The sequence below is a fragment of the Bombus affinis genome, chromosome 15, assembly GCF_024516045.1.
Source record: "Bombus affinis isolate iyBomAffi1 chromosome 15, iyBomAffi1.2, whole genome shotgun sequence".
NCBI lineage: Eukaryota > Metazoa > Arthropoda > Insecta > Hymenoptera > Apidae > Bombus > Bombus affinis.
Genome location: NC_066358.1, coordinates 9,387,203 through 9,531,381, shown reverse-complemented (window position 1 = coordinate 9,531,381; position 144,179 = coordinate 9,387,203). Strand labels below are relative to the sequence as shown.

The following is a 144,179-nucleotide window of genomic DNA, read 5'->3' as shown; positions in this document are numbered from 1 at the left end:
TCGCCTATTGGCATATTTAATTGTTGGAAGTGTCAACTTTTCTAATAACTACAACAGATGCGATTCTTATGTACGGTAACCTCGTCCAATTCGAACTCCTCCAGATTCTCCATGCGAGCGTAGAAACATCCGATTCCGAAGATTCAACTCTTTTTTCAATTGCATTCAACCGTTTTTCCCCGTGGACGGAAACGGCCACGCTGTATGAAATCCACCACTTTAACCAATCCTAACTTCTTCCAATTTTCCCCATGGACTGTAACGAAACTACTTTTTAGGCCCCGTTGGCTTATCCAATTCCAACTTCTCCCAATTTCTTTCTTGGACTCGATACCGTGTTTCGCGGAGGCCTAACCGTTTTCAAAACTTACAATCACCTCACTATTCACCATGGTCTCCTAATTATACTAGTTACTAATTTCTGTTCAAATTTCTCCGATCGTATTTAGCTTTCGAATCTCTGAAATTCGTAGACGGACCCAAGCCCTGGAAAGGCCCCAGTTTCTATCTATCTGCGATCGTTCGATCGGAACGCAAACAGCGCCGTTTCTTTACCCCTGCCACTTAACCCAATTCAAAGTTTCCCCAATTTTCCCTATGAATTCAAATGGAAGCTCTTGCCGAGGCCGGTCGCTTCACTCAATTTCCTGTAGCGCTTCTCGAGGCCGTCGCTTCCACTGCTCGTTCGCCTGTTCTTCCTATCTCTCCACCTGCGCTCCACACAGCTTGACGCGTCTCTGTGTTGTTCATCCCCTGGGGGACGACGCGGCGAGCACCTGCCGAGCCAGGTAGCGCGTGTGTGCACGCGGCGCCGGTTAATAAGGCAGCCAATAATGCGAGTCGATGTGTCGTGGCGCGGCGCGGCGCGGTCGCGTTGCTGATTCCGGCGCCGAAACGGCCGTAATTACATCTTCATTAAAATGATGGCGGGCCGTGTTGCAGCGGCGCCAGGTACACAGGAACCGTGTGCAGACCGACCAGGGAGGGTAGAGAGACGGGGTGACGCGGAGGCAAGTCGTGGGAGGATGGGATGGGAATAGGGAAGGGTGGAATGGGACGCGGCGTGTGTAACACGCGGGTAACGTGGCCGCGTGTAAACGCGCACCCACGCCCACGCGTTCGTTCGTTCGTTCATTCCCACACGAGATGGTGGAAGTGGATTTCTGGTATCTGTATCATGGTTAGCCGTTGTACGTAGCGGGTGTGGGGCGGTGGATGCAGAGCACGGGAGCGAAGAGGAGCGGAGGTGGTGTATAAATGGTCGGTGCGAGAGCGAGGTCGGGATATAGGATGGAAAACCAGGCTCGGCATGAGGGCGAGAGAGGGCTGTCAGAGTCGGTGGAAGTGGCGCGGAGGTGGAGGTGGAGGAGAGCCACCGGTAGAGGATATGACGCTCGGAGAGGGTGAGAGATGGAAAGTGGGATCGATGCGTCGCGCCGCGGGCCGATGCCTGCTCGCACTTTCAAACTGACACCGTCCTGGCGCGCGCGCTGCCCTGGCGCGTGTGTGCGCGCCACCCTGTGTGCGACGTTCCGCTTTCACCGTACTGCACTGACGTGCACCACGTCCAATACCTTATGCTTTCGACCGTGCCGCGTTTGCCTCGTGGACGTCCGCCGGACACGAGGCATGTTTATCGCGCCCACGGATCCCCGGTGCGGAGAGTTTGCTAGACGCGACGGTCTGTTTGCTTCTTCGGGAATTGTCGACGAGCGGAGGAGGTGCGAGAGGTTAGATAACAATTTTTCGCATAATTCATACGGAATCTTGCAGTTTCTGTTTCCCACGTTCAAAATAGAAACTTTGTAATTTTTATGCGACATGTCTCCGCTTTTAGAAATTGGGCGACGGGGCGTATGTTGTCGACCGCGGTTTTACAACATTCAAGTTTTGCCCCGATATAAAATTAGTCGATCTTTTCACAGGTGTTGGTAGATACGTGTGCGTTTCATAGATGGTTAACGTTAGAGATGACTGAATATTCGGAAATTTTTCTGTCTTTTTCAAGACAAGCGTGCTTTTGAATGTATCAAAATAAGGTCGATCAAAAGTAGTATTGCTCAGATAGAGTAGAAAACACTGCTCGGATGGTTTAAAACTAACATACGATACATATATATTTTAATTTCTAATATTACTTGCTTACTAGAAATATTTGTTAAACGCTTATTCGACATTTTATCGTATTGGACTGCGTATCTTTTCTTTATCCTCCATACCTGATCCATTCATCAGAACTGTCCGGCCACTCGAACGCCTAATTATTTTGAGCAAGGTGCTTTCACCGCTGGAAAAAGCGCAACCAGTTTTCTACGGCAATCTCGACGTTCCTTGGCGAAGCACGGTGAAGAACTCAAAGAAATACCTTCTCTCGCCTTCGTAAGCGGCTACGTGAATGCGCTTTCCACTCCTTAATCCCTGACAGCTACTCCGTGGGCTTTTTTGATCCCGCGACCTCGATTTACGAGCTATCGAACCTGCTGAAGCCAAAGCTTCTTTGAACTTTTCTACTCTACAGTCGACCGAGCAGTCGACTAAAGATGGAATAAGCCTAAATAGAGAGCAACGACCAATTTAAGTGACAATCGAGCACGAATTACGTCGAGGAAGAATTTGCAAAGGAAATTGTGATTTGAGATAATTTCTACGCTAATCGAGGTAATTAATTTAATCGAATTGTAATAATTTGTATTGTCGATCGATAGGAAGGTTTATATAGCTATATGGTATATTATTTTTAACAAGAATATTTTTAAATATTTTCTACATCGCGTTTCCATCAATTCCTTTCACAAGACATCGGTAAAAGCAACGGATAGAAAATGTCGATAATTCCATCTTAAATCCAATCTCTAAGTCGATACCACGCATCGTTCGCAAAAATAAGACTTTGTCGATTATTTCCAAAGGCCACACCCCGTCACGTTTCTTCATTTCCATCGTTTCGGTCTCGAAATCTGAATCCCAAAAAATCCACGAAACCTGCATTTTAAACGCTCGAAGAAAAATAAAGCAGCTTCGTTCGAAACATTTCGTGCACGATCTCTTGATGTCCTCCGTCGAAAAAAGGACACTCATATCCCATTTACCATGCATGCGGCCATCGAAATCCTCGCGGCACTTCGAGCGGAAAACCGTCTCTCGAAATCGACCAGAGCTTCCGGCCGCATTTTTCCCTCGATGCGATTTCCTTGCCTCGGCCCGCCGCGGAACCAGCGGAGGCTGCAAACCGACCCCCGCTCCATCCCCGCGGACTCGATTCGCCCTGGAGTTATTCACGACCGGCCGAAAGTGGCTCTCGATTGATAATCCGGCGAGTACGGCTCGATTCCAGCGCGCACGCTGCTAAGCGGGACGAGAAACCAGGCTGAACGAGCGTGGCCAGGGGATGGAGAAAGAGGGTGAACATCGGCGAACGGGGTGGATCGAAGCGGGAGGAGGGTCGAAGGTTCGGTGCAGACAGGCGACACGGGGATATCGAAATAGGGCTAGGGTGGGCTCCCCCGGTAATGTGATTGCTCACCCGTTTCACCTCGTCCCGGACTACTTGCCGAGTCGTCGTTCAACTCATTCCGGATCCGACGAACCCCCTTCCCCCTGTCAACGTCCGGGAAGATTTCCCCTGGAAACGAGCGGCGATGGCTGCAGGCTGAGAAAGAGAGAAACCAAAGGATGGACGAAAAGGAAGGGAGGATGGGTTCCTGTTGCCGGACGGAATATAATTCCTGGCCGCGGAGAAGGAAGTGGTCGACATGCAACCGACCGGCCTCGGTTCCACCCTCTGGGAAATGCGCGACTCGAGGAAGTCGGGGGTGGACAACAAGTGGCCAGCGGCCTTTCGAGGACTGTCCTCTGCTCGGGCTTGTTGACGCTCGTGTCTCCTTTTTCTTCTTTTCTTCTTCTTTTTTTGGGAGGAAGGCAATGCCAGTGGGAAGCTCCGATCGATCGCAGGATTAGTTTCGCGCACAGACTTCGGTTTGCTAAGACGATCGTCGCTCGGTCAGTTGATCTTTATTCGTTGCTTGGCTGCCGGCGAAGTTTCGCGTTCAAAATTTTCCTGCGAGCTTTAGTTTTCTCGTATATGTTGGTGTCTTGCGTATGCCAGACACGACGGAAGTATGCTTCGCAATTACGCTACTTTTTAACAAAGTATGTGAGAAGAGGATACTCTATTAAACGAAAGGGAACAAGGAGAAGTACGTTGGCTCGTAAATCGTTAGAGGCGGTAGATCAATCGAGGAACCGAGATTTCTCCGTTAGAAGACGGAGCGGCAATCACTGGGAGACGATCAATCTCGTGGCGGCGATTTTCAGCCACTTGCGGTCACCCACAAACTGTGGTCGCAGCAGAGACACAGGGGTAAGGGTGGTTGCGAGGGTCGAAGGTCAATCGTTGAACACTGGCAAGGAGAGAAGGACTTGATAAGGGTTCTACGTTTTATCCGTGTCCCATCTAGCTTCGGTCTTTTCTCGGATCGCGATCAAAATAACTCATTGTCGAATTAATTTTAATTTTCTTCCATTCGTTCTATGCATTTCGAACATCTAACACGGATGCAACGAGAATATCAGTGCTAAAAATGAATTTTGAAAACAGTTAAATACATCTTATATTTATTCAATTTTGAATGCGTTTAAATCTCGTTTCTCCTTCTTTAAGGATCCGAAGATGTCTTGGAGAAATTAAAAGATAGTCTTGCAGCTCGAAACGAGACGTTAACTATTTGAATCAGTCCACTTATCCAGAAAATAACGAAACTAATCAACTTGCGTAGCGAAGCCGCCATATCGATGGTAATAATAATAACAATAATTAACGCGTCTTCGCGTTCTACAACGTTATACGAGTAACAATATTTCGTTAATATTTCGTCAAATTTATATTACTGCGTACAATATCTCCTTGATACCTTTCCGATAAAAGAGCGAGCTGGGGGTAAAATGTTAATTGCATTTTCGGTGATTGCCGAAATTCAATTTGCGATAATTAATGGCGATTTTTTTTTTTGTTCAACCTCCACTCCGATCTCGGAGCATGCTGCGCGCTGCGAGCTCGCTTTTAGTGGAGTTGTCACGGGGCATTAAGTAGTTAATTAGAGTTTTTCAAGGACTCGTTTTAAACGGGGCGAAATAAATAATTAATTCGACGTTCACGCAAAGCGTATCGTTGTTCGCAATTAAACCGGGGTCTGCCTTTTACGATCGTTTAAAATGCCGATTACAGAAATTCGCGTTCACCGTGGCAATTGTCCGCGAATTTGCGAGCTGAAATGATGCAGTTATTGCTGCGGCAAAAGCTAGTGAAATTCACGGTAACGTTCTATGAACCGCTATTGCGGTCTAGAAATCAACGTTCCAACGAAATGGTTGATCGAATAATGAATTATATAAAAAAATTGCTACTCCTCGCAGGCATCGGTGCGCGTATAACGCGTATATCCTTACATTCGGGAGAAATAATTACGATATTTGATATCCTTTTTCAAGCACGATCAATAAAGATAGGATTATGTACTCTTTGGAAGTTTCTGAGCACGAGTCAAGAGTTGAAACGATAAACGACGTAAATGTCGAAAAGATAAAAAAGGATATTTTTGATAGGAAAGGATGTAAATATCGCTAGAATACGGCGAGGAAAGTTTTAAGTGCCCGAATAGTTTATTTATTAAGGCTATCGCAAGACAGCATTACGATCGCAAGTGCCAACTAAACCGTGGATGGAAAAAATGAAAATATATTTTACCGGAAATCTTTCTTTTCTTCCTTCATATTCTTCTTTTCTTCTTGCATCGTCCAATTGCTCGATAGCAAACCTTTCGATATGTTAACTTCGATCGTATTTATCGAATTGTCAATGCCGTACTTGCCCTTATTAACTTATTATAGTTAAAAATTATTTTGGCAACTATATTGGAATATTTCTAAAAATTATATATCACGCGCACTTTGCTTCGACGTACGTCGACTCGCAATCTCAAAAAACTTCTCAACCACAACAGTGTTTTCCGTAATACCACGGACATGCCTGTAGTCAACGATTTAATTAGCCTCGAAATCTTGGCAATCACAGCCATATCCGGTGCGAGCGGCGAGGAGCAGCAGGTCTCGCGTTCGTTTCACGCTTCATCCGGCCCTCTCTATCAATTATCTCCTAATACTCATGCAAATTGGCTGCGAGGCCCGACGCACGACTCGGCTGCAGTCAATCAAGCGATCGTGCGCGCGCTCCAAGTTGTCGGGGCGAACTCGACAAGATAAATATCGGCGGAGCTCGACGGATTAACCCGACGCCGATAGCGCGACGCGAACCGGGGTGGCCTATGATTTCAATCTAGCCGTGGGCTGTGGGACGGCTCCCTCCAACGGAGGCCATCCAATTTCCGATCGTTCCCTCGGCGTCGATGGCGACGGGACTCCGGTCGAGGTTTACAATTAAGCCGTCTCGCTTCGAGCCGGGCTGAGCGACGCCCGCGCCCGGGCGAACTGTCAACACTCCTCGTAAAAACTTCATCGTCCAATTTGCGCCCCTGGAACTGGTTGGAGGGACGAGGGGAAAGAAGGGCGGAGAAGCGAAGGAGAGAACGGCGGCGGAAAATCGCGCGGTGATCTTAGCCGCTCGGTAAACGAATTTCGTAACGGAGACCCGATATGGACGGTGGATAGGACGAGCAGAGGGTAGAGGCTAGAAGGAGGCTGGGAAAAGGATGAGAAGACAAGTCGGGGAGAGAGTGGCGAGGAGGAAGAAGAAGAAGAAGAAGAAGAAGAAGAAGCGAGCGAGCGAAGAATAACGATGAGGCGGCTGGATGACTCGAGGCGTGGAATATCAAGAGAGGGTGGGTGTAGGCGGTGGATGACGGTATGGCGGAGGAAGGGTTGGAGAAAGAGGGATGAAACGGGAAGGGCGAAAGTGTAGAATGGGGGATATATAGATGGCTAGAATGTGTGGTGAATGAAACGGGCGGGAGAGGTGGAAAAGTCGAAGAGAAGTTAAAGAGTTTGACCGATAAAAAAAGGGGAGAAGAATGGGAGACGGATGTAGGTCGAATAGAAGTACAAGTTATCGATAGGTTGGAAATGTGAAAAGATACGAGGGAAGAGGATGTGGCGGGTAAATGAGTGATATAAATTATCAAAAATAAAAAGAAGCGAAGAAGTAGAAGATAGTGGGAGAAGTAACGAGTAAGAACGCCGAGTAAAGGGAAAAGACACGGAAGAGGAATCAGCTGGAAGAGAAGTAAAAAGGGTAAAAGGGCAACGTTACGAGAGAAAAACGGCGAAATCAAGAATGGCGAGCGAAAAGTGGTAGAACGAGGGAGCAGCGGAGCCAAGAGAAATATCGGGGATGGAACGAAAAGACGAGGGTGTGAGCGCGGCAGAAGGAGAGATTGCAGTTGACTAGCAAGGCTGCCGTAATGAAATCAAGGGTGTAATGGCCCCGTCAGAGCGAAAACCCCCTACGAGCAACCTCGATTCTCTGTAGCCACCCCCATTTTCACCCCGGACAGTTCCGGTACTCTTCCAGCTTTGACGTACCGTAAAACCATTACGCTTTAAGGTCGCTGGAGCATCGAACGTTTGAATGTCACACCATTGCGCGCGTATCGCTTTTCGCCTGCTTAAATTTACATCGTTCCTTGGCCGACTCCTCGCCCTTTTGTACCAGAGCCTGGACGGAGTTCCTTTTCAACCCTTTGCCGTAAAAGTGAACGCCGACCGAATGCAAGCTCGTTAACGAACAGAGAGTTTGCAAATCGAGCAGGTTGATTTTGGGTCCATAGGAAATCGTGAAATGGAAAAGAATCAAAATTGATCTAATTCTAATAAATGGATTAACAAACGGTGAATTAGAAAATTCCACTCGAATTTCTTCGTATTTTCTATTCTTGTAATTTACATCTTTCGATAAATGCATTTATCTTATTCGCGTCTGCCACGATTTCCGTTGAAAACTCCTGACTAATTAACAAAGTTCTGTTCCACAGCTATCTAATCCGTTCGGCTGCAGATATATATGTATTATGTACGTCGATGACGTCGACCATATAACGTCGCATCAGAGATCTCAACTAGGTTTCAATGAAGGAACAGATTACTATCGTAATTTTAGAAAAGTCGTCCTCTATCTCCGATCGAGGAGTTAAAGATGTCGAAAGTAAGGATACAAAATTTTCAAAGATATGACAAAGTTGGAGTAATACTAAAATATATATTTTTCCAAATACAGGCAAGGATAGCGAAATCAAAATTACAAAGCGTCGCGTCGTTCGCGAACAGATTTCACTGGAACCGCGGGTACTTTCTCGATTAATTCTATTCAATTCACCAAGACAATTTCGATATATTATAATAATACTCGGCTACATTGGAACTACGGGAAAAATGGGCTCGACACGTTCGAAAGGGGGGTTAATACGATTTCAAACCGCAGATTCCTTGCTCATTATCGGCCGGATAAATGAAGCCCACCGTCCGGAACGTTTGCACGGCCCATTATCATGCAGATAATATCCTGCAATCGACCGGTAATGACCGGCGAAATCATTCCAAATAAATCAATAAATAAATAAACAAAATAAATCCGGCGTTGCGGGCTGGGCTACCCAATAACGGGACGTCCCATGTACCAAAACCGATGCTCTCCGACAAAGACGGACGAACGGCCTGGTCCATGATGGAAAAGAGACACAGCGATAGCTGGTTTGTTCGCGAGACTAGAGGTTGCTGTTCGCTGAAATCCTCCTAACCCATTGATTACGATACCGGCAAACAAGCGTCTCTTCTCGTTCGTTCTCTGTTCCTCTCGTCTGTTGGTTTCACCGATTTCTTTCTTTTCTGACTGCGTGCGTGGGCTATCTCGGCCGGCGCGGCTGTCTTTTCCCCCCATTCTCTCACGGGGAGTTTCGCACACACCATGGGTTTCATGCTGGCTCTCATCCAGAGCCAGGTTACGATTTCATCTTCCGTCTCCTTTCACCGTCCTTTGCTCTCTCTCTCTCTCTCTCTCTCTCTCTTTATCTCTCTTGCTTTCGCTCCCTCTTTGCCTGATACTCGACACCCTCCCTCCTATCCTCCTCAACCCCTTTCCCACGTCCACCCCATCCACCGTTCCGTTCCCGTTCCTGACTCTCTCGGTCGGTCTTCTCTCTCTCTTTCGGTTTCCCTCTTTTTCTCAGTGCGCCTCTCTTCCTCTTTCCCTTTTTCATCGTTCACTCGCTCTCTCGTTCAACCGTGCTGCTCTCGGTCTCGGTGCATCGCAAGGAAGTTTTGCACACCACAGAGAGAGCGGTACCGGCTCTTTCGCATCCACAGTCAGAATTCCTGGCCCCTCTCCCCTGGCCTCGTTCAACGTCCCTCGTACCCTCGATATATATCCCCGTGCATTTCGTTTCCTCTCGTTTCGTCGGTGGCCTCTCTCCACTCTCCTCTCTCCACTCTAGCCTCTTCCTCGTGCTGCCATTGCCGCTGCTGTTCCTCCTGCTCCTCCGTTAGCCTGGCTCCCTCGAGCGTGTTCCAGCTATACGGCTACCACTACTACCCTCTCTCGCTCTTTCGTTTCCCGGCGTCTTGCCGCCCCGCGCCATCCAACCAACCAGCCAGCCAGCCAGCCAGCTCGTTCTCGGCGTTCTTTTTGCCCCGTTCTGTTTCACCACCGGTGGCGCGGTGGCCCTCTCCAACCCCTCTGCACACCCTCTCTTTCTGTTTCGCCCGTTTGCTATCGCTTGCTGTCCTCGTCCTCTTCTCTCGCCTGCGGCCGATCCTTTTCCCTCGCTTGTTCCCGTTTTCTATCGTTTCTCTCCCATAGCTTTAGCTTCCCTCCTCCTCTACCCATCGGGTCGCATCGACGCTCGATCCTCTCGCTCGCTTTTACAAGTGGTTCCAACCTCGGACCGGCGCCGGTGTCGTGTTTCGCGTAATAGGTCGTCGTCTATGATACGCCGCCCAGGGGTGGCTCTCTTATTATTATTATAATCATTATCCCTTCCTCATTCACAAACAGTGGCTAGAAGGTATCACGCGGCAGGGCACAGAGTGGCAGCAGGACGGCGGAGGGTACACGGTCTGATTTTCCGGCTGATCGCGAGTCACGCTCGCGCGACCGCGTCGCACGCTTCTCCACGCTATTTCGGATTATCGAGTCGATATCTTTGCTCGTTTTGGGTACGTGGCTGGGGCTGATTAATCGGGACATCGCATGCGACAGAGATCGCGCTCGAGATACTAATAAGGGGCGCTTTCCGACTCGACGAGTCGCTCGCTGACGAGCTTGTGCATGATGGCTCGATGCAAAGGGTCGTCAGAGGTGCGCGACGAGGGTGTCTCGTAATTTATTGCGGTACGATGGTTAGAATGTTTGTACGTTTTGGTCATGCCGCTGCTGACATTTATCGTGTTACGTGCACTGGATTATCAGTATAGCAGCGATGCTTGACTCTTTACATTTTAGACGTTTTTTGTATATGAAATAATTTCGCGAAATTCGAACATTTACGATTAAACGGGTTTACGATACTTTGAAACAAAGAAAATTAGTTCGCGTTGATTTAGCTACGATAATTTGTACGTCAATTTTGTTACAGTACTAATTTTTTCCCACTTTGATATCATTCGAATAGAATTTATATGAATTTTTAAGGTCAGAAACAATCACTAATCTTATCCATAAATTAACAACCTCGTTATCTTACGTTTGCCTGATTACTTCGACAACGTGCAATTCCCCTTTGTAGATTGTTCTTTAATAAACGTTATACGCCAGCGGTTCCATCTGCGTGCAAAAGTAGCTACCGGTTCTTATAAGACTCTGTCGTTTGTTAGTATCGATCGAACCAAGGACTAATTTAACCTACGGCCTACGATCGCAATCGGCACTGGACTGCTTCGTGCGATTCGCTACTCGCTACTATCAATCGCGAGTGACGCTAATTTCACCTTCGATCGCAATCAACGGTAGTTCTCTGACTCTGCCACTTTGTGGTATCGATCGAAAGTGACCCTAATTTTATCTTGAATCGGAACTGGTATCGTTACCGGAACCACGATCGATGTTATCGTCTCGAACGTAAGTCGCGTACTTTTCATCTTCAATTTTTCTGCCATCGTTATAAATCGAAATCGGAAATCCAGACTCTTGGTATATATATACGCGGATGACGTTATGATGGAAATTCTTGGACGATAATTATGCCACGTACGTACGAGCACATAGCACGGTATCAAACGCTGGATTAATACGCAGACAGGTGTGCCTGCAAACTAATCATGAGAGAGCATTGATGTATGTAATCACAATAATGGATGTTCCGATGAATTTGGTATCCGTGGAGGAGCTCTTGTCAGTCGAAGGACGTTTGTTGCTTAAGAAAAACTCTTTCGATTTGCCGAAGCATTTCGATAATGAAGTTCGCTTGATTACGTCGGGGAAATTTATTAGAAATTTTCTAGTAACTTGCCATCTTTCCGCTGAATTTGTTCTTTCATTGTCGCACTAATTTGTTGATCAAACGTTCAACATTAACGTAACGTGGTACTCTAATGTTGTGAATTCTGAAGACGGAATAAAGAACGAGGGATATATTTTACCATGAGAAAGTTAAAAAAAAAGAAAGAGAGAAAAAGGAAACAAAAAATAAATTGAAGAGAATGATTTGGCGAAAAAGGGAAGGCCGTTCCCCCCGAGTGTCAGAAATGGTGGCGCGATTCGAGCGGGAGCGCGTGTTTCGAACGTCGCGTGCCGATTTCTGGTGGCCACCGGTCCGCTTTTCGTTCCGGCTCGGTCGCTTTCTCTTTTTCCGGTTTTCTGAGGTCGGCCGCCACACCCAGCGAGAACGGTAGCCGTGCTGCATGTCGGTTGAATCGATGGAGGACACGTAGGGTCGATGTTAATGGCCTTGCAACAGGTTGAACGAATCGGTCGGCATCTTTCGACGACGCGACGTCGGGCATCGCGCGCGCCTTTCCTATCTGGTGTCGCGGCGATAAGCGGATTGCGGGGAAGAAACGCGTTTCCGGCGCGTTCGATCGATAACCGTGAATTATATCGATGCAGCGGGGCTCGCGTTCGCGGCCTGGCTACCCGCGCGTTGTATAAATATTTATGGGCCGTTTTTTCTTCCTGCTCTCTCTTGCCCGGTAGCACGAGTTCCATCTCTGTCGAGCGTTCGCCTCTGCCGACGATAGGAAATCGGAGGATCGTTTGGAGAACGGCGGCGACATCGAGGGCGTCGACGAGCGCCGGCTTTCAGATACGAATTTTCGTCCGGTAATGGGGATTGGAAATTTGTCGATGAGCAGAGTGATTCGGTGAGCAAGAAAAAGAGAAGGGAACGAGCAACGAGCTTTTCTTAGGGAAAGCTATGGCTTTGGGAAAAAGAATTCGGAAATCACATTGATCTAATACTTGGTTTCCTAGATTGTATCGCGAAGAAAAGTATTTTATGGCTCTGCTTTTCCTAATGTTCTCTAAATAGACCGAATGAAATTTTAGTCAGTAGATAAAAATATGATTCTGTTGAAGAACGAAGTCGAATTGATATTCTAATTTTCAGGATTGTAAAGGAAACGGATGTATAAATATTTTCTTCTAATTTCAGTGGAATTTATTAACTTCGTTTTTGGAGGGATAATATAACCCTTTCGGAATTTGATAATATTAATTTATACAAGAAATCTTACATGCAAAAAAGATATTTTCACGATATATAGAATGTTCTAGACGGGGTATTTTCGAAACCGTGTTCGAAATGATGATCACGAAAGGTAGTACGAGTTTGAGACCGGGCGATTAGCCTCTCGCAATAGAGGCTATGCCGATATATCGATCCTTGGCTGGAACCACCGGGTCTCGACGTATTCCCTGATCTCTATAGAGCCTCGAATCGGCACGGAAGCCGCTTAGAAAGCGATGACTAAACCCTCGCTCCGAATCTACGTAGTTCGTTCCGTTTTTCGCGGAACGTCCAGTCTTCTCGATAATTTCGGTCGAGCCTTCTATAACCTGGATTGGATTGGTCGAACGTAGACGCGATGCGAAAGAATGTCGGCTCGGTGGTTCGTGCTTTAAATGTGTGTGTACGTGCGCACGTTCGATATTCCAAGGAAATCGTGCCACGTTGCGTACGAACGCGGTAGGAAAAATTAATGTATTTACGATTTTCATTAATTTAATGGTGTATTAAAAATGGCAAAATGCGATTCGAAATTCTCCAGTGACGAATGACTCTGTTTCGTCGAGCAACAAACTATAAAGTCTTAGAAACGATAAACTTAAGATTCTAAAAACCAACCTAGAAAATACTCAGAACCATTTTCATTCACAACTATATCTTAATTGTCGATTAACAAACCACGTCTTTTTTTATCGCCCATTTTCTCCCAACGTCTACGATCAATAACAAAATCTTCCGATCGGCTGATTTTACTTAAAAAAAAAAAAAGTGCTTCGCCATTTCTGAGGCCAATCCACCCAGCAACCGTCGAATCGTTTCTTCCAGGCTGTTGTATTTCCGAAAGATCCGCGGAATCTCTCGGTAGTTGGAGCCAGGTTCCCTCGACCCATATCCAGCGAGCGGCTAAATTTTTCACAAACTACCTTCTCGAGGCAATCAATTGGACGCGCTCTCGTGCACACCGGTGATCGTTCCGGCGCGGCGCGGCGCGGCGCACGCATACACCGGCATGGAACACGGAATGAACGGGTCGTGAACGACAGAAAGGCAGCGAAAGGAAGAGAGAGAGGGAGAGAGAGAGAGAGAGAGAGAGAGGAAGAAGATCGTTGGCTTCTCGACCCGAAATCCAAATCCTCCGGAGGCTTTTCCCGGCGTATTTTCCGACCGGAGGAAATCCTGTTAACTCATTAATAACTCGGCCGGCATCCAAGAGAACCAAGAAGGGTTCCCATCGTCGACGGCGCCGCCGCCGCCGCCGGTGTGGGACGCGTTGCATCGTTTTGCTCGCAGGATTAATGGATGAACATCCAGGATCCATGGGCTGGCGAGTTGGGGGAGGGCTGATGCTTCCCTGCGGCCTACTGTTTCTCTTTCTTCCGTGTGGAAATAAATACCCGTTTCCAATGCTGCTACTGCCGCCGCCAGCTACGCGATTCGAACGTGGCTGGGAGCGGAGGGATCGAGAGGATGGGGCGAGCGATGTACGCGCGTGTAATTAAATGCAGTTTATTTCGCGATGGTTGGATATTAGCGCGATCGCAACGGGACTCGCACAGCTCGTGCTGATCGCGAGCGTGTAACGTGTCAAGGTGTTATTACGCTGACATATTACGCGGCAACGCGCGCTCATCGCGGTACCGAGCAAAAGTAATTGAGCCTTGTACGCTCGATGTCAACGGGGACGTGCGATCGTTTGTGCAATGGGCACGTTAAGACGCGTTATTACGGGAGAATGGAGGTTTTTGGATGGAAGTTAGGTCGCAAGAATAAACGAACGTTTTCGATGTATCGATTGCAACGGCGTTTTTCGGTTTTCAACGAAATTAGAATTACCGGCGACCTCGTGCAAGTCATAGATAACATCTTTCAACAGAACCATATATAACCATATATAATAATACCTTCTATCGAAAGTATCCCATTGAAAATTGTTCCATACGTATAGAATATTCCTATTTTCATTTCGAATATCAAATTTAACGTTACGAAGTTAACAACGAGCGTTCTTTTTTCTCTTTCTATCAATTAAAGAATCCCACGTACGAATAACATAAAAAAATAACGCGGAGCAAAAACCTAGACCAAAAAGTACTGGTCCGTCGCTTGTGCTGGTGCACAAAGGACAAAATCAGCCTCAAACAAGAAATTTTCGCCGCAACTCGCTCTAATCGAACCGGTATCCGCCACGGAACGCTTTTAATCCGGCGTTGATAGAACGTTAATCCATAAAAATTCACGTAACCGAGACCCGTCCGACGAGCCATTGAAACAAACCAAACTAAAAGAAGAAAAGGACGAACGAAAGCAGGAAAGCGAGGCGGAGAAAGGGAGGAAAGGAAGACCCACGCGGAAACTTCGATACGTACAGGGTGAACAAGGAAGAAATTATTAATTCACTGGAACGATAAACGTATGGAGCGGCCATATCGGAAAATGTGGAGTGTAACGATGGTGAGGTCGCAAACTGAGCGATTACGCCGGTAAATAAATCCAGGTAGAAGACGAGGGCCGTGGAAAAGATGGCTAGGGCTCGATTACGAAAACGTTGTTTAATTTCCGACGGGGTTCGCATCGGGTTTCACTTTAATTAAGCGAAATAATTAGCCGTCAAAGGTTTAGTTAGCTGCGCGGGAAACGAGACGCGGATATTTTGCCCCGACAATGTCGCTTTTTCAGCCGGAAAAGTTGCGTAGAAGGTGGGAAGTAGGTACGGGCTACGTCGCCAGATAAGATTTCTCCAAATCGAAATTCAGAGGTCGACGATGCCAAGCCGAGACGCAGAAGCCTTAAAACACGCCATTTCGCTCGAAATTGCGACACGATTAATCGATCGACGTTCTTCGTGCTACGTTTATAAGTGTACGCGTCCTCGAGATTAGCAATTGGTTCGGAGAAATCGAAGATTTACGCGATTTTATATGATATTTCGCGTAGCAAATACCGCAAACTGGAGCAAAATGTTTCGGTAACTTCTAGGACGTACCATAAAATATCAGCCATTTGCTGCAACATAGCACGACTCGAGGTTACGATTGCGAGTTATGATTTCTAAATTATACACGTACATCGATTGAAAAAAGTACGCAATTCCTTTATATTTCGTTACTTTTTTTGCTTTCCTCCTTTTTTCCGGTTTTTAATGTTGGTTACAAGGTAGATCGATAGAGGGGAAAATGGGTATTGTTTGTGGGGCAGGTTCTCGCGCGGTAGAGAGGTCTTTTCGTGTGAACAGCTCTGAGCAGCTGCGATTTTGTAAATATTTGTGGGCGTTGCTGTTTTCCCGAAGCGTGGTGGCTTTTGGAAAAAAAAAGGGGAAAAAATACGCTTTTAAAAAATTCACGCAGAAATGGACGGTGCGATTAAAGCGTTCCAAAGGGCGATAGATCGATAGTCTGCCGGTGCGAAATTATTGTTGGTATCGCGTATTATACGCTCGCGTTTTTAAGATTCGATCGATGGATAAATGAAAATGTGTAAAATTGTATGAAAAATTTAGACAGATAAAAAGTCAGCCTTTCGTAGGCAACATTTTTATCTTTGCTAAAATATGCAGCGATATCTTTAGCGTCCTCGATTTATTAAAATACCTTTGGTTTTTGGTTTGGTGCCACCATCGATGAACAAACCGATAGCAAAATCAAAATGTATGAAACTTCATCTAATTGCAAAGCAGCATCGTTGCGACAACTAGACTAGAATAACAGTTTTTTAAAGCAAAAATCGATAGACTTTGTTCTATGTAAATCAAAGATGGTAAAATTGCCTATGAAGTCTTTTCTCATTCGATTAATATATTCTTTCAACATTTACCATCATTCTTTCATTTCCATTTTCTACTTTGGCCAAGTGTACATTGATTTACTTACGTATTTCCCGATTCTTTCTACTCCACTTTAATCTACTGCTCCCTTTCTTTCAGACCTTCCTTTCTAAATCTACTCCCAATCACAATCAAACACCCACAACGAACATCTCTGAATACTAAACTGGAATCCGGCTATCCGTTTCCAAACGAGAACGTTCTCAGGTTTCTTGGTCCTTTGCGTACTACAACGATTAATCTTCTCTTACTGCAACGATTAATACCCGGATACTTTGCGTATTTCCATAACTTTGGAACACATCGCACAGTATCGGCAGGTCTAATTTTCGCCGTATATATTATATATACACACAGAAACCAGAGATATTCCGTAATCAAGCTGACATTTCACCGGACGCGCGTACTTAAAGGGTTAATCGTCGCTTTCGAGCGAGTAGTCTGGCCGCGAACGAGAGATACTTTCGCTTCTCCTGCCCGGTGCTTTCTTGCCGCCATTACCCTCCAATTACGCCTCTCGAAGGAGGCATTTCGAAAGTTGCCGGTCGCGTCCCGGTGCATCGTGTCGTATTTCAACGCGGCACCGCCGGTTTTTCCTTCGGTTGCCTTGGCGCGAGCCTTGCTCGTGTATAAATATCTAAACCCTGGGAGCACGCCGAGCAAGGAACGGGCAAAAGTAAACGAGCGAAGGGAGGGAAAAGAATGGACAACGGGGAGAGAAACGAAGGAAACAGACAGACGAAGGACGGGGGAGGACCCAACGAAAACGAACAGTTCGTCCCTGACGAACTGGCGTTATTTTAGCTCTCCCCGGAGAGAGGACCTTCGAAAACCTCACGGAAGCATCGTCGAAGGGCAAAAACGAAGTCGGTTGAGGCAGGAGGGATAAAGAGGAAAAAAAAAAGTGGGGCGCGACGTGGGTCTACCAGAGTGGAGGGTATGCAAGCGGACCGATAAGCTCGAGGAATCGATATTCGAGCGGAGCCACGATCCTCGGTGGCCCGTTCCCGACAGGACGCTGATAATCGGCCTGGAAATTCCGTACCATGGTCTGTCTATGTGTGTATACGTGTGTCTGTAACTATGTCTGTATATAATATATATATACACACACACATACGTATGTACGTAGGCGTGCGTGTGCGCGTGAACCCGGCCGCTTGCGAGTCACGGTATATAGTGCCACTAATTATTACACCGGTGTGCCGCTCGTTAACGCATGCCCGTGTAAATCTGCGCCGGGAAAAAAAGTTTCGTTAGAGGAGGAAACCGTCCTTCCTTTCCCCCTCCGGTCTCCGCTCTTTCTGTTTCGCGTTACATTACGATATACCGGGTGAGGTGGATTATAGTAGAACGTCGGTTTAACTATCGAGGTTTGTTCGTTTTTAGAATAGCGAGGTGGAGCCAGCCAGGAATTCCAACGCGTTTGTCTTTCTCAAATACATCGGTAGGAATCGAGTTCGTAGCAAACACGAGTCTAGTCAAAGTATCGCTCGGACGTACCTCGAAACGCGATAATTTAATATTCTAGGAAAATGTTTGCAAGTTACAGTAACGCTGTCTCTTCGTCGGCAACGATATTTCGTTACGAAAGAAATTAGAATTTTTATATCGCGTAGCAACGAACAACATTGAACAGTAAGAATTCCAAACTATCGGAACGAATCGTTTCAACGTATAGTCTTGAACACTAAAGCTCATCGTAATTAACAAACCAAAATTCCTTCGCACTTAAAACGCGTGACAAACTCCGGATCGCCGCAAGCGAGTCGAAGTTAACGCACTTACGTTAACTTCTCCGAAGAAACTAAGAATTCTGCAACTTGGAGCCGAAGCGATGCGGAAGGGTTAACGCGTCTGAACTCACCCTTTCGACCGCCCCCGCGTTACCAACTTCTCCTCCAGCCATCGTTCGTCGAAGACTCGGAACGGTCGATGATGAAGTTTCAACCGTCTGCCACGCAGCTTTTTCCTTTCCTTTTCTTTTCTCGTGTTCTCTTCGCCTTCCACCCTCGACCCTAGACCTAACCTCTGCCCTTCTCTCTCGTCCTTTTCCCTTTCCTACTTGGGAGCCGCGTTCCTCAACATAGGCTTCTTCTCTCACTCTTTCTCTCTCTCTCTCTCTCTCTCTCTCTCTCTCTCTCTCTCGCTACTTCTCGACAGCCGACTCATTAGCAGGTGATCAATTAAAAATTCGTTTGTTTTCGCGGTGCTGGGCAAGGGCACCGCCCACCTAAGCCGGCTCGTGACGGCGAGGGTCGAACGAACAACCCCTGGTGATGGGTGATGCGCGCCGGGAAACCAGGGGAAATAGTTGGGGACTGGCAGTTTAGTGGCGACTGGAATACAGGGACGCGATATGGGTAATTTATATTGCGAGCTTTGCACGGTTTTCAAGCGTTCTCGGGGCGCGGCAGAATTTTGTGGTCACGGGATCGGGGTTCTTTAACGTGCTGTGTGTCGCGTGGGTCACGCTATTTAGCAGGGGTAAGGCCGTTATTTTTCTTTCTCTTTTTTCTTCTTCCGTTTCTTCCTTTTTTTCCTTCTTGCGCGCAGGTTATAATGTTTCGCTCGGTGATACAGTGATAGGAAGTTAGACTGTTTTAGAGAAACGTAAATTTTCCTTCGTATTTAGCAGAATATCGTTACAATTTGTTCGTGTTATTTCAGGGAATAATAATCGATAAATATTTGCAAAAGCAGATTTCCGGTTACGTATTTCCCTCTGTAGCGTTAAAAAATTAATCGATCAACGATAATTCCAAACTGTTCTCCGATCTTTACACCCGGCTTAAAAATATAAAATAACGCTTGTTCGCCTCAACCTAATTTGCTGCCGCTTAACCGTCCGAAACCCTTTCATGCACGAGAGTATTCGGAAAGACGAAGACTGCGAGGGAACGTGTCGCGTTTGTCCAAGGATCGATACCTTCAATCCGGTTGAGCGACACTTATCCCGATTCCGCGATCGATAATGGATACTTTGTAACGTCATCGATCGATGGCATAAACATTCGGATTGGATTAATCCCGTGGCTGGCTCCTCGACGACGACGGAAGGACGTCACCTCGTAAAAAGTTAACGGCATTAAAGCTTATTACGGTTAATGATCGGGTATAAAGCGAGCCGTTTCGGGCAGCGCGCTGACACGACGGCGGGAATATTTTTAGTAAGAGCGACGCGTGCACTCGATCAATCACGACCCAGAAAAACTTCTGTTGAAATTTTCAAGTCCCCCCGGTCGAGCTGCCGCCGCCTCCACCGCCACCGCTGCGTGTTACGATCACGGCGAGGGAATTAGCGGGGCAAACGAAGCGACAGACGGTGAAATTTCACGTGGCGTGACTCGCGGTCCCAGCGAGAACTGTTCCAGCTGGGAACCGAGTGCTTTATAATACATGCGAAACGTTCTCCGATATTTCTATGTTCGACGATCGTGTTAAACACTCGTTGCATCTGATTAGTATCGGTTTACCTCCGTTTACGGATGTAGATTTTTGCAGAGCTTGAATTTTCATACGGAAGCGTACTTGTTCGTTTCTCCGTTTGTCGTTTTGCAATGATCGTGTTGATGCGACGTCCCATTGCTGGAGATTTTAACGTAGAAATTAATTTGTTGCTTCGAGGTATATGGGGTAGCAGGCCATCTTACTGTTATTCGTTGTATCGATGTTATAAGAATATATGTTAGGGAAAAATCAATAACTACGTGATACGAGAATAACGTAACAGGGAGAATTTCCTTTCTGCGATCATTTTCTGTTGGCACCTTTTTAGCTTCTTCCTTTATATTCTCGACTCAAATACTTGGTCCCTTCTCGCTCCTCTAATTCTCGGCATTTCACACCAAATTCCCATATTTACAATACCCTTCAGCACGAAGCAAACTTCAACTTTAGCCACTGAATCAGCCGGTCTCTGCTTCCGCCAGTCATTAATCACACCTATAAGAGCACCTCTTTCTTCATCCAAAAACAACCAATCGCTCCAAAGTAATCCTCCTCCATCTTCTCCCATCGGGTACTTCAACATCTCCGACACGATGCTCGAGGAACCTCCTTCCCTTGGTGGTGCACCGTTCTAGATATCCCTTGGCAAGTGCAGGCGGTCGTCGCGACGCCAACGGCGACTCGCGGGAGCAACGTTTCGCGGACCTCGTCGGAATAAAAGGGAAGATTGATTGCGTTCCTAGAGGCGACCACGAGCGTTACTGGCAAACGGCTGATCCAGGGTCCGTGTCGATGCCAAGCGTTGCGTGTAACGCTTCCAGAATGTCCTATTGTTCGGAAGACGTAGTGCGGAGTTTATTGCGTGACGAGCGGCCACGGTTCCGGGTTTATTGCCTAAACTGCGCGTCTCGTCCACACGGACCACGAATCGCGCTAGCGTCTCCCTGTTTGCCAAACACCGAGACGATCGATCCTATCGGCACCGTGGGATCGTCTCCTGCGGGAAAACAGCCCGACTCCGGCGGAATCGTCCGTGGAATAATTATGGAAGTCCGGCGGGAGTTTTAGCGAAGGCTGGCCCGGTTGTTTGCGATAGTGGATGATCCGTGTGCTCGAATTCGACGAGATTGGGACGCCTCGCTATCTCTTCCCGTCCGGTTTCTGGGTTATTAACTGTATCTTCCGGGTACTTTGTGTCGCAAGAGGAAAGGAACTGGCTGGACAGGCTAGTTTCGTAAGTCCGCATTTGAGGAATATTTATCGTTGGAATTGCTGCTTATTCCGGATTATAGGCCGAGGATCTTTGTGGTTTATCGGGTGTTATGTCTTTGATGCGGGCAGAATTTGAGTCTCTCGCGTGAAGAGAATCCCGGACGACCCATTATGGATTTCTTGCCAAAGCTATTCTTTTCTCTTCGTCCGGGGAATTCGTGTATTTATAATAATTATAATATTCTTCAAGCGTTGTTTCATACGTACGTGTTTTAAAGTAACCGCGGAATACAGCAGGAGCCTCGGTACCGTGGAAAATTAAGGAAACTAATTCCTGCGTCGGAAAAAAAACCACTGACAGCGGAGCTAGTATTAAGCCCCATCCCCAACCTAGGCGTATCCGCAACCCTTCGATTTATCACCCCATTTACTCCAACTTAGTCGGACCTCGAGCACCGAAATTCTCGAAAATGTGCAAAAGAGTAAAAAATCTTTCAACGTCTGTATACAGTGGAAGCAGCGTGAACGCGAAAATCAGTTTCTGGGGCGAGAACGCAGAACGCGTTCGTAGCTCGTGGGACAGGGATATTTATTGCTGGAAGTTCGCTCGGAATCGGGCGGCGGTCATTAATGGAGCCGGTGTAATTAGTCAGCGGCCGCTGAAACGTAGCCTGGCGTTCGCGCTCGTTATTATCGGGCAGAGGGGGAGAGCGTTTCGTTAAAAGCGCTTAAAATAATATCGGGTGAAAGTTACACACGTGATCTCGATCACGGTGACTCGACTCTCTCTAGAGAGGGAGAGGGTGGCGGTGACGAAGCAGGGGAAGAAAATAACGGCGAGAAACGGGGAGCTCGTTATGCAGATTATTAAACTTTGATAATCGATAAATATTCCTGGCTCGTTTTCGACGAAGGTCAACACGCGCGCGGCCCTTTTTCCGCCCTCGGCTTTGCCGAGCCGAACGCGATGGTACAACCACGAGGCGACTTTTGTTTACGCGGAAATGCCGTTTGGCATAAATATTCGAACGGAGGCTAGCTCCGCCTGTTCGCTGTACAAATATGCCAAATTTCTCGGCGAGTATTCGACAAAGTCGGACACTCTGCTCGATAATCGATATTCTTTCGCCGGGCTTTGTGCTGGCTTCCCACACCCGCGGGCCTCGCGAGAAATTTCTGGATCAGCGAATATGGGAACCGACCGATTAATAACTGCTCATTAGCGGCGAAACGTCGTTCTATCGAGCACCCGCGCCACGATATGCCGTTTCGGATAACCGAACCTCGGCGCGGCGATTCGTGGGAAACGTTCGATGGAAGCTTCGCTGTGCTTTTCGTGGTTAGATTACGAGGGGGAAACGTGCATGTTCGTTTAGTGGCTGGATTATTTGGCTAAGGATGATCGATCGATGTAATATTTCGCTGCTGAGAAAAACGTTCAGTTTTACGATAATACCGTGCCGAGTGGACAATTCCTTGTTTGGGCTAAGGAAAAAATTTATCATATCCGAAGAGCGTCCAGGCTATCGTAAACTGGATACCTGACGGAGAGTAAAAACTGGTAAACTGTTCTTCCACCGAACGATTAAAAAACCACGAAAGGAACTCTTTCGTAGCGAAAAATTCCCTTTGAAACGATCTATTAAGCTAGCGTTTGCTCTTCGACAATTTTTCATTCTCGTTCTCCGAGACCCAAGGAATACTTTTATAGAGAAAGGAACGCGTATCTACGTTCCATTTGAAAGAAACAATTCAGATCAGAGGAAGATTAACGGAACAATTTTTTCCAATCAACGACACTTCCGACTCTCTTATCAGGCGGTGAAACGATTAGTAACCCACCACCCCTAGCGGCAAGTTTAAGCGGAGCATCGAGAAACGCGTGAAATTCTTTCGCGGAAGGTCAACAGCCGCTCGAACGAGTTCAAAGAGAAATAGCTCGGTATGAGGAGGAGGAGGAGGAGGAGGAGGAGGAGGAGGCGGCTACAAGCGGCGGCTGTTCACTCGCTATGCGGCTCGTTGCGTAGATATTCAAACGCTTGCCTCCTCTCGCTTCCGGCAGTCGGAATAAGGTGGAACGACGCCCAGGCGTCCCTAATGACTGCGGATCCGTCGCGGCGCCCGTACGCCGATGATTATAATCGATAACCCAGCCGGCCTCCTACCGCCGCCACCCTCTTCTCCCCCTAGAACCAACCCCGTACTCCTCTACGCCCCTCTGCATGCCGCGTGTCCTCCGCTTCCCGGCACGAGGGAAACCAGCACACGTGGGTCCTCCCATCGGCAACCACCCTCCTCTGCATCACCGACCTTCTAGTCTGCCGCTCGTAGAAGCCGATATAGAGGAGCATCTGGTTATGTTTATCGCCTCTTTATAAGCTCCTAACCAGCCCACGAGCATCCGTCGATACCTCCACGTCCTGTTTTTATTTCTTTCTTGATTTTTCCAGGGATCCGCTCTTTGTACGTCCACTTTTTGGACGATGCGTGGAGCGAGATTAGAGTTTAGCAGAACCGGAATATAATCTGTAATCTTCGAACGTGTTCGTCTTCGTTAACGAATCCACAAAGTTGCGTTGTGTTACGTTGCGATCTTGAAGTGATTGGCGTTGCTGGTCTTCGATGCAATATAAAAGAGAGATGAGAAATTTCGAAATTGAGGGCAAAAGAGTTTGAAATGGTAAAGGATAGGTAAGATTTTCAAGATAAGCGAAGATGTCCGACGGAAACAAAAAATCTATTCTATCGACGAAATACAAAAAAGGAAAAAAAGATAGGGCGAAACCAGGGAAGAGAAAAGGAAAAGAACTTTGGAAGAATTCAGAATAAGTTGCTGGTCGCTAATGGCGAACGATGGCGAAGACCAAATTTCGCTTTTTACGTCCGAGAAACAACTTCCTGTGGGAAATTAATGGAAGGTAGAACGAATACTGTCGAATACTATCCACTGGATGGAAAATGAAGGCAAAATGGGTGGCGTTGATGAAGAATTTAAAAACTAGGGTTTGAACGGACGATGGTAAAAGATTGAATAGGAAATGCGTACGAGGTAAGATAGTCGGAAGACAACTTCTCCGAGAAATTCGATGGCAGTTCTTTAGTTTTCAGTTTCCTATTTTCTCGAGATATCACACGTAGAATGTAAATCCGAAAGAGTAAATTAATTCATTAAACATGAAAAAAATGCTGAATACTCTCGATTATTTTTACCAGATTCTAGCAAGGTTGGGCGATACATTTTTCGGCGATTAAAATTCGAAAAATGGTAAATCAGTATGTACACCGTGTCCTTGGATGCACGGGTATAATCGGAAATGATCATTTCCCTTCGACTGGCGAATCTGAGTTCACGCCTTTCTATCAGGTTACGACTTCTCGTTTTATATCCTAATGGCGTATAATTACGTTAATTATTAAAAATGTTGGAACGAAAAGTATTACATAAAAAAAAAAAAAAATAATAATAATAAACCGCATTCGCATCACGCCTCAAGAGTGGTAAGAACAGGTTATGGAAAGTCATACTTCGTACAGCAACGAGGACGTTATGATAGGCATCCGTGGTAATAACTAAAAAAAAAGAAAGGATCAGAAATGACTCAATTAATCGGAAGGATGCTTAATATCGTGCTCTTGAGAATCGAAGATCGTGTGTCCTTCGTAAGTTTTGCATAAACGCAAAATTCTAGGCCGCCCCGCGTGAAATTATCATTTTCATTGATCGAAATAAAAACGATTCATTTTCAATTTACGATTAAGTAAAGCGTACACGATTAAGATTCGCCAGCTTTTCTTAACGAGGTACATTCTAACACGTGTATTTTATCTTTGTAACAATTGAAGCGTTTTGATTTCACAAAGTTATCAAATATTGTGTTTTCTGTATCCTTATCTTTCTCCACGTAGTATATTATCGTGTTATCGTTTGTACAAGGTGATCTACAAAATTGAGCATACGGTGCTCGTTAAAATAATCAGAAATACCATTTCATCGATGTAGTCCAGATGAAATTAATCTTGAAGAATATAGGACAAGATAAAATTAGAGTTTTGTTTCAGTTATTTCGGTCGTACGGATATAACTCGATAATACGATATAGAAAGAGACAAGACAAGGGATTAAATTGCTTGTGAAATCGCCTATATTCAATCGTTTCAGCCTGTAAAACAATTCCAACACCCCGTATATCTCAAACGAGAAACCTTTGTTCCCATTTGCAAAGATGTCACAACGAGCACATATTTATTGTATTTTTGAAACGTTGTTATCGTATGTTTTCGGCTGCTACACAATTAAACGTATATATATCATTGCTCGCGAGATTGGCATGAACAATCGCGGAATTTGAAAAGATTTTTTCCACATGGACGAGTGAACGTTCGAATGTTCTCGTTAGAACGGAGACCTACCGATTTGTCACCACTTATCAAAAAGCTGATAGAAACACGGCCTGGGCTATGCTTATCGTCCAGACGTAAGCTCAGAAACCTTAACAACATATATCATTGATCGATGATACCGTTATCTCCACGTACGATGGTAAAGTGTCTGCGCAGTCGTACCTGGAACACGATTTTACGAAAGGTTGGGGTCAGTTTCTGTCGTATTTCATCTGTTTTTATGCACTTGAATTTTTTTCATTAAATCCTATAACGTTAAGGATCTTCATTTTTCCACTTTTACGATAATATAAAGCTTTTCTACTTTTATACATAATAATAATAATATATATGCCTTATTCGTTTCGCCTTCTTATCACGTTCATTCGCAACTTTAACGCGATTTTTTATCCTTTAAGCCATCTGCTTTTTAATTAATAACATCTGAGAAAAAGCGTCGATCCTATTTCTAATTCTAATAGAATTTCTAGATCACATAAAATAATTGTAATTCCATGTGAATAAGGTAATTCAAGTATTCCAAATAAAATAAAATAATCCTCATTTTGTCAAGCTTCTACGTAATTCGCCGGAGTGGCAATCGGGTTGAACGGCGTGGAAATTCAGCGAGCGTACAATTTTACGGGATCCTTGCTCGGTTCTGCCGTTAGCAGCATTATTGATCGATGACGGCGTCATTTTATCTTGCGGCTAGGTAATGGTTATGTACGGTCAGTGGCGGCCGCATCATTAGATCAGCAGGAGCAACGGTCTGCCAAAAATATCTGTAGCCGATATATCGTTTCACGGATACGTCTCTTTACAGATCCCGCACGTTTTTGTGCATTTGTTTTCTTCCCTTTCTTTTCTTCGCTCGTTCGTTAGGATTTAATTATTAGATACGGACAATTGTCTCTTTGACAGCTGGCTACGGGTTAATTAATTTTGTTAGCAGCACGTTAATTAGATTTATTACGATGACAGCTAAACTCCAACTAATTTCGTTCAAACAGGCGGTCGAAAATTTGAACCGTAGAAACACACATTGTTGCATACGATAATCTATGCTTTCGCCAAGATTTATGATTCAGGTATAAATTCTAACGTTTAGGCGACATTGCGATTAAAGATACAAATTTGGGATTAAACGGAGAGTAGAATTGAAAACGTGGTGTACCTTACGAAGAAATTTATGGATTGTTCGGCCAATAATTCGTAATTTCGTAGTTGTCTTCGCAAAGCTACGTTTCTACGTAACGAGAGTAGAAATTACTTGTTAGAATTGGTTATCGCTGGAAATTACCAATATGACGATCTTATCACCGTTCTACCGGCAGCAAGCGTTTAAAATAATTTTACCCTCCAACTCTAAATAATTATTTTATTTTTTATTATCACAAATGCCTGTAGGTTGATGGAATGGACAAAGACCTAGACATTGGTCTTTTATTTTGCGATACATGTCCATTCGATCTCCGTCGTGAGTACAGGGCAAGATAACAACGTCATCGATCAATGTGCCTTTGAGGCGTGTTGGAAGCTCGGCAAGCGATGCAAGCATTCTCGAAGGGTGGAAATAATTGCACCGTGTCATCGGAAGCCAACAGCTTCTCTACTCTATCAGTTCAATTTTCTATACTCGACGCACATTGAAAAATAAGAGACACTCGCCAAAGGCAAAAAGCCTTTTCGTCAAAGTGATCGTTTTATTTAAAACGTGGAAGAGTCCATTTTAACGGTCTCAAAATTTCTGTTGACTTTTTCGATTCGACAAATACCGTGACTTGGAAGCGATCGGGTTAATCATGCAAAAGTGTTCCGCGCATGAAACCTTAATCTTTGGAGTAAAGGGTCCGCGTAATAGCGAGCGAGGGGATGAGGGAAAATTAAGAATAGAAACGGTGTGATTAAGAATAGAAGCGACAATGTGGCAGGTTCTGGGCGAGCATCGAACTCGGAACTGATTCCGAATCGATTACATCTGCCGCGTCTCTGATCGGCGTTCCGACAGGTTTAATAAAATATCGTGTCGCCAATGGCGGAAAATTTTCCGCTCGATGCTCGTGGCCGACGTCTACGGACAAAGCGGCTGCTCCGATGAATGATGTGTATATTAATTCTTCGCCTCTCTTTTCCTCCTTCGTTTCAGTCTAAATTACGTGTTTCGTGTTCTCTCAGATACCTACACTGCCGGTCGACACTTTGGAATCACTACCGTTGCTATATGGAATTCGAAAATTTGCGAAAAGAAGTGAATTTAAGATTCTATCATCTCGGAAGGCACATTAGCGAAAAATTGTTACGAAGAAAATCCCTTTTTTATTTTATTACAAAGATCATTATTGATCGTGGTGTTAACACGAGAATTATTAACGACTATAGCGTGAAACTCGTATCAGGGAAATAGTTATTTAATCGGTATATCGTGTAACTAATTATAACGCTAACCATTGGAGTTAGTCAGTCAGTCGATGATTTGATTAATTTGTGAAATGATTTCGTATCACGTTAATATGTTAGTTCATTGGTTTGTTTATCGACTGTTGTTGATCACTAGTCGGATTCATTGTTTTATCACCTGATTAGCTGACTGCTTAATTAACTAACTGCACGAATCAGTACGCCAGCTAACCAATTAATCTGCCAATATTAATCTGCAATTATGCGCTAATAATTAGTAATATAAATTAATTAGTCGCTTAGTAATTAGTCGATCTACCAAGTTACTAATATTAACAAATTATCATTTCGTTGATTAATCTGTCAGTTAGTTAGGCAGTTAACCAATCGGTCGATTAACCAAAAAATTAAACTATCGACTTTCCAACATAAGAAACATTCAACCATCGAATTGACAGAAGATCGCTTTTCTCTAGCTATTCTCTAGATATCTGAAATCGATTCTACTGGCTGTAGAACGCGGGAATATTTTTTACACCTCGTACAACGCTAATCTGTCAGATTACTACTGCGTTATTCCGCTAATCAAACAATTAGTCGATCATTCGACAATACCGTCGTCGATAAAAGCAATCCTCTGCTCTAGACCGAACTCTCGATCTACCCCTGTTCAAAAAACCAGAACCGTACACACAATCTCGTATCGATTCAACCCGAAAGCTAAATTACAAAACTACGCCTTCGATCACCGTGAGCAATCCCATCTACGTGCTTAAAACGGCAAATGAGGGCGGGTATCGGTTCCTGGCCGGGCAATTATAGCGGCGATCACGCGGCCCTGAGTGTGTAATCGACGGCCCGGTTTCAGAGAGAGATCCGAGGCAAGTAGGGTCGGCAGCGGCGTCGAAATTAAATTTAATGGGGTGAATCAGAGAGAGAGAGAGAGAGAGAGAGAGAGATAGAGCAGGTCGAGCACGGCGTAGTCGGCCGTCACGTGGAATAAACGCGGGACAAACGGGCACGCGAACGAGGATCTGCCGCGGACGTGCATGTTCCTCTGAATAACGTAATCGCCGTAGTCAGCCCGGCTCTGGTATCGTTGGCTTACATCGGCCTGGCCCTTCCTCTCCTCGCGACCCACCCCGTCGATTCACCCTGTCGGTTCCGCCGCTTCCTGTGTAGCCTGCGGGGGCAGCAACGTCACTGGGACACCGGCTGAGAGTGAGGGATGAGAGTAGACTCTGCGGGTGGAAACGAGAACGTCGATGAGGGATGAAGAGGGTGGGCTGGTCGTGGCAGTGCATAGAAGGGTGAGAAACGAAGGGTGGAGAAGAGCGGAAATATGAGAAACGAGGAGATGGAATCGTGGAAGGGAAGAGCAGTGTGAAAGAAGACGGAGGGGCGAGTGTGCAGGTGGAGGAAGAGGCGTTTTTCGCAGGGACTTGGGTTTTAGACGTTTGCAGCTGGAATTGTGTATTCTTAACCCCCTGCCAGAGATGGGATATTATACGGTTTATTGGTAGATTTGGATTTTCGTTCATTTTGAAATTGAAATTAAAAAAGCCGGTGGAACAAGAAGAAACCGAAAGGATTCGAGCGATAGACGGAACGACGTAAAAGAATGGGATGGCGAAAAATAAAAGGAACTAAAAGTAGAAAGCTTAGAAAATTGAAAAATATAAGACGAGTCTACGGATCGAGTCTACGAAACAACGTATGGCAAAAAAGATGTTACAAAAGAGAAAACGCTGGTTTAAAAAGTCGAAAACGGTGAGGAAACAAACGAAGGAATTTTTATAGTATAGAGAAAATGAATAATACGAATACGAAAGCGATCTGGAAGATCCATTGTGTGTAGAGATGCGAGATACGGAAGAAGATAAGAAAGAATATCGTTAAAAGAGAAAGCATACTCGACTGTTTTTGAAAGAGAGGGAGAACAGATTGCGGGATAAGGGAAAAATAAAGAAATCCAAAGTAACAAAGTGAAAGAGGCTACAAAGGAAAGAGGAAGAGCAGACGAGAAAAGGTAGAAAGCTTTCAAGAAGCCAAAACTAGAAACTAGGAGTAAATTTGCGAAATCACGGAATAAATTCCAAAATAAATTTCGGAGAAGCTTATCGAGACACCGAAATATTCTATGGCGTAGAATAGAAACCCAATTTAAAATTTTCATAATTTTCAATTAATCGAATCGAATTCTATAATTAAGTAGTTCGAAAAATAGCGATTACGTTCCGAGATGTAAAATAAAGGTTCTATTCTGAAACTTCCTAACGTTCTGCATCTAAAATAGAGATATTATTCTGCGACGAATGTGTAATAAGACGCGAAATTACGTGTAGGCTAAGTAATTTTTGTTAATAAGAGCGTAGATTGTCAGATATGAAATTGCAAAAAACGTGGACAATTACACCATTGGCGACGTAGCCTGCATCGATATATAACGGTCGCAGCACAAATATTAAGAAATTTTTAGAGTATGCAGTTGATGAGTTCGGCTTGTGAGTGGCTCGATTCTCACTGCCGCGATATTTAAACAGTCGGAATAAAAACCAGTGTAGAAACATGCACAAAACTGGCGCGACAAAAGCAAGAGAGAGGAAAATCCAGGCGGATGCAAGAACAGAGTGGAAGCGAAGAGAATGGATGCGGACCCAAAGAGCCAGCCAGGAAAATGGTCGTAGAAAAATGATAAGAGAAATCCGCGTGGAGGCGAACATCGAACGTGTAGAGGCGCAAGGGGATGAAATACGGAAGAGAGAGAAGGGAAAAGAGGGAGAGCATGCGTGAAAGAGAGGGTGAATCGAGGGTTGGCGGGTAAGCGTGGGGGTAGGAGTCGAGGACTCGTATACCCTGGGGGCTTACAGCTGTCGCGTACCCAACACCTTTTTTCCGCGCGCCGGTAACATGTACGTAGGTTGCAATGCGTGCATAGAAATTGCCTGCATAGGGGTAAATCGCACATTTCCTGCGTAACGCGTGCAACTGAAACGCGACGGAACGCTTTCCTAGGAGGCTGGCTCGCCTTTTGAATTACTTGCCATTTTTTGGGCTGCGTGCCACGTACCCGCCCTCTCCTTTTCCCCGATCTCTCGCGTTACAATTTTTGAGGTTTCCATCTTTAAATAAAAATCGATGAATTTTTGAATAGCCTCTCGCAAATCATGGTTTGATAGAGAAATTCTTTGATTTTATGTGAAAACGAATCGAAAATGTGGAATAAAATTTGTTCGTTTGAGATTTCATTTTTGTGTAAATCGAGTTTGGAAACTCGATGAATACGCGTTACATTTTGACTATATCTATAATCAAACAATCCCGTCACGCAGAATACCCATCAACCTCCCAATTTTTATCGTATTTCGTAACTGAAAATATATATCTAATAAGAAAGGATATTTACGTATCAAATAATTTGTCAAATGTATAAAACTAGCTGTTTGGCTGCGCGAGCAAAATTTCGCTTCGAAATTTCCTTCCCGCAAATTTTTATAAAAAAAAGAAAATGGGTTTAACATTTACAAAAGTGACCTCGCCGATTCTCTCTAAAAACAAAACGTCAAACGAAAAAATTGTATCCCACCTTTTGGTTATATCTTTTCTCGAAAAAACCATCCAAACCGTCAAAATTTTTATACACGCGGAATAAATGTTCTTGTATCGCGTTAGCGCGAGTATTTCTTTTTCTATAAAGAGATATTAAATTTCTCTTGCGGAGTCGTGTTCTTTCAAAGTGAACAGTTAAAAAACCGCGGAAATTTCACGACGATCCGACCCGGTTTCTTCCTCTGGTTTTCCGTGTTTTCTAGCTGCAAGAAAATTGCGCGTCGACGGATTTTATCGTTGCGTCAGGAAAATCGAGAAGTTCTCGAGCGGAGAGCGCGACGGAACGGAGAGAATCCGTGGATTTCGCGAATTATAATTTAATTATCGCAGCGGACCGCGCTAAAACGCGCTGCTGGGAGTCTCGTGTCGTTTCCACGAGCGAGCCGGCCAGAAAAAAACCGCTAATTAACAGCTTTTCGAAATTCCATCGCCGATGCGATCTCACGTTGGCAATTCTGCTGGAAATGTTCACGAACGTTCGGCTTGTTTTCGCGGAAAACACACGAGGCTTAATGGATAGCTTACAGTTATTGGTAGATTTGTAAATCGTGGAAATTAGGATTTCTATACGAGAAAATAGTGGATGACGTGTTCGATGAATTGTACATAGGAAAAATAGGAGAATTAGTTAAAATTAGGAATTGTAAGAAGTTGCGCGTACAACGAACGTAAATAATTAGATATGATAAATATAAAGCGGTAGTACGTTCGTTTAATGTGGACAAATGATTCTGTTTATTTATAAAGAAGTTTAAATAATAATATTCTCTAAAAATATAACATTTCTTTAATTCCACATTAAAATTGCGAAAAAAGATAAACGTTAATATATACCGACGATTATTTGGTAATCACGCTTGCAATAAAATAAAGAATATTAAAATACGAAATTAAAGAACAGAATAATGCAATGTCCACGAGATTTTCAGAAACGGTAAATTCAGAAAATAAAATATGTTTAAATATACAAAATTTTAAAATATGATAGGGAATGTGTGACGTGTCAAATGTAATGTTAAGTTATGACGAACAAAGACAACATTTTTTTAGCTGGCATTTAAAATTTCTGCATTTATACAATGTTTGCGAATATGTTCGTTCCGAGAAGAATAGAAGGAGGGGAATAATTGACGTGAAAGAAGAAAATATAAGCAATATAACGCAACATAATTTTGCGAAGATCTGATCGTCAAATGCAATCGGAGGGACAATTTAACCGATAAAAAGACTGTCAAAAATCTAGCTGCTAGACCTAAAGTCGAAAGCAACCTTTCTTCCTCTCTCAAGAAGCACCCAGAACACCGTTTACAAAGCCTGGCTGAAACTAAACTCGCGTGCAAGGAAGCTACCCTGGTACCCGTCAACTCCTCGAACCATCGATCACATCAATCCCGGTTGCAAAATCTATCAGCGACTGCCTGGCAGGATTCCTCGAAAGAGCACCCTATTCGATTCGGTCAGCCAGAACGCCGCCGGCACTCAAGTGTCGGACAAGCGACCTCGCGACAAATCGTCGCATTAATTCGTCCAGACGGACGCGTCCCATTCGTTTCTAAATCGGGCTTCTTTCACCGGCTCGTAAAAGGAAAAAGGGGGAGAACGAACGCTCTGTAATCCAATATATATGTATACACCGCATGTTTTAAATTTCTTCGAAAGAACCGCTCGACTCGCGATCCCTTGAACCGTCTAAATATTCATTTCAAAATACCGTCGTGATACGACTTTTAAACTGACAACTACGCTTAATATCGCTGATTAAATAAATAATTCGTTGTACTAATTCCTGTTGCTACTGTATTTCCATCGATTCTTCGTCGTATTCTGACAAATGACAAATTCGTATGTACCTATAGGTACATTCTATATGTGTGCATGCATATACACTGTTATATACAGAGAGAGAGGAAGGGGGCGCAATCACGTTGTCTCCGTGCTCGGGATCATAAAGCTTGCGGTGGCAAACGGGTCCCGGGACTTTTCAGCCTGCCGGAGCCACCCTCCCGCACTCAATAATCCCATAACGCTATAGCGAGCCCCTATTACGAAGGCTGGCGACCCCCGTGGCAAGGTATAGCCAGGGGGAAGCCACCCTGGTTCGAGGCCGCGTGGCACGCTACCGTGAAACCGCCCTTGTCTTCTCACCCTCTTCTACAGCTCGGCGCGAATCGATGGGGAGGCCTGATCGTGACCGAACCATCGTCGCCCGGTATACAGATTCGTAGGTGGCCCGATCCTCTACGAGAATCAAACGTTGAGTCAATGGACGACTTGCTGGTCCGAATTGTGAATGAGTAGCCCGCAGGGATAAGAGGTTCGCTATAGAAACTGTGTGAATGGCCGAAACGTTCGATTCGTGATTTTTCATAGAATCTTCGTAGGTTGTAATTCCGGTATTAGACGAAGTGCAAATGATAGCGGGAGATTGAAGGAAGGATAAAGGGGGAGAAATTTCAGGATGTTTGCATGATTTTGTTAAATACGGTAGAGTAGAGTTAGAATATATAGAATATATATATATATACCCTTTCGTTATTCATTTTTTCAGTTTGAAGCTTTACAGCTTTGGATCTCGAGGGAGCTGTATTCGAAATTAGTTGAGCTGTGAAAATTTTAAATGGGCTTGGTCGGTCGAGTTAATGGAAAGGATCGTTGGTACGAGAACTGGCAATGTTTTTGAAACGGCTGCTTTGTTATATTTTGCGGAAAGAAATTTCACTTTAGTATTACATTGCTCTAATCGCGAGAAATTGATAAAGAAACAAAGTTTAGAAATTAACGAACGAAATAGTTGTCTCGTGTCCGTCGCTTTCGTCGAATATTTAAATATTTACGATAATCTTAACCGTTTTATCGTTTACCACGACACGCCCTCGCCTTCTCTGGCGTTTCATCGAACCCGTACACGAGTCCTGGACTAATTAATCTCATCGGTTCCCATAATTTACGTCACCTGGACCCGAAACTAATCACGCAATTGAATCATCTTTCGTTTAACGTGGCGTTAAGCCCGACTGAAATAATCGTCGGGGTGGCGGTCTAATCTCGCGTCAATTAATATCGACCTCGAAAAGGGACACCGGCAACGAGATAAACAGCCCCGACTTCGTTGCAACACCTACCACCCCATTGGCTCGTCTCTTCGCAACTTTGCGTCGAGAAGAGGCGAAGCTCCGGTTGCCAACTGCGAGACGCCGGAGAAAATCTTTCCGTCCTCTCTTTCTATCTCGCTCTCTGTTTCTCTCCGTCACCAGTAGCCAGTTCGAGGGAAACTGTGCCATGAATCAAAATTAAAGTCGCTTTATCGTAAATTTTCCTGCGCCGCCCACGCTCGACTCCTCGTGGCTCTAAGCAGGGCAATTAGTCATTCTCCGCGGCTATGATAAAACGTAAAAGTCCCACTCCTTGGCCCCGTTCCTTCCGAAACTTCTTAAGAAAACGCCGCTTGAATCTTTGCGAAACCCGTTCACACTCCCCGCCCCTCTCGTCAAGCATTTACGGATCCTCGATCGATAGTTTCGAAAACTGTTGTGAGGCTTTTTCTTTCCAAGTTCAGAGATCGCGAGACCGTTGATTAGAAATATTGGAAAATTGGGAACTTTTTAAAGAGTCGCTTAATCGCGAAACTTTTTAGGAAACGCGTGAATTCGGGAGATTGCGTGTCAAGAATCTCTATAACGAAGAAGAAGGAGAATTAACGCGAAATTACCAATTTCTGTGGTAGTATGACGAAAATTTATAAGTTATAACGTCTTTTGTTATTAGAAATACGGATTATAGTTAGCTTCCACGGTTTCGTGTATTTCTGCGTTTCATTTTCGATATATTCGAACGTGAATTCCAAATACGCTTGAAAGAACAAATATGCGCTTAATTTAAAGGTTCGAAAATACTTGTAAATTGGGTGATCGGAGTTTCGATAAAATCGTAGCTATGATGCCACATATGTCTTCTTTCAATGCTAAAAGAGAGAAGAAATATCTTTGATCTATCTCTTTGGTGTAATGAAACTAATGGGCATTTTGCATGTCCTTTGTTGTCGAGAAAATTTATTTAAATACTCTATCCAGGCCTGTTCGAAAATTTCCTCTCTTTAAACCTGGAATGCATAATGCGTGCGCCGATATTATTTCGAACGCGAAAAAGGAAAACCGTTGCAGTCTGGAACTCGCTGTAAAGATCATTTTTCAAAAATGTTTCAAAAAATAACGTGTTCGCGCTAATGGCACTTTCGTAGGATTTTGGGAATCGTTGTCCTGAAAATTTTTGGAATTATTACAGCAAGTAACCTGGATAACTACATTTCATCGGACGTATGATTTACAAATCTCCAGAGTAGAAACCCAGTGCCATATTGTAGCGATTGCAACGAAAGTTTTACATTTAAATGCAAAAACTTTATAACGCGATCGATTAGTGCTCATGTAACACATTCCATGCTTACGTTAACTTCGACGAACAAATATCGCGCCTCTAGTTCTGTCCCATTATCAGTCATCAGCCTCGTGTTAAGAGCATTTATAATGAAAATACTAAAACCCCAATGAAAAAGTGTTTTATTCGAAGAAACAGCATTTTATACGCATTAACATGATAATTACGAACAACATAGCCAAATGCATTTTCGTTCTTGTTTTCTATTTATGGACTAAAGTGTTCAACTGTGATATTCTTAATAAAGAATGTTTTGTGTCGTTTCTTGTACTTTCCCCTGTCGCTTTAATCGTTCATAGCTAAAACAGCCCTGAAACCTGGCCGTGTTTCCATAAAATCCATGGATTATTCGAAACTGTCAGCGCGGGGCTATCGGACCGCGCCGGTAATTAATGGACAACGCGTTAAATAATTCATACGTAACATTCGAACGAGCGCAATAAACGAGCGCGTAAAACTTCGGATTTGTCGCGCGACCGTTTTCCTCCGCGCCGGGAAAAATCGTCGACGACTGCGGTCCCTTCGTTCACGATGCCAAGCAAAATCATCGCGATTCGTCGTTCGCGAACGGCCTCGCAATCTCTTCGACGTTTCCGTATCTATAAAAAGATAAAGCAACTTTGAGCTCTGGTTAGTTGACAAATATCTAATTTAAAAATTGCTCCGAGTCGTTTTTAGAAAAATGTTAATACTACGCATCGATCGCGTAACTTGGACCTGCTATAAAAATTGACTTTTCTTAAATACGTGTTATTCGTTGCCTTTTTAGTTAGCCAGTGTCATTAACGTGGCATATTTTTCATCGTCTTTGCTACACTCGTTGAATAATGGGTCTACGTACCACCACGTTTGACTATACTGTCACTGCCACTAAGCGAATATTCATCACTGCTGTCTGAAGGAGGATCGACATACATCTTCTCATTGTCTCCAGACGTTCAATAGGATGGCTTAAAATTTTAGATTCATTTGAATTGGTAATTGTTGCCAAAGGTATGGCAGCGTGTACTCGAAGACAAGTGCAATAGAAAAAGTCTCACTGGTAAAGATATTATCACCGAGTACTTCAGAGTTCTAAATACTCCTGAAATAACTGACTTTTCTCAAATATGTTACCAAATTACTCGCTGTTGCTAGTTGTAATTCTGATAAACGAGAGCTTTCAAAGAAACCGCAATGCTCGCGAAACGATCCAACGAATATCGTAAAGATTACGAATTCTAACTGAGTCGCCGTATTCCTTTTAATTTTCCCTGGCTAGATACAGGCTTTTCCTATCGGTATAGGTGTCGGTATGAAATCAGGGAGCAACCGATATTCTCTGCGGCGTGCATCCTCAACGACGTCTACGGGGACCCATATCCGGCGACGTCGACTCTCCTTAACCACGAAACCACGGTACCATGGAGTGTACCTCTAAACCGCCAACCCGTAGTTTTGTTGATCACAGAATCAACACCTCCCTTCTACTACGACCACCCTCGTTGTCGGCGTCGTCGGATACTCACCCCCGTGTCAGCCCATCTGCGCGACGAACTGAAAATCCCGTCGCTCCACAGCGAAACCGTTTCCTCATTAATTCGTAAAATCATCGAACGACTCCTTCCGTGTCGATGGATCGATCGACGAGGGGAGTGCGCGCCCTGGGGTCGCGGAAGTCGTGTAAAACGAATTATGTAATAATTCGGTGTAGCGGAGAAATGTTGCAAGCTTCTTGCAGACTTCTTTGATCGAGGAACTGTAGGCATCGGTTCGCGTAATTAGATTTCGAGGGACGCGTTCTTTGAAAATTAGCCGGAAGGAAAAGAGTCGCGATATCGAATCTATCAAGAATGAAGATGTTTTCGCTCGTACGCCACTTGCCTGTCGGAATTCCTTTATCACGGAATACACGGGTACAGGCAGCTTCTTCCGCTGCCATTAATTCTCGCGTGGTTTTTTACGAGTATGCTTATCGGAAAGGACAAAGACGAGCGTCGGACGAATCGGTAAGGGTTGTGACGGTTTAGCTGAGCGAGCGAACGGAAGGAAGGGAACGGTGGCAGCGTAAATGGGTGAGGCTCTTAATTAAAATGTTTAACACAGCCGCGAGAGCACGACGTCGAAACGCGAAACTTAATTAAATTGGTTATGACAATAAAAATAGAGGCTACCCCGCGGAGTTGGAACGAAGCCGAAGCGGAGAAAGAACGCAAGAAAGAATAAAGCGAATGCGAACGAGCAAAAGCGAGTAAGACAGCGGGAGGGGCAGTGGCGGTAGAACAGGTTGACGTGGAAAAGGAAAACGAGAAAGAACCTGGAAAAGGGTGGAAGACGCGCGGAAAAAGCAGCGGAGGGAGAGAAAGAGATCGAGAACGAAGAGGAAATGTGAACAGCGTCGACGAGTCCGGCCGCACACGGTTACATACTCTCGCGTCCGTTGGGTACATGCAATCAGCGAGGCGTACGTATATACACGATGCACGCGTTTAATTTGACCAGCACGCGTCTCCGTGAGGATTTTTCGGTTCGACGACACAGGGAGACTCGAGGAACACCTCGGCAGTCAAAATGAGAGAGAAAAAGGGGAGAGAGAGAGAGAGTTGGAGCCGGAGTTAAATATCGGCTGGGGGGGTGACAGAAGGGGGTCCCGGAGTGTCATTCCAGTTTTCCTCGGTCTGGCTCTCCGGCTAAAGGACGAAGAGAACAAGCCAGAGAGAAAAGCAGAGAGAGGCCGACGGTGGCGCAGGATTTGCGAGACGTCACTGCGAAAATACGCGCAATTGAACTTTTCAACCCCGTCGGCCTTCCCTCGGCTACCGATTCCCTTCTCTTCCCGTCCGCTTCCATTTACTCTGTCGCCGTCGGATTCTCGGCCCGGCTTGTCGCTTTCCTCTCCGTCTCTCCTTTTGTTCCTCTTTTTTCCGCTCGATCTATGTCTTGTTCCTTCTGTCACGCTCCCGTGCTCTCTCCTACTCTCTTCCCTTCTCTCTCTTACGCTCTCTTTGTCATTGGTTTCTCTGTTGCTCGCTTCTCTCCCTTTCTATCTCGCTCTCTCACTCTCTCTCTTTTTGCCTCCTCTGCCGCCTCCGGCTCGTGGGCCCTTCGCTCTTTTGTCACGCCACCCTTGTTCGCGCTGTCCCACTCTATTTGCCACCCCCCGTCGTTCCATCATCCCTCAAAGCCGTACAGTCTAACCGGTGGCACACGAAGGGTCGCTTTTGCCGGTGTTCGTGAACGACACGAGGCTCCACGATGGTGATAGTGGTGTCGGTGGTACGGCGGTGGGCAAGCTCTCGTTGGATTTTTCTCCGTCCTTCTTTGCCTCGCCGTCTCTTTGTCCTCTGGCGGCGCGGAATCCCGGGGTGGGATTTGCAGGAGCCGGCAAATATGCGCCCGATAAAGACTACCCACACCGCGGTTCTACCAACCCTGCCAAGGGATTACCTGAAGCCTTCGCGGCGATCATCTCCTTCCGGCGAGGCTTTGCCGCGCCTCCCCGTCAACGGTTAATGCGTCATGCCTGTACCTTGCTAATCGACGATTCTACTCTCCAAGAGCCGACATACGCACTGTTTGCCAAAGCAACACCCCTTTCGTGTCGTTTTGCGGGCTTCGGATTACCGGAAATTAGGACTCGTGGGCGTGGAGCTCGAATGCCTGCGAGAGAAAGTTCAGGCGAGGTCATCGAGCTTCGCAGTTTTCGACGATTATAAGGATCTTTGATATTTGAAACGAAATGAAAGGGTGGCTTTAACGTCGAGGTCACGAGTGTGGACGGTATCGGGGAAAAATTGCGTTAGCTTACGTGTGCTAATGAACTAGCATCGCTCGATACACATACGTCTTTGTATCGGATTGAGTTTATGTAATTTGTCGGTTAATAGTTTAGAAATAGTAATCCTACGATTTACTAATAATTAGCGGAAGAGACGCGATTCTGATGTAATACATCAGGCGGTAGATCGACAAACGATGCGTGAAATGCGACAACTTCCTAGATGTTACATGTTCGTGCAATTTATCGTAGCATTGGAACGGTACTACGAGAAATATTTTAAGCAGCAGTATACGAGTCTACGCTAAAAATTCTACGATTCCGATATATCATCCTACCGTCGTATTTCGATCGCTATTCAGCAACAAGTATTTACAAAATTCTTCGGCCAACCCAGCGATCTCATCTTCCCCTTCCGACGACCGCGTCCAAAAAAAAACTGCTTGAACTTTTCAGAAATATTCTTTCACGAAGTTATCGCGAAATTCCGCGTGTCCCAAATATAAAACTGCGGAATTCCCTCGAAAAGAGCCCCCGACACCTATCGATCGTGGTCGTCTATCTGGAATCGATTCTCGGTACGTATCGTTGACGATTCGAGAGGCGAATGGCTGGGGACCGATTCGGAATCGAAACGCGGCCGTGCAACTCGCGACGTATTATGGACGAAAGGAGTGAGAGCAATCTTCGTCGATAGCGTCTTTCCTTGCACAATAAAAAGATCGATATCTCGTGGCGTGTTTCGCTCGACGCGACCGCCAAGATTCTTTATCCGACATCTGTGTCAAGGAAAAATTCTTCCGATCCTTGCCGTGATCCCGTCGTTCTCGGCTTCTTTCGTAATCCTTTCGTCGGTTGCCCGTCGAACCGGCGTCCTCTTCCCTTTTCCTCGTCTCGCTTTCGCCCCTTTTTCCTTTCGGGGTAGTCGCGCGTGGCTATGGAAAACGCCGCGGGAAAGTAAAATGCCCGTCGTTACCCGAAGACCCGCGTCAATGACGTTCCACCGAGGGATTCCGTTGCTCGAGGATTCGACGAAGATTGACCGAGATTAACGGGGACCTGACGAACCAATCTTTCAACGAGGCGTACCGAAGATATCGCGATGAGAGGGATGCTCGCTGGAGATGTCGGTTTCGAACGACCGGGAGATTCGTTGGGTAGATTTTGGTCGATGCGGAATTTCAGAAATTCGCTCGTATATTTTTAGCGCGGTTTGTGACTTTTGCGTTATATTTATTATAGCGATCTCTTCTATCTCTGTCTTCGTTCGGGTTACTTAATTTCAGGGGATTTTGCTATGACTTTCGTCCGGTACAAGTAAAACTAACCGTATAGCTTTAAAAAGCTTTAAAATTATTTACCGAAAATCCTCGAATATCTCGATGTTCGTCGGGTTGCTGTTCGCCATCGTCGGGTCACGATGAAAATCGGTCACGAACGATCATACTCTATTAGGATGATCGCAATGGCGATGATGCGCGCGCGCTCGGTTCTGGCCCGGTAGGCGCGTCTTAATTAAAATTAATTGTCCCGGCCGCGTAGCGTCGTAAATCATAATAACCGGGGCCGAAAGTTATGGATGTGCCGCGACGCTCGAACGGATCTTTCATCTCGATCGGCGATCGATGGTTAACCCAGGGCCGTTGGAATCGGGACTCCTCGTGGCGGACAGTGATTGATCGTCCGTGTGGATGCAGAGGATCCTCGGCTCGACTACCGTTTCCTCGGCGGACACGCGAGGAAAACAAGCGACCGATCGAACACGACGTGACACAGCCGGGTGTCAAGCGTGCTGTGATCTCTCCACTCCGTTCTCGCTCGCGATTAACCCTTTCCGCTAGAACGCGCTCCGCGAATACAGGATACCGAGTCAGTCTAGAAAGCACGGTATTTTATGTCTCAAAGCGCGCTAACGAGGCTACTTATTAATCCTGAATCGATATCGAGCTGACTCGAACGCTAAAACCAGCGGCATAACGCGATTAATTACGAGGACAAAGTAACACAATCAGGATACCGAGGAACGTTTTTGTTTTAATTTTCAATTCGACGAAATCTTCGTTTTTTCCATCCATCGTGGAACAAACTAACGATCAGGATGGGGAATACGTTTTTCCTTCGATTTTTCAATTCGACAGCATCTTCATTTTTTCCGCCCATGGTGGAACATCGATGACATATGGGATAGACGACAGGTTGAAAAAATCGCGTTGCCCGGAGCTACAGAGCTGTCGGCGTATTATGCACGCGTCGAATCCAATCGCATTAGCCGCTCCCAGGAGACTTTGGGTGGCCATGCGTCGCGGCAAAGGCAAATATTATTCGAATTCCGCGTGCACGCCGCCATTAGGCCATCGTTCCTCAGCCCGTTAATCTCTCAGGGGCTAACGAAACACGGAGTCGGCCGTTATTAGTGCCGAATTTAGAATTAAGCGTGGCCTGCAAACCCCTCCGGTTCTCCCTTTTGTTTCCAGCTGGGGGAAAGCCTGGCCGTGGAACAATGCCCGGACAATTCTTTCACCGCCACGCCGTCGACTTAATTCGCAGGACCACTTTTAATTTTCATTTTCCTTCTCTTTTTCCCCTTCGTTCTACTCGCGACTTTTCTTTCTTTTTACGTTCTGTCGCGTCGGGTTAATCGCTGCTCGATAGAACGATTTCGAATGTATATTCGAGGTTCGAGAGATCGGGGGCGTTCCTCCATAATGTTTTATTCTTTTATTTCTTGAACGCGTTTAGCTTCGGTGATGATGAATTTTGTGGCGAAATACCGATTGATCGTTCGTCGCTCGTCTTCGCCTACCTCACGAGCTTCCGCGCTTTATTACATACGTTATAGCCGAAAGTTCATAACTCGAAGGGGAAACATCTCTTTCACTGACCTTCGTCCCAAATGCAAATAGAATACAGTCCCATAGGTTGACCGAAGCCTGCTCGCAAACACTGTATAAAAAGGGATGCTGGTTTAATCGAACGAATAATTTAATTGTTCCCGAATTTACCAATTACATTCATTTTTCGTCAGAGATCAAGGTACTCGGCAATGTTGTCCGAGTCTTTGAAAATTCTGTCTTTCCAAATGGTTTAACAGCTTACGACGTACAATTAGAAAACGGTAAAGAAACATATAAAACAATCTGAAATGGTTTGAAAAATCATCGATCAACCCAACAACGATGAAATAATACAAAAATAGAAAAAAAAAAAAAAATGACAAAATCTACCTCCTCTTTATCAAAATTATTCTAAAATTCAAACCTATCTTCCTAAGGCATGCCTGTACCGTCGACCGCCTAACCTAACCCGTCGGTATTGCTCGATAGCGCGTCACAGAAACTTTCTGTTCTTCGAAAAGACTGCTCGTCGTCCAAAGGAAAAAAAAAGGCGAAGAAAAGCGAAGCGCGGAGGAAGAAGCGGAACGAGGAGAATACGAAGGAAAAGAAAACAACGACGAGCAACCCAGTTCCTCGAAGGCCTCTCTAATCGCATCCGGAGCGAACGTTTCGTCGCTGAAGAACGAGCGCGCGCGTCTCGTTTTCTCGGTTGGTGAGAGGAGACAGAAGAGACAGAGGTCGTATCCGAGGACCCTTTCTCACGCGACGTCGCCATCCCGCCGGATCAAACCAGAATTACTCTGCGCGCAACCCCTTACAATCTCCGAAGATTCAACCCCTACGACACCAGGGTCGCTCGCTTAGCTACAAACGGGACGGAACTGCTTGACCGTTGTCCAGTTTCTCAGCATCCCTCTCCCTCTTCCTCCTTTTCATCGTTCGCTAGCCCGTGCGCGTCCCGTGAGAATCAGCCTGGAATCGAAAACTGGTCCAGCGTTACGCGGATCCTAGAATCCGATGCACGATTGGCGGAGAGAGGTGGAGAGAATCGCGCGGGCTGCACCCCAGGGACCAGTCCGGGGAAAAATGATGTTCGTCTTCAGTTTCGGCGCGACGGTACGACTCGTGTGACCTCCAAACGAACGGAAATCAGAGTGTCACGATAACAGCCGAGAAGTGGCAGACGAGAAATCCGACTGCACGTTCTGTGAATTTGTACGAGACGAGAAGAGGAAGAGAGGGAGGAAGCGATAACCGCGAGGTCGAAGATCGCGGCGCCGAAAGCGGTTGCGATTCCACGCGTCGCGTCGTGGCGATTACGCTAATTGCCGCTCTAATTGACCGACATTCGCCGGCGTCGCGTCGTTATCGAGCTCGAGCGACGCCGCCGTTTTTCCGGCCATCCAACGCCCGCCTGATCCAGCTCCGAGCCAACCCGGAAACTGGGCTATTGTTGGAACGAGGCGGAGGTTCGCACCTCGCGAAGAAGATCGTTCTTTTTTCAGGATATCGCAGACACGGCGACGAGCGTGTTAAATTTTCGATCGTGCAGTGATTTTCGTTCGAGATAGCTATCGAGATGGTTTTTCGGAAAAGGGAATTTTCGTGATCGTTTTTCTGTTCTTTGGATGATTTGGCTTGAAGCGTCGAGTAGATAAAAAGTACAAAGGCGCGAAGAGGAAGTTTGTTAAGTTTTGCTTGTCGTTGCATTTATCCTCGTGCATGCTAGAATAGGAAAGTATTTTTTCTTTTTCTTTAACATTGTTTCCACGTTTTCTACGGTTACATTTGCACGATACATTTTGTACTGTTCGCGTTCGATCGAGTTACGTTAATAGTCGCATGCATCTTTCAGTCTATAACACATTTCGCGGTGTTATCTATTTCTACTTTGTACGTTAATATCACTGCGTTAAGTTTATACCTTTCCAAAAATTCGCACGCTGCAGCAAACCGAAAGAACCAAAATTTCGAATCCGTCGTCCAAACTTTCGACGTGTATTCCATCATTCCGGATACCACTCCTACCCGGTCGGACTACGAGGAATCGATATCCCGAACAGTTGCCGTTCGATCGCCATCGAAAACTCAATCTACGCGATTCTCGCAAAACGGGACGTTTGATCGTTCGTATAGGAACTCGCGTTAACCGACGAAATCGTCGGTGTGTTCGCTACTCCCTAAATGATTCGCTTCATTTACACCTATAAACGGCGAGTTTTATGGTCGGTTCATTCGTTTCTGTCGCTTAACTAATTGCCGGGCCGTGTTTGCCCGCCGCGCGGATCATCCCCTGTCTTTTTCCTGCCCCTGTAATTAGCCCTTCTTCGTTATTAGCATTAATTTATTAAGCGACCGTTCCGGTCGGAGCGCGCGAGCGCTATCGCCGCCACCAACGATCCACCTCGACGCGTACATCGCCTTTAAAAGCTCGCCGCCTACTCCGTTTCCTTTAAGCCAATTCGTTCGACTGAAATACACTTCCCGAGTAATCCATCTTAACGTAATTAACCGGTTATACGTTGAGCAGTTAGCGGTCGACGCTAAGCTTCGCGTCACCGGTTCACCGGCTCACTGATTTTTCCTTCCGACCCTCCTTCTCACCTGTTCCGGCTCGTTGTGGTTCTATGAATGATAGCTGAAGAGATTCTACCCGAGCAACTGCGTGGAAATTTTGTTTCGCCGGTTTGCCGAGGTGATAAGTCGAGTGTCTCGGGGTTCGCTTGTAATTTTTCGCCTTGCGGTTGTATTCCTCTGTAGAGAGGGACGCGAAAGCGTTATAGGTACACGCGGAGGAGATTTTTGGGCGAGTTTGAAAGGATATCAGAAGGGAATTTCGAGGGTGTAGTTATTTAAGCAACGGCGGGACTGTACCAGATTGCGATACAGAGATTTTTGTGCGATCGAACCTTTTATTTCGTTAATTGTACAAAAATTGATGGTGATGGATTTTTGGTTAAATTTGTTACTGTTCGGTGAATTGTACATAAATGTACGATAATGCGTATAAATTTCACTGTATTGGGAAACTCGACGAGTGGGAGACTCTTTTGTTTGTAACTACAATTTTTATCGAGTGTACGAAGTAGAAAAGATTGTTTGGCATTTTCATGGGATATTTTCAATTGTGGTATAATATAATCTCTCGAATGCGATAGAGAATCTCTGCGAGCTTCAGCGTTTGTCGGAACTTGTCAAACCTGTAGGCATTAGCGCCAGCTAATTAACAAAAACTTGGATCGTTTGGTAACCAGAACAAAGCAAAGTGCAACGGAGGTTCATTTCCGCGAGTCTGCGAAGTTCACGGTCCTTCGTTAAATTCGTAAGTAAAATTCTGTGATATATTCCTTGAGAAATTGAAGAAGCCAAGGATTATTTTTGCTTGCGACATTTATTGAAATTCGTTAAGTTATTAATTTGTTTCTTCTTAAAAATTTAAATATTTTCCATTTCCATTTTTACCTATTTTTATAATCGTTTAATTGTTCCTCTATCTATTAAACATTAACACGATCGCGTTTATAATTCACCGTTCACGAAGCAAGCAAAGATATTAAGTTCTATTTTTCTTCTGGCAAATATTCCTATTCGATATTTGTTATCCGAATTTAATGTTCTACCAAAACCTTACTTTTCTCTAAGCGTAGAACGTATTGTCTAGCTTCGCGCATTCGTAATCCACCAAGACGCTTCTATTCTTCCTATTCTAAGAAGCAAAGGAATAACGCGAAATTAAATTCCAAATGCTAAATTAAAATTAAACGAAAATACGGTATTTCCAAAATTGAAGCGAAGAAGCCATAAAACCGCGTAGCGCACGCTGTTAATCCTTGCAGGAGTAGAAACACATCGCCGTATCGAACCGAGCCAGATATTACCAGCAGCGAGGTTCCACGCTGTTCGCCTTGAATTGAAGTTCGTTCGAGGGTTCCCCACGAAGCTTCGCCGGAGATACGAATTTTCTATGTATTTTCCGTGCGCGATCCAAGATCAACACGCGGGATAACTGGCTTCCGTTAGCCGGCGAATCCCCGAGCAAGAAGAATCCCGGTTTCCTGTACAACCCCATCCATCGTGGGCCAGGATGTTCCTGCAGTAGGAAGTCGCCAGTTAGCCGGGAACGCGCGGCTTCCAAGATATCGCGCGCGTGCGAAATTTCTCGTCGTTAACGCGGTCTCCATTCTTCTTCCGCGCTCATCCTCGCCTCGAGAGTCGAGATTCGCCGCGGTCCTCCGCGAGACTTTCAACTTTGTCCAACTTTGGCTTCCCGGAACGGAGAAATCTTCGCGTGGCGTTTAGAAAAAAAAAAAAAAAAAGAAAAAAAGAGAGAATCTTTAAAACGAGACACGTGGCTCGTGTGCATCGTTCGCGAAGAAAATTGATTAACTTCTGGGAGGAATTTTGAAGATGTTAATCTTGGTAGATCGACGAAACTCTCGGCAAGAAAATGAGAAAAGTGGATCGTTGAGAGGAGGCAACAGTGTGGTGGAAATTAAGGTACGCGAAGGCGCGAGGATTTGAAAATTAACATCGGTAGGGATATCGATTGACCGAGACTGAAAAAGTACGCGCGATATGTATAATCCTTGACGAAAGAAAGAAATTATCGATCGTTTTTTAATGTGTAGAGAAGCGATAGAAGGAATTACGCGCCTTCGAATTAAAAACTGCAGAGTAGAATTTCTGAGAGCCAAATGTTTCGTACATTCCATAAATAAAAATTATACAACTAACGATCGTCTGTGTAAAATACCACTGGCACGATTAAGATCTAAAAATTATCGACGCTCGCCGATTAAAACTTTGTTTCTAGGAAGGAGTGTCTACCGGAGAAGCGTTCCAGAATTTTTTACGAACAACTCGAGGAAAACAAAGTCGCTGAAACGCAATGTCCATTGCGGAAGCCCAAGGTCCTGTCCAAGGATAATCGTTTCTCTCTGTATCGTTCCGCAAAAGTTTCCAATAACGGAAACGACTCGAGAAGACATCCTCCGCGGCTCGATATCCGCGCGCAATCGTGCGGATAAACGCGCGACGTTACCCAGGGCCGAGTGTTTCAACTTTTACAGATCTCACCCCGTAACGGGCGAAAGGGTGTGTGTTAAGGGGGTTGGCCGCGTGTATGGATTTTTGCGTGCTCGTGTGCACTACGGTACGTCGCCTCTGATAAAATTTTATCGCCTTCGACGCCTCGGCCATTACGCTGTTCCTTTTAATGCAGCTCCGCGCGCACTATTCTGTCTTTTTCTTTATCATTATCGTCGTTTCTATTATAATTTTAAGATATAGAATCGATCGATTTGATTTACGAATTTTGGGAAAGATTATTTTAATTTTGTTTGCCATCGGATTGACGGATTTGTTAATTTGATATCTGTAATTATTTTCAGTGTTTTTTCTTCGTTAGATTTATACTTTTAGATTAACTTTTTAAGTAACTTTTTAAATTAAGTCGATATTAAATGCAGTATAAACTTTCGATCAAGTATTTCGATCGAGCTATTTATTTGTAAAATTCTCAATTTTTATAATATCAGTCGAGGATCAATTTTTCAAGACCGTCACGAAATAACATTTCACTCGAAACATTCCATTATCGTACGAAAAATTAACCGGAGCCGATTACGTGAGTTCGATCGTTGCCAAAAATCCAGTTCCAGATTCCACGTTCCCTGCCACTTCGTGCATTATCAAGCCCTGCTTCGAATTAGAATCCAATTTCCTGTCTCCCGCGCTTTCACTCTATACCACATCCAAAATCCGCCTGAAAAACCATCATCCCTTTCTCAAAACTCGTTACGTTCCTAACCCCAAGAACGTCAAAGCAAATTGCCTGTGACCCGTGCGAAAATATGCTCTGAAAAACCACTCGTCTTCTCGAAATTTCAGGATAGCGAAGAGAATATTCGAACTTTCTATAATTCCTTCAAAAATGTATATATCCTATTACTTACGAGTGTTCTTCAATTTCTTCAAATCCGAATACTTGTAATTGTAAAAATACTAACCCCTAACTAAAAGGACAAAGACTAGTAAAATTTACAACCCAAAAATTGTTCAAACGGTCACAAAAATACCTGCATTCATATAAGGCAGTATGCAGTATTCGTAAATGCAACAAATTCGGGTCATTCTCAGTTTCAAGTTCTCGTCAAAATTCCGCCAATTCGATTTCAAAACATACATTTCGCGTTAAATCTAAAAATTTCTCTCAAACACCCATCGGAAGCCCACCCTCCACCGCCACCCATTCGACATCGTTGGCTCCAACCCAAACACTCCCCCCTATGACCCTTGATCTATCCCATTTCCTCGTTCAGACTTGGGAAACTTTACGAATACCCAAGTGTCGGAATACTTCGGCGCGCATCGAGGGCAAGGTGTTTCAGAATCCCAGGTATCTCGAACGGGACGAAAGCAAGCGGACAGGCAGGCAAGCAGTCAGAGACAGACAGGCAGGCAGAGACAGACAGGCAGGCAGCTAGTGAACGAGAAGGAAGATAGTGGCGTACGGAGAAAGAACGGAGGAGAACTCGGTGGGGCCAGCCAAGAAGGAGCTTCTGATCCGACGGGGCAATTGGACACGAGCCAGGGAGACGGAACGGGACGGGCGTAAGTGTACACGCGGCCGTGATTGCGCGAGGAGAATGTAATTAGTGACGGGACGTTGCCGGCGATCCCTTCCCGCGACTGGGCTGCACGATATCCGGGACAAACTCGGCGGGAATCTATGGACCCCGGGACGGAGCTGTTTGCGGAACGTTTCCGTGCGATTATGCGCGCCTAGGCCGCAAGTAAGCTGTTCCATGCTGCGAAGGTGAGAGACAGGAGAGTGAAGAGAAACGTCAACAGCAGCTCGTTGATCTCGTGTCCTCGCTTCTGTTATTTTACGGTTGTGTCGTTTTTCGTGTTTATCGCTTGTTCGATGTTGTTCGTGAATCGAGCCGAGCTACTTATAACGAGATATCGACGATTAATATCGCAAGGTTCTTCGAGAGAGCGCAGCGGCGGCTCTCCGTTGTACTTTTATTTGTCGAATGTGCGGCCTTTTTTAAAGTTGCTAGTTTTATTTAATATCGACGTTTTAACGACGAGACACACCGAAAAATCGTAAAGAGCGTGAAAGTCTGTTTGTGTCTTAGCAGGATGATTTATCGATCGTTTCATTTAGCGCGTGCTAATAGACGCTGTTATTTTTCGACAGCGAAGCGGTCATTACTCTTCAAGGACCACCGAGGAGGCGAAAGGATTTCAGGAGTTGGAAACATTACTCGAAGGAAAACAACATTTATCTAACAGGGTAAGTGTGCTCCTTCAGTTTTGCAAAGTACAATGCCTTCTGTTTCGTGAAGTACGACACCAACGACGTAGATTTAACACGTCCACGGTAATCGTTTAAAAATCAGAACTTTTGACGGAAGAAAGGATTTTCTCTACGCAATCGATTTAATTTCACTGCTTTTAAATTATGCCGCGCGATAAGTGCTATTAATGGCACTTATCTACGTTCAACCGAACATAACTAGCTTTCATTTATAAAACATTGAACTATCGTAACGAGATTCACGATCTTACACGTGCAACTATATTTAGAGGCATTATTCCAGTAAAAAAGAACCAGGCAGAATATATTCATCGTAAAGTTAAATATTCCGCTTGACTTTTACCTGTGACGATTTTCGAACACTTGTCGACAAATAGCGCCGAGAGGAGATTAAAATAAAACAGCTTCTGCGTAGGTAGCAAGAAAGACGCCCCAGGCAAAATGTTTTTCCGTAGAGGCTCGATGGTACAGAGTCGTTTTTTGATACCTTCATTTAACGTTCGCCGTTTGACAATGGGTTCACCGTAAACGAAGTATTAGGATCCTTAAGCCTCGCAGGTAACTAAACCCGAAGGGACATAGTGCACGTGGCTTTACGGATTCTTTGTGTCGGTGAGAGGCAAGGTGGTCAAGAAGGTACAAGGTGTCGAAGGGTCGTCAGGTTCCCTTGTTTAGATCGTTAAGCGACGACAGGGATCGCGCATAATTAGGCTTCACCTTGTCTGACGCCCGCGTCACACGTAGCTTACAAATCGGTTCGGTGATCTCGCTTTCCGAAGATTTAGCTTTCGTGTCTACGAACATTTAGTTCCGATATCGTGAAACGCGTACAAAATTTTACTATCACAGCCTCCTGACGACGATCATCTGACGAAAATGTTTCGAGTCTCTGGGTCATCGTCCTCGAAACTATACATCGATCCACTTTCCTTCGAACGCTAGACAATCTTCCATCTTACATAGTAGCGCGTTTCCTATCGTCTCGTAGAACGGCAATCGATCTCTCAGGGTCGCGTCGTCAGCCAGCCGTTTCCCTGGAATTAACCCCAAAAAACGTTGTCGCTGCGCGTCAAAGCTTCCCTGATTGGTAGGCTCGATGGCGGCCGGCTTGATTGGTATCATTGTAGAGGGAGGGGAGACATTTTATGCAGCGGCCTGTGCACCGCGACTCGAACTTGAATACCGAATCAGCCGGTCGAAAGAGAAGCAGAGAGGCAGAGAAGCAAAGCCAAATGGAGGGGCAGGGGGACGCGATAAAGAGAAAAAAAGATGGAAAGCGACGAAACCCATAGGAGCGACGAGGAAGATTTTACCGGTTTCGTGGCTACGTAGCCCCGGTAACAGTAGAACGAACGAGGTTCCCCATCCCTCTGCAGCATTTTAATAATCCCCGAACTCCCTTCGGAGCAGCCCGAACAAGGATGCAGCGCAGCTGGACCCCTTTTTGCCTCGTGCCCGGTGTTAAGGGGGTACCGCCCTCCCACTGCGTTCCATCTCCCGGCACGACTTCTCTTTCGTCCCCCGCACGCAACCCTCGTTCTCGCGGACGAAGATCGGGCCTCTTTCATAGGCGACAATCACAGCGTAACCCGAAACGAATGCCGCTCGAACGTTCGCCGGCCGAGTGCCGTGTGCTGGAGTTGCGAAGCGATGCGTCGAGCGTGAAACGAACGGGGACGGTGGCATAGAGCGGCGGTTGTCGGCGTGATGCGGGTCCATAGTTTCTCTATGCTGTACGCGGCCGTCCGTGGACCGTGGATCGCCTGTATTTCGCCATGTCGAGCACGCCTTTGTGCTCAGGTATTCCGTCGTTTCCCTCTGCCCGTCTGTCTTTCCTCTTTCATCCTAGCTTCTACCATCCGCGCGATGTCGCCTTTCGTTTCCCTTCCTTTCTACCTCTCTCGGTAGCGGTTCTTTCTTTACCCGGATTACGGCCGGTCCTTCTCCGTTCCACGGTTCGTTTTCTCGTTTCTCGAACTCTCTATCTCGTTCAAAGTCACCCTCAAAGTCTGTCGTTCACAGTGACGACGGGAACGGGTGGCGAGACCGAGCGAGAAGGACAGAGAAAGGGAAGACAGGCGGATCGAGATTAAGGCAACTTCGCAGACTCGGCGACTGCGCCCGCGGCTCTCTGTGTGCGGAATACTTTGTTGGAATAGCTGAGACCGCCTTGCCCCCGATCGGAAGCGCCGCGACGACGAAAGCGGACAGGCACCCGCGCGCGTCTCGCGCCGGCCGATCTCCTCCGTTTCCTGTCACCGACGCCAACGGCTAACCCCTCGAACGGCCAATAGCCTCGGCTTGTTCCTCGTATCTCCACGGACCATTCTTCCTCCTAAAGACCATTGCTATTCCTCCGATTCCAGCGAATTACACCGGTATGGTAAATAGCGATGACGACGAAGTCGGCTCTTGGATCCCGGCAGCTGACTTTCAAACGCGAAAGAAAGTTTCTCGAGCGAACCCAGTCTGATTTCTTTTTGTAGATTCCTCGAGACGATGAAACCTTTCGAAATGAGATTCTTCGTTGGCTCGTTTTGCACGGTGGGTAGATGTTTTTTAAATGACAGCTGCGTAGTTGCTGTTAAATATACTGTGCTAAACTGGTTTGAATTTTATTAATACTCGAGTCTCTTTCCTGATCGTATTTGATCGCGAGCATGTTTCTACTCGAGGCTTCGCTAAGTTTCGTCGCTAGATACGAGTTACATCTTCGAAATATCACCAGGCGTTTTGGTTTCACGTCGAAATGTACTTTCAATTTCTTAGTCTTTTCCAATGTAATTAAGTAGATATCCAGGTTTGACCATTGACACCGAAAGGATAGTCAAGTAAGAATGTTACCAGTTGGAACTCAACCGCGAGCTCCGTTAGTTTTGTACTTGGACGAAGGTTTCAGGCAAAGATCCGCAAACGCAAATCACACTAATTCTGTTTGCGATAGTAACTAGCAGTGACTGGCTGCGCTTTGAAGGGCCAGCCAATTAGTAGTGACGAAGATATTACGTAAATCTACTTAAACGAGCGAACGTCGAACCGTATAAGGGTCTTGTATTTACTGGGAAATACACAGCCACGTATAGTCTTAAAAATCCATGTCAATCCTCGCTAAATGATTCATTTTTAAGCTCGAAAGAAAGAAATCGCTGATATTGCAACTCGCAAATGAATTTTAGTACATGTGACGAGATTTTCAACTTGATATTCCCAGAAATTAAAACGTTAAGTGGCACTGATATTGCGAAAAACGTTACCCTACGCTTGCTTATCCCTAGATTTCGGATTAAAGTAATAAATTACAATATCTTTTGTGAAATTGCCTGCCTCTGTGGAGTTAAAAAAGTGACGAAAAATTCGAAGAGGAGCGAGCGCAATTCCTGTGGCGGCAGTCGCGACAGTTGTCGGAGATCCCCAGAAAGCCGAAACGGGAACAGCGAAGTTCACGTAGTACGGGTTCTGTCGCGTGTATCGAGAAATTTACAGTCACCCGGCAATACGGGACGAATCGAAGCGGGACCACCGCTTCCCGCTCCTTTCCCGGCGTTTTGGTTTCCTGGAAATCTCTGGAACCGATTCGCGCCATTATCGTGAAATCCAATTTCTCTGGAAGCAATTTCCACCTCGGCTGCCGGCTTCCCGAAACTCATCCCAGCCGGCTGAGCGGCGAAAAATTCGGCGGTCGGTCGGTCGGTCGGTCGGTCGGTCGGTCGGTCGACGTCGTCGTCGTCGTCGTCGTCGTCGTCGTCGTCGTCATCGTCGTCGTACCGCCGTTCCATACACACCCGTTACATCCCCGCGGTCACGTCTCTCTTTATCTCTCTTCGTCCCTCTCTTTCTCCACTCGGCTCGCCTCTTCTCGTTCGCAGCCTCTTTTTTTTCGCTCTTTTTTTCTCTCCCTCGTTTCCTCTCTCTTTCTCTCGCGTGCTTTCGGGCCTCCAGCACGTTCATCGGTGTCTGAAAAGCTCCGGTAGGCAGGCGGACCTACGATATGCTACCGCTCGAGTGTGGGCGCGCGCGCGCGCACACGCTCTCCAAAAGAGAGAACAGAGAACGCCGACTAGGTCGGAGGAGGACAGCGGGAAAACGAAGAGGACGGCGCGAGAACGGCGTGACGAGGAACGATCGTGGGGTCGGAAAGAGAACGCGACAGACGGAGGAAGAGCAAGAGAGAGGGAGAGAAGCGGAGGAGAGACGAGGATGGAACGACAAAGAGAAGCCGACGCTTGGAGAAAGAGAACGAGGGAGCGGTGCACACGATCCGAGAGGAACGATCAGACCGAGGGATCGTTTAATAGAGAAGGACGGAAGGCGAGAATCCGAGAGAAGGAGAAGAAGCGTGGAGAAAAAGAGAGGCAGGATCGTGCGCGCTTGCGGAAGAGAGCATCGGCTGAAGCGTGAGGAAGGGGGAGGAGAACGACGACGAGGAGATCGGGGATGAGGTGGCAGCGGAGAGGCAGAGGGAGAGTAGCGGCATGGAACGGAGCGCCAGAGAGACCGAGGGAACGAACGAGCAACGAAGAACGAGTTAGTCGAGGACAACGAGGACAGAGCGTGGCGGTCGACGAAGACGGGAAAGTCGGACTAACGCGGCCGCCCGAGCGAGACCGAATCGAGCCGAGGGAAGGCAGTGCCGTTGGCGTAGTAACGTGCCGTGGCTGCCTTGCTTGCCCGCCTGCCTGCCTCTGCCTGCCTGCCTGCCTGCCTGCCTGCCTGCCTTCCTGCCTGCCTGCCTCTGCCTGCCTGCCTGCCCTGCCTGCCTGTCTGCCTGGCAGCCGCCTGTGCTCGCCTGCCTGACTCACCGTTAGTGTGAGAACGCGGCTGTGTGCCGGCGCGCTCTCTGCGTGGCGCGTCCGTCGGGTCTCTCGTTCTCATTGTGTGTGCGAGGGGAGACCCGACCGACGAACGGTTGTGTGCGTTTCGTATAGGTGGATGGGGGTCCCGGCCCGGCTTTCGGCCCGTCCCGTCCCGTAGGTAGAGTATCGCACCGCTCGCCACCCGCTATCCACAGCAGTTTCAGCCAGCCGCCCGCCTGCCAGTGTCCCACCGCACGCCGAACCGTTTGCACTCAGAAGCGATCAGGGAGCCCTTCTCTCCCTCGACTTCCCCCTTCGAGAGAAACGTGCGCGCGCGCGCGCGCACGCTCTTCCACCCCGGCGAGTCGCGCATCGCGTACCCCGCCGCTATACGCCGCCTCTATATCCGCCGTTTCTCGTCTCACGTCTCTCGTCTCACCCTCGCTCCTTTACGCCCTCGTCTTCGTTACACGCGCGTTATTTCTCTTTGTTCTTCCCGGCGGGACGATAGCATCTTCGTCCCCCTTTTCCAACTTCTCCCCGGGTTCCGTCTACCGGTCGTCTTCTTTTTCTCCATCGGTTTCCTCCCCGGTTTCCTTTTTCCTCTCTTTCTTCTTCTCTTCTTCCTCTCTGCCTCTGTTTTTCCTCCTTCGCCGCCAGTCTCCCGACGCTCTTCTTTCTTTTTTCGCTGTCAGTCACACTCGAAACGCACGAGCGCCGACTATCGTTCTCTCCCTCCTGCTCGCTCCCACTTTCCTCTCTGTCGGTTGGCTGGCGTTCGGCGTGTTTAACCTCCCGCCGTCCCACAAGCAGCCCCTCCACCGCCCGACACCAGGCTTCTGTCTCCGTTGGCAGCGCGAGCGGGCCATTCGTTCCGTCTCGTTCGCTCGACTCCTCTCGTGTTCCGCGCGCACACGGCTGCTCCGTCCCTCTTTCTCGCTCCTGAGTAGCGCCGGTGTGTACTCCCGCTGTCACCTGATCGCGGGACGCTTTTCGCGGGTGAGATACCGCTCGGCCACCGAGTCAACCGAGTCTGCCGCCGCCGCCACCGTCGCTCGGTTTTCCTCCTCCGCACCCCGAGCCGCCTCTTCCTTCGGCATCTGCTCCTACTCTCCTCCTTCTTCCTCTTTCTTTCACGGGACGCGCGCGCGCTTTCCTTTTCCTTTCCGTCTCGCGCGGACACGTCGTGCTGGTCTCTTCCTATACTCGGCTCTTTGCCGCCGCGCTACGTCGAACGTGCACGCGGCTAGCTGGTGGTTTTCGAGAGGGAACGAAACTAAGGGAAAAAAGAAAACGAAGAAAAGCGACGAAAGTAGAGGCGAGACAGGAAGAAGGGAAAACGTCAAAGACGTGGAAAACAACCGATAAACCGAGGCGGAGCTATGGACACACGGTAAAAAAAGAGACGAGAAAAAGACGGTAAAAGGGAGAAAGAGAGAATCGCAAGAGGAAAGAAAGACGGAGGATCGAGAGTGCGAGGGTACGAGAGAGAGAAAGAGAAGTGCGCGCCACCGACATCGTCCAACCACGACTGGCTTGGCCGATCTCTCGCCTCTTCTTCCTCCTTTCACGGATCTTCGCCGGTGCACACGTCTGAAGCCGACCGACTGGAGAGGGAGGTGACACTTTCGGAACGTGGACACGCGGCACGCACGGATCGTCACGCTGGATACGTGAGGATCCAGGAGAACTCCGCTGGCTACCGTGCTCTCGTGCAGGTCGGTGATATAGTGTGTTGTGTGTTCGTAACCGCGCGGTCAGTCAAGTGTTCTGCGAGTCCCGCTTCTTTTTTTTGCTCCTCGTCTTCGACTCTCCGATCCGTGCCGTGCTTTTTTTTTTTACTTCCGCGCGCTCCAGCAACGTTCTTTTTCTCTTTGCTTTTTTTTCTTCTCTTCTCTTTCTTTCTCTTCCTTTTCGCGAGCATACCGCCAGTCTCGCGAGTATATATCGGCCAGTCTCTAGATCGTCGCGACCACGACAGCCGCAACGACACCGTCCACGATAACGACGACGACGACACCAATGCAAACAGTGAGCGCGTGAGTGTCCCTGATGTGTCTGTGAGCCGTCTGCCTCTTTCCTTTTTTTTTTTTTCTTTTCACCGTGTCGGAGCTGCGTGACGACCGACCGGTGCCGCCGATAACTTCGCAATTCAAAAAGGCGGCGATAATTCGTAAGTGTGTTGGTCGCGGCACGCCTGCGCTTTTTCCTTTTTTTTTTCTTTTCGTTACGTTTTACGGCTCGTTAAAGCTCACGGAATCGTCGCGCTTCGACGTCGTCCCCCCATGAATATGGAGATGAACGGTCGCCCGTCGATCCTTCCCTTGCTCCGCGTCGCCTTTCTTTCATCCGTCGCCCCGTCATCGTCGCCGAACGGCGACGTGCTCGAGTTTCTTTCGAGCGTTCGCACGCGATCGCCGTGCTTCACCCGTCGCGCGTGACAACACGCCACGCGAACGCGTTCCGTCGCGCCGTTTCGTTCACGACCCGATATTTGGCCACCGTCGTGTTTCCCGTGCTGGAAAAAAAAAGTGTCACGAGGAAAGTGTCGTTCGATCGGCCACCGATGGCACGCTGTCGCGCGTGTGTCACGCTTTCACGAGTCGAACCGCCGCGCCGTGTCGAACCATGAGCAGATCCGTCAGTCGATTTTGGACGAGCCGCGTTTCGCCAGGAATTTTACCGGAATGCCGATTCGACGAAATTATTTTTCCTTTTCTCTGAAAATCGTCCGTCACGTTCGTGAAATCCTGTGACAGCAGTGTTTCGACGTGTTTCGCGTGCCGATCTTTGGCGATCCATTCGCCGAAATCGATCGAACGAGCCATCCGGATTACGATTTTCTCGGTGTAAAAGAATTTTGTGCGAATTATCTTGTAAAACGTTTTTAATTACGTCGATCGATCCAAAGAAAACGCGTCTCTTTCGAAATGCCAGGCGTTTTCGTACGTGGAATCAGAGAATCTCTGGTGAAAAAGGTCGCCTTCCTAACGATTTCTCCTCCCATGGCATAAGAAGAAAGACGAGAAAGGTGGAAAAAAAGAAGTAACTGTGGAAGGTAGAAAAATCGCGAAAGGCTTGTCGACGGAGAAAAGTTGAAGAGAAGTTGGGAATCGGTGGTGGAAAGAGGGAGGGAGAGAGAAACGCCGGGAGTCGCGTCGGTGTGTCGGAGGAGATAGCGGCATCCGTTTCGGTGCCCGTTGCGGGACGGTCGCCACACCCGCCCGTTTGGGAATTCAACTTACTGCCGCTCGGGACACCGAAGCGTTCGACGTTTTCTCCACGGTGTGTGTAACGGGTATCACGAAAGGCGGCTGTTCGCGGCGGATTAGATTCCGACCGGCGCAGAAATTGCTGCCCCACGGTCTTTCGCTTTTCTGCGCCGCGCTCCGTGCCGTTACAGACATTTGAACCGCCGTGCCCGGTGATACGTAACGATGGAACATCGAACGGAAGCGATCAGAAATCGCGATTGAGAAAAAACAGATCGATTCGAATGGTGTTTCGCGGATCGAACGATTTTTAATTAAATTTTAAACGTCGACACTGTGCAATTGACAAACAAAAAAGTGTGATTCGAACGAAAGTGTACACGAATCGTCCAAAATCGGCGCGGCATCATTTGCGATGAACCGAGGATCGAATAGGTGATTATTTTAGTGGTGATATTGGATTTGTTCCTCTCTTTCTTTTTTTTTTTTTTTTCAAATTGACAAAGTTTGGAAAGTTACATCGTGTGGAAATTACATCGAGCGCTGTAGAGCAGGTGTTTTATCCCTTGTTTTTCGGTAAGGTGTTACGATTCTTTTCGTTATCGAATTTGCGATCGATCCAAGATTCGTCGAGACGTCTTTGTCTTCGTTTTACGTTGTTGTCACGAATGCGTTTAAGGTGGTCGATCGTGGTAATTAATTTGAGTTTTATATTTTTCGTGGCTCCTTTATTTTCTTTTGCGATTCCGTCAAAATGTAATAGAGTATCATTTGGTTTGATCTAAATTGGGACTACGTCCTAAGTTGGAAAGTGTTGTACCGAGACAAATTGCGTCGCCAAAAGGAGACATCGAAATTGTTAGGAAATCCTTTGGGATTAAATCTACTGTAAACTTCGCATAACGACCAATAATATATATCGAAAAACCCACGTAGATTCTAAAAAAAAAAATCAGTTACAGCCCATTCTATTTATTCGAAAAGATAGCGCTGATACGTACCGCGATAGAAAGATTTAGTCGACTGGAAATTATCAAAAATCCGATTCGATTGTCGCATGGGATTGTTGGTGAGTTTCGATGCTTCGAACGCTTCGACTATCAAAGTCGTGTAATTATCTTGGAAGAAATATCGAATGGCGTGCAGTTTATACTCGCGGAATCACGTGGGAAATAAAACCGAGGAAAAGAGGAGAAACATGGAATCGAGTGGCGAAAAAATTCCAATCGGGCCGGGAAAAGTATCAAAGCGCGGCGCAAAGAGCGTCCTCGTCGAGTTGTCGAGTCGAGGTCTGGAAAGTTTCCTGACGCATGGATACGCTCAGCTATCCCGTTGGCTCTTGAATATCCGTAACCTATCTCTCTGTTTCTCTCCACCTATCCTCGACAAGGTGGAAACTCGGCAAAAATTCCCCATCTTCTATTCCCGTGGTCCTAGTTTTCCAGAAGCCGCACACCCCTGCCTCAACACGGATCTCTCGCCCCCTTCGATCAATAGTCTAGGTAAACACGTTACTCGCGGCAGACTGCATCCCGACACCGCTCGGAAACTGCCAAAAGTGCAACGTATACCGGGGGACCTGGGCTCGACCGCCAGGATTGCCCTTTTCCGCTCTTAACTTTCCGTCCCGATCCGTTTTGCACTCTCCCAATTCGCGTTAAAACAGACAGAAATTGGCTCTTTCGATTTTCCACGGGTAGACACGGGAACGATCGTTCGATATGCTTCGATGAATGGGTTAATGGACTTTCTATAATCAGAATGTCGTTTATATCGTCTGAGATTTGTCAGTTATCTTCGACAATTGGCAATTTCACCTATACCAGGGACATGTTTGGAAACCATTTTCACATTTTACATGTGCTAGGAATCCTGCGATAATCGTAGAAATATTTCAGTTCCATGCTTTTCGGGGGCAAAAATTTCCGAGCTTTGATCGCACCTGGTTCGCGGTCTTGGCAAATTTCATCCCCGAGACGAGTCAAAATGTAACATCCTCTGGCATCCTCGATTCACCTTCGATGCGATCCTCCTTCCAAGCCACGTTCCAACTTAAATCACGGTCTACCGTCTAGAATTCCAAACTACCCACCGATAGCAGAAGGAAAAAAGAGCGAGAGGAAAACAAGAGAGCGAAAAGCAAGAAGACGTGGTAAAAAAAGAAAATCCCCCAGAGAGATAGGGAGAGGGGGGGGGTGGTTTGCGAAAGAGCGCATAGGGCCGGTGGTTGCGAGCGGTGCACGATGGCACGACGAATCGAGCAGAAAAGTGGGCGCCGCTGGGCTCTCTCTTTCTCTCTCTCTCTCTGTGCGTTGGTCTGGCTTGCGAAACCGATCGTGGAAAGGAGAGAGGAGAGTCGGGTTGCGTGGTGCGCGGGAAACGGCCGGCCAAAAGCGGCGCGTTACTCGCGTACGTGCGTGCGTGCGTACATGCTTGCGTGGCTCTGTTGGATGCGTGTGGCTCGTGTGCGCGCGCCTGTATATAGAGGCGGTCGGATGGCCGCGGGCCACGGTAGAGGTGTACGTGGTAATACAGTGGCCATGCGAGCTTGATTACACATTGCGATCACGAGTGTTCCACGAGCGGGCGGACATAAGGCCTTTTGTCACACCATGGCCTGCGGGCAGGAAGCACGTAGCGTGACACCGGGCCGCCTCGCTGTGCAAGCGGCACCCACATTATACGCCGCGCGTAATATGTATATGACGGGATACGCCGGTGCGACGAAGACAGAGGGAGAAGGTCGACGTAGAGGCAACCAGCCAAGGCAGAGGGTACAGCAGAAAGAGGGAGAGGGAGTAAGAGAGTGTGTTGGGAGGTGGACCGAGGGTAGAGGACGCGCCATAATACTGGTGGTCCCATGCCGGTACGTGACTTGTGTGCCGCTTTAAGTCGCCGGGACGCCCGAGTCGTGGCCTTCCCGAGAACACCAACCCGGTTTCTGCCACCTAAAGGAGCGCGCACGGCTCCTATTGCGCCCGGGTTATTGTATCCGGTATCGGGTGGCCGCGAGTTTCGACCACGGTAATCGATTGCGCTCTCGGGGCCGGCGAGTTGTGCGGCGTGCCGGCAAATTGCCGAGAGGCTCCGTTTAGCGAGCCGTCTCGCGGAAAATCGGCAGCGTTACCTCGCTCCGTAACCGAGACGAAGGCAGGGTGATCCTGATAAGGGAGATGGATTAGGGCGAGTAGTTTCGCAGGAACGGGAATCTTGCGTTTTGAACTTGTTCGTTGGAATTGCCCAACAATTCGAAGGAGTTTCGATTTAACTCTGAAACCTCGTTGCCACTTGCGCCTTGTTACTAGCTACGAATCGGAACAAAATTTATTTATCCTACTAAAATTGGAATATTTAGAAAGAGAATATGTATATTGTGCGTGTGTGTGAGAGAGAGAGAAGGGTTTATGTGTTTTAAGACTGGAAACCCTACCGCAGAAGGAAACTAAAAACGAACATGTCGTGACAAATTGTCGTGTTAGCGATGCTTTCGCAGAAAATTGAAATCGTCATGAAAGATCTAAGGGTTTCGAGAAAGTGAATAGGGAACGTAACGGTTCGTAGAAAAATCGAATACGCCTTTGGGATTGTTGAGTTGCAGCTGCAAGGGTGAATCGACGAGAAGACGCGTTCAGACGGAAGTAGGGCGAGTCGGAAAACCGGAACGTATCTTATTCTTGGAAAATTCGCGAAACTCGCCAAGGCCATCGGTATAAGAATTTTTTAGGCAACCGTAGCCGAGCTTTTGCCCCGGTAGAAATCGGTGATATTTTTAATTAAACTTGAGACGATGCCAACGATGATTTTCTTAAGTGGATAGCACACTGAGAATCAAAGTGGCTTTGTTTTTTACGAATATCATTTTAGAATACTAGTTGCGACGTCTAATAGCTCTGGTGAAGATAAATCTCGAGGCAGGGAATAAACTTCAAGTTGAAAAAAGAGTCGTTACCTGCCAAAGACTTGTTGCATTCTAACGATAAGAAAAATCGTTGGTTTGGCGTTGCGTGCTTGGCGATCGGGAAAATCGCGGCAGAACGGCGCGGCGCAGCGCGAGCCGCGATACGTGGCGAGTCTCGTTCGCGTGAAAGGTGACGTGTCGCCTTCAATTTTCTCGATTCCGTCGCGCGATTAACGTCCTCGGCGTGTCGGCGTATCGGTTCGTTCTCGGCCGCTCCAATTTTTCGCAGTGTGCGCGTCGCATTCCTCCGATCGATCTCGTACGCGGTTTCCGGTTGAATTCCGCGGCACGTCAGATAATTTCAAGGATCTGTTCTCTGCAAGACGAACCGCCACGCTGATTAGAAGTATCTGATTATCGTGAAGAAGAGCCCCGTGTCAAGGTTGCTCTACCCTCGCTTCGCTCCGCCATTGTTCTCCTTAATTTCGATTCATTGATACCCCAGCCGACAATAACCACGATAATCATTCCTCGACAGGACTGCCAACAAAGGTCGTATATATTTGCAATTCGAAGCGACGTCGATCTTTCTTTAAGGAGTTAAATGCCTTTTTTGTGACGTGTCACTTTTTATAGAGTACTTAATCTTCGTCGACAAACTCGATCGTGTACAATGGCAAACAACTAGAAATCGAGGAACTAATGTAGTTTTTGCACAAAATCTCCGAACGTATCAAACGTGAACTTTTTGACGTGTCGGAAAATATATTCTGTACGATCAAGAATCCATTTTCTCTCGAATTGTTCCGGTCTCTTCGATTCGCGTTTTATCCTTAAAAAAAAAAGACAGATTATGAAGATATTCGGGGAACACAGAAAGCAGACGCTCGAGTTTCTGATCTTTAAAGAACAACTTCGGATCGGGAAAGCATGTTTATTCGCTTTTTTTATTCGGACGAATAAAAAACCTTGCAATTAAGACGGAAGAAACAGCGATATCGCGGCTGTGATATTAGCATCGATGGCGAAAAGATAATACAGTACGATCTACCGTTCGCAAATAGACACCCTGTTTGGTACAAAAGTTTGCCACACTCTTCGTTTATTGAAATGTCATCGTTAAAAGAAATTGGCGAATAACAAAATTCGCAAAACGCAAAGTCACGGGCGCGGCGGTAGCATATTATTCTTCAAACGCGAGTCATTTAATTCCAACGTAAAATAACGAAAATGCTTTCCAACGATAGCGAAGCATTTACTTTCCAAAACAAAAGAATCTTCTAATCCCACTCACCGCGAGCCATTTCTCTCGCTTATGCGGCTATTGACCTCTCGCGATGATTAATTAGATCCTCGTTTAATTAATTCAGCTCTTCCGAATACGTTTCATCGGCCAAGAGCCGTCTTGTACGTTGTATAAAACAATTTTCTAGATTCCTCCACCGTTGGTATCTTTCTCTTCGATTCGATAGTAACAACGAGTAAAATACCACGAACTAGAAATTATCAGATCGGTTCACAAGTTTGTGAGAATTTTAGCGGGTATGTCGTAACGGCAACGCGTAATTTATGAAAATTATTTTACGAATTAATAAAATTCGCCCACTACAACCGGAATTTTTGCCCATCGTAAGAAAAAATGATTACGTTTGATTATAGTTGACTAAATCTAAAGATTAGAGAAATGCGAAGTAATATCTGTTATAACTAAAGGAATTACTTTATAGCCAATAGCATAGTGTGATGCCACAGTGATAAGGTAAAACGATACAGCAGTTAATATGTAAAATATATAGCGCTTAAAAATGTAAATCAGAATGCACTTGCATCGTAAGCTACGTGACATCAATAAGCGGTTAATAATTATCGTCAAGGCGGCAATATATCCTAGGTAAAAATAAATCTTATCATCGTCTCCTGTTTCGTCTCTCGTTTTAGTTACAAATAAATAAATAACTAGAAAAACAAAAATAGTACAAGAGTATGCGCCAATTCCCAAACGGCTAACTAACAGGGGGGTGGGCTTAGCCCTTATTGGTCGTGTGCAACTAGCGTTCGTGGGTTTCCTAGGCCCGTGTAGTTACACCAAGTAACTCAGCCTTGCCGTTTTACGACAACAGTAATGATAATAATAATAATAGCAAGAATAAAAACTTGGATCGACGATAACGGTAAAAGGAAAAAGAAACGCGTCCTTGCGAGAAAGAGAATACGCAAGAAATTTTTCGACGAGTCGCGAAAGAGAATAGGCCTCGTCGTCATCCGGCGGCGGTTTTCCCTCGATTTTCATTCTTGGTCGCGCGCGCAATCTTTGATAATGACGCCGGAGATAATTTACAGTAAGCCGTGCGCCGCCTTAAGCAGCCGCGCCGCGCCGCGCTAAAGACCTCGTTTCTGCCACCTAAAGGAGCGCGGTTATATCGCGGCGAGGCTATCGGCCTCGTTCCATCGGTTCCCTTCTTGGACTCTAGCTTCGTTATCGCTCCCTGTGGATAGTAATTCCCAGTCGAGATCTTGGAAATCGATTTTTCGACCCGACTCTTTTCGGTTTAACCTTGCTTCGGCGACGTCTTTGTCGATTCTTTGTTGACGGTAAATGGTTTTGGATTTGTCAGAAATTAAAATTGGCTTGCGTAACTTGGCTTGCGTAATATCGTGTAAAAGATTCAAAAATAAACGACGGTTCGCGTAATCCGTATTCCAAAATAGCTACCGAAATTATTAGAAGCTCGACTTTCAGTAGTTTACCGCTGGCCGATGATTACTTTCTCATAACTTATCAAGGACGAATTGATAAAAAGTAGACTTTGATATCCAACGCATAAATAGCATATGACCTAAGTGTGCTAACGCATACTAACGTGCGATATACTTCGCCTATGTCATTTGGTCTTCGATTAACAGATCTAGAAAAGGGTTTACGTAAATCCTTAAATTAGACGATCTATAAAAGAAAAAAAAGATATGTTTTGTCGGGACTTTTCTATAAATTCCACGAGCTCCTATGATAACCAATTTGCACTTTCTCTCTCTCTCTCCCTTTCTCCCCTCTCTTTCTTCATTTCTGTTGAATTCTGTTATCTAAAGGAGCGTGGATACATCGCGGCGAGTTCATTACACGATTCAGGCTATCGCGGCGTATGGTCTGCGATCGACCTTATTGAATTAGCGTTCGCCGATGGGTTTGCTTGGCGATTATCTGACGCGGCCTATCTCTATATACCTGTCGTTCGTTACGGTTGTCGCGCCGGTTTGCGATAATTACGAAAACAAAATCTGGTTCAATTATACGAGCAGTCTGCGCCAATAACTTCTTTCTTTTCCCTAATCTTTAACCCTAATCTAGAGACGTCCTTCTTCGCAATTACTAGCAAGTTGAGACTAACTTTCACTCGTTCGCGTCGCTTGTGTGACGTAAAAATTCGACTTAAATGGCACGTTAACTCGCATTAAGGATGATATCGGTATCGCTTACGAATTAACAGATGTTTTATATGTTGTACGTCGTGAAACTAAGAATATTCAAAGTTTAATTAAAAATTACAAAACCTTGCTCTGTCTCTTAGAAACGCCATTAAGAAGGCTATTGCTACATGCAGGGTAGAATATTTAACTTGAAACGTGTTCGATGATTCCATTGCCCGATCGAAGAGGGTCTCGTCTCGATCATAACAGGCTGACGCAGGGGTTAGTTTGATCTGAGATAGGGCTGGAATCATGGGGCGTAACGGCGAAGGGTGAGCGCGACGAGGGGACGTTGAAAGTTCGCTTCTCCATTTTCGTGAACGCTTTTCCGTCGGTTTCCTTCCTTTTCCTCGTTCGATTTCGTGGTAGTCGATAATTAACGAACGCGTTGCGTGCTTTCCAATCGATTCGTTTCAATATGTACGATATTTCGACTTCTTAAATCGGTCGACTAGATTTTCTCAATATGCAAGCAAGCTAAAAAATCAAAGACAAAAATGAAAAATCAAAAAATCAAAAATCAAAAAATGACAAGACGTTAGCGTGGCGAGACGATCGCGATACGCAAAGGAAATCGGTGGCTGGTTAAATAACCGGTTTCCTAATTCGCTGCGCCGCCGTCCGAGTCGCGCTCGTGTCTAATTGCATACCATTTATGTCGCGCCGCCGTTCTAACACCTGTCTTACGAAAATCCATTAGTGGCGCGCATGCACGAGTCCGAATAGTCGGCTGACGTGCGAATTCGTAGCTTCGTGGTCGTAGCCGAATGACAGCCGCCGCCGGCTTACCATACAATCCCTGCCCCCTACTTGCGCTTCCATCACCATTTTCGCGTCTTGGGATCTCGAGGACGAACGTCGTTTTTCGCGTGTCGGAAACGTCGCGGCTCGTTACACCGCCACGATGAAGCGTTGGTTTCTATATCGATTTCGTCGAGCGTCGAGAGTCGTTTAAAAAACGTCGACACGTTCCTGTTTTATTTTTTCCATCGTTTCCTTTTATTTTAGTTTTAGTTGGATACCTTGAAACGTACGTGTGAAACGGATCGTGATCGTGCAGCCGTTTCTTTGCTTTTGCGACCAGTGCGTGATATGTGCTCAGCAAAGACACAGTTTTTTAATTATCTCAAGGTATCTTATCGTTTGTCGAAAATATCGGTAGAACAGATCAGAATTTTATGTAAAAACTATCGTTCGGGAGAACTGAATGTTTAAAAACCGACGTGTTTCGATATCTATCGCGTGGGGACTAATTATTGAAGCAATATTTGCATACGTGTGAAACATATTTTCCTTGTCCTTTTATCACGAATACAACGTTTTAACTACGCCGTCTTTATTTCAGCAAACAGCCAAAGGATTAATGATTCTAAATTTTCGACATTTCTTTTAATATACGTTTGTTAGCTTACGGTGCTTTCCAAAAAGTTGAGAGAGAAAGGAACGATTTAATAGCGAAAGAAATTTTTACCGCTGCTAGGAAACGCTGTTAAAGGCAACAGTACTCGCTACGATGATAGACGGAAACGTAGGCCGCGTTCATAAAGCTTTTCTTCACACATCATCGAGGCTAATCCTAAGAGACACCAGTCCTTTGACAGTCTTCTCGAACGAGATAAGGATTCTGACGTGGTGACAAGCTCTCGAAGCAGCCTAAGTTCATTGAAATGACATTTTTCCTTGCAAAATGAATACCATGTTTGTTAATTAAGAATTTCGAGTCCGCGAGGTCGGAATAGTAAGGTGAAATCGATTAGACGCTAAAGTATATGCGTTGAGGCGACAATTTAGAAACACGAAAAAAGATAAGAAGGCTTAATTCAGGGCCGTGCGATGTCAACTTAACTGCTTTGTCCTTTCTGAGATATCTAAATACATTTCATGTATCGGAACCATATATTCTCCAATTTTGAAAGCCTGTGAGTTGTTATTTTTCGCACAATGCGCATATTTTAAATAGACGGTTTAAATATTAATTCGCAAATGACACCGCACTTTATGCAATAATCTTGAATTATTTTGATACAATCAACAGACGACAGATATTCTTTTAATTTTTAGTCTAAAAAAGGCTACAAGGTCGATTTAATATTAATATAATTTGTTAGTATTAATGCAATTCTGTTTTAATATTAATCTTTTTGCCACGTTCACCCGTTTGTTGCCGTTGCGCGAAACAATTGTGTCGCGAGTCTACGCTTTGCCGTAAAGGGTAGCCGTAAAGGAAGAAAATAATCGCAGGAAAAAATGTCAATCAACTTCAACGAAAATTGTCAACTAATGACTGAAAATGTAGACTGTAGTCGAGTTTAATGGACGAATAAGCGGATCGATACGATTTTGTTTTCCAAAGTTACAGCCGGTTCGAAAAAGCTAGCTCGAATCTCGTAATGATCCGCGTGCTTGCTGAAATCTACGCCGATACCGATCTTTTGAATCGCGGTCGTAAGCCTGTGGTCGAAAAGCTAATTTTAGGCGAAAAAAGTTTTTCTCTCGAGAGAAAGAGAAAGGCATTGCGGCAACGTGAACAGGCGAAACCAATTTCTGTAGGTGAATTTCAGCAGCGCGTATTACCGTGGCCGCCACGCCGCTAGGTTTCCACCTACTTGGTCGGCAGTCCATTAGCGGGCCGGTCTCGTTAAAACGTTTCCGCCGCTTAATCGTGCATAGCTAATTCCACTTGTCACACGTGCCGGTATTCTTTTTCTTTTGCAGACAAGATTCCTAGACGAGGACAACCGGGTCGATTTTCCCGCGGGCAACATCCCGGAAGCGACGACAACGACTGGACCGTCGCCAGTGGACATCGTGGACGTCGATATACAACAGCCAGCACACGACCACCCCCTGTCGCTCGCTCGGCCTCGTGTATCGTCTCTCTGTGTACGTGGCTGCTGTCTGTGTCTCCGTCCGTCTGTCGGCGCGTGTACCCGCGTACGAACGATAATGCTGGCGGCTGACGGTTTCGGTGATCGACGACGACGCGGCCGGTGAACTAGTGACAGTGTGAAATCGATCGTGAGCAGGGAAACCGGCTAGCGGTAGCACTAAATATACCGCAGGAATAATGGCCAGCGCGACAATGGGACTCCGTCGCAGAGTGCCGGTGAACAATTCGCCGACCCCGTCGGGCCAATCCTCGTCCACTGGCTCGTCCAGCAAACGTTCAAGATCCGAGAACAACAACAGCCCGTCCCATGGTAATCTCAACTCTATGCCACGGGACGAGCCACCGACCAAGAAGTCACGTGGCACGTCGACCAACGCGACCAAGGGCTCGTCGTCCTCGTCACCGGAAACCAGTCCCTCGTCCAAGAGCCGAGGTGGTTCCGTGTCGAGGTCCAACGCCCAAACCAAGACATCCTCGGCATCCGTGTCCACGTCAGACGCGGTGTCCAACAACAGCGTGCTGTCCAATAGCTGGCAGACCTCGTCGAACATGTCCGATGTGTCGACGTACGCATCGGTAGCCGGATTGAGTATGGCCGCGAGTCCAACCGCTGGCCTGTGCGCCGGTGGTCTCAGCATGCCCACTCCGATCCCGTACATGTCCTCGTCGATGGCGACGTTCGTCGGAAATGCCACCAACCTAGGCAAGAGCTCGTCCGTGTCGTACTTGGACATTTCCAACATGACCGGTGGCTCTTTGAGCACGTCCGCTGGCTTGAACAGCGGCTACGTCGGCAACGGGAACGCTGGCAACGCGATGGACTCGAAGAACGGCGTACCCATGCCGTTCCCTGGAATGTCGGCTGGCGTGAACGGCACTGGTTACGGGATGCAAAAGGGTCAACCAGAGAACGCCGGTCTACCCAAGAAATTCCAAAACGACGGAATGTTCAACGCGTATCAACCGTGGGTGATCAAAACATACGGAGATTTGGCGAAAACTAAGACGATCACGATCAAAAAGTACGCTCGTATATTGCGAACACTGAGAGGTGAGGAAGTGAACAGTGCGGAGAACAGTAAGTTCCGATTCTGGGTAAAGAGCAAGGGCTTCCACATCGGCCAGCCGGAAGGATACGACGCGAAACCGGCGGACAGGATTATCGGCCGTCACGCGGTGACGAGTCCCGGATTGGATCCTCCGCTATACGTGCCCACACAGCTGCCGCACAACAAGGTGAGTCTGTCTCTTCTATGGATTATCGTGTTCCTCGTGGATCTCGCCGCGCTTCCGGCTATAGGCTGCAGCTCTGTGGCCAGTTGTACGAATCGTTCCGGGGAATCGCGTGCGCTCAACGAAGTTTCGACGTTTCAGGATAATCGTTTATTTGTTCTAACGGATAGACGTAACAGGACGCGAAGATAACGGTCTACTTCGGTTTGAGCGGTTTCGCAGATGCTCCGATAACCTAGAGAAAGCATATTTGTTCGTTCGAAGACGTCGAGACATTAAATTTTTCTGAAATCAGATAAAACTGGAATCGATCTGAAAGCGAGAAAACACCTGGAAAACGAAGCGAAACGAGTTACTCCAAAATCACAAGTCGGTATGGTCGGTGCCCAAGGGTTTTCGAAGCGAGCCACGCTAAAAATACTTCGTATTGAGTTCGCACATTTGTCCGACGCCGCACTGAATATACTCTGACCACGTATAAACACACTTCAGTCTGCTTCGGTTCGGTTTCACTTATAGTCATCGTTTTTAAACTTCGCTTCGTGAACCTTAGGCAAACGCGTTACGATCGCATCGCTTCTTTCCTCGCTGGCTCCGAACTTTGATCGATTTCTAAAACTACAGTTGCGGATATTTCGCGCGACTAAACTCAACGCATCGCGTTGCGTCACGTTTTCTCCGATTCGTTGTCGCTTAGATCATTCGTTGTTACATTTCTCGTCGTTGCATTCGAATTCACTAGGAAGAAAAGCGAAGTAAGACGAAACTCGCGCGTACCAGGCAAATTAAAAATGTAATCAACGAGAAACAGATGCTGGTAGAAAATCAGCGGCAAAAAGCTGGAGCGCGTTTCTAACCAGGCAGATAATACGTATCACCATGCACGAAAACTCGCCATAAAACCAGCATCCCCGGAAGCTGTCGCGCTCAAACGCCTCCGAGCGAGTGCGCGCGCGAGCGTAGACCGCAGACGATTTCTCGGTGGATTCGCGCGGCGGTCCAGTGGGGTTACGGGTCGAGAGAATTTATCTAGCGGGCAAGTGGAAAAACCGCGAGAAATCTCGGGCACGGTTGCCAGGAAAATGGATCGCGAGCACGCTCTTATACAACGCGAACGGGGCAAGGGTGAGCGAAAGAAAGAACAGAGCGGCGAGGGAGAAAGGGGAGAGAAGGTGGTCGGATAAGGTGGCTGCCTAATTACGTCTAATTACACGGACGTGCATAGGCAGCCGCGGTGGCTGCCGCCGCGGCGTATTCGCCGTTCCACCGGACAAAGAAATTTCCAACAACGGCGCTTCGATCTATGCGGTTCCTTCGATGCCCAATCGATTTTTAACCGTTCGAGTGCACACGGCTCGTCACAGAAATCTGATCGAGAAATATCGAGCGGTAGGATCGTGTTTTCCTATTTGTAGAAGCATCTTGGCAAAAATGCACGTAGTTTTTAACACTGGAACTGTCGCATGGCTAAAAATATATAGAGCGTCTGCAAAAAATATTGGCATACTTTGATAAAAAAAATGCTTCATTGGAAAACAAAGGAATGCGGCGATACATTTTGTAGCCGCAAGAGCTTTTGTGCTCTGGAAAAAAGAAATATTCCGAATTACTAGGAGAAGAGCACAACCGATATTTTTCCAGCGTTGGTCGAGCATTCTTCGAAGATCAAAAATTCCGCGAGTTCCATTTTCCTTCGGTTTTTGTCGCATTTTTGTCGACTGGCCGGTGGCCCAGATCTCTCTTTTGCGGCTCGATCCAGCTCGCGGCAGTTCCCAACGTAACGCGCGCCACGGCCTTCGATCTCGGCCGCGTAATGGCCTGTCCATTTCTCACGGCGGGATCTGGCGCGGCGGTTCTCTTCTTCGCCGGCTGCCGTCTCGCAAGTGGAACGCGCGCCACGGTGCATCTCGAACTCTTGATACGCGCTCGCCGCGAAAAATTTCAGTCACGGGCTGCCGTGATAAATAACCGATAATAAGTTGTCTGGCGGAACGGCGAGGGGAACGCGTATGGTAATCCCAGGTCCGCGGAACGGATCGATCTTCCGGCAAGATGATCGCGCGCGCGGCCCAACGACCGCCGCGCCGTCGTTATCATCCCACCGCGATTGCAATCGATTCCTCGGGCTTTCTTCCACTCACCGAGACCGTTTCTTGTTATCGAGACTCGTCTCGATCGTTCTCTTGCGAATAGTTTCGTGTCGTCTTTCGTCCATGTATATACGTGGACATTTTCTCCGGAGACTTTGGTTTTCCGCTTTTTTCGGGGACGAGTTTCTTTTCCAAGATTCTTGGCGCCACGCGTAGGCGATAACCACGGTGACGCGTAACGTTACGTATTAGCGTCGTACGCTGTTTTTCGTAAAATGTTGTTTTGTGTTTGTTAGCGTAAAGGTTCGAGATATTTTTTGAAGTTACGGAGAATAGTATTTGCTTGATATCCATGAGCGATGTTTTCCAATCTCAAAGACGCGCAGTCCCTATGGCGTGAAAAAAGAAATGCTCGAGTTCGAGTTTCGACGCCATCCGATTACGAAGCAGCGAACGACGGGCATCGTCGCGAACATCCGGCATTTTATACCATTCGACTAGCATTATCTAACAAAAGAAAGCGCATAGACATCGACAGACGCAACCGACACCTTGGTAGCGTCGATCGGAGTTAGAAAAATTTAGTCGAAGTACATAACTCGACTAACGTTGAGAACGTGTAGAAAAACTCGGGAAGGTATATAAAGTAAAATAAAGTAACAGGTTCACGCCGTTAAAACGGACTTTAGTGACTGACTAGCGCGAGACTCGATGGAACTGAAAAAAAAAACAAAACCGAGACACTATCCGATAACGTTATCAAACGCAGTCATCGAACCAATTAACTAGTTCGAATGAACTCGTCTTACCCGCTAGAAGCGTTATCCAACGCGAAATGAACTCGATGAACCGGTTAAAAGGATCTAGTATATCTCGGAACCCAAAAGTTTCACCCGCCATACGACATCGACTCATGGTCGCCGCGAGCGGCGAGAGGCAAACGAGCGAACGAACGCGCGTTTTCCCGAGGCTTTGGGTCTCGAGGCGCGCGCGGGCGCGTTTTCAGGCGACGACGGAACAAGAACGAGCGAGCAAAAGAGAGAGAGAGAGAGGTAGGGAGAGAGCGAGAACACGACGGCAGAAAGGCAGAGCGCGGCTCGGAGCTATCATTAACGACGCCGCGACGCTTCGCAGCCCAGGAAGCTCTCTCGGATTTACGCCTCTGACGTTCGTGGCGGCGTAAGCGTGGGATTCCAGGCGCGGAAGTAACGAGAGGGAGAGAGAAAGAGAGGGAGGAGCGAGAAGAAGAGCGAGGCAACGGAGGCGGTAGCGACGGTGGCAGAAAGAGAGAGAGAAAGAGAGAGAGAGAGAGATTGGCCCCGCTTCCCACGGAAGGAAGAGAAGCAGAGCAGGCGCATAAAGTTGCCCGGTTCCCTCGTTCATCCGATCCGGATTCAGTTCCGCGTGCTAGTCGCGTCGGAGATCGATCAGCGGAGAGGCGTCTCTCTTCCATTCGATTCGCGATGCTCTAGCTCTTCGAATCTTCCCCAACGACCAAGATCTTAGTACGCTCGAGGCCGACGATCGTGACACGTATGTATATGCGTTCTGTCTGGCCAAACAAACGCCACGTGTGAATCTGAAATTGATATCAGTCGGCATTCGGAGCACTTTTTACACTAGAAATATGAAATGTTAGAGATAAACGGGAAATTTTTTCTTTTTTTAATTTTTTCGTTTCGTTTAACAAAATTATTATCTATGTAGAATAAATGCTCGGATATTTCTTTCGTAATTAACGCGTTCGTTACGAATCGAATTTCTACTGCCCTCAGATTGTTACGAATATTTTCAAGATACGTATATTCGTAATTTCGAAGAAACTCGATAAGATACGGGTTTTTCTAAAAAACGGAAGAAAATTGCCAGTCGATAGAGTCGTCCTAACGATCTCCTCTCGGACGGCGCACCTCTCTTTCTCGTTCCTTTTTCTAGACGATTTCTAGTCGCCAATCCTTTTACATTTTCCTCTTGTTCGTTTTCTATATTTCGATTCCCTCCTTTTTGTTTCCTTCTCTCTTATTTTCGTCTCGTTTTCCTTTATTTTTCCTCTAGTTGCGCACGATGTGTGCTCACGGCGCGTAACGACGCCGTTCGAACGCGCCACCCGTAAAATATTTCTTCGTCGCGATAGTCATTTTTCACGGTTGACCGTCGTCGAGGGCCGCGAGATAACAGCGGCTCACCTCTACGGTATCTGTTCTCTCCCGGCTACGGCGCGCGCTCCTCGTTCTCTCTCTCGTTGGGTGGCAGAAGAGTAGGTCTGGCCGGCTAGTCATTAGTCACTTTCCGAAGCAGAGGCACAGACAGGCTGCGCCGGTATCCGTTCGCCGCCTTTCTTTCTCTTTCGCTCGCTCGCGCCTCGCCTCTGTCGCCTCTCTTCGTTTCTCTGTCCGCACCGCTGCCTTCGCAGCACGGCGAGCTCTCTTCTGCGTTTCTCTTTCCCTCGGCGACGCCGTGCCGTGCCGTTCCTTCTCTCAGTCGCGCGCTTTGCCGCGTCTCTATACCGGCCACCCTCAGCGATGGTTTCGAGACGCACCAGGATCGACGGCAACCAGTCGAATTCGAGCAACTTCTCAGACGTCACGGGATTTTAGTGATCCTATACGATGCAATGATTCTATGATTTTAGCGATGATTTTTTAGATGATAATTTCACAAATAGCGGACCACGTCCTGACGTACGTATTCTTGAAAGTAAACAGACTCTTCGGATATGATACTTCGCTACTGGATATTGTACTTTCATATTGTGGCTAAAATTTTGGATAGGACAATTAAGTCGAGGTACATTTGCTTATTTCGCATTTGCTGATGCCAGCGTGCAATATATTCAAGCTTTTATCGTAGTTGGCTAGCATATTGGAGAAAAGTCCTGACGATGTTCCAAAAGAACGCGACTTACCTATGAAATTTCAAATGTAGCAATTCGGATAGTAATGGTCCATAAACATAAGTATAAATATCGAATTACAGGCGAACGAAACAGTAAAATTTTTATAACGTTGATGTAAAGAGAGAGAAAATAAAAATCTGAGATACTTGTACATCTGGAGCGATAGTCAGCAAGTCGATGAAATAGCGTTTCAGAACGCTTACAACAAAAGTATTTAAAATACAAAAAGAAGAATAAAGCGAAGCATGAAGAATGCTATTCGTTCGATTATGGCAATTTTCCTAACCCGACAGACACTAGATCCCACGACCAAAAATCCCTGAAACCAACGGCAACACCAGCCTCGCTGCAAAAAGTTGCTGAGCGAAAAAAGGGAAAACAAGAAAAAGCCAACATTTCACCCAGCAGCGCTATCAACAAACCCGGATCACCAATTAATCCTTTCCACCCCAACTGCTGCAGCAGCGTCGCGGCAATTTCCCCGCGGAGATATCATCGTGGCGTATTCGCGCTGGAAATTGTTCGAGAGCTCGTGTCTCGAGCGCCCATCGCTAACCACCCAGCCACCCACCCATCCAAGCCATCCACCCTACTCGCCTCGTTCGTTCGTTCGTTCGTTCGTTCGTTCGTTCGTCCGTTCGTCGTCCCCTCGAGCCGGCGGCGGCGGCGGCGTCGGCTGCGACTCGAAGCAGTAAGTCTCCCTTCTCGGTTCCGCCGCCTGTGGCTTCGGTCCGTTCTCCGGTCCCCGCGTCACCCTCGCCGCCCCTATATCGGTCGCTCCCTCGAGTCACGGAGAAATTCTGCCGACGCTCTCTTGCCTCCTCTCCCGGTGCTAAGCCTCTCGCGCGCGTCTATCTTGATTGAGAGCGAGGAACGACGCTGGCGGAGCGCGCGCGGCGGCGGCACAGCCTGTGCCCTGTGCCAGAGAACGACGATGAAGCGGCGGCTGTGGAGAACCACGGAGAAGTGGAGTACGGGGAAAGGGAAGCTGCGAGAGTAGGGTGAGTGGAAGCGCACGGCAGGAGGGGAAAGGTGGCAGACGCGATGGAGAAGAGGAGCGCGGGGCGAGCGGTCGGAGAACGTTCTCTCCGAGACCCGTGATCCGGAGCGAGAGAGCGTTTATCGTGCCTTCCGTGAACACGACCGACACCGAGGGACGTGGCGGGAGGGGCGGGTTGTCATTGATCGTCCCGACTGTGGCTCACGAGCCGCTAAAGGTCCCGTACAAGTACGGGCCCGTGAGCGTGCGGCGGCAGCGGTCGTCTCTCTCGTCCGCGTGTGGGCGTGCGTGTACGTGACGATCGCGCTCGACGCGGCTCTGCGTAGCCTGCTGCCGCGTGTATACACATACTACACGGTACACGCTACACACGTGTGCCAACGACGACGGGCTCTCTGTCCGCCGTTCTGGTGAGCACGCACGCACGCACGCATGCGTTTCACCGACTACACGGAGCGGCGCGCCGTCGAAAAGGCACGCTCGGTTGCGCGCCGGAACGATCGCGGCCGAAAAAACGCGACGACTGGCCCCGAGCTACGGAGAAGGACGCGCGTTCCCCTGCTTGCCTCTTCGTGTCCGTTTTTTCCCTGGAAATTGCCGGAATGGTTACCGCGCGGGATGAAACGGCCAGGATCGTTGCGAAAGAGACGATGTGGGCTTTTTTCACGACCGCTCCTTTTTTTGCGTTGTTTTTTCGAATCGACCTTTTTTTCTATTGCTTTTGAAAGTACAAACAGGAATGTAGGTTTTGAGAGAGCGATAGATAAAAGGGTTGAGGGATGTGGGTTTAGAACTATTGGGGTGGATTCGATCGGCACGAGGCCTCGGGGAATCGTGTTTCCCAAAAGTTCACCTAGAACGGACAGATATGAAAGCTGAAAAAAATTGAAATTTAAATTTAAAGCAGTTCTAGCGAGCAAGTTTTAGCGCGTAAGACGATACTTTGAAAGAATATTCTTGCTCGATGAGAAATGTTTCATTCAGCGTCCGATATCCCCACGATATTTAAATAGTTTCAATGAGAAATTAATACTTTCTACGAATCAGAAGTTATCGACGTTGGAAATATTCGAAGCTGGAAACTCGAATCGAAGGGTGACGTTTAACGGGGTTAATTTGGTCGAAAGGGCGGCGTTGGAAAGCGATTACTCTCGCGTGTGCTGGGCTTGCACGCTTTTCGTCGCCGCGGCCTTCTCTCATTGTATGTACGTGTACGTGTGAGCGCGAGTGTGTATGTCGCTTGGAAAAGATTGCGGCCGGCTGGCTGGTGCTTCAATAGAAAGCGGTCGATCCGACACCGCAATCGCGGCATCTGTTACCGTGACGATCGACCGACGATTTTCGCTTCTCCTTTTTTATCCGGCGAGCTAGCTAATCGTCGGGACGTCGTTTGCTTTCCCGATGGAACGGTACGCTGTCTGCACAGTGGAAAACTTGCGCGCCTCGTTTTTTTTTCTCCCAAGTTCTTTGTCCAGACGAACAGGCAAGAATGACTTAATGATTCTCGTTCCTGCGGAAGCTTTGGTCATCCTTGCGAATATTCCTTTCTTTCTAGTTGAATTTCTAGTTTCTATTTATAAATGACTTATCTGGCATTCTTATACGTCGGAAACGAACCTGTGCGTAATTTTAAAGCGACGTCACAAAGAAATATACTGCAATGCCGTTATCAGTGGTTTTGGAATTTGAATGTTTTTAAGGTCGTACGTTTTCAGTAGAAAAATCATAGGCTTTGCGTTATTTAGGAGAAAGAGAAATAGATAGTTTCCTTTAATATTCTTCGGTTTTATCAGAACCATAACTTCCAAGTTGCGCAAGATATACATATATCGGAAAGTATCGATCTCAATTTTTAATCTATCGAAGTCCAACGATTAATTTCACGTATTTTATTTTCATTTCTCCGATATCTCCGAAGCGCTGTGAAAGAAAAAGTTCTGTTTTTACACCTAGAAGGTATAAAATGTAAAAATAACCAGAAATTCGATATACGTTTTTCACGTTAAAATTCTTGAAAAATATTTGTGAAACAATCATAAGTATTTTATTGCACCTTTCGTAATGTTCCGAAAATCTGTAGCGCGTTCAATTATTTACCTTATGTTTGTCCAAATTTTCGTTTGGATATGAAGCTTATTCCGTGTAACGTTTGGGTGGTGGTAGGAAATATTCTCGATAATTCAAAAAATTGAACGTAGAACCCATTGGTTTATATCGACCGATGGAATGATGAAACATTCGGCGTATAACTTTTCTCGACGATTCAAAAATCCATGACCTACCGATTTACGATTCAAAATGACCAAAATTCCTTAAAAATACATTTTTAAATTGCCGTTCTCTCGTACGTGCGCTCTGCTCATAGCTAAAGTCAAGTACGAAGCAACTAAAACCTCGAAAAAGGAAATAATCGTAGAAACTTATTACGATTTTGAGGGTAGAAACGCGCAGTTCCAATATTCCAGGTATTTTTAGAACGTTTTCAAAGGGTTTCCGCAGCATGTTCCATCGACGCAAGAAGAGAACCAACGTCCTTGCTTCGCGTAGAGAAAAAGGGGAAACGGAGCAGAGCGGCTAACTGAACCGATAATTCCCCGCTACGATTTCAGAGGTTTGGCTCGGTTAACCGTAACCGTGGTTCTCCGAGGCCGCGCACCTCGACCCTCAGTCAATAAAACAGTTGACCTCCTCGAGGAGAGCAGAAAATAATGCGCCGCAGCTAGAAACCGCCGCCGTCGGTTGACTGGTGCGCTTGAATTTTTTGGCAAGCAACCTGGACTCTGCTTCTCTTTCTCCTCCTCCTCTAATAGTTTTCTGGTCATAGATTCGGCCCTTTTATTCTTTGCCCCGTGCGTATGGATAGCCGACAGGGTTGAACGGTGGATTTTGTTTAAAAAAAGATATCCAACGCTACTGATACCAGCAAAATGAAAAAGACAGACAAACTGATATTCGTCCGATACAGATTACGAAGAAAACGATACAAGAGAGGTTAAACAAAGGAATGATTACAGACGCGAACTTAGAAAAGCGAAAGCCGAATCTCGTAAGCAAAGGTATGAAAGCGAGAGGAGCATACATTTTGTAAAAATGTTCTCTTTTCTAGAAAACTGTCTAAAAATGGGAATGATTCGGAGTGATCGGAAATCGCTAACGAACGCCAAGCGTTGTAACACCTATTTAGGATGTAAATTTACAGGCGAATCAAAAATTCCAGAAACCTCTTTCCGCAAGGAGCATCAATCACCGTTGGATTCGACATAAGCTGAAGAGTACCGCGCGATAGATTAATTCCCCATCGATCGAGATTTGAAAAGAAGCAACAAGAAAGGCTCCGTTGGTTCCCTATACTTTAGCCAAGGTAAAAAATAAAAATTCCACGAGGAAAAAACAGACGGATCCACGGGGCTTGTCCGGGCCACAGGCCACGCGGAGAGACCTCACGCGTTTCTCTTTAGTGCGTGACTCAGCGGAGCCGAAACACCGGAGCCACCCTCATTGTGTCCCCCACTCGTATGTGCAGTGGCTGTCCGGGGCCTGAATGCAACCAGGCGGCGAACCCTGCTGCTCTCTCGACACTAATACCAGCACGTGCGTGTACTTTCATTATCGGGGCAGGGTCGGTGATAATAATCGTGCGCCGTTGGCCCGCGGTGAGAGGGACGCAGACAGAGAAGAATAGAAAAGGAGAGGCCGAAAGGGGTGCGCGCGCTACGCCAGATCCGGAATACGGGATATATTAGGGCAAGGGGTTGGAAACCATTAGGGCCGGCGGGGGAGCGCCGATATTTTTTCCATCCCGCTCGTTCCGGTGTCGTCCTTTCGATTTCTCGTCCCAGACCCATCGGTCGTTCGAATTTTTTTTCTCCGTTTCTTTATGCAGGGTGCGTGCAGGGGCTCGGCGATGTCGAAGAAGGTGGGAATATTTTGAAGGGTTAGGCTTGGGTCGGGGTTAGCGCGCGATATAGACGATCGTGAATTTTTGCTTGACGTTCAGAGTGTGGTAGAAGTTGGTGCAATTTGAATTCCTCGAATGCCTCGTGTATTACCGAATTTAATTGAACGACGAGAGAAATAGCGCGAAGATTTTTAACGACAGTATTTGATCATTCGCGATATTTAACTATTATGATATTTAATCGTCGAACAACTATTCGTAGACCATTACGAAACCAGTTCTAATAAAATGCATTTCGATACCTGATACATTAATGAAAACCAATATTTGGTATTTTGAACTTTAAAAATTACTATGCGAAGGCAATACACAATAATCGATCTTTTTCTACTAATATACAGAACGTCTTTGATATATTAATTATCAAAATCCTATAATTTAGAATATTTTTAAAATGCTCACGCTTGACATTGAGGAGCGAGCTGTAAAATACACGCAACTGGGAAATTTGTATCGAAATCGTAAGAATCTTGACGATCGAACTATCAACTTTCAAGATACGTTTCATTGAAAACGAAACAGGCTTTTGCCCTATCTGCCGTAAAAAGAAAAGCTAAGAAATCGTCAGACCGCTCGGTTTCCCCGGCAAGAGCAAGTTTATTGCGGTGTCCAGGGTCGAACGAGCGCACTGAACAACGCGAACGATCGAAATCGGTGAGCATACATGCAGAACGCTTCGTGTTTCCGTGAGATCGTCGTTGCGCGCCAAGGCGCAACCACGCCAGACTTTTCTGCGCGAGAAATTCCGCCCGCGAAGAGAAACACGCCGTCGGTGGTTTATGAGCTGATATCTGTTCCGCGGTTGAATAGGGCTCGTTATCGTTACCGTTAGTTTTCCCGTTTCGAAGCACTATCTTCGCGATTCAACCGTGTCCCCAGGAAAAGAGGTTAGCCAGAGGGTGGTTTCGCGTTTAGTCACGCGTTAGCTTTTTCGAGATCCGAGGATCGCGAACATCCAGAGCCGTGATGCATCGATTCTGATATCGACAAAGAAACGATATTGAAATTCAGCTACAAAATGTGTTCTACGCGAGAACAAAATAATTATCGTATTCGTATAATTAAACGGTTCTGGTGTAATGTGTTTAGTTTATATCTTAACTTTACTCGAAGCATGAAAAAGAGTTGATTTCAAATAAGGAAAGGAGGGTCGTTGAAAATATTCCAAGAAACATCTCGAATTCGTTATGCTCTCCAAAAACGGAGGCGACGTAACCAAGCGAACGACACACAGCCAATCCCGAGATGTTATCACGCAAAACGGAACAGACAGCTTGGCCTTAAACCCGATATGCCTCACGCCGCAAATTAGCGCGAGGATCGTGCGAGCAGACGCGCCGCTTATCTCCATCGCTCTCTCTCTCTCTCTCTCGCTCTCGCTCTGCGTGCCGATAACTCGTGGTCGTCATCGGTTCGGCTAATTAGCGAGCCATCTTTCCCGATCATCGGGTCGGAAAGTCGAGATTTCGCCTTCTCTTTCGACGCAATCCCGGTACGTGATCGATCCTCCTTTTACCCCCCGACCACCAGCCCCCTTCGATTCACAGAATTCTCTACGATTCTACGACGAGCCATTTAGAAAAGCATCGCGCGCATGATGCTACTTCGCCCTCCTATTTACGTAGCCGACGGCTGTTTTGAATTTAACCGGCGTAACGATCGATTTATATATCCCACCGGCCACCTATACATATCTCTTATTTATTTGCGCAACCCGTCGACGCCGCCGCCTCGACGTCGCTCTCCGTTGGCTTTCGCCGCCTCAATGAACGTTATTTCACCCGCTGACGCTTATCCGCGCCGCCTCCACTCAAGGGGATCTCTTTGCACGTATATACGCACTTAATGTATCTTTGCGCGCTCCGTTCTTCCTATTTTTTGGTAGCTATTTGCTATGTTCTCTGTTCTCAGGAATTTGGTATATCGATGAATTTGAAGTAATCCTTGAGAAGATAAATCGATAGATGACGGGGACGTATCTTGAATATTTAATTTTTGGCGAAAACTTAATTTACGGCTGCCTTCCGAGAACAAAGAATTCTGCTTTGGAAGGTTATTCTTGCCGCGTTTGTTCGCAAGCTTTATAAAGAAACCAACGATGTATGCAGGCAGCGAACATGTCTTGCCGCTTTAAACACTCCGTCGATGCTGATACGTGGAATAAAAAACAAAGCGTATCAAAAGTCGAAGATTTGCATAAGAGTTTAATTATGGAAAGCAACGATTGTGCTTGGTGAAGAATTGGTGAATTCTCGACGATTCTTGTACAAACACCTCGTACGAAATTCTTGCGCTCGGTGAAAATTTCATCTTAAAATATAACACGGCAACCGCGGAGAATATAACTGAGAATGAAAAATTCGCCGAGATCGATAGGTGACGAAGCCCAGAACGAACAAACTTCTCTTTGGACGCTCTGTTTCGTTCTTTCGTTCAGTTGGGAGATACTAAAAGTTAGTTTAGTAGAAATACGCATATCGCTGGGTACAGACGAGGTACGGGAATATGAAAGTATCGCTAAATTACAAACAGCAGCTTGACCAATTATACCAAAATACCGAGTATCGTTCAGTTAGCAAAAGCGTAAATTCTACGAAAGACGCAATTTTATTCGTTTTCCTATCGAAACCTTTTTACACGTCAAACTATCTGTCTTTGAAAACTTCCATCGATCCTATAGATTACAGATTATAAATGACAAAACATCCATGACAAAACACTCGCATATTCGTATTCCGTGCCTCGTCATCGAACTTTTCAAACGGACGTCCTCGAAATATACTCGGTCGAGGTCTCGCGGCGCGATCAAGACCACGTCCCGGAAAAGTCGTCTGCATTCGAAAAGCGGGACGCGCGACAGTGGAGCTGGAGCGCCGAAAGCGCATGGCGCGGTATATAATTCGAGCGTCCGAGCTCGGGCCTCGACCATACAGTCACGCCTATAACCCACGGAACATAACATAACCGTGCTGGCTGTTGTGCGTGGCACGATGCTCAGCGGCCCGTAGCCAGGAGCGGCCGGCGGCAATTAGTAGCGGGCCGCCAAGGGAGCCACGGCCTCAGCCTTTTTCCCCAACCCGCTGCGCCCATACCGTCCTCTCTCTGCCGGCTCTCTGTTCGTCTCCCTCGTGCTCCATCTCCCGCGTTGATCTCACTCTCCCTCTGTCTTTCACGCGCGCGGCTTCCCTTTCCTCTTCCTCTTTCCGCCTCTTTGCCCTTGGCGTAGTCATCGCCGCGCTGGTTGCTTCTCCATCCTTCTTTAGCCGAGCACGGTGCTCGACTCTCTACTCGACTCGGTTCGACTTGACTCGACTCGACTCGACTCGGCTCGAAGCAACGCGACCCGGCTCGACTCGACTCGATTCGGTCGTGCTTGGCCAGAGCTTCTCTTCTCTTCCTCGGCTCGACTGCCCTCCGTCTCCGTTTCGCCGCCGTGGCTTCCTCCTTTCTCCTCTTTCTTTCTCGTTGTCTTCGTCGAACGCGCACAGTGGTATCGCGTGTCTCGGTCGCTCGTACACTCGATTGCTTTGGCCGTCGTCGGAACGGGACGCGACAGAGAGAAGCGCGCGCGCGACAAGGAGGGCAGTAGCTAGTTTAGTAGGGTGCGACGAGGATGGAGCGAGAGCAAACCCGACGGAACAGTTGTTACGGTAGAGCGAGAGGGACGGACGAGAACGACGAGAACGACGAGAACGGAGTGCGGTAGAAGCGACGTGGCAGCAAAAAAAGAGGCGCACGGAGTGAAAAGAGCGGCGGTTGGGGGACGAGGAAGGGAAGTGAGGACGAAGGGGAAAAAACGTGGAATCGACGATGGAGGAAGAAAGACAGCGAGGAGCAGGGTAGAAGCCGCAGGCTTTTTGTCCCGCCACCGCCGCCGCCACCCGACAAAAATAGACCCCGTTCGTGTTCCCCGTCCTCCCAGAACGGGCGCGTCTGTGTGCGCACGGGGTACCCGGCGTGCCATAGAAGCGTTCTCCTCGGCTCGTATCTCGGGCTTCAATGGCGCCAACGGGTCTTCCGTCCTCGTTCTCCTCCCCCTTCCACCTCTTTCTTCCCTCTTTTTCTTCTTCTGCTTCTTCTTCTTCTTCATCATGCACGTTCTCCTTGCCCCGCGTTCATCGCTTCACGCTGCTGCTTCTTCACGGGCCGAACACGGAGATCGGAGCAGTAATAGAGAGCGAGCGACGGAGCGAGAGAGAACGGATCGCGAGGTTGTTAGAGGGTGCCCGAGATGAGGCCGATAGAACACGCCTCGATGATCCCTATCTGCCAGGCGTCCGGTAACGTGGGCGTAGGCGGTGAGCTGCCTACACGCAAGCCGCGACAGGCCGGAGAGAGACCGCTTTTCCCCTTCGTTCACAGCCCTCGTTTCTGCCCGATAACCCGGCCGCCCGGCAAATCGCGATACGTATCGACCCCTTTCTACGACCCCCTTCCCTACAAATAACTTCCCAAACTCCTTCCACGGACGGGATCCCAGAGCGTACGGTCGCCGTCTCCCTTCGTCGCTCCCGATTCGCGTCCCGTCGCGCTGATGGCTATCCCGAAGCGAGTCGGAGAGAGAAAGACGGAGAAAGTGTGTGAGAGAGAGAGAGCGAGAACGAATGGTGAGCAGCTTGGAGCGCGGGAGAGGTGGGGTTGGATTACGTTCCTGGGTGCGGTTGACACTTGTTCGCCGCGGCTGACGCCGCGGCACGATTTAAAGCGACGCGTTTAGATCGCACGTCGCGCGCGCGGTGAAACCGAGTCAAGCATTGCCCGGGGTTAGGGTGGCGACCGATGGCAGGGGAAAAGCGAGACTGGACGCTGGAACATGAGAAATTATTGGAAAAATTCGACGCGTTCGAGTAATTCGAGCACGGTTCGAATGCTCCAGCGGATAAAGCACGCCCCCGCGCGCGCGCTTCGTCGTGCACCGTGGTTTAGCGAAACGGAAGCGATGAACTTGAATTGCTTCGATTCGAGCGACCGTTTTTTTCATGCGATGTTTTGGCGTGTCGTTCGATGAATTCGATAGTTGGGGTACGCGTAAATGGAGATAGGAAAGGATGCAAGTCAACCTGGTCATCGAGCTTGGTGCTAAGGGAAATTGGTATTTAGGGCGAAACATCACGCGCGACTATGATACAACGTTATTCTAACCTACCGTTTGTCCAATGCCTAGCAAATTAAAATGTAACGTACAATTTACTACGATTCTCGAAATTAAAATTCCGCTTGAAATTCCAAATTACCGCGAAGGACCGGAATCGGAGATTTCTATGCAATTTTGTCGACGGTTCTATAAATACGAAATAAGTAGCACAGCGGGCTGTCGGTTCGTTCGACTCAAAATTTCTTACACATTTCCAATCCTGCGAGACTTCTTAACACCGACCCTGCATACGCGAATTTTTCGATTCTACGTTGATATGCATCTCCCTCTCTCTCTCTCTCTCTCTCTCTCTCTCTCTCTCTCTCCTTGTGGCTGGTAATCGATAGCAGAACTCCGTCGAGCATCAGGAATTCGTTCTCTTCGTGCATGGAATTCTCCTGGCTGGAAAATAGCATTTCCTCGCTGTCATACATTTTTATATGATACAAGGATGTTCCCGTCAGCGACAAGATCTTCCAGCGTTCGCAATGTTTCCTGTCTCTGGCCAGTAATCAAGATCTCTCTTTCTACGGCTTCTTTTCCTTCGAAAACCCTTTGTGCGTCACAGGTCTTCGTGGGATTCGACAAATCGATTCGGTGTGCACGGTGGACCACGATCGTGTACGATGCAGATGCTCGAGCACGGAGTTTCTTACCCGGTTTTAATATTTATCGACGAAATTCTTGGCTTTTTAAATTTTTCGAGGAATCGAACATAGTGGAAGATCGGAAGGCGAATCTTTTTACGTGAAATTTTGAAAACTCGAGTTGTAGTATCGTAGCAGGAACTAATAATCAGAAGTTCTTCTCCGTTTCCTTTGCTATTTCAGTAGGCGACATTCTGCATAAACCGTAAACTCTGTGGCTTTCAGTCATTCGATATTTAAAAGTGCTCTTATTCATTGATCGACGTGAAAGCTAAATTTTTTCAATCGTTTAATGTAATTTTAATGTAATTAAGGCATCGAGGAACACGTGTTAGAAATAGATACGGAAAATTAACGTTAAAAAATAATTTGCCTTTGCTTCGATTTCGTTCAAACGACTATAATTCTTTCATGAAAGATACATATAGTAAATTTTGATCGCATGACATTTCTACTTCCGATTTCGCGATTGTAACATACACTCGCGCGTAACTTGCGACTGTCATAAGGAGCTGATTAAAGAAAAATGTGAAAGTTCGACTAGCGCGATTTAACTCCAGAAAAGGAATTCTATTTTCGTCCAATCATCGAAAACGTTAAAAAGCGAAACAAAAGCTGAATGGAACTCGAGCTCCGTTTACGTATATAGGTATATACGCGTAGGTAGGAACGGAGCAGAGCAGAGGGTATCAGAAATCCCTGAAACTAGAGCCGTATGTGATCCGACTGGAAAGGAAGTATTATACCGTGCGTTCTACGTTGAAACGGAGCGCTGGGTGTCCCAAAGGTTTGAAAACGGAGCGGCATGTGCCTCTAACTACTTACGTAGAAAGGAAGCACCGCGCGTATTCCAGCTACGCGTACATGGAAGTCCGCATACTCGAGCGGTACGCCCGCCCCAAATGCTAGGAAACCGAGTATCGCGAGTTCCGTCCGTGTGAAAACGGAGTTCTACCTATTTCGACTACCCACGAAACAAGTTTCCACGATCCCAAATGCCGCGTATGTACTCAACACCTGCGCAACTATATTACTGGCTGCTTTCGAACCAAGAAATTAGTTCGTTTTTTTACCCATTTCTATCTTTCTACCTATCTACCACCAAGTGCCATGCCGTGTGAAATTTTTCAAGCGATTTATATCTACCTTTACTTACGCTTTTTCTGTTCAAATTTTCTTTCCGCGGATACGTATATTTCGATGGGAATGTAACGATCGGCCAGGATAGCAGGTGTTCGGAGATGTCGTAAGCTTCGAACGTAATCCTTTATTTTAATATAATTTTCCAATACCTTTCAGCACCTACTTCACGCCGAAGCTATTAAATCTATCGATGTAACGCGTAACTTGGAAAATAGCGGCGCCGTAGACTCTGCTGCGTTCTGCTTTATTCCCAATGAGTTGCGTCAAAGTTACCAAAAAACTGCTAACGTCGTCGGAATTTCTGATAGATCTCGTCCGAGAGATTACCGATCGGAACACTTTCCACGGATCGATTCGTAATTCCGCGTCCGTAGGCCTTCCGATTTGTCCGAGAGGGGACCCCTGTCGACAATCGATGCAGAAGTACGGTCGAGTATCCGGAACACGTTTCCCTCGTTCCCCGGAGACGACGATCGCCACGACGTAACGCGGCCGAGTGAACGCTGAGGAAGAAGGGGAGGGAAAGACGGAGATAGAGTTAGACAGCGGAGCTAAGAACGGCAAGGGGGTGAAGGGGAGAGAGAGAGGGCCGAGTGAAACTTCTCGCGGCCCGGCTGGTATCCGGTATCCACGGCTAATTAGCCGCACCTCGCCTGCGCTCTTTTATCGTTCCAACATTTCCATAGCTTTCTTCTTTTGTTGTTCGGCCAACCGTCCACGAATCGGCCCTCTGTGCCACGACGAGTTGTTTATTTCACCGAACGGTCAAACTGTTTTCGCGGTCATAGCGAGAAATTTGCGGTTCGTGCGGCGAATCTTGCGGAACGCGACTTGTCGTGCTCGTGCCTCCAGAACGGATTAATCTTTCTCTTCTAAGTTGTTCTCGGAATTCTTTCTCCTTCATCTTTTTTCGTCGAATATCGAGTCATATTCGTGGCGTGTATCATCGATCGAATACACACCAAAGTATCAAAGTACAATTCGAACCGTCGGACATGGGTCGCGAAAACGATCAGTTCGCGTAAGACACGGGCGAAGATGACTTTTCTATCGTATTAATTTCCCTTGGATCCATGGAACGATGGAATTTCCGTGTAAGAAGGTTTCCTCGAGGCTCGGATATCGCATCTCCTGAAGCGCCACTCTTCATTTCCGAAACCATGAAAAGGGAAAAGTAGATGGGAGCCGCGACGTCGGGATTTTGTGGCCCTTGGCCCGAGTCGACGAGTCACTCTAATTCCCTGAAACTGCGGCGTGTTTACGAGCGGAAATCAAAATCAAGTCCGGAAAATGGCGCCCTTGTTCCGTCGCCGAAGCGACCCAGATAGGATGACAGCTGGTCGCGAAAGATCTCGTGAATTCGCAGGACACCGTTGCGAGCTCGCGTTTTATTGTTCTAACTCGATTTACTCGTTCGCGCCTCGAGGACATCCCAGGGACAGAATTCTGACGGTTTAAACGGGTTTCGCCAGATTGAGAGTCCGTGGCATTATTTTCTCCCGTCGGTTGCTGCTGTTTTTTAACGTCATCTCTGGTACGTTCGTTGACGCCGGATGACGCGTTAATCGCACGATTAATTCATTTTACAATTTGAGTTTTACAATATAAGTTTGTGAAATACGCGATAGATAAATTTCGTAAGCTTCTTCGATTACTTCTTTCTGTCTTTCGTTATCAGAATATTTATAACGGTGGTTTAAGCTGGACTACTTGATGGTATGAGAAATCTCGCCAGAGTTCCGTTGATTGAATTTACACCGAACGCTTATTTTATAAAGTTAATATGATTTTCCTCTGTTATTCTATTATTCTATATTCAAAAGCTAATAGTCGCCTAAGGCCGCTTCTTCCAGTATGAGCGTATGACGCTTCTATTCGATGCATACTTCCAGTGTTATATATTAACCGAGGGATAGAAAATTAATTCTCGATATTTCTTTGGTGTGTTATCAAAGCTCTGAACTTGAGATGCTAAATATTCCAGGCCTATGGGAATTATCGCGACGGCGATTCGTTTTCCGACAAATTTATACGTTCAATGGTTTTGCAACATTATATCACTGGAGGAATAATGTCAGGTCTCGGAACTGTAAATTGTTCCGGCTAGAGTAGACTGTCAGGAGCAGGCGATTTCTATACAATCTCCATTATTTCAGTTCTAATTGAGCCGAGGTAAAATCGCAATACTTTCCTCTTACGAAAAATAACTTGAACAAGGAATTTTCGAAAATGGGAAGAAACAAATATTCGATTTCAAAACGAAGATCAGTTTGACAATGACTTTTTAATTACGTTTAATCAGATATTATAAAATAGATTGGAATTTCTTAAATCGCAATATCTAATGCCGTAACGTTTACACCAAATTACATCCAACTGGTTCAACTATCTTATTCGGAATAATCGTTTCCGATCAACTACGAATTGTCACTTGCCACACGGTCGCACATTTCAGAACTCTGAGTCATTCGAAACCTCGTCATCGTCTAACCTTCTCGATGCATGGAGGTTCCAAGTTTTTTCTCTATTCTTAGCTTATCTGACCCGACGACGAGCTAGGTAGTTGTTGGAGTCGGTCACGAGAGTGGAAAGGCCAAGTGTGACTGCGTCAAACCGTCTGCTACAGAAATCCATTATCGGCGTCGAAAAGGGGACGGAAGGGTTGTGTCGTGGAAGAATTTCCATTAATTGTGGCGAACCGGAGCACCGTGTCGTTACACAGGTCGCGCAGATCAACGACGTAACGTCCGCAGTATGTTTGCCAGCGTTCACGTGACTGTTGCAAATTAGGATTTAACCGCGCGTATCGATCAGCGCGTTGTTCTTCATTAAGGATCGGCTACGTGCGACGAATTCCCGCGCGCCATCCTCTTTTTCATCCCTTCCGCCCTTCCTGTTTTTGCCCTTTGTTGCTTGTTACTTGGCCGGATAGATCGGAAAATCGGGTGTACAGGGAATAGAGATCGAATGGAGATCGAATGCTTGCTCTAGACGCTACTCGGTTCTGCGAACGTCGAGATACTAAAAATTCCACGATACGTTAAGTGGGTGGGTCGCCGAATATTTCAAAGACTTTATCGACTTTAAGTCCGCGCTGCAATGGCAATTTTTGTATAAAAGTTACGCGACAAATGTACGATTTTGTCTAAATAAACGTGGCTTATAATTGATCTACGAATAATTTTACGAATAATAAAATATAATTGATTTTTGCGCTGCATGAAATTAAGTCTGGCTATAGTCTAGACGCTGTCACTCTTCTATGAACTGTGAATTTCATATACGTCTCGCTTACTGTTAATAGGCGATTAAATGTATTTTAGATGACTGAAGTGAATATTCTCTACGATTTAAAATATAACGAATAATGATAAAATAATAAGAAAGAACGAGAAAGACGAGGATAACGAAGAACTAGAAACGAAGTTACGTATATCGCGTGAAAAATAAGCAAGCGGCCGGATGCCTCTGTGCGATGGTGTATACACAGATATGTATGTATGTTGCTAGTCACTGGTTAACGGGCAGGCGTTATCGGACGTCGTGCTGCAAAGATCTGAGGTATAGCCGATAATATCGTCGGCAATATGAATGACAGCGGGGATAGTTATCGCCACTATGCGCGGCTACCTTCTGCCTGGAATTATCTCCCTCGACAACGATATCGATTGTCCTGGCAGATAGCGTGGCGTGAGTCGGCACTTCATTCTCGGTTTCGCTCCTTTTCATTCCGATCGGCCACAGGATAAGCCCGTCGCGAATCCATTAGGAATCGCGGCTTTGGAAAAATTACGTACCCTATCGACGTCCTTGGACGTCCGGGAAATACGGCTTTCCACCTTTTATTTCGCTATTTATTTATCGCCGCGATTCTTCCTTACGATTTACGATTGAACGAATGGAGCATCGATTTATTTCGATTGGAGCTGATCGTGTTTCGAATTAACTCGCATTTGTCCCACGTTCTTTCAACATCATTTTTCTTACGATTCTCATCAGTTCTCCTTAAAGACGTACGCGTCTAACGTATCTTATGTACTGTACATTATTTTAAAGGTAGAAATTTTAAGCAGAAAGTATGAAAAATCAAATCACGCAACGATCGTTAAACTAGCCAAAAACTGCGTTAACGAACGGCAACGTGGAACGCGTTTTGGCCGTGTATCGTAAACAAGAAAAAGGAAGAAAAAAATAAAGAAAAAGCATCATCGGGAAACAAGTACTCGTGGAAAAACACGCCACCGACGGAACGTTAAACGTGGCCGTCTCGGACGTACCAGCCGGACTGGCAAAAAATCGCGGCAGAAAATTCGGAAAGCTCCGTAAAACTTTCCGCCGCTAACTTCGAGGAAAGTACGTTTTTACGCTCACCCTCTAACGCACATATACACGCGCGCGCGCATACGAAAACGGAACGTTTTTCGTGTCGGAAGGGAAAGGGAAGAAAAAACAAAATCAACAGAGCAGAGAGAAGGAATTGGGAGCGGAGTGAAAGAAAGGGACGGAAAGTAGAAGGTGAAAAGAGATGGAACATGGCTCGCGAACCGCGTAAAACCCGGCTTCGGGTAATCGAAGCCACTCTCGCGGCCGTTTCGTTTCTCGCTGATCGGGACGGGCGAAAAAGCGAACGTTGGGCGGCGACGGGGGGATAGCGCGGGGGGATCATCGATTTTCAACAGGCGTTCGACGCCAGAAAGGGCGGGAGAGAGAGAGGGAGGCAGAGGAAGGCAGAAAAAGGAGAACAAAGAGAGAGAAAGAGCGAACGAGAGAGAGAGAGAGAGAGAGAGAGAGCGGTAGCGCGCGCGGTGGCGCCGCGAAAGAAGCCGGCGCACGGACATTTAAATCTAAAAACGAGCGGACGAAACTCGGCCCTGGGGTAATTGGAGGGTCGCGGAATTTGTTGCCCCGCCGACGTGGTGTGAGGCCGACCAAGAGACGGCCGACGAAATACGAGCGACGGTTAAGCGCGCGGCTCTCGGCTGACCGTGTCGTGGGAGAGAGAGGCCGATACGGCGAAACCACATCGAGGAGACGGAGATGAGAGTAGTCGGTTAGAAAGAGAAGAAGCGTGATACTGGTAGGTGCGAGAAAGAGAGAGAGAGAGAGAGAGCGCGACCGCGCGCGGCTACGGACGAAGGAGAAAAAGGGACAAGTGTACGAGAGGAATTGTGCCGGGTCGTGTAGGAAAGGGGGAGCCTGGCTAGCACCATGGTTGCCTGAGAGGAACTCGGAAAAGAAGGGGGGCGGGCGGTCGGATAATCGGGGCGTACCGCAAATCCGCGTGCGTGTAAGCGAGTTAGAATACAAGTAAACCAAGACGGCCGGAAGTGATGGAGGAAAGAAGAGACGAAGGGTAAGGAAAGGGGAGAGAGGAGAAAACAGAAAGAGGAAGAGAAATAGAGGCGAGAAAAAAAGAAGACGAGAAAGCCGGAGAAAGAAGCCGTATGGACCCGAGACCACCGACCCTGTGCGCCGCCGTTGGCCTGCTCGCGGAACGAGGCAAAAAAGTCACGGATAAAAACGCTGCGGTGTCAGGCAGGCAACAGCCGGAGCGTGAGACAGAGAGGGCCGAACAAAGAGAAAAAGACGGCGCGAAGTAATGGGTCGTAGGTGCGAGGTTTGCGTGTAATTGGATTCATCCCCTCGCTACACGTTTCACCTCTTTCTTTACAGACAACGCGTTCTCACCCGCCCCTAAGCCAACGTGTGTCCCTCTCAACCGAATTAACCCGCGCACAATCACGAGGCAGACGAAACCGGAGTCGACGGTGTGCGCGCCGTTGTGACTGTGGATGTAACGCGGTACGATGTCGACGATGTGTATCGTGAAATGGTGTGCATCGGTCGAGAAGAGGAGACGCGGTCGCTTGCCGGGTGCCCGCTTCGCGCCTCCGCTCTCTTATCTTCCTAACTTTTCCGTACTCGCTGACGTCAGTTCCCTCCCCTTGCCTAACCCCTTCCACGCGATCCGCCGGCGGTCGTAGTCGGATCTCCTCCTCCTCTGGCCAACTCCGTGTATAGCGCCGCACACACCGACATAAAGACTCTGCTCGACGGCTTCTCTCGACGACGCGACGGTAGCTACTACCGGCACCGCCAACCCCGTCCCACGTCCCACGTCCCGTGGCTTCGGGCCACCCTACGTGCGAAATTTCAAACTTCCAGCGTGCGGCAGCGGCGGATCGTAAAACTTGAGGTGGCTGTGGGAGCCCGACGACGAGCGCGACAACGATCACCGAACGAGACCGGGGTCGAGGGGCGGAGGCACTCTCGTAACATGTAGCGCGCCGCGGTGGGATCGTTCGTTCGTGTGTGTGTGTGTGTGTGTAGGCGTCGTGGCGCCGGCTCGTTGTGTATGTAACGGCGACGACGACGGCGACGACAACGACAACGACGACGGAGACCGCGCGCACCGGACCGGAGCGGATGTAAAAGGTTAGAGTGGGGCCCGCCTTGGAATTGCTCGTACTGCACTCTTTTAACGTGGGCGCGTAATGCAGCGATCCGTGAATCCATTGCGCGGCCACCGTGGAATGGACTGCTGAATTTTTTTTCTTTTTACCTCCTTTCCCCGCAGTTTTTTCACCGTTCACCACCTTTTTTACAGCCCGTCTTCCTTCTTGCTCTCGTTTCTTCTCTTGTTAGCGTTTCCTTTTTTGTTGCCTGACTTTTATTGCGCGGCCGTGAGAGCGGCGGGGAAAGGCGGCGCGAGGTTCGTTCCAGCGGTTTCTTCGTGGCGTGCACGTATAGGTGGCTCGAATGGGACGGAGAAGGGAGGCATCGATAGGCGGCGTGATGAAGTGACGAGTTTTTTGCCGGCACGGTCAATTAAGATCGTTCGCAATAAAGCAGCACGCTCGTAAACGTCCGGCTCGGAGATCCGTCGCCGCCAATAAGCCGCGCGTCCGGGAAAATCCCAACTGGCAGACGGGTGAAGGTGTAAAGCGTGCCAAGAGGCGATATGTACCGATTACCAAGAAGTTGGCGAATCTCACGCTTCCCGTTACCAGATGGACCGAGTTACCGTTCCGAAACCTCGACGCCGGCCTTTCAACTCGGCCGTCATCGTTCGATTCTCTCTGCGGCGGCGAAACGGACAGCTGCGAAGAAAGAATAAACGAACAAAAGAGACGGGAGAGAGAGAGAGAGAGAGACAGAGAGAGCGAGAGAGAGAGAAAAGGACAAAAAGATAGATAGAACGAGTGAAAGTAAGCGTCGGATGATGACGCCGTGGTCTCGAAAGTCGGGGTGGGCCGATCGGTTGGAACAGTTTCCGAACGATCGATTCGGAGGCTGCATACAGTGCAACGAACGCGGCCCTCGGGGTCACCCGGTATAAACGTCGCCGCTTGCGGGATCGTGGCTTCGGGCGTTTAGCAGCCCGCAATCGGCCGACTGGTGTGTTGATTCCCCGTGCCAGCGATACATTGCCAAGCCGGGTGAGAGGCAGGGAGACAGCGCACGAGAGTCAGAGCTGGGGAACACAGGGGGAAAGCGGGATCCGACCGACCGACAGGCAGAAGCAGGCAGGCAGACAGACAGACGGAGAAAGAACACCGCGCAAGAGACATAGTCAGCCAGAGTTGGTGAGAGAGCGAGAGAGAGAGAGAGAGAGAGAGAGAGAGAGAGAGAAAGAGAGATGGAGAGCGTGCGCGCAAGAGCGACACAGAAATAGCGCGCAAGAGAGATAACAACGAGGGTGAGGCAGAGTGGGAGAAACAGAGGTTGGAGCTTGGCCCGGCGTGGCGCAGCTTGGCTTTGCTTGGCCCGACTCGGACTCGTGCTGTGCTCGACCCTGCCTGGCCTCCGTTGCCGCCTGTTTCTCCGCCGACTCCTCTTCCTCCACCTCCTCCACCCTTGGCAGCCGAACGCAAACGTCTGGTTAATGAGGCGCACGCACACACGCTCGCGCGCACGCGCAACGTACGTGTCCCCTCAACGGCGACGCCCTCCTCTTGCACCACCACGCCGCGTACAGTCCTCCTCATCCTCCTTTCTTTCCTCTCCGCCGGCCTCCAACACAATGCGCCACGTCGCGCTGCCTAGGCGTCACGGTAATGACATACTCCCACATGCACGTTATGTCCGATATCGTGCCGCCTAGCAGTAGCAGCTATGCTGCCACCAGTCTCACCGCACTACCACTACCACCCACCATCGCCGTTTACAGTGACACCGACTCCGACACCGACACCGACACCGACACCAATACCAATACCAATACCGAAGCGCGCGACATCCTCCTCTCTCGACGCGACCGACCGGTAGCACCAGTAACAGCAACACCGTCGGCGACAACGTCGTCGTCGACGTCAACGACGCGATGCGATGGCAGCAGCTGGGACGTAGCGGCTGTCCGGTCAGGAAGCCACCCCGTACAAACTATCCGATATGCGCGACCGTAATTGAACAGGCCGCGAAATTGTCAAGAATTATTTTTGCATGAGCGAATCTTCGGCTCTCTCGCTGCTGCTTTCCGCATGGCCCTGCGTCGCGCGATCGATATCGACAACGAATCCGACGCTCTCCGACGGTATATCGGTCCGATCGTTGGATACGACAGTTCTATTGGTTCGATTCTCGTTCGAACAATTCGTTGGATTCGTGGAGAGAAGATGCTCTTACGTTAGACCTCGACGAAGTCTGGCCGAAATGAGGTGGAAAGACGAGAGGAATCTTTTTATTATTAATTTTAAAGAGAGTCACGTTATTTTGGTATTTGTCTGATCGTACGAGGTAGCGGGTCGTGGGTAGATTTGACATTTTTCTCCATTTTCTAAGAACATAGGTAAAAGACTGCGTCGCACCCAAAGAAGCGAGAGTAGAACGTGCGGAGTCATGGGCGTGATCTCTCGATCACATGATTCGAAACGACATTGACGACTCTATCCTGTGTGACAGCTGTGATCGCGATAGAACGATTTAGAAATAGTTATCTACCCGGTTAACTAATGCTTTACTACCATCTCGGCTTGCGAATCACACCCACCACTTTGCGTTCGCAAAGCTGCGTATAAAACTCTAAATAAAATGTGTCCCATCTCGCGAATCGTCGGTAGACGCACAGTCGAATCACCGTAACGCGAATCACCGATACAATCTCTCCTCGTCGTTCACTTTTTCTCTTTCTTACCGGGAAGCCAACGAAGCGCATATTCTAAATTGCGAGCCAGATAATGTTAACGCTGGTACACGAGGGGGCAGAGCGGGAAGCATTTAAAATCCATCCGGCAGCGCGTCGTTACCGGCACGCACCGATGTAAAGCCGGCCCACGGTCCATGGAGATTAATATTCCCACATGCAATCAGAGAACGTGGTACCCGGCAACAACTACAGAGCCGGTGATTACCGTATCGATGCGGCTGATTGCTCGGTGAGGGAGGGGAAAGCCGACGTCGTCGAATCTTACCGCGACCGACGGAACCACGGAAATTCGTAGAAACGCGAGCGTAACGCGAGTGGAGAAGCACCGTTGTTTCGTCTCTTTTTCGGTGCTCGTTGCATCCTCGCTATGTGCCATCCCGATAGCTTCGTAATTTCGACAGCGCCGCGTCGTGACGCGCCGAGATTCATGACGGATGCGGCTTCGTGAATTTTTGAGATGTTACGCTCCTACCTTTTCCGCGTTTTCCTTCTTCGTTTTTTCTGTCGCAGTTTCGGAGGCGGAGGTTTATGATTTACGTCATGGAAACTTTTCACGAAATTGTAGAATATACAAGGTGTGAAAGAAAGAGTCGGAGATTTGAAGAACTTGCAACGTTCGTTAAACTAAGATTCTGATTTGCTCGTGAAAGTTTCTCTCCTGACGTCGTATTTAGACGTCGATGTAATTTGTAATCAAGTTAATTATTTATTATAAATCTGTATAATCCATGGTGGATTAAATTTATGCAGATTTTAATACGTGCATTAATTCGTACGTATTCCTACAGTTTACTTTTTTGATTAGAATTTCGCATCATTTTGCACGATTGTTAAACGAATCAAACCGTTGACTCGTTATATTTAACAACGTAGGAAAGAAGTGCCATAGAAATAGATTTTATCAGACTTCGTCTTTATATCTCTGCGAATAGATGACATTAATGGAATCGTTTCCATGTAGCTGAAACGTTCAAATAAATAGTCTGGTTGCACCGAAAATACGAATTCCGCGTTATAGTCCATGAATTAATGATTTTCGAGAGTCATAGTTTTTTTACTGCAACAAAAGTATCACATATATAGAATTTTATGTACCAAAAATTATTACATATTGCGTGGACAAAAAATATCGTCAAAAAATTCTGAATCCTTTGCGTATTTCTCAGTTTTTCGAAAATCCCGCAACCTCTTGATCGTCATATTCAGCAGACTGTAATTCACGGAAATCGTTCGAAGCCTTCCGCGCGCGAGCTCCGCCCGATCTATCTCAAAGGAAAAACAAAAAGTCGGGGGGAAAAAGAGGCAGGAAGAGACGAAGATACACGGCACGAAAGAGGAGAGAGGCGAAAAAAGAATACATAGAAAAGAGGAAACGCTATTTCCACGATGTTCAGAAAATGCGCCGGAAATTCCTCCTGGGACGGCTTTCCGGCGTATCAATTTTCTTCGTCGCCCGCTTATTCCGCGTCTCCATCGGAACAATTTCATTCAAACGCGGCAGTGGAGTGTCGTTTGTTCGTTCGCTCGCTCGTTCCTCTTCTCCTCTTGCCGGGCTGAAAATCGCGCGCGCTCCCGGAAAGTGTTTTAACGCGTTCCTTTTTCTGAGAGACCGCGCGCGGCTCGCCGCTTCCTCGAGCTTCGCGGTAAGAGATTAATTCTGCCGGCACGGCATGGCGCGGCGCTCGACTCGTCTTCCTCCTTTTTCCCGTATCTACCTCTTCCGCCTCCCTGCCCCCAGCTTGCCGCCGCCACCGTTTCTTCCTGCTTCTCTCTTCCTACGCGTCTCGCGGCCAGGCATTTTCCCCGAGGAAAAAAGAAAGAGATCCGACCGGAGGAATCCCCCGTTCATTACGTCGCGTTGATCCCCGCCTGAACCTGCACGTTCCAACGAGCAGCCGAGAGCCACGATCTCTCGCTATTCACCGCCGTCGCCCCGTTTCTAGGTTATCGTTCCAGGTACGCGCGTTCCGCTGCTCGTCCAAGATTACGCGAAAGTACGTATTGCGCGCGTGAAAAATCGCGGCTTCTTCAACTACGTTTAAGAGGATACGGGCAGGATCTGTGCAACGGAAAAGACTGGAACCAAGTTCGCAAGGATGCGTTGGTCAAACATTTTCCGTTGATACACGTAATATCAAGACATTTCTGTTTCCTACAAGATGTCTAATTAAATGTTTATTTAGTATATCTCGCGCACGACAAAATTCCAGGCACGACATTCGCGCTATATTTTGTACTTCTGCGAATAAATATCTAGAGCCAGGTAAATCTTGTTCTTACGTACGAAATGAGAATAACAAGGAGGAGGTGTGTGTGTAAAAGTTAACAAGACTATGTGAATAAAGTCATCGGACTAGAATTCTCGTTTTCACTCGCTCTACTTGTCTCCCTGCAAATAAAATCTACGTGCCTGATACGTGCATTCAGAAAAAGATATTAAGTTTCGTTACAATTTTAAGAAACCTTGGTACGCCTTCTCTTTGCAATAACCATCTGTGAAATGGAGTAGTTCTCCTTACGGAGTAAGTCAATTTCACCGGACAACATACGCGAATCAGGTCTCGCAGATGTATCTTTTCTCCCAGGAATCGTTTCCTTCCGCCGTAGTTCGCGGAAAACGATCAAAAATCGAGTTTCAAGTATGATAACTTTTACTTCGAAAGTTACAGAACGTTTCCTCCGAAAGCAATTTCGACCGCGGACTCTGCATTTGCTTAAAAATCTAAGAAACGATAGATAGAGTCTCTTCGAGAAGCTTTTTGAGGATCAACGTCGTTCGTTCGTTCGTTTCTTGTCGTTGGAAAATCAATGAAAAACGAAAGTCGACGATAATCACTGACCATAAACGAGAAAGTGATTAAAGATAAAGAGATTGCGTATGTATCTACATAGGCCTAAAGATAGCTTTAGAAAGATCGCGAGATTCCAAAATTGTCAAGAAATTGCTGCGAAAAGCTTTCATCGGAAAAGAGTTAACGGAAATCGGTACGTGGCACGGCGAAAAGTTGTCGAAGCGGAGCGGTTCGCAACGGGTTGACGACGGGAAATGAGAAAAAAGAAGCGTCGGGACAAGAGCGGCGGAAGGAGCAGCGCGTGAGGAACGCGAGAAGATAGACGCGATGGATCCTGAAGTGGGATGGGCTGGAGTGGAACGGATGAACGGCTGGATGGATAGCGCGATGAAACCTTTCAAGAGGAAGCATGCGTACTGCCGCATCGCGCCGTGCAGTGGCGGTCGTTGCCGCGCCTTTTACGTTTTCCACGCGGAGGCTCGTAGCTTTTTCGAGTCACGCGCAAAACCCGCTTCGATACTTACGATTCAAACGTAATCGTATACTTTGACGATTTCCTTCGACCGTTTCTATAGAATTTAGAAACGGTTCGCATCGCAAAAATCGGGTTACAGTTTGCTTTTTTTTTCCTCGGTGCAATCTAATAACGGAGCATTTTTATTAATTCCAGAAAGTGACACGAGCGAACCATTAGAACTTGTGGAAAAGAGAGAAAGCGAGAAAGCGACATCCGACGAGATACGCACAACACGCGACGTGATCTATGGGAAAAACTTCAGCCTTATTTCGCATAATTAACAATTCATCGTGGTATTTTCGGTTTTGCCGAGCTCGATCCGGTTTAGTTACGAAATTCGGTCGAAATTTCATTTTCATTTTCATTTTCGCATTTCGTGCGTTCACGTTTGCGATTCATTGTTTTGAAATTCTATCGAAATTCAATTTTCATTTTCATTTTCGCGTTTTATGCGTGCACATTTGGGATTCGCTGTTAAAACGAGGTTGCCAATTGCCATTTTGGCTTTCAAACATTTCGATATAGCGTTTCTGCGATAATTTCTGTTGGAATTATCGTTTGTCATATCCGACGAGGTATCGTTGGAGCGCGCAACGGCCCGCGTAACCGTAGAAGGGTCCGCCGTCGAATTAATTTGCGAGTTCGCAGATCAAATTCGCGAGAGCAAGAAACAATCTGTACCTGACTCGTGAGAAGCGATTGTTAAACGTGAAAACACCATCGATCGTACCAGTTCGTTTCATTATCGCATAGAGCGAGTCATCTGGCTTTTGGAAACAAAGAAGGTATCCACCTTCGCGCTACGCTGACTAAACACTTTCGATTCAGCCAACCGTTGCGTCGCGTCACTTCGATGCAAAACGATATCCGTTTAAACGCAAAAAGAAGAAGAACTTCTTCCACCATCCTAGACATCTCAATCAATTAAAAAGGTCAACTTTCCTTCGCTCTTTCCACAAAACTCCCACGCTTTCCATCAACTCAATTCCTCTCCGCCTACTCAACACGCCGCGCAACCCTTTTTCTTCCTCTTGCCGATGTACGGCCGGATTCGAGCTTCGAGTCGCATCTGCTTCCCGGCTGCATTTCTCGAAATTGCTGCAGGTCGGGCTAGGTAGAGATCCAGTCGGTTTTATCGTCAGGGCGGCCGGCTGGTCGTTCGTCATTCGGCCGCGGGCCCGTATCCAGGCGAAAAAGAGGGTTCGATCGATCCCTCGCGCCGATCCTAAATGCCCGTCTAATAATTCACGTAGTCGAAGGCGGGATCAGCCGGAATCACACTTGAGAGGGTCCAGATTACACGAGCGGCGCGCGATCGAAATGGAAGAGCGCGGAGGCGTCCAGGGGTGGATAGCAAGGGTGGAATGGTGGTAGCGGCGAATTCGAAGCGACGGGGTTCGATGCGTGACACGGTAACGCAAACAGAAATCCGACACGCCAGCTAGACGAAGAACGAGAGGGAGGTAAAAAGGACGAGGAATGGAGCGAGAGAAAGACAGGCAGAGGGTTGGACGGGACAGACCGGGCCGGAACAGGGGTGGGCTTATGCCGTTCGTGTTGACTCGACTGTGGATCGTGCTCTCTACCCCCGTGGCCCCTGACTTCCCGTGTCACCGTACGAGGGTGGAAACGCGAATTCGTCCCACAATGGAAGTCTTTTTTTCACCGTACGGCAGCCGTGCACGCGCCAGCAAGAATTTACGAAAGACAGAAGCACGGACGCTTTCGTGGTCGTCCTCTCTCTGCCTGTCTCTTTGTTGACGAATACGAAAAATTGGAATTTAATGGAGAATTATAGCGGAGGGCATGTACGTATGAATATAATTATGACTAATTTTGCACTCGTTGTTGCAAGTATCGAATGTACTTAATGGAACTTTGAAACTGTCCAAAGAAGGAATTATTTGTAAAATTCTTAACTAACACGCTCTCACGTCATGAACGATCGATTTATATTAACGAGTTAATTGAACAGTACTGAACTTTAAGCAGGAAATCTGACAACATCGATCACCACGATGGTAACCAAATAAAAATTTGTGGATCCTTTTCGAGGAACCGCTTTGGCTACATAGGCTTACGCACCGTTTTTCGAGGGTTTTTGGGGAGAAGGGAGTAACAGAGGTATTGAAAGATTGGATACGACGATCCAAAAAGCGACGCGTGTACGGAACAAGCGACAATAGCTGGGAGAGTAGTAGCAATATCCTGACAGACATTAGAATTACGTTGGTAAAACGCGAACGGAATCGAGGGAAACACTTCCACGCCACAAGTCACCTTAATTCCACCTGCAATCATCGGACAGGACTACGTTTCAAAATCATTCTACGTTTACTCTCTTGAAAAGGAGAAGGACAGATTTCGAAATACCATTGCACAATTCTCGTACTCATAACCATAGAAACAGGTCTAGCAAACTGGTCAACTAAGAAAGACGAGTTAACTCGTCACCTCGATGGCCAATATCTTGAACGTGGTAATTTATTTAACTGGAGATATTCTGGTTTTCAATGCATCTGTACATTTCCATTTACATTTGCAAAGATTGAAATTGACGTAATCGAAACAGTTTTGCCTGTGTCTATGACTAAAGGAGTTGAAGTTGAAAAGATTTATAAGGTGCATAAAATGTGCGCCCATTTTTTATAATTTACCTGACAATTAACGACTAACCAACTCGCAATTGTTCTATAGCTAGTAATAAAATAAAGACCTTTATCAAAGGGTTGGAATAAAAATATGGAACGATATCGTAATGCAACGCGGATATACACACTTTTATATTTCACTGATACAAGTCTGCAACGTTGCTATAAAGAAATGAACAAACGAGCGAGCTCGTTTACTCGAATCTGTTCGCCAAGTCTGACAGATTCCCGAGTACCAAAAATGGTATCGTAACATCGACGGTTGTAGACGTCGACGCCGTACTACTAGCAATTAAGTAAACGAAGGATTAGAAATCCAAAAGTTTCCTCCTTTGACAGGTTTCAGCGTTCAGCGTTGGATCGCAGACCCAGAAGCAACGACGCGGCGGTAGAAAAGGCAGGAATTGCACGACTCGCCGCGGTTTCTCTTTTCTCGAGCGTTCCTTGGTGCTCGTCCAACATCGCGAATCGTTTCTTGCCAGAATTGGTTTAAGAGTTCGCGACCTTTTCCACCACGAGATGACCCTACCGCGAATCGTTCGTTTGAGCAATCTTGCCTTTCTTCTTTGGCAAGATTGAAACATCCCCGGCCCCTTTCCCAGTGCCGTTTAGCCGCCTCGAGCAACAAAATTGCGTTTACCGTCGCGTCGATCGAGGATTAAATCCTTGGGATTAATTTCGCCCTTTCCGCTCGCCCCAACTTTCCGAAATACCGGTAGGCATACTTTCTCGAACCCTTGGCAGATTTTTGGAAGGTTCCAACTACGAGGTATGATTAAATTTTAAGCGAGAAGAAGCCGAATTTACGCCATAGTTGATAAAGTACATATTAACAAAAAAGAAAAAAAAAGAAAAAAGAAAAGAAAGAGATAAAGCGGAGTTCGGAACTTTTGCGACGACAGGTATGTGGAACAACCTGTATACGTTCGATTGTAAATGAACTGTTGGCAGTTCGATGAAGCCTGTTGAATTATGGATTTTGTAAAATGGTTTTAGCAGATCCATGAACGTATCGTAAACAATTTTCGTTTCATCCCAACAGGTTTTTAAATGCAGTAATACATATTCCATCCTTGATTCTTTATCACGAAATTTCAATTATTTGTCGTGAAAAAGGAAAGGGTTGGAAGCATTTGTAAATGTTCGCAGGTGTTGACGCGCGAAGAAAACGAAAGCTTTCCAACGAAATGGAAGGAAAAAAATTGGTCGATGGTAAATTTAACCGCGTAAACTATTTCGTGTAACTATTAGTTTCATTTTCAAGCATCTTTAATTCCATCGATCGCAAAAAAGAACATTCTCAACGTGCCGGTATCATTTATTTCGCGATATTCATAATGACACCATTATATCGTCCAATCGATACAAAAATCTCAACGAACATTCTCAAAAGGATCTTACACTGAAAAGAATTGCATCCTAGAAATTCAACCGTCTCCCTTAATCGCCCCTTTCAACCGCGGCACGATTGCAACCGCGCCACCTATTTTCACGGAACATTTTCTCCGCGCCGTGAGTTCCCGGCACGCCTTTCTTCGCGTTCGAGGAACTCCGTGCCACGAATTCCCGGCGTTCGAGTATAAAACATAAAGGGAAAAAAGAAGAAAGGAAAGGAAAGGAAAAGAAGAAAAAGTAAGGAACCGACAAACGGAGAGAGAGAGAGAGAGAGAGGGAGAGGAAGAGAGAAAGGCAAGAGCCGGCGAGACGGGTCTCTCTACCGGTCCCGTGCAGAATCGGCACGGCACGGCGCGGCACGAAAATGCTACCGGGTTCCTCTCCGGTCCGGATTCGGTAGCTCTCAAGCACGACGTACGCCTTTCCCCGTGCCCCGTGCCCCGTCAGCGATTCCACATTTTTTTCTCCGACCACGGAGCCGTTCCGTTCGACTCGGCCGCGCGCGGCTCTAGCGTGTATACTTTTTAGCGTTGATCTTTACGGGACAGCCGTGCCCTCCCCTTGCTCTCTCCCCTTCGCGTTTGCGGCTCTCTGCACGCGCTACCTCTTTCTTCGTCCTGGTTCGGTCGCTCTATCCTACTGTTGCCTCTCGTCTCGTTATCTCCATCTCCTTCCAGCCATCGGTCCCCTGTCCGTCCGTCTCCGTCTCTCCCGTGTCCGGTATAATGCGCGGCGGCGGTAAGCCGGCTGGCAGCTGCCTTCCGTGCAACCAACAAGCCCGGTCTGCCCCGTTCCACGACTCTCCATGCGTGGAATCTCCGGAGATTCCTCTTGCCCCTGTGCTCTGCTGCCGCTCCTCAATCTCACCCTTACTCTCTTCCCACCGTCGTCGTTGACTCCAACACCGAGCGATCGCCTCTAGTAGGTTGCTCCTCGTCCCACGCGTGTCTTCCCTCTTCGTTGGTCGTTCGGTTGGCTCGTTCGCTCGGCAAGTCTCACCGTATTTCGTTCCTCGTCTTTCTCTTTCGTCCGTCTATTCGTCTCGCTTGCCGCTGGCTTCCAGTCTGACGCAGACACCGTCTCTCTGTCGGCCCCGTTCGCTGTTCGCGTTCTCGCTCTGTCCTCGTCCGACCCGCGTCGGCTCGACTTCTCTTTGTCAGGCAACCGCGCGCGCGGCAAGCGGCTTCGAGCCGTCGGGCACGATGGAACGGGACGCGCGCGGCGGTGCCTGTGCGCGACCGACGAGGACGGAGAACAAACGAACGGCTCGGAGAGTCAGAGGATGCCGAAGTTTTGTCCTTCGCGGACAGGCCAAGTATTGTCCGAATCCCGTCCCGCTCCGGGCTCAGGGGTCCCGTTCGAAGCCGCGGCGGCAGCGACGGCCGAGGGAACGACGACGAACCAGGCCTTCCAGTCAGATATGAATCTTCGTGCCTGGAGGGCGGCCCGCGCTCCACGCTTAACGGCAGGGGGGCATCCAGGAGGGCATCCAGGAGGCCGATGGGTTGGGACGGGACGAGGGGCGAGGACGCCAGCGGCGGCGGTGACGACGACGACGGCGACGACGACGACGACGACGACGACGACGACGACGACGACGACGACGACCAAGGAGCCTGCGTAATAATTTATTCGGTTTAGCTTCGCTGTCGGGTCTCTTCGACGGCGGATCACCGGAACTCTCTCCCCTTGTGACGTATAGCGTCGTGTCGTGGTTCGTCAAGGACGTACACGATGTACGACGTACCGGCTGCTCCGTTACATTGCTCGATCGCACGCATGTGGATCGACTTTTTTTACTTTTTACGCCATTTATGATTCGTTTTTCCTTTTTATCGTCATGGACGTCACACAGATTTCTCTTTGATCTCGGGTCAGCGACGTTGTTACGCTGTAACGTCGTACTTGCGCCGAGAATAAAAATGCGCCAAGAATGAAACTATGTGGAAAAGCAATTGATCACGCGATCGAAATGGAACACGTAAACGTAAGAATCGGAGATTGGAAATTTTGTATAACCAAAGACGGAAGCGCCTTCTAACTAGCTCCGCAATTACTTCCAGTGACTATAGACTTTCGACATCGACGTGAAAACAAAGCCTCTGTCGGGAAGGTTTCCACTTCTTTATATTCGTAAAAGTATGAATTTGCGTAAACGTTTGCAGGCTAGAAATAGGATTAGACTTTTTTTTTTACGTCAAATTGTAAGTGGTTGTTGTTCATCGTCCAGCAAATGACGTATTTTAGTATTTTAGTATACTTTGCTTGGTATAATTTTTTGTAAACTCTTGATAGAACCACGCATCGTGTGTACTCAGAATACGCGAGTCCTTACGATCGCTCAGTTCCTCGAAGCAATCTTCGCGGAAAAACCGATTTTAATAATTCATTATTTGGATAATATCCTTGAACGATTTATTTACAATCGGCTCCGTCTATACGATTACGTTATACGATTTACACCAAGTATAAAAAGTTTACTTGCCGTGTGATCTTGTATGACTTTTTAATGAAAAAGTTGCCTTGGGCTAAATAGTTCAAGTTAGGAGGTCTGATTTGCGATTAAAATCAACGTTTAGATTTATAAATATGGTAAAATCAATTATTCATGAACGAAGAATTTTTCTCGCGCAATTTTATAGAGACGTATCTCTTCTTATAGCCAATTACGTAAATTACAAATTTATTCCTCCTTTTTCCTTTCGCCTTACGACTGCGTCTAAGTCGAGTCAAGGGTACGTCTGATTTTCTCAAAACTTTGAAAATCTATCGATACGTATGATTATCGTCGTAAAAAATCAACGGAAAGAACCTTCCGCGTTGCTCGATCGTGAAAAACCTGGTAGCCCTTTAAATTGCGGCAAGGTATCCTCGGTAGAGCAACAGGACACTCGCGTCTCGACCGAGCCGAGCTCGACGGCCATAAATCTGGAAATCAATCCTAGCCGCGCGACGGTAGAAGTGCCGTAAAACGTCCGGCGTGTCGATAATGAACGCGGACAGGCCGGAATACGTTTCCGCGGTATCTTGATAACGGCACGGACGTGCAGGGCGGGGCAGGCAGGCGTAGTGGGAGCAGCCGGAGGTTCCGGTTTTCCGGGATCGGCGTTGCAGACATGCCGGACGCGGCTTTTCGGATGATTGGCCGGCCAGTGCGGCCGACACGATCGGTTTCCGGTCACGGGCCGTCGGATTCCAGGTCGCCGCCTCGCTCGCTGTGAGTCGACCGAGCGCCGCCGGTCCCTTATCGATTCGCGCCTCGTCGTTAGCGATCCATGAGAGGGAAACGGAAAGAGAGAGGGACAGAGAGAAAGAGAGAGAGAGAGAGAGAGAGAGAGACAGAGAGAGAGTCGACGACTCCAACGACCACGAACGACCGGCACCAAGAGGAACAGCCGTAGGAAGGGAGAGATCCGAGATCCGTGACTTTTTACGAGCGAATCGACGCCGCTTGGAGGATGGAAAAGGCCTTAGCGCGATTGTAACTGCAGCGGAGAATGGCTTGGGTTTGCGCGAAAGCGACACCGAGAGTCGATGGGCTTCGGTGGTGAACCTCGTGGGTTTGGCATGGAATCGCGAGAATGCATCGGAGCTATCGATTCGGCTAGAATTTGATCGGTGATTGCAGCGTAATTTGGAATTGCTGGATTGGTCAAGGTCACAGACAGCTATTCCCTGGGTCAGCTTTTTTTTCCAATGGATAGTTGGTTTTGCAGATTCGCACTGGAACGTGATGTTTACAATACGACACATTTGACAGAAATTCACGCAAGGCTTGTTCGTTTTATTCCATTTTTTATTCAGTCGTTATCGTATAAATACTAGATAGCATCGATCATTACGAATCAGGACGATCTCTGTCGTCCAAAGAACAGTCTGAACGATCCGATACCTCTTTATCGTCTGTCTTTCGACCTCCGCTCTAATTACATTGCGCTGTATCTGGGTGCCCACGCAGGCCAGTTTTCTTTATCCGAAGATAATACGTTCGTCACTCGCTCGAACTTTCGACGAACCTTCCCATCTCACGGATAGGCACTCGACTGCAATTCGTAGCGCTCCATTGTTACCGTAGGCGCGGAGTAAATCGTTAAAATGAATGAACCCGAGGGTTTTCGGCCGCGGTTCGTAACAGCCCGGAAAGGAGGGGGCGTCTATGTCGTTCGGGGCTTCCTAAGTATCTAACGCGAAGGAGGAGGTGTCGAGCAGGATGGCCTTGCTGCCGATAAAACCGCGCGATTTGCGACTCAGGCGGAGGCGACGAGCAAAAAACCCTTGGGAACTGACGGTGAATCCGACCGTAGTGCGAGCATCTCTCTTTTTCGTCTGTCTCTTTGCCGCCCCTCGGACCACGCTGTCGCTTGGTCCGCGATGAAACGACTCGCGAAAGGAATTCCGCCTTTTTCTCTCCTTTTTCCTCTTTTCCTGTTTTTCGTTTCGTTTCCAGCCAGAAGATAAAATTTTAAGTAATACCGTAAGTAACGGGGCCTCAAAGGAGAGAGGGAGAGAGAGAGAGAGAGAGAGAGAGAGAGAGAGAGAGAGAGAGAGAGAGGCAGAGGGAAGAGAGAGTGAGACGTAGTATGTTGAGTATCTAAAGCGTCTCGAGGATCGATAATCGGGCGGAAAGGTAACGAAGCGCGTTCCGCTATAAATAAAACAGCAGTTCCTCCGTGAGATCGCCTGCGAAAAATGCTGGAAAGTTGCGCCGAATTAGCGAACCACCGTGCCAAGCTATAACGACTTCCTGGAAAAGTTCCGGGTCGCCTGGGGATTTTTAAGCGAGCCACCGCGATGCGGTTCGTCCTGGATGAATAAGATCAGCGCTCACGGCAAAAGTCCACGAGTCCCCTCTTGTTTTTTAATTAGGTCGATCTCACCGGTAATTTTCGCGTATACGAGTTACCCTTCTTCCGACGTGTTTTAACGTTCTTTAACTTTTGTTACGTGTAAAACGAACGAATTGCAAGAAACGAATTTAGATTTTGTTCTTTTTTCGCACATTGTGGCTGTCGATCTCCATTGGCTACGATACTTGGCTCGCTTCAATTCGCAATCGATCTCCGTCGTATCTTATCGCCATATTCCTTTACAAACCTCCCACGTTTAACGAATCCACGCTTTATTTTGACTACGTACGATAAAATGTCTTCGTTATCGGTATACTTGATTGCAAGAAACGTTTCAGTCGCATAAGCTGAAATTTTGTTGGCGGTATCGGACCGTGAAAATTAATATCTGGTTTAATCGTTGCTCCGCTTTCGATACATTGTACGAGTGGAGAGTTGCTTGGTATTTTTATACGCTGGCACCCTCCTCGAATGAGGAATTTTGCCATCTCATCTTTGTTTCGTCTCGAGCAATCGTGGTATTCTATAAATTCTCGCGTAGTTAAATCAGCCTCGACGAAAGTTTCGTATCTCTCGAGAGGAATGGATATAAGCGCGGAGAAAGGGCAGGTTTCCGGCAAAGAATTCCGAAGATACGGTGTTCGGTTAAAAAGCGTCTGATTAGCGGGAGGAGCAATTTCGCGAATAACGCAGAGAGCGTTTTCTCGTAGCGAGGCCGCTTTACGAGAACGTTCTTCGAAATTCCAGCGGTTCGTGAACAACTGAATACTCTGGCGTCCGAGGGTCTGTAAATGCCACGAGCCCGCAGGAAAGTCGATACCACCACCTCGGACTTCCGCCGGTCAGCTCGTAAAAGAAACACCGCCACGAGAAACAAGATCACCGACTGCTACGAGCCGCTTGAAAAACGGAGCCCGTTCCGAGAGCTTTCTCAGGCGATGCTCCCCTTCGGTCGGTCTTTCGTAGCTTGGCAGAAATCGCAGACCGATCTAACCGTTAAATTTTTCTGCGCGGGAGAAGCCGAAGCTAGAGTGTGAGAGCCAATTTGTTAAAAATTCTCAACAGACGCGCTATTCTATTTTTCTACGAGAACAACGTTATATAATCGGTATTTGCATTTGAATATTACCGAGCATAGATCTTGATCTCTAGTGTTATCCGTCACTTTGTCGCGTCCCGACAAGCGACGGTCGTAAATCCAGCGCTGACAAGATATTTCGAAACCGTGACAATCGCGTAAATTCTGTGAGATCGAACGATGTCTTTGTAACGCTGCAGGATTTCGGTTACGAAAGTAAATTGAAAATCGAAGGCAATTAAATGAATTGAAAGAGATTAAACGTTGCTCGGTCGAACGAAGCCAGCAAAAATAAATCGTTGTACACCGAACAAATCGCATTACCAATTTACCCTATCGGAGCTCGTACTCCATCGCTAGCCGTTCTCGCGCTTGCCATTGAAAGCCAGGCAAACGTAAGACAGACTAAACGCCGTCTCCGCGAATTCGGAGAGAAGAATCACAGAGGCAATCGGCGACGGCAGACGTCGCGTCGGTGGGCTCCGAGGCAAGATCAACAAATATCGACTTCGAGCGCGAGACGCAGGGCGGAGCACGGAGGGTTTGGTCAAATAAACGAGAACGCGAAAGTAGGATCCGCAACTGAGAGACTCTTTGTTCCGTCACCGAAACCCAAACACTTTTTCAGGCTACGACCGCTACGAGTCTCGTGGTATGATCTCGTATGGTGCGCTTTCGTGTTCTCCGCCGACTTCTAGGCAGCAGCCTGTGACCGTCTGGAAGCGTGTCAGTCCTTTTCTCCTCTCTCCTTTTCCTCCACGCGTGCATACGTCCGTCTTCGTTGCTCGTTTTTCGTCGCACGGGTATACTTGTTTCCGTGGCGGCGTCCCGCGGCACTCAACGGGGGCCGGGTCGTTTATCTAAATGGCTACTGGGTGGCCTGGCTCCCAGCGCCCTGTCCCGTCGGACGAAAACTAACCCGAGTCGGTCAGAAGAAAGGAGTCGGGATCCGAAAAACAAACGTCGATATAGTTGGGGCTCCGATAGATCCAGGTGTATATACACGCACTCTCTACGTTCCGACGTGGGTCCGCTCCTTTCGGGCCTGTTCCACCTTTCTTCCTCTTCTTTTTCCTTCTTTTTCCTTTTTCTTCCTTTTTTTTCGAGAAACGTTCTCCGAGGGAAAAGCAAGCGTTCCAGCGTCGCTCGAAACTCTTCGCCGCGGTAACGAGCTTCGATTATAGCGCACGACTCGGTAGAACCGCGATACTACGTGGGAAACGAGTACTTAGACGTAACACGCGTACACAGAGATGCAACAGGAAGGAACAATGCAAAACTTATTTGGAAAGGAGAGAGTGTTGGTTGCGGTGGTTATACGCTGATTCAGCCAACCTGGACATATCGTGGCTTTTGAATCGACCCTCGACGTTCTCGTTTCATTTCATTTTCTACGTGGAACTTCCTGGCTAGCTTGATTAGGAAAGAAGTAATTCGCAAAGGAAATTCCGGTCGGTCAAATCGATTCTAACCTTTCGTGCTCTCTTACGTCTGCCTCCCACGAACAACGCTACGAAATATGTAACGTTTTCATTCGCCTGACGAACTTTGCGCCCTAGCCATCCGCTGTCCGCTATTACTGGCCACCGATGGTTCGCATTGGCACGGAACCCGTTAAGCAGCATGAAGAAACGAGGAGGGTAGAAGAGGCAAAGAGAGAGAAAGAGGCAGTTCCGAGTATACTCCTCGCGGGCTCTTTCCTGAACGGCCCAGTCGTGTCGTTCCTTCACGTAATGGAGGTAATCCGACCTCGTTGAGAATATTTAACGGCCGGCCGCAATGATACCGTGCCACTTTCGCGCCGCTTCCTAGTATCGTTGTTATGCAACGGACACGCCGCCACCTCAGGACCGTTTCAATGGCTACGGTTGCCCGTTAGAGAAGCCGCCGCGCTGCCTCGCCTAGATCCGCTCGTCCAGCGCGATGCGTGCCAGGACAGCGCGTTACGCGCGTATACTATTTTCAGAACGTTTCCCGAACTTCTTGACGTCAGCCGGCGGCCGCTCGCTTGCGTCATCGAGTCAGTAGGCGAGTCTGCCGGATGGTCGTATATTGCCAGACCGAGATTTTCGGCTTTGGAGCGGAGCATCGGAGATGCTTTCGGGCAACGTCTCAGGCTCGTGACTCGCGAATGGAAGCAACGGATTTCCTTCCACGCCCGCGTATCGTCTTCCTCCGAATATAGATACACATTGGTCGACTACTATAGAATTTAATCGAGAACCGTAACGAAACGGCAGCGTGGAAAGTGGCGTGGTTTCGTTGGTCGGAGAGGTACAACGTCGAAATAGGAATTGTAATCGACGCGCAGAACGTTCATCGGCGTCACGGTCGTCGTTACACGCGTATACACGAATTGCGAAAGCACTTGACGCCGGTGCAGCGCGAGTTACGTAATCCAAAGTTACCGAAACGACGCCACGGTAACGATACTCCGCGGTAACTTTCTTGCCGGCGCTTCGTTAACCCTACTCGGTTCTTCGGGGATCTCGACCGATCCCCACGCATTTCTGGCTTACTTACAACTTACTTCGCTTCGTTCAACTATTAATTGTTCCGGCAACTTGCGAATCGTTAGCCGACGCGATCACTCCCTGGCTGACCGACTTTCCGTTGTTCAACTCTGGATGCGGTAGAACCGTGCGTCCTATCGACCATTCTTCTTAAACGACTTACGCAGTTTCTTTTTGATCTTTTCGTTTGGCTGCCAATTTCTCCAACTATCCTCGAACAGAACGACTTCTCCAATTTTTAATTCCTTTCTTTTTTTTTTTACTTTTTTGCGAGAAATATCACACGTTCTAACGCCGCTACATAGTTGTACGCGCGATACCCAATGCTAAGCATCGTCGTAAAGGGCAACCGCAACGCGGAATATCTGGTCCGAAAATGCCGAACGGTTAATAGACGATAAAAACGAATATCCTGTTTATTCGATTGTCCGTGCGACCGAGGCGTGGAGCGCTATTCACGGATTGTCTCGGTTTTCCAGCGCGGCCGATTCGTTCAAAGTTCGATGCGATTCAAGCCCCGTGTTATACCGAAGGGGAACGGCTGTAATTCGATTTCGGACGAATTTGAAACTCGTTCGAAACGGGCCACCCGTTAGCCGATTCCTCGGGCGCCCATCCACGCACGTTTCACGCGCGTCTCGATGCCCGCGAGTCCCCCGTGAATTTTTTTTAATCCGATTCTCGTCGCCGCGCGTTTGCGTGGCGGCCGCGCGTTGTTTTCTGCCCCCGTGCCCTTCCCCGTTCCTCCCCAAACCGGACGACCGGTCGTTCGTTTAAAATGCAAACTCGCGGTCCGTGGGGTTTTAAAACACCCGCTATACCCGGATTTCGTTGAGCCGCAAACTTGGCCCGTGCCGCGCCTCCTACGGATTTATGCCGTCACCGACTCGCATCTATTCTCGAGCTCCGTCGCCAGACATTTTCCGGCCTGCTTCCCCATGCCTTTTTCACGCGCATACCTACGCATAACGACGTGCTCGTTCAACGCGTTCTGCGAACATCAAATCACGTGGAAGGGGTTGAAGAGGTAGTCGACGATAATAGAGATGGAATGCGGATCGATGCTTCGATTAGAATCCGGTCCATATCGCTAGCGATATGTAGTCGGTCGTTTACTTTCAATTATTCAGCCGTGATTTAACACTTTCGTTGCTATTGGCATTCCATTTTCCTTCTGCACACGCCATGCCTATAGCTACGCGATAAATGAAAACAAAAACGCAATTTAGCACGAGCGGAAGCGTTAATCTGGATTTATGGCTTGTTTGCGTCGTTTCGCGGTTAAGGAGATTTTAACATCTTCGACCTGTAAAGGGAGAGAGAGAAATTTTTCGAAAGTTACGAAAAATTAGAGAAAACCAACGTTTGGTTCCTTTGAAAAAGCTAAAACTCGATACTCTATCCGTGTCAGCAAACGGAATAACGTCGATTCGCAGATTTGCAGATATTCGCCGCTCGATCGAGTTCGATCCAAGCTATTATCAATTTATCTCGAGCTGAAACTTCCCCGTTCGATGAAAATTCCTGCAAGCTGGAATGCAACCGCGCCAAGAAGACGCTCGAAGGTCCAACGTCGGCGCTCTAACGGAAAACAAAGCACGAACATTCGCGTTCCGCTTTGTATTAAACATTAAAACAGCTCTTAGAACGACTGGCTCAAAGTGGCATACATATTCAACATCGACGCGTTTCCAGACACATCTCTGCCCGTGGAGGCATGCGGCAGACCGTGGTCTCTCGTTATATGCCAATACGCACTGCGTGACACGACGGCCATCCACAGGCGACAGAATGCCGAGCTCTCTCTTCCTCTCTCTCTCGCCCTCTATTTCTCCTTGTCCGTTGCTCGGCCGTATTCAACCATGAAACTCACCCCCGTGTGCGTTTACATAAGCGGACGCAAGACACATACACTCCCTCAAGTAGGTTAATCTCCGCCTGTTTCGATCGAACACAGGCTATCTCGACGGGGGTGGACTCCGGACGTTGTCTGACCCCGGTACTCTGCTGGATCATCGACGATTATATTGGGGTTTCAAGGGATCGGGATCGCGGTCTCTTGACGCTTACTGCATGAAATTTCTGGTTGTCGAGAAATTTAGGGACGCGGTTCTGCTTGGTTTATGGAGTAGCAAGAACGACGATAGACGGTGAACTAATTTTGACATTAAGTCGCGCACCTTCGAAACTCGCAATTTTGAAAAGCTTCGTTAGATTAGAAAATAGAGCGGGAAAAATAAGTCAATACCTGTAAAGAGATCTGCTCATCGTCCAAATATTTGCGTATCGCGCAACATTATCGGAGATTTTATCCGCCTACGCAAACGATCCGATATCCAAAACCTTTCGTCCGAAACTCCTTTCGTTATCCTAAATTTACCTCTATCACTACGTTTGTTCATCGCAACGAGCTATCTGCGCTGCGAATTCAAACGATTGTAAAACATCTAGCACGATTACCGTTACCACGTATTTATACTTTCGTTCAAGAATTCCGTATTCGAATTCAACCGATTCGTCCAAAAATATTTTTTCACGATTTGATATCAGAGCCCGTCGCGTCTGCACACCAGAGACGTGTTTATTTTCAGAGTAACCCGCTGGCGATAGCGCGAAATATTTCAGTATTATAATATCCCGATAAAATCGGTCGTCGGATCGAACGCGGTCTGCTCCGTTTTAATCCAGCTCCGTTCGGTTGGCCGCTTAAAATTGAATGATCGCGTCGCCCTGATATTTGCCAAAGCATCGATTTCCGTTGGCAGCCCGACGAAGAAGAGACGCGCGGGATCGTCGCCACGATTACGTCCAATTACAGCGGAGGCGGAGGAAAACGGAGGGAGAGACGGGGGCGGTCCGTGGTCGTTCGATCGGGCGCACCGCGTGTTATCTTAAGGCGGCGGTCACCTAGATATCGGCATTGTTATCCCGCCTGACCGCAGCCACTTAACCGAGTCGTAAACCCCCCACGAGTTCAACTTTACCCTTCAACAGGTGTTTAGGGAAATACAATAATGTCGCGCATGCGCCCGTAACTTCTTAAGGTCGGAAAGTTCGTCCGAACAATCTGACCGCGGCCATGCCCGCGGACCGTCACGCCACCCGCGTCCTGCAGTTAATCGAGTTTCCAAGGTAGTTGGAATTTTTTCTCTCAACCCTCGATTCCACTGTTTCGATACGGAAACGCAGAACGTATTCGTAGAACGCCGGATATCTTCATGTTGTTTGTCGTAAATCAGCTTGAGAAGCTGACTGTTAGGATTTGTCAGGCAATTTTAAAGTTTGCAAAAATCGAACACGCTGTTCATCTGTTTTTTCGACATGGGTTGACAAGTTTCAGCTTCTAGATATTAGATAACGCGAAAGGTCGAACAGCATAGAGAAATGTCTGTACAACGATTTCCCAAAGTTGCTTAATGTTTTTTAACGAAATTAGGTATTTGCAAAGAGGTGTTATAACGATCTCGAGTCAAGAGAGTGGACCCTATAGGAATCTGTATTACCGACGACAGGGTTGGCGAACGCGATGTTGCCAAACTTACCGACCATAGCAAAGCGTGAACGTCCGTCGGTAAAGCAACTGTAGATATCTAGCGTGCATCTGACACGAAGGTAGAGACCTTCTCCGTATTTGCTGCGCAGTTACACCCATTTACTTAGATGGCATCGAAGCGCGCAAACTTGGAACACGATTGTCGAATTAAATAGATATTTTGAAATTACGAGAGGAGGCATATCCTGTGCGATGAAATTTGATCCAGAATGCGTTTGTTATTTGTTTAAGTTTATTACAGAAACTAATCGATCAAATGAAAAGTGTAATTCTACTTTAATTGGCAGGTGTCGCCAAGTTTAATAAGTTGGCAACAACGAGCGTTAATGCGACGTATTCTAATAAATCCCCGGAACTGATCGTCTTTTTGCTATCTACTCGACTATTTAAAAGTTAGATTGAATTTTTAACTATGTCATACGTTGGTTTCAGACGTTAAACGGCGCCGAGGGTACCGTTCCACCCGGAAGAGTGTACAAGAAAGTCGCGATCGTGGAGAACTTCTTCGACATTATTCATGCTGTCCATGTTGACCTTGAGGGTCGTCCGGGGAAGCATGCCGGTCAAAAGAGAACGTACAGGACGGTAAGTTTCAAACAGGAATATCTACTCGTTATTTTCCCGTAGACTTAATGCGCTTGGATATTAAGCGGTACATCTACGTTCGAAGAGCTCGCGGACTTCCCGTGCAGTGCGGTGAAAAAATATTATCCTTGCGAGGATTAATCGAGTCCACGAAGGAACAAAATCCTACGATTCTATCGCATGAGACGTACCGAACAAAAAGCCAAACGATCCAAAAAATCTCAAAGTCTCTGGCTAATCACGTTCCTGGTTAACCTCGCGGAAGGAAAAAAGAAAGCATCGTACCCTTGGAAGAAACAACATTTTCCCTGCGCTGTCCGATGCGATTTAAATTCAATCGGCGAGCAGATCTCCCTAGGGAAAAGATATATCGGTACGGGCGGCGATGACCCCGAATCCGTTCGGGATCGTGCGAGCCGAATTCTTGCATGGTCGACCGCGACACGCGATATTTACCGTTCCCGGGGGAGAAGGTATCGAGGCATTCAAGCGTCGAACACTCGATACCACACGTCATCTCACGTGTTCCGGCGCGCGTTTGCGTAAACCTCTCTCCGGGGTATCATATCTGTTCCGTGACACCGTCCTCCGCCCGCGACCCGATCGGTTCGTCCTCTTTCTCCGCTTGTCCGTTCCTCTTTCTCTCGTTCGCAACCCCTCCGACCTTCCCGCCCTCGCCACCCACCCTCAACCGCCACCCTATCCCATTCGAGTCGCGTCGCTGTCCTCTTTCTCTCTCTCGACCACCGCGATCTGCTTGTGATTCAAAACCTCAGGACACTTGTTGCATTGCCTGCTTACTGGTGCACCCACACGCGGCCGCGCGCACACGCACGCACGCGTGCACCGCCGGCCAGCCTAGAACCGCGACCCTGCAACCGTTTTAACGTTTAAGTCGCTGTTACAAGGCGCGATTCATCGGCTCGCGGCAACTCACCCTCCGCGGTATCGCGCGCCGCCACGCTTCGCCTCGTCTCGTCTCGCGATTCACCCTTCCCGGAAGGATGCTGTTTTAACGTCGAAATATTCGCACAGTCGATACCCGTTTATCAAACTAACCAGATGACGGTCTTTCCGAACTCGTTGCTCATTTTAATTTCAATGCTCTTCTATCGTACATATCTTACTCTTTCGGCGGGAAATGTTTGAAAAATGAGAAGAATTATAAGCACGTTAGTTAATCGAAACATCGACTAGACACGCGCTTGATGACCATACTACCGAATTATCCTCGTCTAATAGCAAAATTTGACGTTAAAATTAACGTTACAAGATCTTTTTCTTCCACGTAACGTATGTGCGGTAACAAGTAATAAAAATCACGTTCCACCAGCGACGTTTATTAATCTCTGTTCGTTTTCCTCGCGGCGAAAGATCTAATCGACTCACGCAAAAGTTCTTGCACGCTATTAAAGCTTAAAATTCACAACTTAACGTGTAATTTTCAATTAACAGTAACAATACCTTCAGGCACATATGAAAAATTACGTACGTAAGAAACAGGTGAAACGTTATTTCTCCACTAGTTTCTATTTTTCCAAACCGTTTTACATCTGGTGATGTTCGGGAAGAGTTCGAATTGCGATCGTTGTCTACTGGTCTCGTGATCTTTCGTCGGTATGTCACGTCGATCCAGAAGCCATTATCCCTGTTTCTTACTTACGGCTCTTTTCTTCGCCTTTTAGACGAGCCTCGAGTAAATCTTATCGAATTACCTCAGCGTGTCGTGCACCTTTACCCAGCCACACGTACATACAGACACGTATACGTCTAGTTTGCACACGTGTATGCGGGTCGACCATTGCCTTTCTCGGCTCGCAGTCTCCCATCCTTGATTAAGTTATGCCGCTCCTCCACCTCCTTAGAGAGAAACGTTTCCTATTAAGAGGCAGAGAACATCCCTCCGGCTAAATACCTTCTCGCAAAGACATCAAAGTTCCGTTACTGCTCATGAATTTTCCCTAGTGGGCGTTCCGCGTGAAACGGCTCCACGTGACGCTGACGTTTGACAGCGGAACGAAAGGGGTCACTCACGTTGTTCACGACGAGAGTGCAGGACCGTGCTTTCTAATCCTGCCTGTATCGCGGCAGGGAACGACGCGTAACGTTTCTCGTACCGATTTCGACGAAACTAGGACGCTGAATTTCGGCGCGAGAAACGCTACGGGCGAGATTGCAATGCCAAGAGATTTCGAGATATTTAAGTTTAATAGAATTCCTTTCCTTTGTTCGAACGTATCTTCTTCTCTCTAACGCAAAACTTTCTATTTCGTTTCAGATCACCGAAACGTACGCGTTTCTTCCCCGAGAAGCTGTAACGCGATTTCTTTTGGGATGTACGGAATGCCAACGACGCCCGCGGACCCCGAGCCCGACGAATTTATCCAATCAACCGCAGCCCACGTCGGCGACACCGTTGGCGACGACGACGCTAACGTCTACGACGACCCCGTTAAGCCCAAATGCCCTCTCAACCACGTCGACAACGGTGCAAAGCAGTCCCAAGCTGCGCGAGGGAAATCACGGCGGTGAGGGCAAGCCCCTGTACAGTTATAGGCACCAAAGGCATCAGAAGGCCAGCGCCGTACCCTCGACAACGGAGAAAACCGAAAAGGAGAAAGAGGAGAAGTACAATCCCTTGAGTATCACGAATTTGCTGAAGAAAGAGCCAGTAACCGGTAGCTTTTTGCCGAGCGCGGACAGCCTACCGGATTCGAGAAGAACCCCGGAATCGGACCGGGCGAGCTCGAGAAGTTCGGCCTCGTCCAAGAGGAAAAGGATGCTGCCAGAGGGTCGAACGCCGTCCCCTCAGCCCAGTCAACCGTTGCCAAGGCCGTGGAGCCCTGGACTCGATCCCAAGAACACGCCCATCGACTACAGTCTTCCCATCACTACCTCGTACCTGAAGCATCAGCAGAGGCTACTGCAGCAGGCGGAGAAGAACAAGGCTGCAGCGATCAAGGAGACCGAACTCGAGCAGAAAGTGACCGTTCTGCCGGCGGACGAGATCGTCGATACCGTCGAGAGGGACAGATACTCCCCTGCTACCGGATTAATCGACACCAATCTCAATCTATTGGCCACTATTCAGCACCTGCATTGCCAAGTGATGCTGGCCCTCACGGAAAGACTCAGACCGTCGATAACCATGCCAAGCCCGCTCGTTTTGCCCACGGCGGCCAACGTGCTGACCAATGGAATGATGATAGGTCCCGAGGTATCGGTACAAACCGGCGAGAATCGTACGTGAAAGAAAGGACACTATTCGCGAAAGATATGGAAGAATCCTGGAGCGTTCTATTGACTCTTCCCCTTGTTGGAAACTTCTGTTGCGAACGAGTTTTCGTTACAGCCGTCGCAGCCGAGGAGATGATACGATGGATATATTGTTCTAATCGAACGTTGAGTATAAAAAGTATAGTTTTCTATTATATTCCGTTAGGTGGTTTAAGAATGGAAACGTGACAGGGGAAGGAGTCGTAAACAGACTCGATCGATACTAATCTCAATCTCGTCACTACCGTACACCGAATTCCATTAACGAAAATACAGCTTTACGTTCAAGTTTCAGATTTCACGATCTCTTAAGAGACTTTCGAACGATCTCAGCTTTGTAAATCCTTGAAATATGATGGCTTTATTTTACTTCGAATATACTTGATAGAAATGATTCTTGAAAACTTTACGGAATAAATTTCTAACGTATTCGGTATACCTGATAGAGAGATAATCAGACCTAACATCCACCGATCCAGCGCTCACCTTCTTCCACTGGAGAACGTTAACGCGGCCAATATCCGATCCTAGCTGCCATTCAAACTATCGGCTAACGCGATCATCTATTAAACCGGATAAGATCAATTACTTGGTCGGCGTCGTGGCGTCAACGTCAGTTAAAGTCGGGACCGGGGCTGGATCGGATCTCGTTTCGTGCGCTCGATATAGACGGCGAAACGAGACGAATTATTCGTGAGTCTGTCAAAATATGGGTCGACTCTGTCGCACGTTGTCGATTTATGGAGGGAACGACCGCAAGCCGAGCACCACAGGCCCTTCTATCGCGCAATCGAGTTCGATATTTTGAGATCCGAGTGGAACGCGATCCGCTCGTTAGACAGAGGTCCCCGAAATGGACGGCGGTTTCGACAGGAGCTAGAAGGACAGCTTCTGAATATTTAACCGTCGAACAAGATCGACGATGACCTCTGACTCGTTGACCCGCGACACTTTTCGGTCTTTCGTTTTATCGTCGACAAAGTTCGACGAATATGCGATAATTTGGCACGGGAACAAAAACGATCTCGTCGAACTCCGAGTTTAGATATCTGATAACGAATATTCACCATCTATATTGCGATATATCAGTATGTTTATTTCGATTTCACCTTGTTCATTTTAATCGTTCGTTGACATTTTGAGTTTTCGAACGCGAGACTCGTCATCGATTCTTTGGATACGTGAGACGCACAATTACGTTCAATTCGCAGAATCCGATTTCTCGTGATGATGATTACGACGAAATGTTGATTATATTCAGAAGAGTAGATTAATATTAAAGGACGAACAAATATAATCTTCGTGTAATCGGGACCTCACTTAGCGCGAACGAATATTATACCAAAGGCATTGTAAAAGGCCACGACGAGAATATCCTCTTTTTAGCGAATTCCATCGAATCGTTGATCGATGTTTGAGCTATTGTCGAGAACAAGACAGGTTCCACGGATGTGACTCGTACGACGCTAAACATTTTCGTATTTGACCGTGTAGACTAGCCTTGTGTATGATATTAAAAGAAAAAAAAAAGTATAGAAGGTAGTTTCTTCGTGTATTATATTATCTTGTCGTTGAAGACGCCGCGCAGGCGTGAACGTGTGATCACACGCGAACGTGTTCGTATTAGGAGTTTGATAATCGTTGTGAAAGTAGAGACAGACGTTTGAAGAAAATAATGTAACGTAAGAGGAGGAACCGTCGAAAGTGTTGAATAATACCGAATCTATTATTTTGTATATAATCGTTGTAACATAGCGCAGTTAGTCGTTAAGGGGTAAAAAAAGAGTGCGCGGCTCTATTATTATGAATATTATTCCTATTATTATTATTATTAATATTATTATTATTATTAATATTATTATTAATATTATTATTATTACCGTGACAGTTATCATCATTATAATTAATAATTAATTATTATTATTTTATTATATTTAAATTGCACACGAACAAGATGGGAAAATATATAAAATCACAAAATCCGAACGAACAGCCTTTTCATTTTTCCCTCTTCGCATTCGCATTTCATTAGTTTTGCCAAGAGACGAAACTTATCCAGATTTTCCCAAAAATAATATAAAGTTTATTATCTCGTTGGTGCCGTGTCGAGTCTGCGCTCGAAAATTAAAGATCCCACGGATGATCGTCGCCTTGGATATGCGTGACGCGATCCATACGAAGATACGCGCAACCTTTCATCCGTCAATATAATCTTTTCACGAGACAAACTGCGGAAAGCCCGTGGAAAGATCCGCCGATCTTACGCTCTATGAACGAACAATGAACGCAATTGACACTTCTGGCTGTGGAACCGAGTATAGTCGAATCGACGGCGCCTTGACGTACTTTAATATCACGAACAAAGAGGATAGAATGATCGAGTCCCCTTTAACAAAGAAGGAAAGGGCAGAGGGGCAAGTTACTTGCTCTCTCTCCTTTTCTTCCTCTATCGCTCTAGGTAAGGATCGTTTCTTCGAGGCACCACAGGTAATGCAGCCTTTTCCCATCTGGCTGTTGCCAACGTTGTAGCGGCCTCGTTCCATCAACCGGTCCTGTCTCTCTCTCTAAGTCCCCCTTTTCTCTCTACCCCTCCTTCTTCGCTCCTCGCCACCTGTCTCTTCCGTTCCTATCCCTCTGCCCTTAGGAAAACTCACCTCCCTCTCCACGATTCCAATAAGGCTGCCTCGCACCACGCTTTCCACCCTCTCTCTTTCTGCCTGTTACTGCTCTTCTGGTTCCCTCTTTCTCTTCCCCTTTCTGTCCTCTCCTAACTCTAACTCTCTCTCTCTGTCTCTCTGTCTCTCTGCCGTATTCCGCTCGTTGTCTCACCCTCGTTCGTTGGCTCCCTCTACCTACCCTCTAGCACACGGCTCAGAGAGTTCCCCTTTCCTCGGTGCCTCTTCGTCCTCACGCGAGCCGAGGCCTCGTGCTTTTGCCACAGCATTGTTGCTATCGATTCGGCTCTGGAAACGTGTTTTTCTTCGGATATTTCGTGGCTTTCCCCGGCCACGGTCGGCTCTGCTCGTCTGGAATAACGAGAATTCTAAGAAACCCGAGTGTCCCTCCTTTTCCCGATTCGTCTTCTTCCATGTTACTTTCTTTCTTTCTCTTATCATCCCGCGAGGTCTTATCCGCTGCCCGAGGGCAACGGCGATCCCGTTTGTCGCGATCCTTCCTTCCGAATGTTGACGCCTGCTCGATTGCCGAGGAAGGTAAACTCCGGTTCAAGCAACCAGACTTTCTTATTTCAATTTCTTTTCCTTTTTCCGTATAGTTTCGTTCGTACGAAACTCGATCCTATAAGAGTTCATTAGGACGGATAGAATGTAATCCGAAAATATACATTCAACAAAATTTGAGATTAGTTTTAGAAATTAATTTCTCGTTTGTATTTTTCGTTTTCTACGTCGCTGGAAAACTATTAGGACAACGCGTTGATAGTACTTGTGTGTTTCTGTCAAATCATAAACGCTTTCATGAAAAATCTGTCATAAATTCTCGATGACCAATCAAGGAGCTAATATTCACGGTTGTCCTTCGCGAAAATACAAAATTTTCTATTCGGTTTATTCCCCTCCTTCGACACGATTTCCATTCACGTGTTATCATAAAATACGATCGTCTTATTCGATGATTTTCGGTAAACGGCTGACGAAGCTCTATAATCTGACTAATTTTGCATGGTTGCACGAGTGAGAAGTCGCCATTATATTCGACGATTACGAGAGGAGTTTCTTCAAAAGTAGATTCGAGCCATTGCGCTGCTTGTTCGAACGAGATCCCTACTGATTTGTCTTCAATTATATACCGTAAAAGTCATTATGAAACGCGGCAAGTTTGCGGGTGCAACGGTTCTTCGTTCGCCGCTGGCAACGCGATCGATAGAGGATAAGTATCGAAATTGAAGGTGATTTCAACGAACGGACATCTCTCTATTCGCCATCTAACGCTATTAAATCAACAACTATTATTACTACGTTTACGTTGCAGATAGAAATTTGACTTTTTCATTAAATGATCCTTTAAGAATATAGAACTGAAGCGTTAAGAAATGACAGACCGATGCGCTGATCCAAAAGCAACAGCAACTTTCTACATTAACGAGATAATCGATTAAGATCAAATGCTCGGTAGTAACATCAACGTTAACTGTATGAACGCGTCAAATAATACCAGATCAACGAATCAAAATCTTTCAACAAATAAAAAGAAGGAATCTTCTTAAGTTATCAAATTAAATCCGATTTATCGCGTCTTTTCTTTAAACATTTCGATTTAAAATATAATCTTTGGTAGAAAAAGATTCCTATCGCAAATATTTCAGACTGTTTTATTCACCATCTCTACGATCCTTCGCAAAATATTCGTTATCGCGAATAGCTTCCGCGATCTTTGCTTGGCGCAATAAGCTCGACGAGCGTCGTATTCTGCGGCAGAAATTTAAGAAGCGCCGAAACTCAGCCGGAGATTTCAACGAACGGTTACACTTTCCCCGCGGGTAGTACGCGGTCGTCGTACGTTTTCCCGCGGCATTGCGCGGAATCCGTTGCGAACTCGTGATCGAAGCCTATCAGCTCGCCTCCCACCCGTTCTACACGTTTCTATACGTTCACCCGCAGTACCCGACTTTCGTTTTCAATGGTTCGGTAGACCGATTAAGGCGTCCCTAACACGGTGACTATATTATCGGAGCTTAAGTGGCGTAACTCGATCGGCCAGTGATTTAACATTCTCCTCTCCACCCTCTCTCTCTCTCATGAGCATGCCACGACTCGTGCGTGACGTCCATTGTTCTTCGTCGAGCTCCTCGTGATCTCCTCGTGTCACGGGCTTCCTCCGGCGGGGGAAAAATGTAAATTGCGCCATCGCTCGACAATGCCTGCTTCGATTCGTTCGTCACCGCGGATGTCCATTAGGCTTCGGGGGTATTAAATATCGATATCGAGTCGGCGCCACCGACGATCGACCCATGACAAATCGTAGGGTTTGAAGCTATTCTTCACCCACAGTATTGTGGGTGTAACGGGACAGTTCTGCCCATTTCTTTTTAGGTTTACCTGTGACGAGGTTTGATTAGCGCCGTGTGATATTATCTCGAATAAATTTCATCGGAGTTTTTCTTCGTTTCGCGTGTGCAAGTGTCATCTATGAGTAGCATGTAGCGCGAAAGATGAAAATAAAGAGTTAAAAGTTTCGTTGCTGCTAATAGTGCTTGTAGGAATTAATCTACATATCGCGCGATTGATTGATATACGACAAATTCCGGAAGAAATTTACGATAAGCAGAGGTAAGAAACAATTGTAACTGATATTAAAGGTTGGAACGAGTTCTCAATCAGCGATTCCGAGCGGCTCTAAAAATCAAATCGCCGAGAAGTCTTTCACGAATGCTTCGTTTCCTTTTCGTTTTCTAAAATTATAAAAATAATATCGAGATAAAGTTGACTAAATATATATCCAGGATATTTCACAGTGAAAAGCATTTTTCTTTTTTTCTATGTCAAACAGTAAAATATTCGTTGCAACATTTATTTCACTGAAAAATATTCGTACACCCTATAGATGGGCAACAGGGAATCCGACGCAAGTTCCAGTGCGCAAACTTGGACGGCTCAAAGCCGACGCACTCTCGCCGGGCGCAAACCTAGTTATTAACAAATACCCAGACCGGGCTGCATATCGCGCAACTCCATTACCAGTGATCGTAGCGAGCATCAGGCTGATCACGATCTAGCAACGGCTGGTCGTTTTAAAATTCCGACTACCGCGACACGACTCAAATTGTGTAAGAAACCAAGAGAACTGGTGGCGAAGAGCAGGTCGCACAGAGAAGCAGAGGGCAGGGGGGACGAGGGCGAACGTAGGTCGCCGCCACCCCCTCCGGCCATTGTAATTCGTATCGCGAGTCGTGCGGGAAGATCTCTTATTTTCCCGTAGTATCCAGTATACCTACCTATATCCCGGCTAGTGTCTACCCTCGTTTCAACCTTCCTATCCCTCCTTTTCCCGTCGTTCCCTCGTTCCCCTTTCAGCCTCGTCGACGACGTCCGACTCCGCTCGCTTCTATCCTCTATGGAGGATAGCGCGCCGAGCTCTAGAATGTAAGGGATGATTTTGGAGATAGCTCGAGGGTCGCTCGGTACGTAGGAGTTGTAGGTTGGTGGGTGGGTGGTTGGACGGGGGCGGATGGTCGGGTCGAGACGAGTAGCGTAGCGAGAGAGTACGGCTGCGAGGGTGAACGAGAAAGGGTGAGCGAAGGAGAGAGATAGAACGCGAGGAACGGAAAGAGAGGCGCAGAGAGTGGAGCTAGATCAGAGAGGCAGCACGAGCGAGAGAATGAATGGTAGAACCGGTAGGTGTGTGTGTGTGTGTGAGAGAGAGAGAGAGAGAGAGAGAGAAGACAGAAAGGAGGTTGGAGGATGTGGAGGAGGGTGGTGTAGGTTTGCGAAACGGGGGCTGCCATTGGGATGCTTCGCCTGCGGGGTGGTTGAAAGGGTGTATGGAAGGGGGATGGAGGTGAGTCTGCAGAGTCTCAGGAGGGTGAGTTCGGCGCCGAGGTGTCGGCCTTTCTCTCTGCCTGTATGTACGCTACGTATGTACGCTATGTGCGCCTAGCTCTGTGGCTGGCTTGTTTAAATCTAAATAAATAATTTCGACGGTGCCATGGCGTGACGTTGATCTCGCCGATCGGTGTGATGTTTCATGGTTTAGGTAATGCGCGTCTTCGACACCAACCTCCCGTACGCCAACGGCCGGATCGACGCGTTTTCGCTCGGAGGACAGCTCATGCAACTCGTGAAATTTTAATCACGCGTGATTTCTCCGCCGATCGAACGCTCCACGTCGATCGCTTTATTTGACTTTTGCATCGTGAGAACCGTTGGCTTGGTCGTGTTATCGGTTAAAACGCGTGATCTATAGGAAATGACAAGACGTGGGTGTTTAATCGTATGAACATTCAGAGAGAAACGACTGAGAAACCAGAGGATAATTTACGAGAGGGTCAATTTAAGAAAACAGTTTCGAATAATTCTTCTTTATAAATTCATGAAATTTTTGAAATTGAATTTCACAATTCAAATTTCAGACGTAAAACGGCGGATTGCGGAAATACGTTTTCCTTTTTACACACGATATCCTTGGAAAATAGGAACCAGCGGTACGTTTCAATTATAAATGATTTCCGGCTCGAAGTAAATTTCATTGGGTTTAAAAGTCGACTTAAAGTTCGTCTGGCGTTAGTCGGTGTGATGCAACGATAGAAAAGGCAGACGCGACCAGCGAGATAACAGGGTCAGGGAGCAGCGAAGACGAAGAGGGTGGACGAGGAAACGGAGAGGGGAAACGAAATGGGGTTACTAATTCCCGAATAATGAAGGGATGAATCGCTAACCCCTCTCCGGACGATAAAGGGGTCGGCACTTGGTGCATTGTTGGAGTTTTACCGTGTTTTTTCAACCACATGTCACGCATTAACCGAAACAATGTGGCTTAAATGAATGGTCCTTTGCTCCCACGGCCACGTTCTCGTTGTTAAAACGTCCCTGGTATTTGTCACGCATTTATTTCCCAAGGATCCTTGCTTTTCTTACTGCTCGCCACCCCTGCCATTGCTCGCCACTTTAAATTCACGTGTTCGCGAGGCAGGGAATTCTTGATGCAGCCGCGGATGAAAATTTGCGACGAGATTTTCAGTTTTTCCGGCGCCGAGTAACTAAGCCCCTATTTGCATCGCGCGCGTCGTGATTTTTTCTCTCCTTCTCCCTTCCACCTCTGTTCTCCTAAATTAAGAAGAACTGTCGATGATGGAATCGCCAGAGTAAATTATATTTGCACATGGGAGTACGTAATTTATTCTGTTTAAATAGTTAGAGTTAAACAGTAATATTAAATAGCCAATGATATTTAAATTCTTGGTATTCTGACAAAAGGAACGATTATCTCGTAAACAGACGTTTTCGATTATTTTCCTTAGAAACAGGCAATGTTTTATATTAAACAATTCGTTAGGTTAGATAATCAGACGAATTCTTCGAAACAGTTGAATAGCTACATTTTTAGATGCACATTTAAATTTCTTGAATGCATTCTCTTTTATTCTCGATGCAAAACAAGAATGCATAAACTTACTTGAGTTATATTGACTGAATAACGAAAGAACGAATAAGCAAGTAATGAATTCGTGTCGATTTGCATACGTCGAAATATACAAAATACGATATTCACGGAATAAAAATTAAATTTAGTTGATATCTTCGAGGGTCTGATTACCCACAAGAAAAGAAATCGTCTACAAATTCCTAATATTCTAATATTATTATTATTATCAAATTAAAAATAGAAAAATTATACGATAATATGGTTATACGTATGTATATATATCATTGAAAATTTCGATGGGGAAATAGCGAGAGGTTTTTTCAAGCGGTAAGGGCTAAAATACGTTTTAAACAAACGCGACCTTTTTTCGAAGTAACTTTCGTCGGGGTGAGTGAATTCCGTGAGGACTGTTTGCGTGGCTCTTTATTCTTCTTCCTCCAGGGGTTTTCGCCCCTCCAGGCTCATACTCTCGACGCCTACTTATATTGTTATGTAATTTATCTTGACTACCCCTTGTGCGAAGGAATGCTCACCCTTGGACCGCGGCATTAGCGACACCAAAGGGTGTCTTTACTTTTCACTTTTGCTAATTTCACTTTAGTCATCGGCGCTAGGGGAGAAGGGGCGGCCTATATCGTTATACATCTTGCCAAGCGTGACAATTTATTCTAAACTTTGGAAAATATTAGGCGATATCGCAATTCGAAGATCCAAATGTGTTCGTTACGTTTTGAATGTCATATCTTTACAAGAAAGTTGTTCAACCTATTACGCGAACCTATTATACCTCAACATATTATTTTTGTCTTACGTATATCGAAGCTTTTAAAGTACGTGTACAGCGTGCATACATATATAGTTGTCAATTTCTAGTATAGTTCTCTCGGAGGAAGCCGTACTTATTTAAGAGACGAAGCTATACTTTTTCGTTTTTATAAAATCAGTTAAGTTCAGCGTTGTACAAAATACGACAGAAATATATACAAGACACGAAAAATAGTAAAAAAGATACTGACTTTTTTGCTAACCCAAAATAATAATAAAACCTATAACCCATTACGTCATGATAATTAAAATTTCCCGCTGTTGAATTGTTTAACAAGCATAAGGCAAGCTTTTCTAGGTACTATAATTACCGGTTCCTCGTCACGTAAGTATCTTGAGATTCAAAATTCTACTTCAATTTTCTTGTTTGCCCTAACAGCCAAGAGAACGCTAGCGTGCAACGCTGTTATTAATATTTAATAGACTTCCAGCTGCACGGTGTCCTAAAAAATATTCGTTACACCTTTCGTTGTAACAACGGAACGGTTCGCGAATACTTGGCAAAGAGAAGTACAACCAGGGAAACCCAATATTTTAAAGATTGCATGACGATAACAAAAGGTAATATTAAATTTCTTTTCTTATCATAACAAAGAAGGCAATATTTACTATAAAGTAGGATCCCTGACCGAAGAAATGGGTTACGGTTTTCAAGCTTCTATCGTTATACAGACTGTACCCGAACGTGGTAACCGAGTAGGAAGAGATTCTACTTGACAAGATTGTAAGCCAAAAGTTTAAAATAAAATATCATCGTGCAAGGTTTTTTCTATCATCTTCTGCTTTTCTTTCTCCTTGTAGCATTCGCAGAGCCTGTGAAATGGCGACGGAGATTTCGTTTTTACACGTGTTACGTGTACACACGAGGCCACGGTGACATTCTCACATCATTTAGAAGTTATCAAAGAGCTCGGTGCCAACTTAACATTACGTTCATACGGTTTATCGTGGTGGTAGGTTCGCATAAGAACGCGGCTCCACTACGCAAACCTCTCTTACTCACATTTTTCTCGCCGCGGGCAGGGAAACCTATATCTATGCGTCATCCACTCTCAAGTTACCATCTCGACTTTCCACTACCTCAGCTGGTTCCTTCGCATTTTTCCCCTGGATTTTGCTTGCCATGGAATAACCCCGTCTTCGGTGATAATGCGTATGGGGATTCGAGCTGACGTGCAAACTACACCACTGCACAGGGGTTTAGTAATATTTTTTAACTTATTAGTTTTTTTCTTCTTTTATGCTCAACTTTTCGAAAAAGCATGGGTTAGTGGTGCTTGTTATGATTTTGTATTTAATGCGATGAAGCGGATTTATGCTATTAAGTTTAACAATTTTGTAATATATATTAAGCACCGCGGATTAAATACATAGACTGATAAAAGTAATACGAAATAAGAATCTTATCAGCTGTTTAAAAGTTTCTAAATTTTCTGATCAACTTCATATTTTTTCCTACCTATACTCGTTCTTAATTAAAAGATAGCATCATCAATTAGTGAGATCTCCAGTTTCATAAATCTATAAGTCATATAGGTAAATCAGAACGAATCTCATTTGTCCGTCAGATAGTATTCCCACATAAATTATAACAACGATAAGATTACATTTATTATTGTACGTATGTGTTCAAGTTTCGTGTCGCATTCTACTTGCGTTTAATGAATGAATTTAACGTAATACACTCCATATATGCGTAATGTCCCAGAATTACAAATTTAATTCATTAATAGAATTATGCATTACAAGAAACACAAAAAATGTTATTTAATTTTAGAGTATCTCGTTTCAGTTTGTTCTTTCTGCTTCATCTATCGCGTAAAGTACAGAGTACAAATTAATATAACGTTAAATTAATATTACTCCAATGTTGAATAGTCGAACTCATTTATAATTCATACTAATCCCACTAGAGCTCAACGATACCAGCAAGGAGTTAAAAATATCTCCGTCTCATTACCAAAAGCTGCCTTAAAAAACGAAGAGTATCGTTTATATTCTAACCTTGACTAGACCGCGTACCTACGTACCCTTATTAAAATCTTTTCATAAGTTCTATCAACTATATCTAACTCTCGGCCGTTTATTTCTGAAATACGCCTCGTATATGCGATACTCATTATATACTCAGTTCGTCTTTGCACGAAAAAAGGAAAAGAAAAACTGTCACTCGTTAGACGTTTTCATTTGTCCTTACGAGTGCTGTTTGCCACGCAAGTTCATCCTCGTTGATGCCTAAGCAAAGTTTTGCTCTATTAGTAATTTTGAGGCACCTTGCGATTCAATTTGCAAGCATTGAAGAGGAGAAAGCTGGGCGGAAGTGCAAGAACAACGCGCGGAGACACGAAAGGATCGAAACAATTATCTCCGACAGTTTTTGCGGGGCGTGAGACGGTGGATGAGGTGGAGGGACAGGGGGTGCAGGAAGGTATCTTTCTCCGAGCACATGCCATCCGTGCGCAACATAATTCGCCAAAGTATCCGTTAATGAGCATCCAACGGTAATTCATTACATAGTTATTCTCGCGATGGCTGGCAGCCTTGTTCGTCAGAGCAACAAAGCTGGCCCCCTATCCACGCAATGCATTCCCCTCGAGAATGCATCGCGTCGTGCACCTGTGCTGCTGCTGCTGCTGCTGCTGCTGCTGCTGCTGCTACTACTACTGCTGAGACTGCGGCACCGTAAAGCGTGGAAACAGAGAACGAGAGAGAAAAGACGGTGGGCAAACGAATGGGGGAGAGAAAGAGGCGGAGGAGCCGGAGCAGCGGTAGTACCGGTGGAGGAGGAGGAAAAAGAGGAAGAGAACGGACGATCCCATGCGGAGTAGCACGGGAAAAGGGAAAAATAGAGAAGGTGAGAGAGAAAGAGAAAGAGAAAGAGAAAGAGAGAGAAATGGAGTGAAAGAGGACGTGCGAAGGGTAGAGAGGATAGGAAGGCTTCACGTAGCACTTTTCCTTGTATTACTTAGCCCAGGATATAACCCACCGCGGCGTCGGTGGTGCCTATATCTCAGCCGAGGAAAACCACCCTCCGTGCGCGTATCTCTCTCCCCTGCCTTCCCGCCCCATTCCACCTTCTCTTTGCCACACTCTCTCTCCATCCACCTTCTGGCAGCCCGTTCTCCCTCTGAGCTGCACGTCCCCTCGCCCCCGTCAGCTATCCACCCTCCTAGTCCCCGACACACTCTATGTTCTCCTCTGTTCTCCCCCGATTCCACCCACCAACACCCACTACCATCCACCCGTTTTCCTTCCTCTCCTCCTCCTCGCCTTGCACTCTCTCTCTACCCACATCCACCCACCCTCCTCACCTCTGCCTTCATCCGTCGTTCCAACTCACCCCAACACACCCCCTGCTGAAGGTGGGTGCGCCCTACTGGCGCCTGAATCATCCCGCCCGAGGCCACGACCAGGGTGAGCGGACTGCGGAGGACGGGGGAAGGGAACGTAAAAGAGAAAGAGAGAGAGAGACAGAGATAGAGTGTACCGGGGGTGGCTGACTGAGCTAGGGTTTTGGCGGTAGAACGGTGGTGGTGGCGGCTGCTGCTGCTGCTCAGGAGGGTGGCTCAAGAGAGGAGGCGGTGTGGAGGAGTAGATGGAGGCCGGGGGTGGAACAGGAGGAGGTAGGAAAGGAGGGTAGCGGAGTTAGAGTCCGTGGGGGGTGAGGAGGGTGATTCGTTGGTTGGTTGGGTTGGCAGGGAAACGGGGGGAAAGGGAACGAGCGAAGAGAGAGAGAATTCGAGCGCAAGGTACGTACCCGTGGGGTTGAAAGGGGGCGTCGAGTCGCCGTCGTCGTCGTCGTCGCCGTCGTCGTCGTAGTCGACGTCGTAGTCGTCGTAACCGTAGGAGGGAGAATATAGTCGGCAAGGGGAGTGCGACGGAGGTGGGAACTAGAGGAGGCCGTCAGGGTGGCTGGCAGAGGGGTGTAAGGCTTCACTAATTATTTTTTGTCGGTCGCACGACAGGGGTGCGACTGCCAGCAATGACTGAAATTAAATGAATGAGCACCCGGCAGCGTTTCACGGGTGTACGAAGAAACGAGGCCGACGGAGAGAGACGCAGAAAGAGAGAATTCAGAGAGGGTGGGAGATCCGTAGATCGCTTTTGGCGGGTTTTCGGTGGGAGGACGGAACCCCGTCAAGGGAAAGGATTATGAATAGACTGTTCATTTTTCTCAAGTGTGAAATTATTAAAGATGGTGGTTCGTTGAAGAAGAACTTCGATCTCCTTTTTACTGACTGTCCCCAGTGTGCGCTTTTACAGGTGCCGCGCCAACTTTTGTCCAGTTTCAAGCAAACGACCTCTTTGTTTGTCTACCTGTTTCTTGGTTGTCTTCCGATCCTAGTTTCGGTCGTTTCTTACGATCGAAAACGTGTCGAGTGCTATTGCCACTACTATTACTACTATCGCGTCCGTTGCTATTATTATTACTGTCGATGCAAAAGCTTTGGTTATTTTAAAATGTAACGGCAGAAAAATACCATTAATGTTCCCTAAAATAAAAACTTAATGCCGACGTTATGCTTTCGATACGAATAAGATTAGTCTTATGTCAAACTTCTTGATCTATTCGCAATACATGAACCCAGTTAGAATTTTGTGCTCTATAGAAGTAGAAGTAGAACAGCTATTTTTTCGGAATGAAGGAAAGATCTTAAATTTGTCAACTTTATCAAGGAAATTTTCAGAAGCAGATATTTCTGTATGTGACAGCGATCGTGTTTCGATATTTCGTGGAAAAGCCGAATATGTAGGATGACTTGGATATAGGGAAAAGCTGAGTCAAATACTAAGAGTATATCGCATCGCCTACTCGGTGCTTGTCACGAACTAACGAGAGTTTCGTGAAAGAAATTTCTTTCCCTTTTCCATAGAACAAGCGATCGCAGAACGAGGTTTAAAGTGGTTGCAAGTGAAGGGGGTGGTAGTCGCAATTCGTGTTTCAACGAGTGCTACAATCAGAGAGGGGATTCGAATTATCTTTCCTACCCTTGATGCGATAAAAGACTACGTACTATCATTTCGGCGATTAATATTTTATCTATATGTTTAGTATCATTTATTATTACTATATTAATTACATTATTAGTACTAGTATAGTAGAAGTAATTCGATAAATGTATCAGTAGTGGAAGATTAGCGCCGTTTTCGATAAATTAGATAATTAAAATAAAAATAAAAGCTTTTAGAATGTCTTAGGCATGTTTTATCCGAAACGAAGGTAAAATTCGATCGAATGAATAATCTTATATCTTTGTAGTTTTTACTTCGTTCCTGCGATAGTACAAGGGGCTAAGATTTTAACAGATTTTAATTTCTAATTATTCCTAAAAGCAACGAATATATTTTTTATTTACCGAAATTTCGTGCGTTTTTATTTTTATATGTACAGACTATTAGATGTTTTGCTGCTTTTCAGACCTATCAATCTATGTTTAGTGTTAGCTCGAAAGCTACCATTGATCACTGTAAAAATACTATTTGCAGATATCGATGAATTGTTCTATTGACATTTACATAACTATACGATCGATTATTTTTAATCATGCTTTAGTTATATTTACGTTACAGACGCGGTATACATGAAATGTCTACCGCAAATTATCTCAGCTGAATGTGTTTTTAAATCTAATTTTCGAAAATATAAAAGCAGTGTTCAAAATTTGTTGATATATTGCATATAAAACTTAATATTATCCAAACTTTAATATTTCTTGTACAAAAAGAATTAGTAGCAGCATGAACTTTAGTAGAATCGTATCTTGAATTGTACTTAGATTCATAATACGAAAATCAAACAATTAAATTGTGCAAACTATTACTATGAAATACAAGATGGAAATAACAATTATTAATAATTATATTGCTTTTATTATTGTGTGATCATTGTAATTTTTATTGCTCAAGTATTCTCAACTATTAGATGCTTAATTCATATTTCTATAAATATTTGATTTCTGCAAATATCCATTTCGGATACACTTGAATTTAAAAAGTATAACTTTGTTTGATATATTTCCAACCACAGATATACAAGTAAATTACCGATACTATATCATTCACGCTAATTGAATATTATATTGATATTGCCGATATAAAATTTTAATCATCAATGTTATTTTACGAATATAAAAAATCTCGTTGTGCAAAAAGACCTACTTGAGCTAATAAATAAAACACAGAGTAAGGAAATATTACTACCCATAGATATAAAAGATACCCCCGATTATTATGCTTGCTAAAAGTTCTACGTAATACAATCAGTTATCCATGTTGATTCGGACCTTTCGTCCTATGACATGATTGAGTGAATGAAGGGATAAAAAAATATGCGACTCACAATGCGGAGAAATTCGTCATCGTCATCGATGCTGCAATAGTCCAGAAGCGGTCATAACAGAGCTCAACGAGGAAGAATTATCGGACTTCCTTTAACAGAACGTATGATATTATAATTTGCTCATAAAGATAGAGTTTAACATTTAGAAATTAAAAAAAAAAAAAAATGAAAGAATGATCTTTATTAAACATAAAACTTTGATAATGAAAATAAGGATTGAAATCCCAATAATAATCTCTAATATAATAGTTTGAAAGTTATTTGTTAGTTTAAAGTAGTTATTTGAAATAAAAAGAAATATAAAGAATAGAATTAATCGAAATACAATATGCAAAGATACTTACATTCTTCGCTTTTAAAGCACCATCAGATCCAGAGAACAGGGAGAAACCGAGGTAGTGGAAAACCTTTAACAAATTATAAAATATTACAATTTATTCTTAAAAACATACAGTGTTGTTTATTTGAAAAGTTTAAGATAATGAAAAATGGAACTAATGATTCCATGAAGTACGTTTGCATTCATCTCACAATTCAATATTAATCTTTGAGATTTTAGTTCAATAGAAACTCTAATAATAACAATAAAGTAAATTGGGCTACAATATAAAAAGTACTTACATTGTTAAGGTTGTGGAGAGGCTGTATCCTGTTAAGCACTGACTCTAATGCCGAAAATGTAAATTTAAAAAATGTATATACAAAAAACGAAAAATAAAAAACTACATGCTCGTTTATGTAATAATCGGCGAACAAACACTGACTCTAATTTCGCATATGATTATTATAATTAGATTATACAGACCGCATTGCGCGCGGTCACGATCACAAACATTTACTAAAAAAACGCTGTATTAGTAGAAAAGAGTACTATATTTTATTTTCATATATTACTATATTCATATTAGCATTGGTAAAGAGAAATGATTGCTATTTACATATATTATTTCAAAGTACCATAACCAATATTACGAAAATGGAATATGTCTGGGACAAATGGGATATGTCCTTAAAATAGATATGAATATTAGAAAATATCTCAAATATTTAAAAATATTGTGAATACAATGTAACTAATTTTTTAACAAAACTTTTGTAACAAATAAAAGTTGCTCGGTTAAACTTACTTGAAGAGCACGATAATATAACGCGTCAAAAGTTAAACATGTTTGTAATGGCGTCGCATTATAGAAATAATAAAAGTTATTGAAAAAAATCAGGAGATGACGCTACTATAGAGAATTCGCGCGGGAAGTACAGCAAGATATTATTCATAACCTACTATGACTATTCAAAGATCTATTTCAGAATAATGAATTGAAGCAATAAAATGATTAAACAATAAAATAATAAACAATAAAATGATAAATGAAACATTCTTGATCATTTATGAATTAATACGAAACGATAAACAAACTCAAAACCTATTTCAAAAGCAAATAATACAAGCTATCAATAAGATTAACAGTGAAATATACGTCAAAAAAGAAAGAACAAACAAAAATGGAAAAAGTTATTTAATTTTATCATAATAGTCTTTAATATTCGAATAAGTGGATGTGTGATAATTAAACAAACCTAATAGTAGTATATAAAGGCAGCAAACTAGTGACGGAACAAATTATTACGCAGTTAATAGATTTTGCGACGCGAATTGATACATCTCCCCGCTACGACTTTCGACAACTAAATGGTTCTCCATATTACGTTTCGTCATGCGAAACAGTGGTGGGAATGTTTTGCTCGGCGTTAAGTCAAGCGTATCCGAATACGAATCGGTAAATTCTTCAAAACACTTTGAGAGAAATGTTTTCAAACAGTGAACAGTACGAAAGATGAAAGTAAATGAGTGAGTTCGAAATTATGGTCATATTAGAAGAGAAATATATGTACATTTATTAATTTCATTTTGCCAAGTAAAATTCAACGAGCAATATAGAGAATGAAATGAAGGTATATTTTTGATATATATTTTACTTGACCTATGGTATATTAATTTATTATTCATACTCATACCCTAAATCTCAAAACGTACGAATTAAACATATATGTATATGTATAATAGATGAATATATGTATGTATTGTAGAACAGATGAAACGAAGGGTAGCTGTGACATGTAATTCCTTTTCTTGTCACAAGATTTCGTAATTTATGTCACTAATAGAATAATTTTATGCAAATATCTCAGTTACTTTAACACTAATAAGTACAGAATAATGTATATGGTTTTCTTAATGAAGTGGCTTTAAATATTTGAATTAACAGATGCAGCCACTCAAATGTACGTTTATATAGCATTATTTAGTATGATTGCATCATTACAAAGAACAATGCAATAGTCTCGTCGTTGAGATTTTTGGAGGAATTTGTTATATTTAAGATTCCGTTCCATAATTTCGTTGTTAATAGCTCTGCACTATTTACACTTACACACTGCATTATTACCTCACGCTATTGAATTCTCCAATTTTAGTCTTATACTATTAATTGTTTCACAAAAAGTACAATGACTAATCACATACACGATGCACCTGCGCAAAATAAACGATGATACTGCGTTTTGACACTTGTGGCGCTGTGATCGTATCGATGAGTGATACATCGCGCAGAGAATCGATATTTGAATCCGTACGTTCACGAGTTTTTGGAGATAGTACTTTTATTATTTGCGTATAAATTAATTTTTGATTAGTTGGAATTTTATAACGGATTTCATAAATTTATTGCAGTAGTGTAGTAGCAGTGTGTGGTGTACAATGTAAAACTGACACTTCAAGATCTATAACCACCATTTATATCCGACGCCTGATAACCCTCTTTTATGGATTTTTGGAAAAAATTCAACGTGTAAAAAGGTAAGGGAGAAAATGATTGGAATATATCTTCGTATTAATTGTACACACATACACAATGACTTTTATACCTGATAATTTTATATGTGTATATAGCAATGATACAATGCTTATTAACAAGTATCATATAACATTTTCCTTCTGGTTGGATAAACCTAACCAAAAAGTTTCCTTCGTTATTATAATGTTAAAATTAGAACGTAATATAAAAATAAGTTGCATCTACGTATTTTAATTTTATAAAAGGTTAAACGATAAATCATCCAATTAATTACCTACTGACGTCCTTCGATACTTTAAACAACTTCCTTTTCATGTTAAACTAGAAAATATTTTGTCCTTATTAAATCAATGTTATGTTCTTATTACATATTTCATAATGTCAGTTGACTTACCAATTTATGTTGCCTAGTACTACGTAGAAATCAGAAACGGATCGTTTAAAGTCATAATTCTTCGCGTCTTGTAAGACACGTACCGCTACGTAAATTACGGCTAGTTTACAAGCCTGTAAGAAGGATAAAAAGAAAGAAGCGAATGTCCTCGTAATTGCTATCGACGTAGCTGCATATGCTCCGATCACACGGCTCGATCGCTCGCAAGTACGTGCTCCTACAAAATTTAGTGACTAGCGGTTTCCGCGACGATCTCAATTAATTTCCACGCAATTAACTTCCAATGCCTGGAGCGAGTCTCTACGCGTGAACTTCTCGTCGGTAAATCACAGCGATCATGCAGTGCGTGTATGCGTTATCCCCGTGGCTCCGTAGGTGAAAAGCCGTAGGTCGAAGGTGTAAGTGTTCCGCGAGGATGCGGATACACGGGGGTGAGAGAGGATTTAAAGCTCGTGCAAACACGCCGGATCTCTGTGCTAGCATAAATACGAGGAACAAGGTGGCAAATGGCACGAGGGTAGCTCGTTCCTTTCTCCCGTGTCCCATACCAACCCCCGGATCTTCTCTTGTTTCCGTGTACGAGGCGCGGACAACTTTAGTCTGTTCGGAAAAGTAAATGTCGAGAGGTTTATTCTGGCCGTTGTTTTGTTGGAAATTTCGAGCGTGAATGTGTTGATGGGGCATTTAATTAAAGCGGCAAACCTTCTTGGTATCTTGTTAATAGATAATTATTAATTATTAGACGAAGCAATGTGTTCTGAGTTTTATTATTAATGTTAGGAGTTTACCAACTTTTGCGTACCGCATTTGAACATTTTCTCAATAAGATTTTCTTTAGCGCTATAAATCATACTAGAATTTCGAAAATCTTCAAAATACACGATTTAAGAATATTTCAAAGCAGGAAAAATGTCTACCTATAGTTTGAAGTCATACTCGTTTTACTTAACTGTCTGAGAATCATACTATATTCCTTGGAATAACTTCATTTTATCGTTATGACGAAGAGAAACATTTTAGACGAGAACGTTAGGAGGCTCACCCCGTACATCGTTAAGCGTATTCATGAACTTGGGACGGGATGGCTGATGGAAGGGAATTAAAATCACCCTACTTATTGTCGGCATGCGGCTTTTCGGCCATTCGGTGACGCACGTTGCTGGAAGATCAACTGATTTGATCGTACATGAGGGGTCGTGCTTTGTCATACATGGACTTAATATTTCTGAGAGGGTCGGTACGCCGCGATGGGTGACGCAAATTAGGTGAACCCGTTTGACTTGGATTTTAGTGGGGCGTCGACCGATTGCTGGTTAATTTAATTATACCGCACGAATACCGTTGGTCTTGTGTTTGCCACAATCCTACAGAAAATATTTCGTACAGGGAATAACGGAACTCGCGATGATTTCTCGTTTTAAATTCGTTATATACCGCTAATGCGATGCACTTATCGGGTGTGAAATCGAATTTTACGTTACGTTTGAGTTTCCTGGTATCTTAAGCTTAATTATTTCTTGTTTCACTTAATGAATCGTAATAATTCCCTGTAACTACCGATAGAACGATTTAGATAATGGGTTATACCGTAGGTTCCGATCGTAAATACTTTCAATCGATAGCTTCGTGTTTGTAGCTTGCTATCTTATCTTTTCGTTAAATTTTTATTTCTTTCTAAAAAGAACCGTTTTACAGGAACAAGCGAGTAAACAAGTTATTAGTAAATGTTGTAATATAATGTGAAGATTCGTGTTATCCGATCCAGATAACGCGTAGAAAAGTTAAAAAGCATATCGGTACTTTTATTTCGAAAGGAATCGGACGTTGCTTAGAAGACCAATTGAATGCCATGTCCTATCAGCTGACATTTCCATTTCTTTTATAAACGAGTCTTTTCTACGGGTACGTTCGATCTCCTTAAATCCCCGGAAATCGCCAGGTTCGTCGAGCTCGCCGAAAAACAGCGATTCTCTCTTCTGTGGCCATTCAGCGGACATTTCTTCAAGGTGGAACAAGGCACCGGTTTTTTCCCGAATCACATTCTGCCTAGGTCAGCCGGATCTTCTCTCTTTCCCTGCCCTCGTCTCAGGGATCCTGTCCCTCCGATCCTACGCGGAACGACGATCCACCTCCGAGAAAACATCCCTTATGTAAGAATCGATACGCGTAGGAGAGGAGGATGTGCAGAGGGCAAACGAGGTGGCTGCAGAGATGGCGAGGGTGAAAGACAGAGAGAAAGAGAGAAGGAGGAATGGAAAGGGAAAAGGAAAGAGAGAGGGCGGGAAGTAGCACCGTTTCAGAGTTCCCTTAGCGATCTTACTCGAGCGCCGGAAACATCCCTTATCCTCGAGGTACCTCGAGATTCTTCTTCGCGTTTGAACTCTGCCACGTGAAACGTACCTCCTACCACCACTGGCGCGTACCGTTCTCCTCTCTCTCGACCTCCTCCTCTTTTCTTTCGGCCGCCGGTGGCGTTGTCGGTGTCGGTGCTTCTTCCTCTTCTTCCTTATTTTCTCTTCCCGGTCCGCCCACCCCGGAAGAGTCGGTAGATCGTCCCAGAGACGACCTACGCGTCCCGTGACGCGTACGTAGAACCTCGAGCTTGCAAGGATGCTCGAAGGTTGGGCCACCGTGGAGCGCAGATGGAGGACGAGGGATGGGGTTGGCGGAAAGGAGGTTGGAGATGACGGTACGGAGTTGAGCCAGGAGGGTGGTTGGCAGGCGCGGGGTTGGAAACGTGGTGTTTGTTCGGGACGATAGTGTAAGACGGTGACGTGCACATCCCCTGCCAGCCTGCCAGTCTGCCAGGCAGAGTCTGCTTGCCTCTGCCTTGGCTGCCACTGGAAATGGAGGGTGGTTTCAACCCTTAGGTCGGGCGTAGCGCTGGGGTGGGTGAATGTGGGAGGTGGTGAAGGCGAGGAGAAACGATGGTACACGACGTGGAAGGAGGAAAGGCGGCAAGCAGGAGAGTTTCAGTCCACAGGGGTGGAGGAGGGTAACGAAGAGAACGAGGGAGAAAGAGAATAACAGACTCGCCTGTATGGCGTAGTAGCCAGGGGCCGAGAAGTACTTTCGAGGTCGGCAGGGCCGCCTTAATTATCGTCGCGTTTCGTGAAAGCTTCCACTTTATTTCGTCGTTCTTCTTCTGATCGTATGCCGTACGACCTCTTGGAACCCGTTATTTTTGCACGAGCAACGTTTGAATTTTTCCCCTCGCTATACCAGCGCATTTTGCTACGATTTAGTATAATTTTTAGAGTATAATTATCGGTAAGATATTTTTTATGATCGCAACGGATGTTATCACGATGTTTATCAACCGTTATTTCATTTCGTAATGGACACCAATTATACGGATAAGCGAAACGTCAAAAATAAATGCAGAGGGATGTTTGGTTTGATGTTGTTGATTGCGTTAGATCTATCGTACCATTGAAATGCATATAGAACGAACACCTTATCCTGTCTTTCTTTCTCTTCTTTCCACGCAACCATCCCCCTTTCTTCTCTACCTGTTAGAGAATCGTGTACTTATTGATAGAACTATTTTGCGATCGGCGCTGAAAAGAGTCCCCATATCGAATGACCAATTCCATCCGTTAATCGATTGTCGAAACTTGTTAGATTAATAGAGTAAAAGATGGAGTGAAGACACAAGAAATTCTTTTCTTCGAGCGTTCCGCTCGAAGAGTTCGCTGCTCTATTGAAATTATTAATCTTCCGCGTAATTACGTCGGTACTTTCATCGACGTGACTGTACTACTTTGTCGTCGCTGCCATCGTTACTCGAGACTCTAAAAAATGCCCGGAATTTCCAAGAGGGGACGCTTAACCCTAGGAAGTTCAGTGCAAAAGTTCCGCTTCGGTCCTTTCCTCGGTTTCGCGCAAAGAAGGGGAAAGAGAAGTGGAACAGGCAGGATGGACGGAGACGGAGCTAACAGAGAGGAGACGGAGAAGTATACCGGGAAAACGGATGAAGAAACGCGCGGAAAGAAGAGCAACTAGGCGAGCTTCTCTGGATTTTGGAATTTTACAGCCACATCGTGCGTCCCTGAAGCAAGGAGAAGGCATAGGAACGTACGGTGTTGGACGAGGGTGGTGGACGGAGTAGGGGGTGATGCTCGTAAGGGTGTGGATTGGGGGAGAGAGCAAGGAAGAGAGAGGAAGACAGAGATAGAGAGTCGTACAGGCAGATGGCAAGAGGTACGCGAGAGGAAACGAGACAGAGGGAGACAACTGGAGTTCTGGCGATGCTCTACGGCGGTGGAGGGTGAGTTACCGAGGACTCGGGGACCTAACCCTCTTTTCTGGACTCACACTCCCGCATCTCGACTCTCTGCCCCAACCACCTGCAACATCTCCTCGCTCCACCGCGTTCTACCTACTACTGCCTTTCCTGCCTCTGCTGCCACTTCAACCCCTTTCCACCCCGAACGCCAGACACGGCACATTGCCCGGAGTGTTGCGTTGTTGCCTTCCGAGGCACCCCGACGTTCAATTTTGTATAACTATCCGGCGTGCATTACGAAAGTTGCCGCGAAACTTTTCCTTCCCTTCGCGCTAGCCTGCAATGCCACCCCCTCCCCCTTACGATCCTCCAGCTCTTCCTCCTCCTAACTCCTCTTCACCCCGTACGCGAACGGTCGAGACCGTTCGATTAACTCTCCCGCGCTTCCCGCGATTCATTGAAATTGTTTTTCACTCCTACGCCGCTTCTCTTCCGCCGCTCGTCGTTGTATTGCCTGTGTTTGCGTTTTGATTTGAATCCGTTTGGCGCCACTTTCGCCGCTGCGAATATGAGGTTTCGCGAAGTTAGTTGCTCGTTGTTCATTCTGCTGGTGAATTTCCGACCAAGTCAAGTTTATTTTTGACGTTACGTATTCTTTTTTTGACTGTTATTTCGGCGCTTACCAGGTACGTCGAACGATCGCGTCACGTTGACCCAGTTAATACCGGGAACGTCGATCAACGGGTTATCGTACAAGTTCTCCGAAGTTATTCGTTTCTTTTTCGACCGCTTAGCAGCTTCGAATGTAGTTGTTTGAGACTGCACTCTGGGTATTGGAATTCCGCAGCTGGCTCTGATCATTGATCTTGTAGACAAGAATTAATATCTTAGTTGGAGGTGCATGGAGGAACATTTTCGTAGTTGAATCGGACAATTTATAAGGATAGGACGATACACTTAAGGTGGTCCAATCGATACTTTGTTTATAAATTTTCGCCAAACAGATTGATAAGATGGGAACGCGTAATTCTACGATTTCTGGTCTAAAAATTCTTTCAAACCGGAGCGTGAAGGACATATATACGGATGGTTAGAGAATCCGCTATTTCTTCATCGGGGTTTCCGTGTCGCGTAAATAAACGCGCCAACAGGCAGCGATATATCGGTCAACGGGATGCGGATGCATCGAAAGGTTAATTGTGGCCCTAAAGCAAACTGGCGACTCCTCGAGCATCAACGCATCGCATCGACATCGCCGCTAGACTCCTTCCCATTCTCTCTCGTTCTCCCTCTCTGTTTCTCTCTCTTTTGCCCATCAACCCTACCCACCTAGCAAGAGATGAACCCTTTCACGAGAGCCTTAACCCTTCGGAATCAGCTCCATATCCGTACTCCGTAGCAACCCCTTTCTCGCGGTGCCCCTGCAACCGTCGATGCACATCATCTCCCTTGGTGCACGCACGTGCGCCCCTTCGTGTCTATATGTTCGCTTAAACGCACCCTCGCAGCAACATCAGCGACGCTGTCGGTGATAGCAACAGCGACAGTAGCAGCGCAACGCGGTAGCGGTAACAGCAACAGCAGCATGAGCTTCCTCGCTGCCAGTGGAGGGTCTTCTGACAGCAAATCGATTGAACGGTATAATTTATACCACCCCCTACTCATCTCACCCCTCGGTTGCCCACCTACGCTGGCATATACACCCCTGCTGCCGCCGCCGCCGCTGCCGCCGCCGCCACTGCCTCTGCTGCCACCATCAACCCCCTCGTCTCCCACCTTTCTCTCACTCCGATGTACCCATGCCTGTACGCCCCACTCCCCTGCTAGTTTCCCTGAATAGTCATCATGCGAGTATTCTGCCTGTTGGCGGGCGAGTGGGCGAGTGGATAATGGGGAAACCGGCGCTGCTGGAGGGCCCCTGAGTGTGTCACCGTGCACGCCGTGCTGTGTGCGTGCTCGATTATAAGTATTTATAGCGTAGATGTGTAGTAGTGTTCATGAATACCGGCCTGTACCAGAGCCGGAGCACAGATATTGCCGCATGCTTTACGTGTGTGCGGACACCGACGTGCTCGTGTTTGCGGCCGGGGCCGCTCTATAATGAGGACTGTCCACGCACCTGTGCGTGTGCGTGCGCGTCGACACACGTGTCTAGGTGGGCACAGCCGAGCTGCTGGGGCTGCGGTCAGAAGCACCGTGAGTGCGGCGGCCTGCGTCGTCGTCACACTTGACCGAACCCGGCCCCCCACGGCCGTGCATACGTGCGTGCACGCATCCTACTTCGCCGCGAGAACCGTTGATTGCGGTCAACGCAGGGACTGGTCGAGAAAAAACGCGCCACCCCTGTTACCTCCTCTCCCTCCTCCCTCTATCTTTCCTCTTTTTTTCTCCATGCACGCGAGAACACGCCCCAAGATTATATACCCTCTCGACGAGCTCCTCGCTGAAATTGCCCGCGATAGCTTTCAATCGTTCCTCGACCTCTGATCGTTCGGTATTTCGCGGCTCGTCGAACGATCAGCCTGGAAGATGTCACTGTCCAAACACCGCGATCGAAGAGATCGATGTCAGGCGTACGAATGTTCTCTTCATTATCACGCGTCTTATGCTATAAACAGGCATTTGTGGGGACGAGACGATTAAAGGAAAAAGAATTTCTATAAAATTCTTATATAATTCCTCACCCTACTCGAATAACACGCAGAACCACTTGAAGAAGTTGTACGAAACTTTTTCGAATCTTCAAACGAATATCGGACTATTATTACCGTCGTAAATAATCGCGTGCCAGAGACAAATATTTATAATGGCGACGATAGCGGCCGTTTGACGTTTCAGATT

At 46.5% G+C, this 144,179-nt stretch overlaps 1 protein-coding gene and 1 long non-coding RNA gene across 7 annotated transcripts; one reads left to right on the top strand and one right to left on the bottom strand.

Moving 5' to 3' along the window:
* Positions 1–49,062: 49,062 nt before the first annotated feature.
* On the top strand, positions 49,063–120,582 carry LOC126924672 (uncharacterized). Of its 6 annotated transcripts, none has more exons than XM_050739399.1 (5): positions 49,063–49,173; positions 49,766–49,861; positions 67,969–69,379; positions 115,168–115,320; positions 117,599–120,582. In XM_050739399.1, exons 3-5 carry the CDS (start codon positions 68,321–68,323, stop codon positions 118,568–118,570), a joined length of 2,184 nt encoding a protein of 727 aa, XP_050595356.1. In that variant the 5' UTR covers positions 49,063–49,173; positions 49,766–49,861; positions 67,969–68,320; the 3' UTR covers positions 118,571–120,582. The 6 variants fall into 6 exon arrangements, with proteins under 6 accessions (XP_050595356.1, XP_050595357.1, XP_050595353.1 ...); XM_050739400.1 differs by lacking the exon at positions 49,063–49,173 and adding an exon at positions 49,318–49,378; XM_050739396.1 differs by lacking the exons at positions 49,063–49,173; positions 49,766–49,861 and adding an exon at positions 55,556–56,396.
* Positions 120,583–131,233: 10,651 nt separating this feature from the next.
* Positions 131,234–136,596, bottom strand: LOC126924724 (uncharacterized). The gene is made up of 3 exons (XR_007713635.1): positions 134,483–136,596; positions 134,206–134,268; positions 131,234–133,950 (listed from the first exon to the last, which is right to left on the bottom strand). It is a non-coding gene; the product is annotated as an uncharacterized LOC126924724 (long non-coding RNA).
* Positions 136,597–144,179: the final 7,583 nt, after the last annotated feature.

Excerpts from the sequence above, each read along its gene's own strand:
- LOC126924672 (XM_050739399.1), top strand. The coding sequence starts at position 68,321 with ATGGCCAGCGCGACAATGGGACTCCGTCGCAGAGTGCCGGTGAACAAT. Across the intron at positions 69,380-115,167 it reads CACAGCTGCCGCACAACAAG|ACGTTAAACGGCGCCGAGGG; the intron begins GTGAGTCTGTCT and ends CGTTGGTTTCAG. Across the intron at positions 115,321-117,598 it reads AAAAGAGAACGTACAGGACG|ATCACCGAAACGTACGCGTT; the intron begins GTAAGTTTCAAA and ends ATTTCGTTTCAG.